Here is a 105,922-nt window from a genome sequence, read left to right as displayed (position 1 = left end):
CCCCCAGCATCCTCTCGGTCCCTTCTATGGTCCCGATGACTGCTCTGCTAATACGGCAACTTCGGCGTAAGTTGGGCATCAACACGCCAGTCACTGTAAGAGTCCTGCATGGCAGTCTAGAGAACTGCGCTCGCGCAGGATGCTTACAGCGACCGGATGCATATGGCGACCGCTGTAAGGACGAGTCAGGGGCACACACGCGCAACTTCAGCCACAGTCACCAGATTAGCGGAGCTGTCATCGGGACCATGGAAGGGGCCGAGAGGATGCCGGGGAACCTCACAAGCTACCGAGGGCTGGACCACGGAAGGGACCACGTGGATATATATACTTAAGTAATATGTATATTTTCCAGGGATCCTTATACAGCAGTATTGCACACTGTACAGCAATCCCCAGCAAAGGCACTGGAACTGTGCCCTGGGGTTGCCACAGTGTGTCAGTGCCCAGTAACTGTGTACTCACCAACAGGAAATCCTGGCAGGAAATCCACTGCTGTTTCTGGGGATATATGTACATTTTCAATACCGAAAGGAATTGCTAATACAAAATTAAATAAAAGCGGATTCTCACCTATGAAGAGGGAAGGTTCTGGATCTTGTAGAGTCCGCCCTGTGCTTGGTGCCCCCTCGTTCCAGCACTGTCACCACTGTTCCAGGTGTTTGACCAACTGGTCGAATATACCTTCGGGAACCCTCAGAAGGATTTTTGGGAGTTGGGCAAATGCAGGTAGGTGCACATGCCCCCAAGTAGTTTCCCCACTTTGCATTATGTTTGGCCCACTCTTTACCATCGGGTAAGCTACTGTATATTAGAGGTGAAGCCCTAGAATCCCACAGAAGCTATATGGAGGAGGTTGGGGAAAAGCGCTAAACACTAGAGAGACTGTATAGGGGAGGGTGGGGGCCACTAGACACCAGGGCAATGTATTGGGGAGAGAGGGAGGACTACTAGGCCACCAGGGAACTGTATAGGGGTTGGAGGGGGCTATTAGACATCAGGGAACTTTATAAGTGAGGAAAATCCAATAGACATTAAGGTTGGCCCCCTTGGTCATAGTGTTCAATAGCGGCCCAATTCCTATTTGACTTTGACACCCCTGCTCTATAGGATCCAGAACCTTCTCTCTCCATAGGTATCTGACCTTTTTATTATACAAATTTGCTTTAACCTCCTTAGAGGTATGGACGAGCCTGGCTTGTCCAGCAAAATGATGCTGAAAGCGGTATGGACGACCCACGCTCATCAATGCAGCCAGGGAGATTTATTTCTTTACATCAGCGGCTCGATTGATAAGGAACATCGCGGCCGCATTTACGCGTGTAGATGCGGCATAAGGGCAAGAAAAGAAAAAATGTTTTGCTCTCTGCACAATTGTTCTAATGACTGCATCTACTCAGCCACTGATAAGGGGGTCATAAAAAGTTTTGCAAACAAAGATTTGTGTAGACAGTCCCTATTCAGTGTGCAGCAGACTCTTGTGTACAACGCCCTGACCCCAAACTCTCTACCCCTCCCCAAGTGCTTTTACATAGTTACTTGGGTTGAAAAAAGACATACGTTCATCGAGTTCAACCACAGAACAAAGTACAACACTAGCCTGCTCCTTCACATATCCCTGTTGATCCAGAGGAAGGCTAAAAACCCTTACAAAGCATGGTCCAATTAGCCTCAAAAGGGAAAAAAAATCCTTTCAGACTCCAGATGGCAATCAGATAAAATCCCTGGATCAACATCATTGGGCATTCCTAGTAATTGTAGCCATGGATGTCTTTCAACGCAAGGAAAGCATCTAAGCCCCCTTTAAATGCAGGTATAGAATTTGCCATAACTACTTCCTGTGGCAATGCATTCCACATCTTAATCACTCTTACTGTAAAGAACCCTTTCCTAAATAAATGGCTAAACCGTTTTTCCTCCATGCACAGATCATGTCCTCTAGTCCTTTGAGAAGGCCTAGTGACAAAAAGCTCATCCGCCAAGCTTTTATATTGCCCTCTGATGTATTTATACATGTTAATTAGATCCCCTCTAATGCTGGGGATACATGGTACGTTTCTGTACCGTATATCGGCCAGCTGATCATATTCAGCTGGCCCGATCATGCCGTTCGACCTGCGCCCGCTCGATTCCCGCCGGCGGACAATGGCAGGGAATCGAGCGGTGATAAGGAAGACTAGCGGCAATCAATCCGCGCGGACGAGCGGGGATGCGCCGGCATCGAGCCGTATATGCCCGGCATAAGGCGTCTTTTCTCTAGACTAAATGAACCCAGTTTATCTAACCTTTCTTGGTAATTGAGACCTTCCATCCCACATATCAATTTTGTTGCTCGTCTCTGCACCTGCTCTAAAACTGCAATATCTTTTTTGTAATGTGGTGCCCAGAACTGAATTCCATATTCCAGATGTGGCCTTACTAGAGAGTTAAACGGGCAATATTATGCTAGCATCTCAAGTTTTTAGTTCCCTTTTAATGCATCCCAAAATTTTGTTAACTTTAGCTGCAGCGGCTTGGCATTGAGTACGATTATTTAACTTGTCGATGAGTACTCCGAAGTCCTTCTCCAAGTTTGATGTCCCCAACTGTATCCCATTTATTTTGTATGGTGCTAGACCATTAGTACGTCCAAAATGCATGACTTTACAGTTTTCAACATTGAATTTCATCTGCCATTGATGTGCCCATATAGCCATCCTATCCAGATCCTGTTGCAATATGTCCCTGAAGCATCAAACTTTGTGTAAAACCAGTATTTGTGCCATTCTCATAACCTGGCCAGGACTGTACAGAATGATGCATATTCCTCTGGATTGTGAGCCAGTCTTGTCCTCCCCAGGGTCCCCCATACTGTATTGGTGCTCCGAGTCACGCCTGTCTCTAGGTTTATCTGCGGTCTCTAGTGGCAGCTTCCTTCTATTGTCTCCAGAGGTTCAGCCACTCCGGGAAGTCAGGTGACCTCCTGGTTCCTGGCAGATCACTCGGATTACATCTGCTGGGAATCTATAGCGGCAATTGATCAGGAGCTCTGCCTGAAGTCTGGCTATATTATGCCTTGTACACACAATGAGATTTTCTGGCAGACTTACTGCCAGATCGATTATTTCCAACATTTCCAATCTGGTTTCCCATCGATGTTTCATAGGAGGTAACAGAAACTTGGATCGGAAATCAGATCAGACATCTTAGAACTAATCGATCACACAGTAAATCTGCCAGAAAATCTCAGTGTGTATCAAGCATTAGCTGCAAGTTTGTTTCAGGTGTGCGATTCAGGTATGACTGCAGCCAGAGAGATCAGCAAAACTGCCTGGCAACTAGTATTGTTTAAAAGGAAATAAATATGGCAGCCACCATATACCTCTTGCCTCTAAACCTGGTACACACTTTTAATTATGATTGGCCAATTACTGACCAATTTTACCATCTCCATGTAGTATGACGGTCAACAGATATTGAATACTATGAGCAGATTGTGTCAGTAAACCTTCATACTACATAAAGGTGGTAAAATTGGTGAGTGAATCGCTTCCCCCCCCCCCCCTCCCTTCTACTACTCCCCTTCTTCCTCCTTTCTTCTGCCACTGTCCTTCTCCCCTCTCCTCTTCTCCAGTCTCTTGAGCCTCTTCTCTCTGGATCAGGCACAAATGCCTGCCCTGACTTCCCAGGGGACGGAAAACTACCAGCTGCTTTTCCCCCCCTCTTTGGAGCATATGTGACCTAGTTGTTCTGGTCTCCACAGCTATATCATACACCTAATAGCCCACCACTGCTTGGTGGGCCTCCATGTAGTTTATCCACCTACAGTCCAACCTGTGGACACCATGAAGGGTGCCGGCGATAGAGGCCTTAGCGCTGCTGGCACTCACCTGTAACTTAGCACTGTACAGACACTGCCACCCAGCGAGGCAATAAGCACTACTAGGCTAAAATTTATGACATACGTCAGAGCCCACTGACATAGAGGTTCAGCTAAACTGTTAGTTACTGTTTTGCATTTAGGTTTTATTGTTTTATTATGTACTTTACTGATACATAGTGAATGTCTCCTTTGCGTGTACTAGTACAATTACGCAGATGTTTATGCACTCCCTTACTCTCTGTACTGTACACTTATCGCTCTCAATAAAATACTTTCGTGAGAAAAAATTGGTGAGTGAAGCAGCTCTGATTACGGAGCAGACAGACTCCGCCAGGTGCTGCATGAGGGAAAAACAGGCCTCTCCGAACAACTGAGGCATTGCATATTGTTCTTCATTAATTCACGGTTTGATGACAATTTTTTCTAGCAAAACTGAGAACCTAAAACCAAAATCACCTCCCATCACTGAGGCTGGGAGCACACTGGCGGCAGCAATTATGAAGACATTTGTGGCGCTCTACGATTGTGTCTTCCACGATTTTTGGACTGCAATCAGAAACTCGTGCAAGCAGGAAAAAAGCAGAGAGGTCAGGAACTTAAAACACAGTAAAAACCACAAACACAAACAAACATAAATGACATACAATTCCTGATTGGGCCATTCAAATCAACAGGCAGAACGAGTATTGCTGCGTACAGCAAACCGTGGACCATTCTGATAGTGTGCTCCATGCCTTACTGTGACATTATTACCACACAGTGAGAGGCTGCAATACAAAGGACATGCCCAGCCACACTCTAACCTAGCCTATAGTGCAGAGCATGAAAACTGGAATGTGATGTCACAGGAGATTAACCGTTCACAGCAGATATTAACCCCTCCTCCAGTGGTGGACCTGTTAAAGGCTGGAGGGACTCTATGGGTGTGGCTCTGAACATGCAGTGCCTAAATTTACTGATGTACAAACACAGAGAAGAAGCCAAAGTCAAAAGTTACACTATCACCATGGGGAAACAGAGAAAAGTCAATGAGACCAGTGACCTCTGGGCATCACCAGGGGGAGACAGAGAGACGGCCTTTTGTAGAAGCCACTGGTACCCATTTATATCAAGATTACATCAGCAATCTGCAGCACAAAAAGCCTTTCATTATCAGGACCAAGGAGTATTCTCAGCCAAAATCCCAAACCAATTCTCATTGGTGAGAACATCACATAACTCTGGCAACCCACCAAAGTGAATAGAGTTACCAAAGTCATCTCTGTATTGGCCCAAGGCCGGCCAGAATACAACGTCCACAATTCCAGCCCCCAGCGGCCACACCATTCACAGCCACTCCCGTATTGCCAGAACCTAACAAATTCCGGACTATCATTTCTATGAGACCTACTTGACCGTATGAAGCCCATCTAAAGGGAAAATCGAAAAGCCTTTTGGCAGAAAACTCTCCTGTATAGAAATTATACATATGGGAGAGTTTGTAATCCAGCTGCAAAACTTCAGACTTGTATCTGAAAATCTAAAGCAAGCGAGTAATGCTGCTGGTTCATACTTGATTACAGAAGCGTGAGGGGGTCTGAATGCAAATGTAGCAGGAGTGCAGGCTCATGATGATGTATGCAATAAGAGCTGATATTAGCCTATAGGGTGAGGCCTCATTTGCATGTTCAACACCCCTCACAGCTTCTTCAGTTAGTGGAATTGTGAACCGACAGCATGAGTCACTTACTTCAGACTTGCAGTCTACATAGACAGGAAACATAAGGAAAGCTGTCTAACTTTTGTTGCTGGATTACAAATCCTGACATGTATACTTTATAAAGAGGTTCTGTTTTCAGGTCAAATATGAATTACTGTAATATAACCTTTGCTCAGATTAGAACTAGAACGTGTACTGCTGTCTGGAAGGGAGGCAGCCCCCCTCCTGTATGCCCATCTATAGCCAGGCCATCTTCCCTTGCCCCTCCTTTGTACAGAAGAAAGACATGACACTTGTGGATGTCGTCATAATGTACCTGCCACTTTATCGTTACATATCTGCAGTTTATTTGTTCTTACACTGTACAATGTCACTTTTAATTGCAACTGAAATTTCAATAAATAGACGTTTAAAAATAAAATTAAAAAAAAAGCTACACCCAAGAATCGCAGCCTGGGGAGGCATTTAAAACTGACCCCCAATCTAAGGGCCCTGTCGCACGAAAGGCTTTGCTGCTTCTGCTATGACATTTAGGGCCTGTACACACTGCTGCACTTTTAAAGTAGCATGCGATTTTTAAATCGCAAAGCCTGTATGAGAATAGAAAAAACGCATCACACCAGTGTGTACAGGTCTTCAAGATTTTCATGATTTTAAAAGCGCAGCAGTGTGTACAGGCCCTAAGCGGCAGCCACTTATGTCATCCAACGCAGCTGCAGCATGTCACATGATGTAACGAGCTTCCGCTTCTCTATTGCGTCACAGCTTTTAGTGAGTGCGTTGGATGACATTAGCAGCAGCAGCTGACGTTACTAGTTGAGAAGAGAAGCAGCAATCAAGTCTCTTGTGCCACAGGACCCTAAAAGTGACGTAATCCTTTGCAGTAAAGAAACATCGATCCTACCAAAAAAGAAAAAGAAAAAAAAGAAACCAATCTCTTGTTTAGTAACGTTAGTGCAGAAGGTCACTGTCAGTACAGGGACACATTAGTGGAGGAATGACACTAGATGGCGTAGCAGAACGCATTAGGCTACACCGCTCCAAGGATTCCACTGGAGTCTGCGGTGAAACCGGTTGGCGTGCGATCTGAGTGGAAAGAGATGATGGCAGGGAAACTCCATACGGGACAAACATCTCGTCTATGGGAAACACAGAGAGCAGTCAATATCCGGGCGGCCACCCAGGACTCATCAAGCTCCACCCACAAGGAGGGATTTGTCATCAAGCTCCACCCACAAAGAGGGATTTGCCATCATTTTAGCTTTTTCCAAACGATCTCGTTAGCAATTCCCACCCCGAAACAAAATCAAAATATCCAGTTCCAACATTGACAAACTTAGTGCTTAAGAAACTCCACCCCTGGACGTACAAGTTCATATTTCCCTTATACATAAAATGAGAAGCCCCCCCAAATATACAGTTAATGTTTCCCTTATCCATGAAATTGGAGTGGCTCCCTGGATGTATAGTTTATGATTCCCTTATCCACAGAATCCCAGAATCCACTGGAGATGCATTGTAGTAGTCCGGAAACACTGGCAGAGATTTCTGAAGTGACAGATTGGAAATGCATAATCTTTTGGGTCCCCTCTGGGCGTGGTGGGGGGTGGCCCAGTAGAGGGCAGTACAATAGAGGGTATCGGCAGTGGGTTGCGGTACAGTAGAAGATACTGGCAGATCGCCATCCAATATTGATGTCTGGCAGTTGAAGGACAACTATTGCTAAAAATTGTAAAATTGAAAATACATATAAATAAATGTACATTTTTCCCAGAATAAAACACTGTAAATTACTTTTTCCTATATAGCTGTCATTTACTGTATCAAATAAAACATTGTGACTGATCTGACAGGTTTTGGGCTAGTCCATCTCCTCATGGGGGGAGTATCAGATATTTATTTACAAAAGCACTTACTGAACTGTAGTTTATCAGCCTAACTTCCAAAGTAGTGTGCAAATAAGTAGGTAGGCTGGCTGACACCTTTGTATAGATCCCTTTCCATGGGGGGGATTTTGTAAAGAATGAAGGAAATACTGAGGATCTCCCAAGAGGAGATGGAATAGTCAAAAATCCATCAGTTCTGTCAGGTTTTTACTACCCACTGTAAGTGACAGCAAGATAAGAAAAAAGTGATTCATAGTGCATTTTAGTCTAGAAGAAATATACATTTTTATTTGTCTGCATTTACATTTTTGTAAATAGGGGCCCTTTATGTAGAGCCCTGGTGGATTACAATCCAATAGAGGTTATTGGTGGTGGTCCAGTAGGTGGCATCGGTGGGTTGCGTTTCAGTAGAGGAAATAAGTGGGTCACTGGCCAGTAAAGGGTATTGGTGGGTTGCAGTTCCATTGACGGTATTGGACCCAGGTGATGTGCAGTGTAGCATCCATTAGTATAACTGAATATACAGTAGAGTCCTGCTCTGTCACAAGAGGGTAAGTGTCACCAGAGGGGGGCGCTGTTCTGTCCTAGAGGCTGGAAACATGCTCACTACACCATGACAAAGCTGAATAGATGATACTGAGACAGAAGGAAGCCCCCTCCACACAGATCTTGTACCAAACACCTCCTGGTATTCACACCGTGACCCGGACACACAGCAACAGTGGGAAGAGTATTTACATCAGTCACCACCTCACGCCAAGTCACAATCACACTGTGTACACAACACCATGCCATCCACCACTACAACACACAATGCCAGGAAGGTAATGTGGGTGCCACCTGGTAATTTGGGCTCCGCCACAGAATGTCCAGTTTATCATTTGGGAGCCAGACATAGCCAAAGCCCAAGGTTACGGTAAGGAAAAGACTGTAGTGTTAGGTGTAGGGTTAGAGTAGGACTAGTTTTACGAGTAGTTAGGGGGAGGATTAGTGTTAGGAGGAGGTAGAAGCCTTAGTAGAGTATCGGCAGTATTCATCCAGCTCCAAAATTTCTGACACCTTTTTACAAGTGTGCCGTACAATGTGCCAACAATCTCTTCTCCACACAACTACAATGTACCACTCTTTACTATCTACTTCACACTAAGACACAGTACCATTCATTCCCACGCACGCTACACCATGCCATTTAATCACTCTCCACTGTGCCACACAATGTACCATCCATCACCACACATGCCACAACATACCATTTATCCCCACTCATGCTACATAAAGTACCACCCATCGCCACTCTCTCTACACCGTGCCACATAACGTACCATCCATCCCCACAACATACCATCCATCGCCATTCACGCTACACAATGTACTATCCATCCTGCCTCACGTTACACTGTGCCACACAACGTACCATCAACCACAACACATGCCACACAACGTACCATTTATCCCCACTCATGCTACATAAAGTACCATCCATTGCCACTCACGATACACAATGTACCATTCATCCTGCCTCGCGTTACACCATGACACTGAATGTACCATCCAACGCCACTCCCTCTACATCATGCCACTCAACGTACCATCCAACACCACACATGCCACACAACGCACCATCCATTGCCACTCATGGTACACAATGTACCATCCATCGCTAGACCATGCCACAGAGTGTACCATCTTTCACTCCCTCACAGCACACAATATACAATGCACCATCCATTGTTACACCACACTACATCATGACATACTTCTCTGTCACCCAGGCTTGTACTCGCCCAGCCTGTATCCACTACAAGTGTTACCCTATGACAGAGGACATGTCGTATTACACACAAGGAGGGGCCTCTGTACAGTCGTGGATTCCGGCAGACAATCACACACCGCTATAAGGGAGGAAATAGACAACAGCCAGTGTCATAATCCAGTAGTGCCAATTTCATGTGGAGTGCCAGCCTCCAGCAGGGGTCACCGTACCCAGTCATGTTACCAGCCTCTCTCTTCCTGTAGTGGCGCCCCCCTCAGGAGCAGCAGTAGTTTTCCACAATAGCTTAATCACATAACGAAATGGAGCAGACAGCAGGGGTGCGCGGCTTCCTCTAACACACAACATAGACAGCAGGCAGCGTCTGTGCAAACACCAAATAATTGTCCATATAATGTACAGAGAGCAGCAGGCGAATGGGCGGCCCAAGATAATGCCAGTCTGTGGGGACCAGTCCTACAAGCCAACAAGGGGCCCTCAGTCATCAGAGGGCCGGGTCCCCTGCTACAGGGAAGAGGAGGCGGAGTCTTCGTAGTATGTGCAATACCCGCTCTCCTCCGCTAGATGTCACTGGTGGATCTCGTTCTCGATCAGACTGTCCTCACAAGACTGGAATTCTGCATCCTGCGTGTTGTCTGCGTTGATCATGTCTTCGTCCTGCGACCCTGGCTCCGTATCCTCGCTGTCTCCTGCTGGCTCGCTGTCAGCGGACGAGTCCTGGAGGACCTGAGCAATGTATTTCTGGTAGGAGAAGAAACGGGGGGAGGGGGGGAAAGAGAGATCAGCAGGGGTCTGTGAAAGCTACTTTAACTCCAATATAAAATATCACTACTCCATTTAGTTGTGTGGTTAAAGTGACTAAAGAAAAACAAAGTCCGGCAACATAATCTCCTTTTACAAAATGCCAGATGCCCAGCTGTCATTTAAGAGACTCTAAAGTCCCCGCGGACGTAGGAGGTCTTTATCCCCCTAAATCCCGGGGCAAAATCCTATGACTTTCAAAGTGGCAGATTTTGCTGCCCGGCGAGGCAGAGCTTTGGGCTGTAGCTCTGTCTCCAGTTCATTCAATCACCGCCGATCGCTGCCTCTTCCCGCCCCTCTCAGTCTTCTTTCAAAGAGAGGGGCGGGGAGAGGTGGCGATCTGAGGTGATTGAATGGACTAGAGGCAGAGCTACAGCAAAAAGCGCTGCCTCCTCCTGGAAATACTTTATCCCTCAAAAGTACTCAAACACTCACAACAAGCGGGAACTCTAGTAATAATAAAAACAATTCAAATGGAAATTATTTCAGTTGCACTAACGGAGGATATTCACTTTCAAAATGAATTGCATGCAAAAGCATTCGGCACTAAACCTTTTCACAAGCGCTGAGGTTCGAAAGTCGAAAGGATATTTGCTTCCAAAATGGTTTGCATGCAAACACATTCTGTACTAAACCCTTTCACCGGCGTTGAGGTTCCCTCTGTTTGAACAGGTCCCTACTCCACCCACACCTGTCAGCAAGCAAACAAGCAACAAGCAAAAATGTCATTCTCTTGAAACTGAGATTTACACTGGGGCCTGTCAGGTTCTACGTTTAAAGGTAACACATACATGGTCATTGTGGTCTAGCTGCAGGCTGTGAGGTCTCCTGCTCGTATACCAGGATGATGTAAGTTGCGCAGTTTGCAGCTCCCATGAGATTTTAGACTGATTTATATGCATGCATGTGTTCCCTAAAATGTTAGAACCAGACAGGCCTCAGCATGAATCTCAAGTACATGTTTGCTTGCTGACCAGTGTCGGTAGAGTAGGGACCATTTTGCACAGAGGGAACATCATCGCTGGTGAAAGGGTTTGGTACAGAATGTGTTTGCACGTAAACCATTTAGGGAGCAAATACTCTCTATTACTAAAACTGAATACAACTTGCAGAATACTTATTTTTATCATTACTAGAGTCTGTGAGGGAGCTCATCATTTGCTTTCACAACAAGCTACTGTAGTCTGTGAGGGTGAGGGGGGACTACAGTAGCTAGGAGCACTAGGAGCCACTAAGCAGCGTTGTACAGGTGGGTCTTTCTAGCTTTACTGCAGGAGGGAGGGAGGAACAAAGTAATGACTCATCCTATCAGCATGTTGGGGGAGGAGCTTTATTGTGGCTGTGCTGTTCAGCTTGGAAGCAGAGGGACAGAATTTCAGCCTAAATTCCTCAGGTAGCCTGTTATACACACTGATCTCAGCCAAGCTGCCTGTACTGTCCTATAGATAGAGAGGGGAGGGAAGAGGCGGGAGGCTGCATGTACTGTTCTATAGAAAGGGAGAGGCAGAATGAACTGTTCTATGGAGGGGGAGAGACAGGAAGGCTGCATGCACCATCCTATAAAGAGCAGGAAAGGAAGGGCAGGAGGCTGCCTGTACTGTCCTATGGAGAATGGAGGTAGATGGAGGCTGCATGTACAGCACGACAGACTTACCGCTGACTTCTGGGAGGCGTTGGAGGATGGGCGGCCATTTTGTGTCCCATCAGTGGCATTTGGCTCTGTGTGGTCAATCTGCAGGAAGGAGGAAAAGATGGGTGAGTGAGTAAGGGGAGTTCCTGCAGGACAGAGTGAGGTGGGATTGAAGTAGGAGAAACTTTTTGGAAGAGAACGAGAGGAGTGCCAAAGACACAGAGGAGACAAGAACCATCTGATGACCTCACCCGGTAGTTGTGAGCACTCAGGTATTTGAAGTGTCCGAAGCAGACGTGCGACAAGCAGATGACAATGGTGATCACCAGAACCACAAAGGTGAACATAGAGGTGGGAGCCAGGAAGCCTGTGTGAGGAGAGACAGCTGTTAACATGCTGAAATATGATCATTCTAGATTACCACTAATGGCAGCCATACATGGAATGAGGTGAATGAACAAATCACCTCAACATGTCTATAATACAAGGTGTATTCTAGCTTCCTCCAGCACCATGGAGTGAGAGATGAACTCATCCATAATACAAGATATAGTCTAGCTTCCTCCAGCACCAGGGGGTGAGAGATAAGCTCACCCATAATACAACATGTATTCTAGCTTCCTCCAGCACCAGGTGGTGAGAGAAGCTCATGCATAATACAATGTGTATTCTAGCTTCCTCCAGCACCAGGGGGTGAAAGATGAACTCGCCCATATTATCATAAGCAATGGGCTGTATACGTGATCATAGTTTCTCTTAGTTTCTGCTAATTCTGCACTAGACAAACATTTCAAGAACGCCTTACAAAATATCCTGAATCCGTACAAAATGAGATTGAGGTATAAGATTGGACAATAATATTGCCCAGATCTCGGCACTCACCTGTCCGCACAGTGGAGAAGAAGAAAAGCCAGAACAGGCAGAGGATTGGCGCTGCCACCACTTGACTCACCGCCCCTGAATGGATCTTCTTGTCCAATTTAGCAGGTAGGTAGGCATAGTATAGATTGTATCTGTCCACCAGGTGTTTTAGTAGCATGTACATCAGGCCTGTGATTAGACAAAGCACAAAGAAAACCGCTAACATCCACCATATGGAATACATTGCCATATCTTATTGTAAAGGGCACTTAAAAAAACCTTATGTGTACCAGACACTACAGTCAGTATTTCTGCTTTACAACTGCTAAGATAAATAAAGACCAACACTATATTAACAGGAGACACTAGGGAGGCACACTATAACTGGGGTCACTAGGGAGGCACACTATAATAACAGGGGGCACTAGGGAGGAACACTACAATAATGAGGGCATTAGGGAGGAACACTATAATAATGAGGGCATTAGGGAGGAACACTATAATAATGAGGGCATTAGGGAGGAACACTATAATAATGAGGGCATTAGGGAGGCACACTATAATAATGGGGGCATTAGGGAGGAACACTATAATAATGAGGGCTTTAGGGAGGAACACTATAATGAGGGCTTTAGGGAGGAACAATATAATAATGAGGGCATTAGGAACACTATAATAACGGGGGCATTAGGGAGGCACACTATAATAATTGGGGCATTAGGGAGGAACACTATAATGGGGGCATTAGGGAGGCACACTATAATAATGAGGGCTTTAGGGAGGAACAATATAATAATGAGGACATTAGGAACACTATAATAACGGGGGCATTAGGGAGGCACACTATAATAATGGGGGCATTAGGGAGGCACACTATAATAATGAGGGCTTTAGGGAGGAACAATATAATAATGAGGACATTAGGAACACTATAATAACGGGGGCATTAGGGAGGCACACTATAATAATGGGGCCATTAGGGAGGAACACTATAATAATGAGGGCATTAGGGAGGAACAATATAATAATGAGGGCATTAGGAACACTATAATAATGGGGGCATTAGGGAGGCACACTATAATAATTGGGGCATTAGGGAGGAACACTATAATAATTGGGGCATTAGGGAGGAACACTATAATAATGGGGGAATTAGGGAGGAACACTATAATAATGAGGGCATTAGGGAGGAACAATATAATAATGAGGGCATTAGGGAGGCACACTATAATAATGAGGGCATTAGGGAGGAACAATATAATAACGGGGGCATTAGGGAGGCACACTATAATAATTGGGGCATTAGGGAGGAACACTATAATAATGGGGGAATTAGGGAGGAACACTATAATAATGAGGGCATTAGGGAGGAACAATATAATAATGAGGGCATTAGGGAGGCACACTATAATAATGAGGGCATTAGGGAGGCACACTATAATAATGAGGGCATTAGGGAGGAACAATATAATAACGGGGGCATTAGGGAGGCACACTATAATAATGGGGGCATTAGGGAGGAACAATATAATAATGAGGGCATTAGGAACACTATAATAACGGGGGCATTAGGGAGGCACACTATAATAATGAGGGCATTAGGGAGGAACACTATAATAATGGGGGCATTAGGGAGGAACACTATAATAATGAGGGCATTAGGGAGGAACACTATAATAATGGGGGCATTAGGGAGGAACACTATAATAATGGGGGCATTAGGGAGGAACACTATAATAATGGGGGCATTAGGGAGGAACAATATAATAATGAGGGCATTAGGAACACTATAATAACGGGGGCATTAGGGAGACATACTATAATAATTTTGGGCGTTAGGGAGGCACACTATAATAATGGGGGCATTAGGGAGGCACACTATAATAATGGGGGCATTAGGGAGGCAAACTATAATAATGGGGGCATTAGGGAGGCAAACTATAATAATGGGGGCATTAGGGAGGCACACCATAATAATTGGGGCATTACGGAGGAACACTATATTAATGAGGGCATTAGGGAGGAACAATATAATAATGAGGGCATTAGGAACACTATAATAATGGGGGCATTAGGGAGGAACACTATAATAATGAGTGAATTAGGGAGGAACACTATAATAATGAGGGTATTACGGAGGAACACTATAATAATGAAAGCATTAGGAACACTATAATAATGGGGGCATTAGGGAGGCACACTATAATGGGGGCATTAGGGAGGCACACTATAATAATTGGGGCATTAGGAAGGCACACTATAATAATGGGGGCATTAGGGAGGCACACTATAATAATGGGGGCATTAGGGAGGCACACTATAATAATGGGGGCATTAGGGAGGCACACTATAATAATGGGGGCATTAGGGAGGCACACTATAATGAGGGCATTAGGGAGGCACACTATAATAATGGGGGCATTACGGAGGAACACTATATTAATGAGGGCATTAGGGAGGAACAATATAATAATGAGGGCATTAGGAACACTATAATAATGGGGGCATTAGGGAGGAACACTATAATAATGAGTGAATTAGGGAGGAACACTATAATAATGAGGGTATTAGGGAGGCACACTATAATAATGGGGGCATTAGGGAGGCACACTATAATAATGGGGGCATTAGGGAGGCAAACCATAATAATTGGGGCATTAGGAAGGCACACTATAATAATGGGGGCATTAGGGAGGCACACTATAATGGGGGCATTAGGGAGGCACACTATAATGGGGGCATTAGGGAGGCACACTATAATAATGGGGGCATTAGGAAGGCACACTATAATAATGGGGGCATTAGGGAGGCACACTATAATAATGAGGGTATTAGGGAGGCACACTATAATAATGAGGGCATTAGGGAGGAACAATATAATAACGGGGGCATTAGGGAGGCACACTATAATAATGGGGGCATTAGGGAGGAACACTATATTAATGAGGGCATTAGGGAGGAACAATATAATAATGAGGGCATTAGGAACACTATAATAATGGGGGCATTAGGGAGGAACACTATAATAATGAGTGAATTAGGGAGGAACACTATAATAATGAGGGTATTACGGATGAACACTATAATAATGAAAGCATTAGGAACACTATAATAATGGGGGCATTAGGGAGTCGCACTATAATAATGGGGGCACTAGGGAGTCGCACTATAATAATGGGAGCACTTGCACATGACACGCATGACTCACCGAAAGGAACAATGATGGGACAAGTGATGCTGTAAGTCATCACCACAGTGAAGATGCACATCATCCATGCGTATGCCGCCCCAAACTGGAACTCGTAGGCCTGGTGCTGCGGGACAGACAAGAGGGGTGAAGTTTCCTGTCAGTGTGCTGCAGATCCAGAACACACAGAGGTGACAGTAGTGTGTACATGAGCAGTGCGTACATGAGCAGTCTGACTGCTCTCTCATGGCAAACATTTCGTTTTTCAGCATAATATACTTCAGGAGCTCTTCTGTGGGATCAGACCACAAGGTTGCGGTCACTCCCCAAACATCTATGAGCTCTGGGCTCCCATTACTCTGCCACTAGCTGTCCTTCCTTGGAGCAACTCAGTAGGTGGTAACCACTGCACACTGGAAACACCCCATATGTGCTGCTATACTGGAAATGATTTCTGGCTGCAGTACTGTCTGATTCACACACCTGAAACAAGCATGGGGCTAATCCAGTCAGACTTCAGTCAGAGCACCTGATCTGCATGCTTGTTCAGGGTCTATGGCTAAATGTATTAGAGGGAGAGGATCAGCAGGAAAGTCAGGCCACATGCATTGTATAACAGGAAATAAATATGTCAGCCTCCATATCCCTCTAAGTTCAGGTGTACATTATGTTTGTGTGTTTATAGAGAGAAGCCTGTCCAATTCTCCCTTCTCAGCAAGTAATGAGCCAGTGTAATTTGAGCTCCCAGCTGCGGACAGGTGGGAGTTGAGATCCAATATGTAAACACAGGTTTGCCATTTCTGAGCTTCCAGCAAGCCAGGAAATAACTACACTGCAACATCTCTGAAGGAGCTCTATAAGCTGTAACAAGGAAATGCTTTTCTATAGAGCTTATTATGCTGTTGCCTATCTTTTAGAGCAGAGAGGAAGTTCTTGAGTTCAGGTCCGCTTTAAAGAGGATCTGTAATTAAAAAAGTGCCCCTATGGTGTACTTACCTCAGGAAGGGAAGCCTCTGGATCCTAATGAGGCTTCCCTGTCCTCCTCCATACCAGCGATGTGAGCTGCTGAAGATCTGCCGGGACTCCAGGGTCATAACAGTCATGTGTGAGCCTCATGCAGGCACAATAGCGGTTTTCCTTAAGGCTCAGGCGGAAATAGCGATATCTGCTCCTGCACAGTAGAGCGGATCCGATCGGGCTCAGCTATTTCCACCTGAGCCCAAAGGAAAACCACTACTGTGCTTGTGCGTCGCTCACACAGGACTGTTATGATCCGGGAGCCCTCCACTGCGGACAAGCTAGTCAGCAGCTCTTCAGCAGTTGACAGCGCTGGAATAAAAGGGACAGAGGTGGACGGGGGAGCCTCATTAGGATCCAGAGGTTTTCCCCTCCTGAGGGAAGTAGGGATTTTTTTGTTCCTTACAGATCCTCTTTAAAGGGATCCTTAAGTCACCTGGTGAAAAAAAAAAAAAAGAAAAAAAAAAAGGGTTTCACTTACCTGGAGCTTGTACCAGCCCCCTGCAGCCGTCCTGTGCCCACGTAGCTACCCACCAATGCTCCGCTCCCCTGCCGCGGGTCCGTTTTTAGTTTTCGCCAACTCCGAGTCGGCGGGCCACTGCGCCTGTGCAGCCCTGTCCATGCGCATCTTTGCACGTGTTCCAGTCCGCAATAGCGTTCTGATATCTTTTTTTTCAGGTGACTTAAGGATCCCTTTAAACTTGCCCAATTTCCCTGCTTCCAGTGCATTCTATTTAGCCACTGTTCACAAACTCCCTAATCTGTCTCATCCCTCATTAGGTTACACTGAAACAAGATAAACAGTGTTTAATAACCATCATTTAACCTGTCAAGTGTTTTAACTTTGTGGCCACACACACACACACACACACACACTATCCCATACCCGTTTGACGTTTTTGCGCTCTGCAGCGGATCGTGCCAGACACAGTCGGATCATGTACATTAGCAGACCTGGGATACGCAGCAGATCCATGGCGTTACCGATGAAAGCGGAGGCGATGACGTAATTGACAAAGAACGCCCCGTTGTCTGGGAGGAACACACACCTGAGACACAGAAGAGGAGGAGAGGTCACTGATTGGAAATAAACATGTCAGCATGATGACCTCATCACATACCATGCACAATTAGAGGTAAAGAGGCGCCCTGGTTGAAATAAAAGCATCTAAAAACAGCTTAAAATCGAGGAAATAATGAGGTGGCTTACCACAATAACGAAATCCTTGTATGTGACAAAAGATTTTTATTTAGCACAGGCAACGCGTTCCACGGGTCTAAGCCTGCTTCATCAGGCCAATAAAAGTGCCAAATGAACAAGTCAATGTGGCATAGGGAGCCTTTATGGGCCTGGGAGGCTCCCTTTGCCATATCGACTTGTTCATTTGGCACTTTTATTGGCCTGATGAAGCGGGCTTAGACTCGCGAAACGCGTTGCCTGTGCTAAATAAAAATCTTTTGTCATATACAAGGATTTCGTTATTGTGGTAAGCCACCTTATTATTTCCTCGATTTTAAGCCGTTTTTAGATGCTTTTATTTCAACCAGGGCGCCTCTTTACCTCTAATTATGCATAGTTATACCCCCAAACAATCAGTGTTTGAGGGGTGGTGACAGACCACCTGTGGGTGCCCCACAGTGGACACCTGTCCCTACTTTTCCAAGGAGAGCGACCACGTCCAGGTCCCGGCTGGGACTACCCCGAGTGGAGTCGGGTTTATGGTCTCCACCTGCTTCCTACGGTTAGTTGCCCTTGCAACCCCCTTTTGTGAATAGTTATTTATTGAAATTCCTTTTTTCAATTGCATACTAATATACTACACTATTGGGCTCCCGTATTTGTCTCCTATATTTTTTTCCCTGCAAGGTGCTGAGACACCCCCACCACACTACTCATCACATACCAATACCTCCAAAGTACTGAGATTACCACTATCCCACCTGCTGTGCCTGGCCAGATCTTATAAGCCTTGTAGTTAGGCTTACGGTGTAACAATACAGCTTGCTGAATGATAACGAACAATTCTTCATGTGAACGATCGGAAATGTTCGTATGTGACCACTGATTGAAACAAATCAATTCATTATCTATCTATCTATCTATCTATCTATCTATCTATCTATCTATCTATCTATCTATCTATCTATCTATCTATCTATCTATCTATCTATTTTGTCCAATCTGACCGTTTTCCTATTTCCTGATCGGAAATAGGATCTGAAGTGGAAATTGCATAGTGTAACCAGCTTAATGCTGGAATACACAAGATTTTTCAGCAGATTTACTGTCCGATCGATTTTCCGATCGTTTTTTCTAATCAATTTCCATTCACTTCTATGAAGAATCAATCAGAAAAACGATTGAAAATTAGATCGGACCTGTCGGAAATTATATATCGAACCATCTACCTGCCAAAAAATCTCAGTGTATTTCCAGCATAAGGCCTCTGCTTCTGATTAGTGACATTAGCTATACCCGCAAGTGACTGTGTTTAGACTCTGTATGAACCTGTAAAGGGATAATTACGTTTGCTGCAGAGATTTTGCTCAGTATATAAGGGATGCAGCGCTGAAGCCTTGCCTTGTACACGTCAAATCAATGTCGTTTGAAACAACGACAAATGACAGATATCCCAGTACCGGGTTGAGATGGTTATAAAATGTAGCTAAACGTCAACAACTAACCGATATCAGTTATTCTGACCAATCAATCTAGCGGATCAATTCCCACGATTATTGGACAGAAATTGTGCAGCCGGCTGGGTGTATGCAAAGTCGTTCAAAAAGCATTGTTTCAGAGCATGTGGAGTTGCTTTAGAGCATGTGTAATGTCACTTCCACTTGCATGCGCAGTGATTGAACAACAATCATTTGGAGTGTGTGAGGGATGGTGCAAACCAAGAGCGCTTCTGAGCACTTTTAAAAACGCCATCGCTTTGAAAAGCATTTGGCTATTGTATTTGAATGGGATGGATCACACCAGAGAGAAGTGATTTTCTCCCAAACGCAAATGTGGGCCCTGCAGCATTTCTGCGGCGATTCAGCCTCAATGTTAAATATAGGAAAGTGGAAAATCGCTCTGAAAAACGTTAGATCAGAGCGATTTTTTACAAGAGTTTTTGTTACAGAAGCTGTTCAATTCCAGCTCTACTGTAACAAAAAATAAAAACCGCTCCACAGATCACTAGGCATGATTAGAAAATCGCTAGGCACATGCCTAGAATCGCTCTGAAAAGTATCACTTCAAAAGCGCTGGATGTACTGATTGTACAATATGTAAAATGTCTCATGTATCTATGTAATACATGTTTTTGTACTTATATTGCTTGTTTTTATGATTGTACAATGTGTAGAACGTCTCATGTATGTATGCTATGTATGTTTTTGTACCATGTTCAGTGTAGATGTCGATGCTGTATAAATAAAAAGTATTAATAAAGTGGTCTGGAAATTCTGCATGCGAGTGGCGGGGGACTGGTGACTGTATAACAAGCAGCACAACACCGGCGGTCAATACACTACAGAAATCTTACTTACTCAAACCTGACTGCCGCCTCTGCCAGGAACTTCTTGTCAAAGAGCCAGCGGAAGAACAGGTCCAGACTGCAGGAGAGAGGCAGGAGAAGAGGTGGTGAGAAGAGGCAGGGGGTGCAGGGATACCTCTCTCTATACATACAGTGTCATACCTGCTCAGGCCTAGAGAGGGCAGCAGCAGCACCATGAAGATCAGGAAGGTGTAACACTTGTGCATAGTGGTGCGATTCTCCCCTGACCTGCAACGAGAGACAAACATCACACTCAAGGCCGCTGTCACCAACATGATGACAGCTGGATCAGGAGGACAGACTGGGAACCAGCACAGAAACAAGAGACCTGAGAATTTACTTACAACTGAGAGGGGGTGAGGGAGAGAAATAAGGTGTGTGTGTGTGTGTGTGGGGGGGGGGGGGGGGGGGAATAGAAGGGAAGGGGGGGGGTGCGGGAAGAGTGAAGGGTGGGACAGGGAGGGGGAAGAGGGAGTGTGAGAGAGAGAAGGTGGGGGGTAGGAGCTGAGCACCACCAGTGGGCACCATATACATTAGTCACAGCAGAAACCGTCACTCGAGGAGTACCTGGTCCAGTGCGCCTCGAAGAAGGCTGAATAGTAGACGATGGTGGGCAGCAGAGCGGAGAAGGCCCACAGTAGGAGGGTGGGGAAGAACTGGGTGATGATGGGATTCTGTGGAGAGGAAAATATGACTGTCAGTCTGAGCATATTGGCGGTCTCTCCATGCGTTTCATATCACTCCATTAGTCTCTGCTGTGCTCAGGTCACTCAGTGACGGGTGGGAGGACGAGGCAAGCATAGGATAGGCAGCAGGAGGGTCATTAATGTGCCAGACCATGAACGGTCAGCGTGAGCAGAGAGTGTAGTGTCTGCTCCAGTGGGCCGCTGCAGTCAGGCTGGAGCCCTTGGCGGATGCATCTCAACCATATTCGGTTTGGGAAATGCATCCGATCTCCGGCAAAATCGTGGACAGCACAAACGTGCGGTCAGATAAACACAACGGATGCTTTGCAGAATGACATGATCCATTTCCTGTTTGTGATGCGGTAAAACGGACAAAGAAAATGTCAATTTTCCTCTGTAGTGAGATACGACAGCGCCGTGACAGCAAGTGTACGCTGTGTGACTGTATGCGGTCATTGAGCGCACACCGTGTCAGCGAACGTACGTGCCATGACAACAAGCGTATGGTGTCATTGAGCGTAAGCTGTGTGAGTGTACATTCCGAGACAGTGAGCGTATGGTGCCATCAAGTGTATGTTGTGTCAGTGAGCGTACGCTGGTCAATAAGCATACCCTGGTCAGTGAGTTTACATTGCATCAGTGAGTGCACAGCCCTCTGTAGGAGGGCATATGGCAGTTATTCTGCAGTGTATGGATGCCAGGCCATGGTCACAGCTTGTCATTACACACACTCACATTCAGATACTCCACAGGTTTGGTGACGTTGAACTTGTCCATGGTGGTGATGATGATGGCTGGAGTGGTGAGGAAGAAGAGCAGCAGAAAGAGAATGACGTTGATAATCAGGCAGCGAATCCACCAGAAGAAGCCGCGTGTGGACAAGTGCTCCCTGCGGGGACAAGTACACAATTATTACACAATGTCACATGACTCAGGCCACTCCCTTCCAACCTCTAGTCAATATACTCCTTATGCTGGGCATACACTGCATTTTTTTTTCTTATCAATCGAGCCGCTGATGGCTCGATTGATAATTTCCGACGTGTCCGATCACGCCGCGGATCGATTCCGCAATGGAAGAGAAACAAAGAGAAGATAAAAAGTGCCCGCGGGGACGAGCGGGAATTGATCCGAGCGCCCGCGGGGACGCGGCGGGAGTCAATCCGGCGGCTAAACGAGCCGCCGGATCGCGTCGTGTATTCCCAGCATAACTTGATATAACCTAGTACACACCATACAATTTTCTGTAAGATTTTCTGTTAGATTTACCTGCCAGATAGCTAACTTCCAACATGTTGGAAATTATCTATCTTGCCAGGCAATTAAACATTGATCTACTTAGCGGGAGATAACCAGAAGACAATGCACCAGAGATAATGACCAGTCTCTACCAGTGCCTTTACAGAAAATAATCTAATTACAGAAAATCTTATGCTGGGGATACACGGTACATTTCTGTACCGTGTATCGACCAGCTGATCCGGCCAGCTGATAATATTCAGCTGGCCCGAACAAGCCGCTCGACTCCCGCCCCGCTCGATTCCCGCCGGCAGTCAATGGCAGGGAATCGAGCGGTGATAAGGAAGCGCCGGCTGGGACGAGCCACAATCGATCCATGCGCACGTGCGAACGAGTGGGGATGCGCCGGCATCGAGCCGCTGGCTCGATCCGGCGCATAAAACGTGCCGTGTATGCCCGGCATTACAGAAAATTGTATGGTGTGTACTAGGCATACAAGCACACTGCCTCTAGGTATGCATATTGTATATTACCCCAACTCTTGCTAACCACATTCATTTAGATTGTAAGTTCGCAAGGGCAGGGCTCTCTCGCCCTTTGGTGTCTTGAAATTTGTTATACATTTTGTTCATCATGTTACATTTGTCACTGTAGTAACTGTCTACCAGTTCTGTATTATGTACCAGTGTTTATATATTCTGTGTATAATTGTCTGTATGATAATGTACCCATGTTTTTTCCATACACTGTACCCAGCGCCACAGAATATATTGGAGCTTTATAAATCAATAATAGTAAATGTCACAACTCTGGCATTAAAGAGGCCCTGTAGTCACGTAGTAGAATGCAGTAAATTATTCAGGATTCCCACCTTTACAGTAATTTTCCTGGTTTCAGAATAAAAAAAAACATCTTATATCTATAGATTGCTGTATATTTATGTGCAGCCCAGCTGTTCCAATGATGTTTAGCCTAGGCTGACAATCTATACGTATATCCCTCCCCCCCGGGCATTCTGGGAGACCAGATATATTTTCCATTGGCTTTAGATTCTCAGAAAACAAACATTCACTTCAGAATGTAAATCAAGGAGTGGAAAGATTTTACGTGGACAAACACTAACTAAATAATTCTTTAGTGAATATTGTAAAATAAACAATTGTATTACACAGTAATTACGTTATTTTCACTACAGTTCCTCTTTAACTGCCATATAGGTGGTCTGTCCACTAGGTTGCTGCCAGTCTGTGCCCAGCACTCACTACACTGACCTGGACTTGGTGTGTATTCAGCGCACTCCCACCACTAGCCCAATGGAAAGTGAACCTGTCAATACATCATACTGCTCACAGGAGGCATCGTACGCTGCAGGATGTCCCATGCAAGCACTCTTTTTTTTTTTTTTTTCAGCAAGGCTTGGTGTACAAAGGCGCCAGAGTAGAATAAAAATGTTTAAAAGCCGTCTAAAAGATGGGGATGTTCAGGTGGACTTACCTTCGTTCGAAAATATAGAACTCAATTGAGTCACAATATATCAATACAAAAATCGTTTTATTTTACTCCACTTAGTGCAACGCGTTTCGCAGGTGTGGTCCTGCTTCATCAGGCAAACAGGAGTATAACTCAATGGGTCTAGATGCAGAAGTGAGCGCCTCTGTCGACACAGAGGCGCTCACTTCTGCATCTAGACCCATTGAGTTATACTCCTGTTTGCCTGATGAAGCAGGACCACACCTGCGAAACGCGTTGCACTAAGTGGAGTAAAATAAAACGTTTTTTGTATTGATATATTGTGACTCAATTGAGTTCTATATTTTCGAACGAAGGTAAGTCCACCTGAACATCCCCCTCTTTTAGACGGCTTTTAAACATTTTTATTCTACTCTGGCGCCTCTGTACACCAAGCCTTGCTGAAATCTTGATTCCACCCTCGGTGGAGGGGTGCTACCCCATTTGCTATCTACAGAGAGCGACATCTTAATAACCTGAGTGGGGTCAGGTTTTAATACTGCCCACCTGCACTTGAAGTGGTTGCCTATGGGTAACCCAGGTTTGTGAGTATTTCTAAATATTTTGCTTTAAACCACAACTAACTTAACAATACTACACCATATTGGGCTCTCGATTTCGCTTTGTTCTTCCAAGCACATGCAAGCACTCTGCTTCAATCAGAGTTCCTGTGTGCTACCTCACTTGCCATAATGCAATTCTGCTGTTAGTCCAGAGCAATGTGGGATGCGGTGGTTGGAGAAGGGCTGGCTGAGAATAGATGACATCTATAGAATACTGCATCGGCCCAGGATCATCCTTACAGCTCCTGACAGCATCTTACTGCTGCGTCCAACCAAGAGCACTCCACAGCACAGCTTACATATTTTTGTAGTTTTGTAGCCAACTAAAATAAGTTGTATATTCAGTCTGTCTCAAGGGCTCCCTCTGGTGTACAGAAACGCACATGGGTATTATCACTTAACCAAACAAAAAAAAGTGCTCCATCAGCCACATCACCTGTGCAGCTCCACAACTAAAAGACAAAGTGTGGTTTTAAAATTGCAACTGACAGTCTGATTCAATGATATATATATATATATATATATATATATATATATATATATATATATATATATATATATATATATATATATATATATATATCTCGATATAAATGAAAATAAAAATATGAGCCTCTTTTCTTTATTCTCTTTGCTTCTAATGTTCTCTTCATTATCAGTACTACACATACAATTCATAAAATCATAACTTTTTTTTTTCGCTTCAGGTTTGCTTTAAGGTGGCCACACATACACAGATTTCCATCCAGGGTGGTAAAACGATTAATCCTGGTCTGACTTGAATCTGATCAGGGAGTGATCTATTCTGTTCACACACTGCACAACACATTTTCTACATATTTCAGCAATAAATCTACTGAAAATCGATCTAACTGCAAGCACTACATTGCACAGTGCAACACTATAGGCCGTCGATCTCCTGCTGCTCAGCCCCGCCCAGTCAATTTTCAGCAAAAATCTATGAAAATTACAATGAATCTGACATGTTGTGCAATAGGTTCCCGAAAGATTCAATCCTTGTGTGCTGGGAATAGATCTAGAAAATCGAAGTGTGTGGGGACAGCTTTACTCTCACCCTGGATACAATCTAATGAGCTGACTATCACTTCACTGGGTAAAGCCCCCCCCTCCCCCCCCTCTCCCTCACCAGTAGATGTTTTGGGGGTCCGGGGCATAGCTGACGGTCCAGTTGTGTAAATGGAGAGTATCGCTGCAAGATGAGTGTTTCGGCTCCCCCCGACAGCTGCAGCCGTGACACTTACAGGCATTGAAATCTCGGAGAATCCTGCGAGGAGGAAGGAGAAGGTGATGAGAAACAGTTAATGCAGATGGTCTGTAATGGGGATGCACTCACCACCAGCAACTTCCCTCCAGACAGACGCACCACCAGCAGCTACCCTCCTGATGCATGCGCCACCAGCAGCCTCCCTCCGGACAGACGCACGCACCTCCACCAGCAGCCTCCCTCCGGACAGACGCACGCACCTCCACCAGCAGCCTCCCTCCGGACAGACGCACGCACCTCCACCAGCAGCCTCCCTCCGGACAGACGCACGCACCTCCACCAGCAGCCTCCCTCCGGACAGACGCACGCACCTCCACCAGCAGCCTCCCTCCGGACAGACGCACGCACCTCCACCAGCAGCCTCCCTCCGGACAGACGCACGCACCTCCACCAGCAGCTTCCCCTCGGATGGACCCACCCCACGCACCACCACCAGCTTCCTTCCCGATGCACGCACCACCAGCAGCTACCCTCCTGATGCATGCGCCACCAGCAGCCTCCCTCCTGATGCACGTGCTACCAGCAGCCTCCCTCCGGACAGACGCACGCACCTCCACCAGCAGCCTCCCTCCTGATGCATGCGCTACCAGCAGCCTCCCTCCGGACAGACGCACGCATCTCCACCAGCAGCAGCTTCCTCCCGGACAGACCAACGCACCGCCACTAGCAGCTTCCCTCCTGATGCACGCACCACCAGCAGTAGCTTCCCTCCTGATGCACGCACCACCAGCAGCTTCCCCCCGACGCATGTGCCACCACCACCTTCCCTCCTGATGCACGCGCCACCAGAAGCTTCCCCCCTGACGCATGCGCCACCAGCAGCTTCCCTCCTGATGCACGTGCCACCAGCAGCTTCCTTCCTGACAGACGCGCCACCAGCAGCTTCCCTCAGGACACACATGCCACCGGCCTCCCCCCTCAGGACACACATGCCACCGGCCTCCCCCCTCCAGACACACATGCCACCGGCCTCCCCCCTCCAGACACACATGCCACCGGCCTCCCCCCTCCAGACACACATGCCACCGGCCTCCCCCCTCCAGACACACATGCCACCGGCCTCCCCCCTCCAGACACACATGCCACCGGCCTCCCCCCTCCAGACACACATGCCACCGGCCTCCCCCCTCCAGACACACATGCCACCGGCCTCCCCCCTCCAGACACACATGCCACCGGCCTCCCCCCTCCAGACACACATGCCACCGGCCTCCCCCCTCCAGACACACATGCCACCGGCCTCCCCCCTCCAGACACACATGCCACCGGCCTCCCCCCTCCAGACACACATGCCACCGGCCTCCCCCCTCCAGACACACATGCCACCGGCCTCCCCCCTCCAGACACACATGCCACCGGCCTCCCCCCTCCAGACACACATGCCACCAGTATCCCTCCAGGCACAAGTCATTCCCTGTGATGACCTGTAGACTCACATGGCTGTGGTGGCTTCATTTTGAAAGGTGACAAATGCCATTCCAAGTGGTTTCTCATTAACCCGTTCTTTCTCCTTCTTATAGTCTTCCTTCAGACGCTTTTCTAGCTGGGTGTAATACTCAATGGCCTCTACCTGTGGGGAGCAAAGAAATGTTCAGAATACATAACAGCTCCACCTGCACATGGAAGCCGAAGCCTATCCGTTACCCGATACATGGCACATTGTGCAGCGAAGCCTTCCTCGAATGCTAAACGAAGCATTACGTTTGCAGGACACCAGCTCTTTATTAGAGCAAAATTCAGTACCTACAAGCAATAGTTCCCTCTCCTTTGTCAAGAATCCAATGCTAAATACTGCCCAATACACCGCATGGCAGCCTTCCTGTAGCATGCTTAGTGAGCACAGAACTAACAAAGGCCAGTCTGATAGGGAGTGCATGCTTACTGAGTACAGAGCTTAAGCCCAGTCTACACGGAGAGATGTTGTGGCGATCCGGCGGATCGATTAGCCGCCGGATCACCTCTTCCGCGTGCCCGCCGCGTCCCCACTCGCCGCGCGTGCGCCGCATTCGATTGCCCACTCGTCCCCGCTTATCTTCCGCTCGATTCCCTGCCGTTGTCCCCTCGCGGGGAGCGAGCAGGGAATCGGCGGAAGCAAGATCCGTCCTGTCGGATCTTATCAATCGAGCCGCAGTAGTAGTAGTAAGGAGCATCGCGCCCGCATCTACGCGTGTAGATGCGGCTTAACAGAGGCCAGTCTGATAGGGAGCGCATGCTTAGTGAGTACAGAACTAACAAAGGCCAGTCTGATAGGGAGCGCACGCTTAGTGAGTACAGAACTAACAAAGGCCAGTCTGATAGGGAGCGCATGCTTAGTGAGTACAGAACTAACAGAGGCCAGTCTGATAGGGAGCGCATGCTTAGTGAGTACAGAACTAACAGAGGCCAGTCTGATAGGGAGCGCACGCTTAGTGAGTACAGAACTAACAAAGGCCAGTCTGATAGGGAGCGCACGCTTAGTGAGTACAGAACTAACAGAGGCCAGTCTGATAGGGAGCGCATGCTTAGTGAGTACAGAACTAACAAAGGCCAGTCTGATAGGGAGCGCACGCTTAGTGAGTACAGAACTAACAGAGGCCTGTCTGATAGGGAGCGCATGCCTAGTGAGTACAGAACTAACAAAGGCCAGTCTGATAGGGAGCGCATGCTTAGTGAGTACAGAACTAAAAGAGGCCTGTATGATAGGAGGTGTACAAACTGCAGTAACCCATATCAACCAGACATATTTACTGTTGTCTATGCAGGTGTTCTGTGACTGGTTAACAGAGCATATATATATATATATATATATATATATATATATATATATATATATATATATATATATATATATATATATATATATATATATATATATATATATATGAACACATAATTCCACTGCCATTATGCATCAGTTGTGACATCACTGCAACAAAGGGGCGTGGCTTGGTGTAAGCATAGCCCCTGATATATATGAAGTATCTTCTGATAGGATGGTTCTCTCCATTCTAGTGGCCTGAGACTGCCGGTTGTAGGGCTTACGGTGCTGCTGCTATGACAGAAGACACCCCCCTACCCTCCGACCCTCATCCAAGAGGCCGGTATGCCCGTGCTCTGTCCACTCACCTCCTCGCAGCCCTTTATTGCACAGCAGCACAGGTGACCACAAGGTTTGGGGTTGATAAAAGAGGTCAGGTTCTCTTTGTTCATTAGGTGGGTGAAGTACATGCGGCCTCGCTCAGCTTTTTTCCTGCAGAGAGTAGAGGTGAGATATGAGGTCACATGGGCAGAAAATGAGGAGTACATAGCATGTCCCTCTATTCCCCAGTGCAGGCGCCGCGCCCCTCTATTCCCCAGTGCAGGCGCCGCGTTCCTCTATTCCCCAGTGCAGGCGCCGCGTTCCTCTATTCCCCAGTGCAGGCGCCGCGTCCCTCTATTCCCCAGTGCAGGCGCCGCGTCCCTCTAATCCCCAGTGCAGGCGCCGCGCTCCTCTAGTCCCCAGTGCAGGCGCTGCGTTCCTCTATTCCCCAGTGCAGGCGCAGTGCTCCACTATTTCCCAGTACAGGCGCCGTGTTCCTATATTCCCCAGTGCAGGCGCCGCGTTCCTCTGTTCCCCGGTGCAGGCGCCATGTTCCTCTATTTCCCATTGCAGGCGCAGTGTTCCTCTATTCCCCAGTGCAGGCGCCGTGATCCTCTATTCCCCAGTGCAGGCGCCGTGTTCCTCTATTCCCCAGTGCAGGCGCCGTGTTCCTCTATTCCCCAGTGCAGGCGCCGTGTTCCTCTATTCCCCAGTGCAGGCGCCGTGTTCCTCTATTCCCCAGTGCAGGCGCCGTGTTCCTCTATTCCCCAGTGCAGGCGCCGTGTTCCTCTATTCCCCAGTGCAGGCGCCGTGTTCCTCTATTCCCCAGTGCAGGCGCCGTGTTCCTCTATTCCCCAGTGCAGGCGCCGTGTTCCTCTATTCCCCAGTGCAGGCGCCGTGTTCCTCTATTCCCCAGTGCAGGCGCCGTGTTCCTCTATTCCCCAGTGCAGGTTATGTCTGTTATACCGCCACAGCCATCCCGGGGGCTCTCCCCTTCCTATGACGTCACCGGTAACAAGAATAAGGCTCTCCCTCTCATGGGTACACAGATTGAGATAAAAGCACACTGTAGACGCTGCCTGGGCCTGCACAATGTATTAGTAAAATGAGTATATAGTTACACTAACAGCAGATATTAGGGGTTATTATTCTCACCTTTCTGCATCCAGGAACATCAGTCTGGCAACATTATAACACGGCCTCGCTTCCAGCACAGTGCAATTCACATAGGCCTCCCTGCAACACAACACAGGCATGAGATGAAATGGAGCCCTAGGCAAGATAGTAGGTTTTTTTCCCACTGCTGATGATGACCTGGCTTTTTCAGTAAGATTTAGTTAGGACTAGCATCCTCAGGCCTCTAGACTATCTCCAGGCGCTAGGCAATTGCCTAGATTTGCCTTGTGGATGCTCCGGCTCTGCAGTGACTGTGAAAGCGTGACCAATCCTCCCGCCAGCAGAGCGATTGTGAGCGGCGGGCTTCATCCATTCACATTGTCACAGCACGATGTTCAAACACTACATGTAACTGCATTATCCACCAGCTAACAAACATCCCCCCCCCCCCCTCAAATTCCCATCCAGAGAGGTCAGATACCCCCCAGGACCATCCCTGTCCAGGGAAATGTGACTACCACCATGGTTACACTACATGTACCAGCATAATCCACTAGCTACCCCCCTTTCCCCATCCAGAGAGGTTGGATACTCCCCAGGACAATCACTGCCCTGGGAAATGTGTGACTATCACCATAGTTACACTGCATGTACCAGCATTATTCACAAGCTAAGCCCTTCATCCTGTCCCGAGAGGTCGGATACCCCCAGGAACAGCCCTGCCCAGGAAAATAATTATGTGACTTTCACCATAGTTACACTACATGCACCAGAATTATCCAACAGCTATCCTCTTCTATATGCTTCACTGGGAAAGCTGCCGTGTATTGCCCACCACTGTGTACACATCACAGTGAGATACACACAGACTTCCGTACTAATGTGCAGTCCTGCTAAATCTATTTTGCCTGCAGGACTGTTATGGACCGGATGGAAATGGCTCCATGTGTCCTGAGTTTTCCAATGAATCAGCTCTGTCCTCTCTGAAAATTAATGGTTCAAAGCCAAAGCACTTTAAGGGCTGGTTCAGACGGACGTTTGGAGGCGTCGCGTTCGTTGGCGTCGCGGCGGCAATGCGTTCGGGCTTTCAGCAGCGTTCGCATTGCGTTCGGATGCGGTCGCGTTTTTTTTTCCCCCTAGGAGAACATTACCCGTCGCGGTTAACCGCCCCTGGAAGCAACATGTAGCTTCCAGGGGCTCCTTGAACGCCAGTGAAAATCGAGACCCGAACGCCGCGTTCGTGTAAACGTGCGTGAAAGCTTGGTACAAACGCTCCCATTCACTTGAATGGAAGCGTTTAACGCCAAGCCCCAAACGCTGGCGGTAAACGCTGCACAAACGTCCGTCTGAACCAGCCCTAAAGAAAAAGAAAAAAAAAAAAAAGAAAAAAAAAAGCACTTACAGAAATAAGTCTACTTACTCAAAGTGCTTCTTGATTTTCTCAGGCTCTGCGTATTTGGAAATTCCATTAATAAACAGTGTTCTCTTTACCTGGAGATGGAAGACAGAGGATAAACATGAGAATAAATGGGGGAGGGGGGTATAATAGGGTACACAGAGGCGGTCAGTGACCAGCCGGGCATGCTGGGGCCACATTACCAGGTCATCCTCCTTGTAGCGCATCTTGGAGGTGTGCCGCCGCATGCTGTACACTGTCAGCAGGAGGTAGAGAAATGCAAAGGTGGTGTGAAGCCACAAGAGGTTGTTCCTGCACAGGGGTGAGAGAGTGTGAGTTATATGCATGATCAGCAATATCCAGCCTATACTGCACTCTGCAGGGAGTTCCCCACACTTCACACATACACGCTACACATACAGTACATACTGTGCACAGACGCACACTATACAGCTACTGCACACAGACACACTAGTCATTAATAATGCACACAGACACATGATACGCTGTACACACACACATACTGTATGCACACATTACACTGTGCACACAAACAAAAGTTCTAATAATGGCACAAACACTGCAGTGTTTTTAGTTTTTTTGCCAGTTGTGTCTGTTGTGTATTTGGATTAGAATTACAAGCATTTCATGAGTTTTAAAGTAGTTTTATTGACATTTACATCAAGTTTATGCAGAGCCAATATTTGCATGGCTGGCCCTTCTTTTGCAAGACCTCTGCAATTCCTGCTGGCATGCTGTCAATCAACTTCTGGGTCAAATCCTAATGGAAACCCATTCTTTCATAAGCAATGCTTGGAGTTGGTCAAAAATTATGTTTTTTTTTGTTTGTACACCCGCCTATTGAGGATTGACAACAAGTTTTCAATCGGTTTGGGGAGTTTCCTGGCCATGCAAGGCCGGCGCTACCATAGGGGCAACTTTGGCAATTGCCCCAGGGCCCCCGAGAGCTGCTGGGCCCCCCAGAGTAGATGCAGCCGGTGGTGGATGAAGATGGCGGTGACAAGAGGCCATGGACAGGCAGAGGGGTGCACCCGTCAGGACAGATGAGTAGCTACTCTGCCAAAGACTCTGTAGGGTTCCTGGGGAAGACCTGGAGGGGGGGGGGGGGGCAAAGACAGCAGGCTACAGGGGCAATTTGTCATTAACAAATGCAGCATTAGGGAAGGGGGATCTTACAGGTTAGATTTGTACGGAGCCTCATTATAGCTAGATCCGGCCCTGTGGCCATGAACCAGAAATGTCAAAGTTTTGTTCCTCAAGCCACTTTGACCTTATGGCTCTGTGCTCCATCATGCTGGAAAAGGCATTGTTCTTCACCAAACTGTGCTTGGATGGTTGGAAGAAGCTGTCGGAGGATGTTTTGGTAACATTCCTTATTCATGACTGGTTTCTTAGGCAAGATTGTGAGTGAGCCCACTTTGTTGGATGAGAAGCAGCCCCACACATAAATGGTCTCTGGATATTTTACTGTTGGCATGAGACAGGACTGATGGTAGCACTCACCTTTTCTTCTCTGTATATTTTGCCAGACTCCTTAAAGTGTACCTGAGATGATTTAAATATAAGAATTTATACTTACCTGGGGCTTCCTCCAGCACAATATACACCATCGGCAAGGGAGCCAATGGAGTACATAGGGCTGGAGGAAGCCTTGGGTAGGTATATATTATTCTTTGCTAATCATCTCAGGTTTCCTTTAAACATGCAGAAATGGGCTTCATCAGAGAAAACGACTTTACCCCAGTCCTCAGCAGTCCAATCTGTACTTTTTGCAGAATATCAGCCATTACGGACATTTTTCTTGGTAAGAAGTTGCATTTTTGCTGCCCTTCTGGACACCAGGCGTTCCCCTAAAGTCTTTGCCTCAGCGAGCATACAGATGCACTCATACCTGCCTGCTGCCATTCCTGAGCCAGCTCTGCACTGGTGGCACACCAGTCTTGCAGCTGCATTATCTTTAGAAGACGGTCCTGATGCGTGCTGGACTTTCTTGGGCACCCTCTTCACAACAACTGAACCTCTCCAGAAGTTCTTGATGATCTGATAAAGGGTTGATTTAGGTGCAATCTTACTAGCAGCCATATCCTTGCCTGTGAAGCCCCTTCTATGCAACGCAATGACGCCTTTGTGAAAACCAGTATTTGTGTCATTCCTAAAACATCTGGCCACACATACATACATGACTGACTACAAATACATACTGTACACAAATACACACAAATGACATGAACACACTGTATATACACACAGACATCATCTCACCTGGAGTTCAGGTTGGCAATGGTCGTCCTTCCAAAGCTGTAGGCGTTATTCTCTAGATAAATAAAACTGTAATCAGTGATATGTATATTAAAAAAAATCAGTGTTCTTTTATGAGATCAGAATAGGGGGGCACAGAGTGGATGGGGGGCTGCAGGGTGCTTGTCAGTGATGGCCTCAGTATGGGAAGACCAGCTAATGAATATTACAGCAACCAATCCGGTTCCCTGATCCAGGACATCCATGTGTAACCATCAGTGGATAAGTCCTCTCCCTTCCCGTGTCTGACGTGCCGCCAATTCCCATCCGCTGAGAAACAGTCTCTACTGACAACCATGAGGTGATGTGTGGCCTATATATAATCACTGGAGACTGGACGTCTTTCTGTAGGAGGTCTCACTTCCAATCTGCAGTGTTTTCAGGTACAGGGGGCACAGGAGAGGCCCCCAGACAGAAGGGAGAGGCCACTGTCACTAGTGTGGTGTGTGGACATAGCTCTCCCCTCCCCACCATGGTAATATGCCCACGATGTCGGCTACTCACCCAGCAAATCCCCTGAGAAGTTGACTGGCAGCACAATGCCAACCGAGAGCACCCCGACTACCACCAACAGGCCGATGATGTGACGCTGGAAGGACAGGTAGTGTACGGCGTCTGCTCCACATTTCTCAAGAATCTCATCATCTCTGCAGGGAAAACAGATGTCACAATGTGGTAGAGAAGGCACTCATAACTCAAGAACCATCCATCAGCCCCTCATACCACCCCAAGAACCATCCATTAGCCCTTCATACCACCCCAAGACCCATCCATCAGCCCTTCATACCACCCCAATAACATTCAGGCATCTGCCCCCTAATACAACCCTGAGATTCACCACCAACCCCTCATACACTCCAAGAACAACCATCCACTGACCTCTCAAACCACCCTAAGAACAATCATGAACCTGTCCCCTCGTGCCACCCTGAGATCGGCCATCCATCAGCCTACCCTGAGATCGGCCGTCCATTGGCTCCTTCATACTATTATAGGAAAGGTTACCTCTCAGGACTCTCAAATGGAGAATAGCCATTCTTCAGCCTGAGAACGTAACTGGGAGGGAAGAGGCACCCAAATGGATTCAAAAATAATGTGGATATATTTTTTACCTCAAAGGAAGAAGGTATAGCTTTTTTTCTATTTTTTTTTTTTAATATATAAATGAAAAAGATACACAAAAACCGGTTTACCTCATGCAAGATATCTTCTTTCTTTAACGATAAGAAATGTCCTCATTTTTGGATAATCCATTTTGTATTTTTTTGGGGGGTGCCTCTTCCCTCCCAGGTATTTCCCTCCCAAACCCTTATTTTTTAGGGAGTAATGATCTAAGTTCCTTGAACTTATAGCTGCTGACATCAAGATCCGAATAACCATAAGTGAGGACAGGTTTTCCTTACCTGCCTTTATACTGTGGTTGCGAGTACTGCAGTATTACTCTACTAGACCAGGACTGGGTAAATTACAGTCCGTGGCAGCTATGCTGCCAGCACGTTGATAGACGGTGGGATTCCGCTCCTCTTCCCTTCTCTCTCCCACCATCCTTTCAAAAGGACTGTGTAGCGCACGTACAAGAGAAGCAACTTACCCAATCGCACTCTCCAGTGCCGATCTTCATGGCATCATGTGACCTGCCATCAGTACATACCAGCATGTCACTCGCCATGGAGATTGCTGCTGGAAAGTGCAGTTGGGTGAGTTACCACTCAATCTTTCTGCACTCATTTTCCGAAGGGAGCGAGGGAGGGAGACACTCAAGATCCAAGAAAAGTTTGCCCAAACCTGTACTAGACCCACTTACTTTACCTGTTATAAAGTACTACACTTCACGGGGCTCCGGGGGCTCTGTATCTTTTTGTTTTATTTTCTGGAAGGTTCTTCTGACCCCACAGACATCATCCTACACCCTAAAAACGGTCATCCATTGGACCTTCAATACAGAGTACCACCACATGGGGCAAATGGGAAGTGGCATTCTGAGGACAGGAGTGACTACTTTGACAAAGTCCATAACATAATGCCCTGAGGCCATTCTTCTGCTATCTACCCCGCACTACGCCCTCTAATACCAGAGATGGTCATTGTAGAACTCACTTTATCCTGAAGATGGCCGTCAGCCAGGAGCAGAAACCCTGAAAGAAATCCACAACATATTATCATAAGAGACGGTCATTGATATGATCATTTTTCTGACTTGTATACAAATTTGATGCAAATGGAACGCAGCTTGGAGCTGATAAGGTCCACTATCTACAGGCAACCATGATCACAAATGTAACACGATGCATTAAATGTTTTCTTTTCTATTAACACCAAGCGTGATTTTGTGCGTTTTAGAGATCGTTTGTTTCACAGTGCGATGGAGTCTGGTTTTCCAGCAATTCATTAGGCTTTCACTCTTAAAGGGGCACTATGGCTAATTTCTTCATTTTAAGTCCATTTAACAAACATTTGTATGTGTAGCATTGTTCATGTCATGTATTGTGAGTGATTTAAAAAATTTTTTACACTGCAAGTACACATATATAGCTAACGAGTCTCTTCGGGCAGATTTACCTTGCTGAGGCCAATTCAGCATAAACCATTGTGTAATAGGAGGCACTGTAACTGCTCTTTGTGCTGCTGATTTATTCCCACTCTGGTTCATTCAGATAGGTTTATTCCAACTTGTAACTGCACAATCGTGCAGTTACTGAGCTCTGTGCAGGCTACAGCCGCCGAACAGCGCAGGAAGGCACTGTGTGGCTCTATCGTTCCACGCTGCTCGCTAAGGACCCCTATTTTGAACCTGGCACAGCAACGGACACCCATTGTTGCCCGTTGCTGTGGTATCTAGCATTCGGGTTTTCAAGTGCGGCAGCGGCAGCTAGCAGACAACTGCTATTGCTGTGTCCTGCTTATGTGCAAAATTATATTTATAACCATCTCCTTCTTCCTGAAAACTACTCGGTGTAAATAAAAAAAAAATGATCTCCCTAAAGAGATACAAAGCAGGACACAGCAATAGCGCTTGTGTCTGCTAGCTGACGCTGCTGAATGCTGGTTACCACAGAAACAGACAATAGGTGTCCGTCGCTGTGCCAGTATCAAATCAGGGGTCCTTGCTGTACAACAGATGCAGCCTGCACAGAGCTCAGTAACTGCACAATCGTGCAGTTACAAGTTGGAATAAACCTATCTGATCGGACCAAAGGGGGGGGGGGGGGGGATAAATCAGCAATACAAAGAGCAGTTACAGTGCCTCCTATTACACAATGGTTTATGCTGAATCGGCATCAGCAAGGTAAATCTGCCCGAAGTGACTCATTAGCTATGATATATATATATATATATATATATATATATATATATATATATATATATATATATATATATATATATATATATATATATATATATATATATATATACTGTACTTGCAGTGTAAAAAATCCTTTTAATCAGTCACAATACATGACATGAACAATGCTACACATACAAATGTTTATGTTAAAGGGACTTAAAATGAAGAGATTAGCCATAGTGCCCCTTTAAAGAACAACTGAAGTGAAAGCCATATGGAGGCTGCCATATACAATTTATTTTAAGCAATACCAGTTGCCTGGCTATCCTGCTGACCCTCTGCCTCTAATACTTTTAGCTACAGACCCTGAACAAGCATGCAGCAGATCGGGTGTTTCTGACATTGTCAGATCTGGCAAGATTAGCTGCATGCTTGTTTCTGGTGTGATTCAGACAATACCACAGCCAAACAGATCAGCAGGGCTGCCTGGCAACTGGAATTGTTTAAAAGGAAGTAAATATGGCAGCCTCCATATTCTTCTGACTTCAGTTGTCCTTTAAGGCAGGAAAAACACAGCATGTTTGTGTAAAGATTGAGTCGCATCAGTGGAAAAATAGCATTGCAATTTCAGTGATCATTACGGAGTCCTTGCGATTGGCGATACGCGGGCAACTGACGCGCCACCCGATCTTCAGATCGAACCATGGTCAGTGTAAAAGAAAAAAAGCTCCAAATCCAAATTTCTAGCATGAGCATTTGTTTGCCCCCTTCTACCCTGTGTACAATTTGTATTTTCTTCAGGTTACCTGGCTCTTTACTGATGAATATCATCAGTTGTATGCAGAAGTGTTGCAGACGTGTTGCCACAATCAACAAAGAACAAATCCAAAGCAATGTTGAGTTAATTACTACACTAATTACAGCTGCTGGTGGGATTTTGCCCTCGGGCCAGAACTTGGCATGTATGCTCCAGTAGATCTTTTCCTTTCCTCAAAAAAACCTAATAAAGACTGCAATGGTGCGCTATTCTTCAGCTCTTATAACCTCCACCACATACGTTACCTTTGAAGTTGCACACCCTAGCATGCAACTCTCCACACCGTGCATGTGTAATCCCACACACACCTCCTCCAGCACTAAAATCAATGATTACGCACGATCACCAGAGAGCATGGCTGACCACATTACAGACCAGCATAACTCGTATAAATTTTAGCTCTCCACATCCTCGAATCCAGTGACAGTTTTTATGAATGTTTGGTGGAGGGATATGATTTTGTTTTCTCACACCATATACTGCAAATATACGTACACCTGACGAAGCCCTTCTCGGGTGAAACATGTTGGGTTTTTTGTGTGTTCTTTGAAGGTGTTTTTTTTTTACCTCACTACGGTTTGCAAGCTGCGTCACATAGCGTGCAACCTGTACAGGAGGTGTGCTTAGCAAAATTTTGGTGGTGAACATTTGGGAAGTATTCTTGAGTGAATCATTAACACTGCGGATAACCCTCCCACCACCTTTTTTTAAGTGTACTGCAACCTACCAATGTGGTTGCATGTCTATGGGGTTAAATACAATATATATGTTATACCAAGCTTTTGTGCACCAGCCTGAGCGATTGAGTTTAATATTATATTACTAACTGGGCACTTAACGGTTTAATTACTGATGTTTGGACCCATGACACATGCTACTGAGTCTACATTTTAATAACCTAAAAAAGTTATAGTTTAAGTGCACTCTTTAGGGGCTATTTTTTTGTAGGAACTGGTTTCGTAGTAATTTAAAATTGCAGCCAGGATGACAAGTGAATACAAACATATTTATATCCTCCACCGGACAGAATGCCATTAATTTGGTCCTTGCATTCCCCCCCCCCGTCCCATCGAGGAGACGGAGCCATACTCACGTTATCTCTTTGGTCGAAATCCACAGAACTGGACACGGAGGTCAGGCGTTCGTATCGATCGTGGCTCTCTGAGTGCATAGCGGAGGCCATGCTGGAGAGAGAGGAGACAGTGATGTCATTACGAGACAAGAGGCAGTGCCTGGAGGTGAAAAGGTTAATCAATCAGAAAATATTGGTTGTTAGCAGAGCGTTCCCGGTGCAGATCGCCATATTGAAAGCTGATTAATTGAAGAGTTACATCAGAGAGACAGAGAGAGAGGTACAGTAACCGCATGCAGCCAGAGATCGGGGTTAGATGAGACACGGACGCAGCTGTGGAAAATTATTGTGTTATTAGAGAGGAAAGAGGAGCACACAGACACACAGACGTGGCACATACTATTCTCGCTCCTCACGGAACCTGTGCTGCCGCCTCGCCCTGGATACAGGAATACAAAACATAAATTACACAGAGCACAGAACGAACACCAACACAGTGGGGGGACTGGAGTACCGCGGATGTGTGTGGAGGCGGGGGCCCTTATAAGAGCGCTGTAAAACCAGTGCAGGAGATTTGGGCACAGACGGCGCCACCATAGGTCATAATAGGAATTGCGGCTTTAGCGACGCACAGTGAGTAACCATGGCGCTGTCCAAAGACGGAGCTAAAGTGACTTTAAAAACACTACATCATAACCCACTATCCACGTGGACTGGGGTGGAGAATTGTAATTAATACTGGGACTTGTGCAGGAGCAGGGTAAGCTGTATATCGGTTGTATCCAGCGCCCAAGTCTCCCAGTGGCGATGTTATACATAAGCGCTCTGATACACTATACTGGCTGAATCCCCACCGATCCAGAGTCCAATGTGCTCCTCCTACAGAATTATACATACGCTGACCAGGACAGTGGACCCCAAATGTACTGCAAGGAGTGTCATTGCTACCCCCTTGTTTGTGTAGATCAGCCTTTTTCAAACTTTTTACCCCGAGGAACCCTTGAAATAAATGTTGGATTTCAAGGAACCCCTGCATTAGTGCGGGGAGTAGGAATTTATTTTGCAGGACACATGGGGCTTGATTCACTAAGACACATAGCATGCCTTATCAAAGTTATCACGCCTTATCAGAGTAGCATAGCGAACTTATGCCTGCTAATTGGCAACGACGAGAGCTCCACTCGTCCTGCCCTCAGCCCCTGCTCACTATGCTACTCTGATAATGCGTGTTAACTGATAAGGCGTGCTAACTTTGATAAGGCATGCTATTTGTCTTAGTGAATCAAGTCCATGGTCTTTTATAGTGGGTGTGGTTTTTAACTGTAGCAGCCTTGTTGATTAGCCCCCATTCCACTTTTTTCTTACAGTGCTTCCTATTATAGTAAGTACTCTTTACTACATAACTCCTTATGGTGCTGCTCATTACACTGCCTACCTATTCCACTGCTTTTTATTAAAGTGCTCCTTATTATTCTGACCTCTAATTTACTGCTTCTTTACACTGTATCCCTTATTATAGTGTGCTCTATTATACTCCACCCCCTGCCCCTACCACATTTGAAGCGAGCGTACGATGAGAACAAAGAGGAGCCGAAAAGGTACATTTGCAGTACCTTTCTTAGCTTGCCACTGTCACAGGAGGGCTAAACGCCAGGGAACCCCTGCAATGTCTTCAAGGATCAGTAGGGTTCCAGGGAACCCTGGTTGAGAAAGCCTGGTGTAGATAATACACGTGTCTAAGATAAAACATACCAACAAGTTACAGTATGTTCGGATCTATAAAGATGTTGGTGAGACATGGCAGCTTCATCAGGTGAAAGTCATGCACTTGGCTGCTCTAATAGCCTGAAGAAGTGGGTAGACCCCACAATAACACACCATTTAAAATTGCGCAAAAGGTGGATCAGCGCAACACCAGGCCGCCTCCGAATGGCCTCCATCAGAGATGCGCTGAGCCCCCCCAGGAAGTAGTGTAGTTCCTGGGGGGGCTCAGCGCATCTCTGATGGAGGCCATTCGGAGGCGGCCTGGTGTTGCGCTGATCCACCTTTTGCCAAATTTTCAATTTTCGATTTTATTTGATTAGCCGCACCCAGGCTATGCATATACATAGGTTAGGATTTAGTTAGTGTTAGGCCCCTCCCATGGAGGATTGACTTCTTCGCAGTGGGAGGGACGAGTACTTAATAGGTTGCATGCAAGCTGTTAATGGAAACCAACATCCTCCTCTAGTGGTAGACAGGTCATGTGTATGCTCGGTGTGTATTCGACCCCACAAGTGGGGCTTGCACTCTTTTGCAGGTATGCACTAGTCTGTTTTTAAGTAGCGCTGCTCATTTCCTTGCTATGTACTAATGCAACACACCATTTAAATTGGCAAAATTGAGTTTCATCTTAAACGTCTGTATAAATTACACACACAGTAGTTGAGAAACTTAAGGTAGCCCTACATTTAGAGATGATGGGCAGATTCTACCAAGAGACAAATCTCTCTCTGATCGAACCTGATTAAAGAGAGATATGTTGGCTGCCCATACACCGCAGGCCGACTCCCTATCAATTTCATGCTGAAATCTCTTGGGAATCGGCCAAGTCCGATGGGTCAGCCAACTCACCGCTGTTCCCCTCGTGTATAAATGTAAAGGTATGTGTGCATTTATACATAACCTGTTCTGTGTCGCGGTGCCCACCTTCCGAATCGACTGTTATTCCATTACCCCATACATGCCTTCGGCCAACATCACACATGTTCAGAGTGTATGTGCTGGCAGCGTGTATGGGGCTAATGGAAGGGTGGCATATTTGAAAGACGATCGGCACTGAGACATGGGACAGGTTATGACAAAATAAATAAATAAATTTAAAAAAAAAAGAGAAAGGAGAGCGGGCTAAATTTCTTCAAAAGAGCAATTTATTCAAATTATGTACAACCTTGAATGACGATGGATCATTCAGCTACTAGGGACAATATGGATTGATGAAGTTACAAAGTCCTCAATACGGTCCAGGTGAGAGAGCAGGGGACTGGTGGCCGGCCACAGGAAAGGTTATGTATAAATACACACATACTTGTACATTTATACACTGAATGAGGTTTCTTCGCTTGTCTTGACATCGCTCGCTGTTACTGCTGCATATCCAATTGACCACGACAACCCGACATCTTGCTCATGATCGGGCAAGCTCAACCCGAAATTGGTCTCATCTTCGATCGAGCATGCACTTGGTGGCACTGATGTTCATCGGATTGTATTATAATTATCAAATCGGATGGTCGATCGGCTGCCAAGTCGCTAGATGTATGGGTACCTTTGCACTCCTATATTTTAATTAACTTTGGGGTTTAGGTGCCTCTACAGCACTCCATACATCTCTCCCATCATCTCACCGAGATTCAAGGACAACTATCAAAGTTAACTGAAATTCTATAAGTCACTGATATTTCTAGTAATTACTAGCAAACAGCAATACATAGGCTTTTTTTTATATTTTCATAAATTACGGTAAGCGAAAGTAGTTTTTTTTTTTTTGTTTTTTTTTTACAGAGAATAGATGAATCTGTGGGTATTACTATGGAGGGCTGCACCATGCAGAGATGGGGGGGCCATTCCCAGCACACTCAGCATACAGAAACAGACGTCACTTGCTGTATTCTCTGAACTTCCTTCTGAACAACAGATAGCAGAGATACAGCATCAAAGCATGTAGCCAAGCAGTGTGTAAATCACTCATCAGCTTCAGCTCTGTGTGCTCCTCTCAGTCACAACATTACAGCCAGAAAGAGCTTATTCTGAATGGAGGGTGTAAGCATCTAAAAACAGGAAGAACGCAAGGATCCTGCTCTTTGAAAGCTACACTGTAGTTGAAAAATCACTTGCCTGTTCTCATATGGTCTATGACAAAGTAGTATGTGTGGGCAGGGCAGAAACAAACAGTTAATCATTGCCCTGTGAATAATGACAGGGAAGTGGCACCTATCTGCATGGTACAGTCCTGCAATCTGAGGTCTGGGAAAGCAGAGGTCCGATACAGAAGGCATTTCCTTTACACAGGCTGTGATTAAAGACACATGAAAAGCCTTGTGTTGTTACTGGCTAATACAGGGGTCAGGAACCTTTTTAGCTGAGAGAGCCATAAACTTCACATTTTAAAATGTATTTCCGTGAGAGCCATACAATATGTTTCAAACTGGGACAGTAGGGATCACATCCCTGTTGCCATGGTGATGTGTATACAGTTGATTCACTGGGCGGCGGAAGTGTCATACACATCTTCAGCTTCTCTTGGGTTTCAGCAACATCAGCAATTTCCCAGAGAGCCATACAGGAGAAATACCAACTAACAGCTTGTGCAATTAGCTAGCTGACTTGGGGGTTGATTCACTTTGTAGGACGAGATCCTTGCACTTTGGCCCAATAGGTTGCCTGTCAAGTGAAAGGCAGACTATTGGGCCAATCAAAGTGTTGGGATCTCGTTCTACATAGTCAATGGACCTGACAGGGCCCAGAGTGGGCCAACTGGAGCAGGCGTTAGTTTTGGGGTAGCGCGAGTAAGTTAGTAGTGCATGCTACAGCAGAATCATGCCTATGTTGAAATTTTTTTTGGGGGGGGGTGCTGCCACACTGAGCTGCGCTGCTTGAGCAGTGTAGCTTAGTGAATCAACCCCTACTGATTTCTCTGTGAGCGAGATGTAGCCATCATAAGAGCCACATCTGCCTCCCGAGCCATAGGGCCTGGGCTAATCGCTGGTCTAAGACCCCTGGGCTAATCGCTCTATACATATAAGGGGGTTTACAGAATAGGGGGCGCTTCACACTGCAGAACAAACAAACTGATCCATATAAAAACTGATCTGTGTAAACAGATCAGTTTTTAAAAGGCATCAATTGTTCATCTGTGACCCTCCGTTCCATTACATTGGATGTGTTGATCTGGAAAAGTCACTACCACTCCAAACTTGCAGTCCGTTCGGCAGAGCAATGTGAACAGATCCTATTGATTAACATAGGATCTGTTCACCTCCGTTAGGGCCCATTCACACCTCAAATCGCTACACGCTAGCGATTTGCGTTAACATTTTCCGCGGGAGATTTTTCTGCGATTTAATGCAAAAAAAAAAAAAAAATCAGTGGACAAATTTGCATTTTTGGAGCGATCAATGTTTAGTGGTTCTATACATGCTAACTGCGATCGCTCCAGGATCACCGGCAACATGTTTCAGGTAACGCGTTTTGCAATTCGCGATAATAGCAAAACGCCCTCCATCGTGGCAGTGAGAACACTGCCATAGACTTCAATAGCACAAGAGTTTTTAAAAAACTCTAGCATTTTGCAATTAGCGGGAATCCCGCTTAAGTGTGAATGAGCCCTGAGGATCTGGTTGTTTAGTTCTGCTAAACGGACCGGTTTTCATGCCAGTGTGAACCTGCCCTTAAAGAGAACCTGAATTGAAAATAAAAATACCCATACTTCCCTCCTGTGTAGTCTACTCCTCCATCACTTTCTCCTCTCCTACGTCCCATTTGTCCACTGTGATCAATGGAATTCCCCATCCTCCATTTTAAAATTGGCGAATACCCCATAACAGCTTCCTGGTTAGCACACTGTTAAACTCTCACCCACTAATATCGCCCACTTGAGCCATAGGGAAATTTGGACATTACCTTGCACATTCAGTTGTAACTGACAGCTGCTGATATATAACTGACAGGAACTGGTATATTTCAGTTCTGACAAAACATTGTCAGAACTGGAAGGGATCACTGTAAGTAGAAAATGGTGAGCTTCTGAGAGGAACTGATGGGGAGGTTAGTATGTAATATTAATTTCCAGCTATGTCATGTGTTTATTTTAAATAATTTCACTCGCATCAGGTTCCTTTTAATGTTTCTTTGATAGTTGTCCTTTAAAGTATTGTACACCTCAGATATTTACCTCAGGAGGGAGAAGCCTCTGGATCCTAATGGGGCTTCCCCTGTCCTCTGCAGTGTGAGCCAGCCCTGTCTCCACCAAAGCAAGGTAACCAAAAACAACTCCAGTGGTCAGTTGGAAAAAGGGGTTGTGTTGATTTAAAAAACAAAAGTTTTTGTAGACCAGGAGAATTGATTCATAAAGGTTGGTTTAATTAATCATTATTTGTCTTTGTCAGCAGATCTTTGGGGGTCCCACCGCTGGATCTTCTCTGGTGAGGAGGACGGGGGAAGCCTCTTTAGGATCCAGAGGTTTCTCCTTCCCGAGGTAAGTACCCCCCCAGGGTACTTTTTTTCCCTTCAGGTAACTTTAAGGGTGCCCGTATATTACTAGTTTTTTGGCATAGCTATATGGCCATTTCGACCATAATGACCAAATCTATCAGATATCAATGCTGCAAGATGGTCACTCGATTGATCGTTTTGATCAATAACAGGCCAAAATTGGTCTCAAGGATCAAACAGGCATAGTGGAAAATCTTGGTCCTAAGGGCTCAATTGGGTGCACAGTGGCAACGATATTCGATTCCTGGTGTCCCAACGACCAATGGACCCCAGGCCAGTGCCGGTTTGGGTTGTCCCTGCGAGTGCCCGTACCCGGTGACACTGCCACATGTACTGACATCACTGCATTCAGCTGTGTCAAGTAGTACAAGCACTCGCAGCACCAATTCAAAAAGAAGCCAGACACCAGAAGAGGCGAGGATTCGCACATAGGCCTGGGAAGGAAACACACACTTGAGGGCTCCAGGCAGTGGAATCTGTTGGAAATCTGTCTGCAGTGTGTGGACAGGCAATAAATCCTTCTCTGATTGGATAGGGATCTATCTGATAGCTGATCTCATGGCAGACCGACAGCTGCATGACATGTACCCGTCGCCTGGCAGGGATTGGGACTCGATGCCTCCGGTGACAGTTTGGGGCTACAGCTGTAGACGTGTTGCCTGGCGCCTCTGTTACTATAGAGTTAGGGAGTACTAACGATGTGTTACGCATGATGGAGTGGATTCTGGCGGGTGGGGTAAGAAAGAGAACAATGCATTCTGGGGTCACTAGGGTGTGCCAGATCTATAGGCAATATCAGGGGGCTCCCGTATGCACGCTAGAATCTCAACCTGAGGCGGTCTTTATTGGCGAGTTTAATCTAGTGTGTGCATGTAATTAGAGAGCTAGCAACCCCACAAGTGCAAAAGATAGAACATGTCTTTTAAAACAGCAAGAAAAGTAATTAAAGTGAACCAGAGATGAAGCACCCTTGTGCATTTTACCATATATATTAGTGGGAACATTAGAGAAAACACCTACCTTGCTCTCTGTTTCATTCTTCACTGCGCAGTCTGCCTGTTATCAACTCTGATAAAATCCCCGACTGAGCATTGTCTGGCTTTGCCCCTTCCGCTGAGCCGAACGTCCGCCCGGCGGGAGAGTCTGGCGGACCAGTCGTTCGCTACAGTATGGCGCGTGTATGCGCCTTTATGATTATAGCCGAGTCAGTCTTCTGTGATGTCTTTTCAAGCCCAAGCCTGCCCCCTTGTGGCTCTGCTTTCCTGCTATGTATCCTCATAGCAGGAAAGCAGAATCAGGAGGGGGCGGGCTTAGGCTTGAACAGACATCACAGAAGACTGACTCAGCTATAATCATTACAAGGCAAAGCAAGACTGAATGCTCAGTCTGGGATTCTTATCAGAGCTGTTAACAGGCAGACTAACCAGTGAAAAATGAAACAAAGAGCAGAGTAGGAGTTTACTGTCATGTTCCCATTGATATATATGGTAAAATACATGAGGGTGCTTCGTCTCTGGTTCTCTTTAAATCCTTCTGGCAACCAAAACTCAAAATACATTACCATTCTTGAAATGGCCAGTAAACTAATACACCAATACAGGTGGTCTCCAGTGAATGATTGAGATAGGGACTGTAGGTTTGTCCATAACCAGTATCTGTCCATACATCGACACACTAATCTCTGCCCTCTGTACCTCCTCTATGTCTCCAGTGCCCCACCCCCGTGTTACTTCTGGTCCCCTGTGCCTTCAGTGGTAGTTTGTACAAACACACAGGGGCTCGATCCAATTCACTTTCTCTCCTTGATTTTCTCCTAGGTAATATTTTCACCTCTTATCAATAAAATGCCTTTTTAGGCCACCAATGAGCAAGAAAATACTCTGAATAATTTTGACTGTACTTTTTGGTGCTTTTTCAATAGAATGCTGAAAAGATGAAAAATAACCTCCTAGGAGAAAACTTTGGAGAAAAGGGGCATTCAATATGGACCCATGATGTGTTGTGTGCAGAACTGACCGATATTCACCACCACATCCAATCGTTTAACCACTTAAAGTGACAATGAAGCAAAAAAAACAAAACAAAACTTGTGATATAATGAATTGAAAGTGTAGCATGGAAAATTCATAGAACATTAGTAGCAAAGAAAATTCTCATTTTTATTTTCAGTTATATGTTTTTTTTTTTTCGTTTTTTTTTTTTAATATAACATTGCATCGTTCTCTAACATTTACAGTTTACAAACTAAACTCTGCATTTTAAACTATGAAACAGAGCAGAGCTAATGACCCTTTGAACTTCCCTGCAGTAAAATCTTATCTGAAGTCTCTTACTGTTTCTTTGATGTATAAGTGCTTCAGAAAAGAGCCCTGTAGCAGAGCAAAGTTTGGTCGGAGAGCTCAGAGAAGCTGTTTTGCATAGATAAGTGAAGATTCCTAACTCTTCCTGTACTGGAACCAATAGGAGACTCATATCTGTGCTGCTAATGTTCTATTTCTTACCTGTACTACACATACAAGTCGTTATATCATACGTTTATTTTCACTTCAGATTCCCTTTCCCTTTAAGAAAACTTTACTGCCCCAATCACACAGCAGAAGACTTCACTTCTGATCCACAGACAATCCGATCAAATTGTTGTCAATCAGAAATATTGGCTCACGTATACCAGCCCTGCCAGAACACATGCTACAAACACTACGGAGTGAGCAAATATGGCCATCCTGTGTAAAAAGAAAAATACAATTTTTAACAGGTTTACAAATGATCAACGCATTAACAAGCTCCTTTGTACAGTAAAAACTGTTACTGAGTCTGTATTGATTGTAAACTAGCTGGAGCGTGTACTGATCTCTGCTACCTCCAGTATGCACAGTATAAGCATTTACTCTGTGCCTGTACTGATAGTAAACTAGCTGCAGCATGTGCTAATCTCTGCTACCTCCAGTATGCACAGTGTAAGTTATTACTTTGTGCCTGTACTGATCGCAATCTAGCTAAACTAGCTGCAGCGTGTGCTGAACTCTTCTACCTTCAGTATGTACAGTATAAGCTGTAAACCCTGTGCCTCCACTGATAGTAAACTAGTCGCACTGTGTGCTGATCTCTGCTACCTCCAGTATGAACAGTATAAGCATTTACGCTGTGCCTGTAGTGATAGTACACTAGCTGCAGCATGTGTTGATCTCTGCTACCTCCAGTAAGAACAGTATAAGTTGTTACTCTGTGCCTGTACTGATAGTAAACTAGCTGCAGAGTGTGATAATCTTTGCTACCTCCAGTATGTACAGAATAAGCTGTTACTCTGTGTCTGTACTGATAGTAAACTAGCTGCAGTGTATGCTGACCATTTCCTGTATTGGAATCTCACCTGCTTCTGAAATATTTCAGCTCTCTTCTCCCTGTAAGTTGTCTCTCTGCACTATTTATCTTCCCAGTGCATTCTTAGCAAGATTTGAGTGCGAGTCAGTTTATGTTGCGCTATGAGTAACATGATTGTATCATAAATAAGAGCTAAAATGAATAAAGCAGTTATATTGCAGTATTGATGAGAGTCCTGGATTATCCATCCTGAAGTATAGCGACAAATAACACTACGCACATCAAGACACTGCCCCCCCCCCTTTTGCACGGATTGTTATTGGTGGAGATAGTGATGTGGATTCTTGTCTTGTACGCAGCTGACAACACAAAGCGAACGGATACACACGTATAGCACATCTATGCTCACAACCGCACTAGAGTGAGTGTCACATGACTCACCTGTCAGCATCGGTGACCAATGCCAGGCGCCCGTAGTCCCAGGCCACCTTCCGTAGGATGGAGAATACAAAGAGCAGTGCCTGGGGGAACATAAGATGGCGTCACACAGGAACAACATGGCTGCTGTCTGGTTGGATCATTCAGAACATCCAGAGTAACAATAGTGACTTAAAGGACACCTGAAGTGAGAAGGGTATGGAGGCAACCATATTCATTTCCTTCTAAACAATACCAGTTGCCTGGCTATCCTGCTGATCCTCTGCCTGTAATGCTTTTAGCCATGGACCGTGAACAAGCATGCAGCAGTTCAGGCGTTTCTGACAAGATTAGCTGCATGTTTGTTCTGGATATATCAGAGAGAACAAAAAGAAAATTGCATTTGCATATTGCAGATCTTTGTACAGGAGGAAATGTCAGTGCCATTTGTCACCACTGGAGGGCAGCAGTGCAGAGCCCTCATAATGCTTGTACTGGCTATACACAGAGAATGTACAGTATGTACCCTGTGCTGATCAGTGTGTGAGTAATGGGGGTCTCTGTCTTCTGACGAGTCATGCATGTCCTCTGATATCCACGTATGATTGATAGGGGGGGCTCTATGACTACACCTCTATCGACAGCGGAGTCACACAGGCTGCGGCTGGTACACAGCGATGACTCATAGAGCCAACAATGGGCACAGCACAGAGCGGGCACTGCCAGCATCTCTACTCGCCACCTCCAGACAGGAGTAGTCTGCACTGAATCCCATCTGTGATAACAAATGCCCTCCAGGCACACAGGTCTAGGCAGTAAACTGAACTGATTTTTTTCTGTTTGCTTAGATTAGCTCCTGGACTAGCTGACACCCATAAATTAGATTTACCTGGTCAGGAGGCCAGACACCAGCAATCTCCTCACAATGATTTAGTCTATGCTCTGCCCCTTGCAGTCTCAATAGTGGGGATGACGCAATCCATACAGCAACAGCTAAGCCCACAAAGCCTGGAAACTAACTCACTGAGAAGGAGGCTTTTGGTCCTGTGATTTTTAGCTGCACGGTTCATACAGTAAACCTAAATAACAGCCCAAGATGATGCTACATATACCCCAAGGAGTGGAGAATTGCTGAAATAATGACTGCTGTCTGGAATCCCTCCAGGCACAGCTGGATCTGCCCTCTCAAAAACTACAGGAAAGCCTAAAACAACCCTAATACATGGCTGCAATGCTCATCCTCGGTCTTTCCCACTGTCTAGGTCACTATACAGTGCATCTGAAAAGTATTCCCAGCACATCACTTTTTACACATTTTCTTATGTTACAGCCTTATTCCAAAATGAATTCAGGCTAGAGAGACACAACACAGAGTTCAAGAGTGCCCTGGTTTAGGTTTTCATCCAGGATGTCTCTATACATTGATGCAGTCATCTTTCTCTTTATCCTGACTAGTCTCCCAGTTCCTGTCACTGAAAACATCCCCACAGCATGACACTGCCACCACCATGCTTCACTGTAGGGATGGTATTGGCCAGGTGAATCTACTCTCTGTTCTTCCATCCTAGTCTGGTACACTGGCTCCTCCGCCAGCGATTGACAAACTGCAGATGGTCATCAGATCAGCGGAGAGAATCATTGGGAAACCACTCCCCCCCTCTACGACAAAAGACTGCGCTTCAGAGCTCCGCCAACGATCCCTTACACCCAGGACACCGCTTCTTCAATTGGCTTACGTCAGGACGTAGGTTCTCCACCAAGACCTCAAGGCACAGGAACAGTTGCTTCCCCACAGCAGTCAACTCACTGAACTCTCATCACACACTCCCTCCACCTTAGCCGTTTTTGAAGCATGTTTTTGCACTGCCGAACCCTTATACATTATCAAGGACAATTCTCATATCTAACTGCTGTAGTTGTTACGGGATTATTATGCTACCTTGTTAACTCTGTAAATGTAATGTATTGGTGTCAAGGCCTCAATTCACTAAGCTTAACTCCTGTCTTTAATAACTCTTCTGAGCTGTTTTACAGTTATCACAATTATATCACCATGGTGATAACTGTAAAACAGCTGACAGCTCTGAAGCGTTATTAAAGACAGGCGTTAAGCTTAGTGAATTGAGGCCATGTCTTTACTGTATGTCCTTTTCTATACTCTATTCTATACTTGAGTAACACGCTACATTTTGTTTCTCATGATTAGGGAGTCCTTTATGTGCCTTTTGGCAAAGGAGTGGCTTCTGTCTGGACACCCTACTATACAAGCCTGATTGGTGAATTGCTGCAGAGATGGTTGTCCTTCTGGAATGTTCTCCTTCCAGAGGACCTCTGGAGCTCTGAACACATCGGACTCTTGGTCACCTCCCTCACTAAGGCCCTTTCCCCCCTGATAGCTCAGTTTAGATGGCTGGCCAGCTTTAGAAAGAGTTCTGGTGGTTTTGAATTCCTTCCACTTACAGATGATGGAAGACACTGTGCTCATTGGGACCTTCAAAACCAGCAGAATTTTTTTGTAACCTTTCCCAGATTTGTGCCTCGAGACAATCCTGTCTCAGAGGTCTACAGACAATTCCTTTGGTTTGTGCTCTGACATATACTATCAACTGTGGGACCTTATGTAGACAGGTGTGTGCCTTTCCAAATAATGTCCAACCAACTGAATTAACCACAGGTGGACTCCAATTAAGATGCAGAAACATTTCAAGAATGATCAGGGGAAACAGGATGCACCGGAGCTTCATGGCAAAGGCTATGACTACATAGGTACATGTGCTTTCACATGTGTAGAATTCTGAGGGAAAAAAATGAATTTAATACATTTTGGAAAAAGTGATGTGCTGTGAATACTTTGCAGATGCACTGTATGTGGTACCCCCGCTCGGAAGGTTAGTACAGTGTGCATATGGTACCCCCTCCCCCACCCACGCTCGGTGGTTACAACAGTGAGTATATGGTACCTCCCGTTCGGCGGGTAGTACAGTGTATACATGGTATCTCTGCCCACCCTCTGCTCAGTGGTTAGTACAGTGTTTCTACTCACCAGAAAGCACATAAAGTCCAGCGCGAGGACAGTGGGGACCCCACCGAATGGCAGTCCCTGCAGCACAGTGCTGCGGATCCGGGCGCTGTAGCAGTAGTCCTTAGTGGTGACATTGTTACAATCTATTCCAGTGCAGGAGGAGGCTGAGGTGGTGCCCATAGAGGCCAGCGTGCCCAGGAAGAAGGGAGTCATGCTTCCTCTAGCATTATCCGGCCTGGAGGAAAAAAGAAACAGAGGTCAGCCACCATCTCTTAAGGCATACGAGTAACACGCTACATACACACATATTCTGGCTTATGTGTGCACAGATCAGTAACAAGTATTGGAGAAAAGGGGGGGGCGGTGTATGTGGGTGGTCCAGTATACTAAGGGGTCGGGGGGGGGGGGGGGGATAGAGTCCCAGCACCAGCCAGCCACAGCGGATATAGTTTTATAGTACTGATGGACAGGGTTTGATGACCTGACAGGAAGTAGTAACAGAGTGTGCGTGCATCATCAGACCAGGGTGGTGAAATGTGAGTTTGGGTGCGTGTTCACTTCAGGTGGGACCCCGAGATATTTGATAGATATAAAAACCTGTTTTATGGAGATACTCAGACAAGTATATAATGCAACAGAACATAGATAAACTAAAAGTGCACACCTGAACATAAAGTGTACCTGAAGCGATGTGCGAAACAAAACAGACACCTCAGCAGTGGGACACCTCAGTAGAGCCAAAGGCTTCCTCCACTGCAGTACAGGGTCGCTCTGAAGAGCTTGAGGAATATGTTCCCGTGGCTGCGCTCCTCTCCATGCACGGCCAGCAGTTGGCCAATGGCACAAAGCTGTCCAGCAGAACAGCCGAGCTTGTACACAGACGGGAGCGCGCCCAGGAGAAGCAGAGGGTCTCGGGCCGCAGTGGAGGGGTCACAGGGGATCTGGGAAGTCTCTGAATGCTCCAGGGGCTTCCTAGCACTTACATATCTAACTTTTTCAATTTTTCTCCCGACAGGCTTGCTTTAAAGCACAACTGAAGTGAGAAGTATATGGAGGCTGCCATATTTATTTCCTTTTAAACAATACCAGTTGTCTGGCAGCCCTGCTAATCTATTTGGCTACAGTCTGAATCCCACCAGAAACAAGCATGCCGCTAATCTTGTGAAATCAGATGACAGGAATGCCTGATCTGCTGCATGCTTGTTCAGGGTCTATAGCTAAAAGTATAAGAGGCGGAGGATCAGCAGGACAGCCAGGCAACTGGTATTGTTTAAAGGGAAATAAATATGGCAGCCTCCATATCCCTCTCAAGACCAAGAATTGAACTTCATCCCGATCAGTAGCGGATACCCACTTTTACATGAGAAATCTATTCCTTTTCACAAGCAGATCATCAGGGGCGCTGTATGACTGATATTGTGGTGAAACCCCCTCCCACAAGAAACTGTGAGGACCATTTTCCTGGCAGTTTCCGGTCTGTGAATCTTCTTGCATAGTGGGAAATAGCTGTTTACAGCTGTTTCCAACTGCCAAAAAAACATGCAGCAGCTACATCACCTGCCAACAGTAAAAATGTCACCACGTGATAAATGTCAGAATGTAAATCAGGGATTTAAAAGATTTTACAATGGGCAAACACTGGCTAAATAATTTATACATAATTATAGTAAAAATGAAGCACTTTTTTTTATTACATTATTTTCACTGAAGTTCCTCTTTAGGTCTAGAAAACTTTCAGTGGATGCAATTTGGCCAAGCTGGGATTGTGAATACCCTTGTCACATGACTTCCTTATAATACTGCACCCCAGAAGGCTGGAGCATTCACAAGCACCCTCGCACGTCTCCCAACATGTGATTTACTAACCTTCACAGACCCCCGATACATAACACACGCGCGCGCGCGCACACACACACACACACACACACAGGCAGGCGCATACACACACACACACACACACACACACACACAGGCAGGCAGGCGCATACACACACACACACACACACACACACACAGGCAGGCGTGCACACACACACACAGGCAGGCGCGCGCACACACACACACACACACACACAGGCAGGCGCGCACACACACACACACACAGGCAGGCGCGCGCGCACACACACACACACACACACACACACACACACAGGCAGGCGCACACACACACACACACACACACACACACACACACACACACAGGCAGGCGCACACACACACACAGGCAGGCGCACACACACACACACACACAGGCAGGCGCACACACACACAGGCAGGCGCACACACACACACAGGCAGGCAGGCACACACACACACAGGCAGGCAGGCACACACACACACACACACACACACACAGGCAGGCGCACACACACACACAGGCAGGCGCACACACACACACAGGCAGGCGCACACACACACACACACAGGCAGGCGCACACACACGCAGGCAGGCGCACACACACACGCAGGCAGGCGCACACACACGCAGGCAGGCGCACACACACGCAGGCAGGCGCACACACACGCAGGCAGGCGCACACACACGCAGGCAGGCGCACACACACGCAGGCAGGCGCACACACACGCAGGCAGGCGCACACACACGCAGGCAGGCGCACACACACACACACACACACACACACACACACACACACACACCATTTCCAAACAAGAAGAAATCAATAATTTGCCACATTGCCTCATAACTGCACTCTGTAATGATCACTGACTGTTATATCATCATTTCTGGGAATAAGCGCTGTACAGATGTTCTGCTAGGCTACAACCTGTGCTGTTCAGTGGAGAGGGGAGGAGGGGCGGTGGGCAGGAAACAAGCAAGCAGCGGTCATTTGGTGGCAGACTCACAATGTCCTCGCCCCTCCGAAGCATCATCAGCGTGCGCCCCACTCATGCAGGAAAAGGTGCTACCTGGCAGAGGGCTTTCGCCCGTGACTAAGATGAAGAAGTGAAAATAATAACATGCTGGATATGCTGAAATGACTTCAGTGACAGCTCAGAGATGACAGCTCATCATATATCACCCATACAGCAGACAAAGACTTTTCACCCACTGCTAGCGGTTTATGGCGAGAGGGAACCGCTTGTTCTGCAGGTCAATGAACTCAGTAAGATGAGGAGGAAGGATAAAAGTGATGCGCACAGATAACACAATGTCTCCCATGTGACAGCTGATTCTGTGTGACCCGCGTGACACCCACTTCCTCAGCCATCACCTCATATTACCAGATATCTTCCAGCGTACTGCAGCCCAACACACACATGTGACACCCGCTACCACTGCTCCCATTACCAGACATCTTCCAGGAACACAGCGTACAGCAGCCCGACTCAACTAAAGGGGGACCCCAGCCTCACAGCAGGCTAAAGGACGTCCCCTGCTCGAGTCCCTGAGAAATAGAATATAAACTGCAGGGGGGTAGGAGCCTATGATAATAGGTGCAGTAGTTGTGCAGAGCTGGGAACTCAGGCACACAGATCTCGTCACTGAACCCAGCAGGAGGAAAGGAGCCACTGATAATAGGTGCTGCAGGTGTAAGGTGTGCAGAGCAACCAAAGATACTAGAACAGCCTCAATTCACGAAGCCTTACCGCGGTAATACAGGAAAAAAAGCAGATTTTACCGATCACCTTGCCAAATTCCAATTCACTAAACCTATTACCAAACTGAATAGCAAAATTACTGACTAGTCTTGTAAGGTAAATATCTCAAGAAATTGCAATTCGAAAAGATTAAAGAATTAGGTAAATAAAGTAAAAATGTTCAGTTATTTTTCTCCAGCTCTGACCTGGTAACTTACAATCTCCATGTGGTAACATTGACAGGTGTAGCAGACAGCCAATAAGGAAAGTCAGACAGCCAATAAGGAAAGTCAGACAGCCAATAGGGAGAGCCACACAGCCCTGATTCTCACCCCATTTGATCCAATACTCTGGAGGGTGGGACTTCAGAACGACAAAGCAGGAAGAGATATTTAAAAAGGCTTTTCTCTATCCCTTTAGATGTGCATAACTATTTAATAATATACACAAAAGTTCTCTCTAGTGGCTGCAGCATAGCTAAAGGGATGCCGGGGATGCACTGGGCATAAGAACCCCGACTCATGCACCCCACTTCCTGCCTGACCTGCTCCACAGCTGGTAAGATTTACCGAATAGGGCTTAGTGAGTTGAATATGCTTTTTCTGTATATTATCGAACTTCTAAGCATGTGGGAAATCTTAGTGAATTGGGGGGGAGGGGGGATTATTTTACCCGAATTGCCCTTAGTAAATGGAGGCCCAGTGTTGGGGAAGGGGAGCCTGTGGTAATGAATGCAGCAAGTATGAAGAGCTGTGGATTCAAATCTTCCCAGGGGTTCTGAATCACAGAAGGAACAGTGAGGTGTTTTATCACTCCAGCCTCCACCAATCACTGATCAATAGCAGTTATGGGAGGAGTGTCCCAGAGAAGGCAGCACAGACACTTTCAGTCACTGTGTACAGAGGATTAGCGTGTAAGCTCTGCAGTCATCTGATGACTGCATCACTGAATTCCCTGAAACTTTAGAAGAATGCAGCAGGGGAGGGAGGTCTCTTAATAAGTGCATCAGGGGTGGGATCTCAGGAGCACAGTGATCTCATCACATACGATTGCCAGGACATAGAATAATCCAGAGGGGAAAGGTGGGCAGAGCTACTGGTAATGGGAGCAGCAGGTGTGCAAAGCTGGGATTCCAGAAGCACAGAGATCTCACCAATGAAGTTTCCCAAGAGTTAGAAGCATGCAGCAGGGGAAGAGGAGTCTTTGGTAATGCTCTTTCTAACTGCCTGACACCTGTCACAACTAACTACCTGACCTCCAACCACTCTGGCCCACCTCCATGACCTGTCTGCCCACCAAGCAAATCTGTATGCCCCCAGGCCTCTGAACACTCTGCCACATGCCCAATCAAACGGCCTGTCTGCAAGCCTGAAGAAAAAATAAACTCATGAGATAATTGTGTGTGTAGCACTAATGGTAACTGGAACATAAAATGGAATAGTCTCCCATCTTTATTTTCAGTTTAGCTACATTTTGAAGACTGAATTCTGAACAGCAGCCATGACAGTCTGATGTAAAAATCAGCCACATTCAGCTGTAAAAAAAAAAAAAAAAAAAACAGAAGTAACGACCCTTTGAACATTTCAGCAGCAAAACCTGATCAGCATTATAACCACAACCAGAAAAAAAGTAAGAGTGTGTGAGTGTGTGTGTGCGTGCGTGACGCTTGGTCCAACCTAGTCGATCGGCATTTGATAAAGCGACGACCAACAAATGCGATGGATCCCCCGATGGTCAAACGCCCTCCTCGGTGGTGGTACTTACAGTAACGGCAGACACTGGGGTGATGGTGGGTGAGGCCAGGAGCCGCGGCAGCGGGACAGATGTGAATTTACAATGCACTGGCACCGGGGGAGGACATTATACATTTAGGGGTGGCCAGACGGCGTCGCTAGGCCGATTCCTGATAGCTTTCATGCTGAAATATTGCTACGCTTATGCTCCACTTTGGTTACAATGCTCTGTGACTGATGTGTTCCCCAACCTGCATAGGGCCTCCAGACACAGAGCATGCGTGTGCGGCTTCCCTCCCCCATGGCCCATATGTCACCTTGTCACCCAGGATCAGATGTGGCTGGGGATTGGAGAAGATTTGCCAGGATGAAAGGATGAGACATGCTGAGCCAGCGGAGTGGACTGTCACCTCACAGGACCCAGCAGTCACTCCACAGAGATGTTTTGGAAGAAGAGGGTGACTCATAAAGCAGACCTGTCACAGCAGACCTCTCACGCATCACATGGATCAACAGAACACCCAATCGCCTTGTCTTTCCTGTGATGTCATTCCCAAACACCAGCCTCCTGCAAGACTGCAGCGCTGGGTCTCTTAGAGACAGCAGGCAGGATAAAGTCTACTATTCTAACACGTACCAGAGAGATGGGAAGAAAAAAGTACAGAGCAGGGAGGAAATCGCGCAAGATTTTAAGCATACCACACCAACTATGAAACATGGTGGAGTTATGAAGGAACTGGGTCATTAGTGTTTATTGATGAAATGATTTCTGATTGCAAGCATAAATATTGTGTCCTAAAAGTGAAGATCAGGATTATAAATTGGGTTTAGAGATCTGAGGGGCAACCTGGCTAACTATTTTTTACGTTCTTTATAAAAGCAGTTTGTACATCCGGTACACTGTACAGCAGTTCTAGTGCCAGCTTCCCTGGGCACTCCCGTCTATATTGCTCCCCTTTCCTGTGCGACAACTATGCTCATATACTCACATATCTGTGGTCTATAGATCAGGTCTAATCAATTATCTCTGCACATCACTTCCTGTAAACTGTCCCACCTGTTCCCTGGGCACAGACGGGAACAGGAAGTGATGTGCAAAGAACAATAATCAGACCTGACTACAGATAACAGATATACGAGTACAATGTTTGCACAGAAATGGGTGGTAAAAAAGTTATTTGCAGCAAGGGACATAGGGAGTGTGTCAGACCAGCAGACAGGCACAAGGCAGTGCTGGTGCATGGTAGTCTATCACACAAGCTGATTTACAGTAGAAGAACATGTATGAAACAGGCAGGCAATGGGGCTTTCACTCTTTCCAAGGAGACAGAAAGGTGCCTTATTCTTATTCTTCAACTGGGTTTACCGTAATTCAATCAATGTAGCCCCTTCCACACTCCCAGGATTTCTGGTTCTTCAAGAGCTTGCTGGGCAATCTGTAACTCTGGGTGTTTCAAGTCCTGCCCTATAGAGCCATATTAATCCATGCCATGCACTGATGAGGATCAACCAGTCCAAAACAGTCTGTATGCATGTTGGATTATTTTGGCTCTGTAATATTAACAAGCTGACACACATTGCATTCCAGTTGATCTGGATGTGTGTTTAGTTATTAGAGACATCAAAGAGATAATTTGCAGACTCAGCAGTGATGCATTGTTACCTCCAAGCTCACTCCAACCTGAATAAACACAAATACCTTCTGTTTAAAGTGAATCTGTAAGAAAAAAAAATTGCCCCTAAGGGGTACTTACCTCGGGAGGGGGAAACTTCAGGATCCTAATGAGGCTTCCCTTACCCTTTGAGCACTGGGGATCCAGCGCTAATCCTCCGACAAGCGCCGACCAGCTGTGCGCTGGCGCAGTAGCGTGGCAGTATTCACAATCTGTGCTCCTACGCAGGCACAGGATCACTTTTCAGATCAGCTCAGGCGCAAGTAGCCAAGCCTGATTGGGACCGCACTACTACAGCACAGGCGCGAGTCACCTGAGAAGCAGAGGGGGGACCAGATCGGAATCGGCTATTTCTGCCTGAGCCAGTGGGAATGCTGATACTGTGTCTGTGCAGGAGCACAGATTGTAAGTACTGCCACACGTGGTGTTTAGGGGCTGCCAGTGCTAGATACCGGAGGGCGAAGAGGATGGGGAAGCTTCATTAGGATCCAGAGGCTTCCCTTTCCGAGGTAAGCACCCCCCCAGGGACAGGTTTTTTTTTTATTATTACAGATTTCCTTTAAGGAGGCATACTTCTGTTTCGCATAGCATTTTAGTAAGGAGACTTTTTTTTTTTTTTTTATATATCTCTTTCAGCCCCTTACACACTCCTAGGAGTTCTGGTTCACCATGCGCTTGCTGAGCAATCTAACTCAATGTATGTAAAGAGGACTGCCTATGCCCCACCCTGGTGGAGGTGAGAATTAAACCATAAGGAGACCCTACCAAAGGCTTACAATCTAATGGGGAGGGACACACTATTTGGGGCTGTGAAAAAGGTGCTCGACAGAGAGAGATAAGGTGCGGTAACTGGCCATCTTAAAGCGGTATCGTCACCATAAAAATCAAATTTCAACAGCAACTGGTCTGAGTGTAGTAAGTGATAAAGATGCTAATCCTGCATTCAAAACTTTCAAAACTTTTTCTGCTGTTATGATTTGGAGTTATCACATAAGGAGCACTGGCCCTTTAGTAGTCGGTGCCAAAGAATTGCATGCTGGGGGTTCTTTTTATCTATAATGTATTCCTCCTCTTTCCTTTATTTCCCTGCCAGCTGCTTATCTGAAACCTAATCCCCTAATCACTTGTGTTTACAAGCAAGGCTCAGGCGACTCAGCGATTGGAGGAGACAAGAAAAAAAAGTAAAGGGCAGAAATGACATCACGAGTTAGCCTTAACTGTGGGCAAAAGACATGGCCCCCACCAGGAACAGAATTTCATCATTTACTATATAACATTTACTGAAATCAAAACGTGGACAGTATAATACATGTGTTATATAAGTAGATAAATACTTGATCTACTTACATATGTGTATTTTTCCCTGGCATAGTATGGCTGAGCCTACTGCTTTAAAGATGTGTGTTTTGAGGGCTTGCTTGAAGGTGTTGACAGAAAGATTGAGTCGGGGGGTAGGGAGTTCCATTGAGTGGAGTGCAGCTCTAGTGAAGTCCTACAGGTGCACATGGGAATGGGAGATGCACAGGTCGATCAGGTGGAGGTCAATGGAGGACCAGAGGGTAGGTATATATCTGTGGACAAGCTCAGAGATGTAGGTTTGACAGGTCTTGTGCACAGATTTGTAGGCCAGGCACAGAATCTTAAAACTGATCCTGAAGCAGATAGGGAGCCAGTGTAGGGCTTTGCAGAGAGGAGATGTGGAAGCAGAGCTGTGTGAAGAATGGATGCAACAAACTACTGATTGAAGGAGGGGGGGGGGGGGGGGAGGAGAACGATGCTGTTCAAGAGGGTGATGCAATAGTCCAGACGAAAGATCAAAAGGGCGCGGATGAAAAAGCTTGGTAGCGTCGGGGGCAGGAAGGGCGGAGGTGTTGCAGAGGTGGAAGTGTCGGGCTCTGGTAACATTTTGGATGTGGGAGTGATGCCCAGAAAGCGAGCCTGGAAAGCAGGGCAGATGGTTGTGCTGTTGATGGAGATGTGAATATCCGGGGCAGTGCAGCACACAGTATGCGATGGTCATAAGTGGGCACTGCCGCCTGTTGGTCTGACCACTGCCCCATGGACTATCCTGTAAAGCCCTCCTGTACTACCCTTTTCATGTATGAAAGATGAACTCACACACCTGTGATCTGTAGTCATGTCTGACCAATGCTTGTCACTCATCACCTTGCACATCTGATCTGTAGTCAAGTCTGACCATTGCACACTGCTCTTCCCCTCATACATCTGTGATCTTTAGTCAGGTCTGACCATTGATCAACACCTTGCACATCTGTGGTCAGGTCTGACAGTGCACATCTCTCATCACTTCACACATCTGTAATTGGAAGCCAGGTCTGACTACTACTTATCACCTCACAAATCGGTTAACTGTAGTCAGGTCTGATCAGTGCATGTCACTCATCACCTTGCACATCTGTGATCTGTAATCAGGACTGACCATTGCACATTGCTCATACCCTCATGGATCTGTGATCTGTAGTAAGGTCTGACCATTGCTCATCACCTTGCACATCTGATCTGTAGTTAGGTCTGATCCTGATTAGATCTTATGTTCATAGGAGAAGCATTAAGGGCAGGAGACACTCCGGAGGTGATGCCTGGAACCTGCATAGAAATTCAATTGGCTGCCCTGAATTTACTTTACAGCAGCACTGTGATTCTATTCCACAACAGTGCTAAAAGCAGTAAGCTATGGCAGGACATTTTCAGAGCGTGCTCCACTATCAGCAGTCAGAGGAAAAGCCCCATGTTTGTCCAGGCTGCGATTCACAAGGAGACACTGTTTCTTCCTTGCCCAGAGGTAACAGATGATAATCTCACCTGTAATTTGTCAGGTGATAAGTTATGCGATGGCAGTCATGATGGCGCCCAGACAGGCATATTCGTGCCGCCCGTATTCCCTTCCTCTGCCTCCATAGACAGCCTGTGAGCGGGGGACCCCTTTATGCAGAGAGGCGGTAGGACAGGGTCAGGGATCCGGGTCGCAGGTACACACGCTGAGCTTTCACTGCCAGATCTGGAAGAGCAGCATTTTTCTTCTAATCGCAGCACTGACTCAGCCACTGTCATATCTTCCCCCGGGTCATCAGATGACTGCAGAACTCACACTAATCCTCGCTACATCCCTGCCAGGTATCTGTGCTGCATTCCCCAGCCCCAGAGGGTCACTCCACCCATAACCGGCGTATGCCACTGCGTGCTAGCTACAAGAGAGACATCCTGTCATCTACATACCATGGTGGTGAGATCTCTCTGCACCCGAGTCCCCAGCTCTGCAACCATTACTAGAGGCTCCCCTGCCCTGCTGGATTCTTCCATCTCACAGGGACTCTGGTGGTGAGATCTGCCCTGAGTTCCCAGCTTTGCACACTGTATCTCTATTATGAGGCAGGAATAGAGCAAGGGGATTTTTCTGCTGAAGTCCTCAGAGATCTGTCAGCTCCTCAGCTTCCCTGCTGCATGACAGAAGCTGCAGCTTTAAGACTGTATAATCATCTTGTTATTCTTGAATCTACTTCATAAGGCAACCGGCTGCATGTGACAATGTACAGCAATCAATCAGACTTTGCCTGTTATGCTGGTAATGCACGGCTCGATTCTGAGCCATTTAGATGGCTCGATAGATAATTTCCGTCATGTCCGATCTCCAGCCCGATCGTTTCCGCGCTCGATTCTGCATGGAGGACAATGGGAAAAGATAAGAAAAATGAGCGAAAGATAAGAGAATCGCTGCAGAATTGAGCGCGGAAAACGATCGGGCACCGAATCTAGCAGCAAAATCAAGCAGTGTATGCCCAGCATTACACACATTGCCTGCTGTAGGCTCTTGCAGGTCACTGAACAATCCTCCCAGAGTACAAAGAGATCAGCCAGTCTGGAACGATAAACTGAGAACAATGGTAACCACAATATGGTGAATGAGTGATATTTCATCGACTGGAAGACAACTGGATTGTAAAGAGTGGCAAAACGCCACACACCAATCAATATCAAACAGACTCACCACTACCTTGTCCTAATCGGTGCAGTACACAGCCGCTGGTTAATTCACTGCTAGTCACCGAATCTGATCAGACCCTTAAAGAGGAACTTTAACCCAGGATTAAACTTCATCCCAGTCAGTAGTTGATATCCCTTTTCCCATGAGTAAACTTTTCTCAAATAGATCATCAGGGGGTATCTGAATGGCTGGTAGTGTGGTGAAACCCCTCCTACATTGTGATGTCAAGACCATGGTCCTGACAGTTTGCCATTTGTGAACCTAACTGTATTGTGGGAAATAACGGCTTTTTCCAACTGCCAAGCAAGCAACATCTCCCTCTGTGCATAGGACTCTCAGGGCTCTTTCACATTAGAGCTCATTTCCAGCGTTTAACCAAGGTACGTTTAACCAAGGTGCGTTTCGGTGCATTGCGTTTTGACGCACCAAGGGCCTTTTAATAGTCTGGAGCCGGCATTTTCCCGTCAGGTGAATAATTAGCTACCACCGCTGATTGCGTCGCCTAGCACCTTCCAGACAACACACGGCAGAACGGCTCCTGCACGCGTTGACAGATGTGAAAGAGACCTCAGTAATGAGCATTCCGTACAGATCACCTGGCAGAACTACAGGTGTCACCACCAGTAATACATTTCAGAATGTAAATCAGGGAGAGGAAAGACTCTTGTTTTACAATGGGCAAACACTGTCTAAATAATCCATAAATAAATATTGTAAAAAATAAGCAATTTTATTCATGATGTCATTTTAACTACAGTTCCTCTTTAAATATTTTTGGATCCACCACTGCCCAAAGGACTTTCACATTTTCGGTGCACGTTGACCGGATTGGCCATCTTAAAGAGTCCGATAACATGGGGGGAGGTAAAAATGCCCATTAACATAACATATTTTTCTCAGATGCGATCATTCAATCAGATTTTTAAAATTGAAACTATTCTGCAATTGGAAAACAGAATTTTGTTGTAAAAATGTTGGATTTTACAATCGTATGCGAAAGAGAAAGAGCCCTAATCAACCCATTTATGGGAACAATCAATAATTACCTTTCGATTATTTACGATCTTGCAAATCTGCTCGCATGATCGCATCTGAGGAAAACGATTGTACTATTAATGGGCACTTTAAGGCTCGCGGAGTCTTCCCTGCCCTGAGCGCGTTGTGAGTGGCGATCTCTGGGGTATTACCACCAGGGACAGAATCCATGTTACCAGCCTGACGCTGCACTCACATATCCAGGCATCATCCTAGTGCCAGCTGCACTGCCTGCTGAGAGTCCCCAAACTGCTAACCCACTGTACCCCTACCCCCCTAACATGTCCCCCTTTACCCCCTGCTTTAGCAATGCCTGTATGAATCTTGGTCATGCCAATAAAGCTATTTTTGAATTGACTGTAACCCCCTAAAATCACAAACTAAGCACAGCCCACCTCTGACTGCTAATCCTGCCTAGGCAGAGTTTCCAGCAGCAGCTGCCCACAGGTTCTGCAAAGCATCACCATGGGCCAGCCACTCTGCAATCTCCTGATGTCCCCCGCTACAAGTCGTGCCTTATAGTAACCCTACAGCCTGCTCAGCCTTCCACAACACTTCTAGTGTTACAGCTCACCCTGCTTCTTCCTGCTCAACAGACACCAAACAGATCATTACAGGAGCAGCGCAGACACTGATCAGAGCACATACCGCTACTAATCCCATCAGAGGAAAATCATAGCAGAGTCAGCATGCCACTGATACTCATCGCCCATGTCATAGCATATGCCTGACCAATACGAGACAGCTACATGCCCATCTTCCCACCACAGTCTCATATTATTATTATACATTTATAGCGGTAGAGTATTGTGCCGGCTTAAGGTGGCCATACACTGGTCGATGTGCCATTAGATCGACCAGCTGACAGATCCCTATCTGATCGAATCTGATCAGATAGGGATCGTATGGCTGCCTTTACTGCAAACAGATTGTGAATCGATTTCAGCCTGAAACCGATCACAATCTGTTCAGCTGCTCCTGCCGCCTGTCCCCCCCCCCCCGTATACATTACCTGAGGCTGGCTCCCGGGCATCTTCTCCGCACTGCACCGCACCGCTGTTCTTGCTCCATCCCGGCGCTTCCTGTGTTACTCCGTGACCAGGAAGTTCAAATAGAGCGCCCTCTATTTCAACTTCCTGGTCACCGGAGTGACACAGGAAGTATAAGCGTACACTGGGACATGCGGAAATGCGGTGCAGCGAGGAGAAGAGGACCCCGGAGCCAGCTTCAGGTAATGTATACATGCTCGGATCGGGCCCGAATCGTACGCCGCAAGCGACGCGCTCCTACCGCCGGGCGATCGAGGGTAATTTCCCGCACGGCGCGATCGACGGTCCGATCCGATTTCGGGAGGGAATCGGATCGGCGGGTGCGTTTAGCGCAAGCGATTGGCAGCAGATCCGATCCCAGGATCGGATCTGCTGTCGAAACGGCCGTGAATCGAGCCAGTGTATGGCCTGCTTTAGTCATCAGTAAAAGCAAGAAGTTATGAATCAGGATGATTCCATTTACTGGCTAACTTAAAGTGAACCCGAGGTGAGAGTTATAGGGAGGCTGCCATATTCATTTCCTGTTAAGCAATACCAGCCTGCATGTCCTGCTGATCCTCTGTCTCTAATGCTAGGTACACACCACACAATTTTGCGTTAGATGGTTTAATAGATAACTTCTGTCCGATATTATTTCCGATCATTTTTCGGGTCGATTTCTCATAGAAGTAAATGGAAATTTATAAGATAAGAGAATCTAGAGGAAAACCGATCGGACAGAAAATCGACCCAAAAAAACGCATTGTGTGTACTTAGCACAATACTTTTAGCCATAGACCCTGAACAAGCATGCAGCAGATCAGGTGTTTCTGACAATATTGTCAGAACTGACAAGATTAGCTGCATGCTTGTTTCTGGTGGGATTCAGACACTACTGCAGGCACATAGATTAGCAGGGCTGCCAGGCAACTGGTATTGTTTAAAAGGAAACAAATATGGCAGCCTCTGTATCACTCTCACCTCAGGTTCACTTTAAAAGAAGAGTAAGCTTTCGGCTACTCAGCCTTCTTCAGACTTGATCCTGTAAGCTGACGAGACTTTAGAGCACCCAGCTGTATCCATGCAACATCAAAAGGGGATACAAAGATTTTTTTTTTTGCAAACAAATACGTCATTAAGAACCCTTAATTCAAACAGATCATCAAATAGGGGTCTTGAAAGGATATTAGCCGATTTATGACAAATTGATAAGACCCTTTACTATTTTACTTATTTATTCACCCAATCCTCAAATAACTGACTCTGCCTTGTGCAGAGGCACTGTAGAATGAATGCAATATTTTTATAGGCTGAAAAAGAAGAATGGCATAAAATACCATCAACCTCATACCAGTATAAGAAATTGCTGTCCTTGTTTAATCCTTTATCTTCAAATTTGAACCAATGTATATATTTTGTTTAAAGGGAACCTGAACTGAGTAAAATTAATTAAAATAAACAAGAGGTAAATTCAAATGAACATTACATAGTTACCTCGCCATCAGTTCCTCTCAGAAGCTCATCATTTTCTTCTGACAATGATCCCTTCCAGTTCTTACAACATTTTTTGTCAGACCTAAAATATATCAGTTGCTGTCAGTTATATATCAGTTGCTGGCAGCTGTAGCTGAGAGGACAACTGATGTGCCGGGTAATGATCATTTTTCCCTATGGCTCAAGTGGGTGATATAACAGTTTAACAGTGTGCTGACAGGAAAGCTGTTATGGGGTAATGGTCATTTTCAAAATGGAGGACGGAGAATTCCATTGATCACAGTGGACAAACAGGATGTGGAGAAAGAGATTGAGTAGTAGACTACACAGGAGGTAAGTATGACCTGTGTATGGTTATATTGACTTAATTTTCAGTTCAGGTTTTAAGATTTCTTTCTGTGATTTAAAGCCACCCTTCAGGGCAGTAACCCAAAAATCCGAGGGACAGAAAGTGTGTTAGGACTGGGAGATCAGATTTGTGATTGTTACGGTAATAGTGTACCTACGTCCGTTGCGCAGAGTCTGTCCAGTTGTCATAAATCAGCTAACATCCTCTCCAGTCCCTATTCGAATGTTCTGTTTCAATTAATGCATCTACCCTACTTTACAACCGTCTAACGTCGATTGGCGGCCGCAAGGTGGGTCCCCCAGGACCGCCTAACGCCAAAAGGCTTCAAGTCCTGAGGAGATTGCCACTAGCAGACTGAAAAGAAAAGAGACGTTGTACAGTGCTACGATCTACTAGCAGCACTGTACTGGGGTCAGCCCTGTACCCTGTAACTTGGCTGTCCCCTGGATGGCCGATGCCTCTCATGGCTTCCGGGGGGGGGGGGGGGAATAAAATTAAAAACAGAAGAAAAAAAAGTGTTTTTATTGTAAAAAAAAAAAAAAAAAATTAAATTAAAAAAAAAAAATTCATGAAAAAAAAAAAAAAAGATTCACTTGGGTACTAAGTTGTTTGGCTCTAGTTGAAGAGCACTGAATTGTAAAAAAAAATAGCCTGGTCACTAGGGGGGTGTAAGCCTGTGGTCATTAAGTGGTTAATAACATGTATTTATGTTTGCAAAAAAAAAAAAAAAAAAAAAAAGATCTATGCATAATGTTTTGATGTTGCATGTATATACAGTAGCTGTGTGCTTTAACATCTTGTCAGCATACAGGATGAGTAGCTGAAAGCTTATTCTTTTAAGTTAGCCAATAAACGGTATCATCCTGTTTCAAAACTTCTTACATTTATATAGCTCTAACATTTTCCACAGCGCTGTACAGAAAGCATTGATACATTCCCATCTGTCTCTGCACCAGAGGAGCTTACACTCTAATGGCCTCACCACAGTCAGACACTATTATAATTATTTATATAACTGACATTTCACAGTGCTGTATAGAGATCACTGATCCACTGCCATTAGTCTCTGGTGAGGAGATTAGATTGCAAGCCCCTCTAATGCAGAGTCACACTATTAGTATTATTATTATACTTTTATATAGCTCCACAGCCAGATAACAGGAACTATGGGGACCTGCTAAGCAGCACACACTGACTGTAGAGGATGAAGGTATGGATATGGTCGGCTGAACAGATCATGATCTCATGCCTATATGGGGTCAGAGCCCCTCTCTGTGTAGCCAGGTAACAGTAGGGCTCCTGTTAGGCAGCACATACAGGAAACACACAGGCCTGAGGCACAGCACACAGTCCCATCAGCCCTCAGGATGTGTTCCGGCCTTATAAATAAAGCATGGATGACAGACAGGTGCCTCATATATAATGCAGGGGACAGGAAGCTGCATGTAGGAGAGGAACGCTCCCCCGACCGCACCCAACACTCGCTCTACATGGCTGCCCCAAGTATCTAATCAGAGATGACAGCACACACCTATACATCCATTCTCCAACCTCTGTCTGGCTTGTTTTACTGTCTGTGCCCCTGGTCAACACAATGTTTCCATTTCCTGTTTCCAGGGGCAGAGGAGAGTTCGCCTGTCCACACACACCTCCCCTGCTGGATCCTTCCATCTCGGGTACTCTGCTAAGGGAATCTTTGGGTTCCCAGCTCAACACGCCCATTATACACACACACACACACACACACACACACACACACACACACACACTATTTTCTCTCAGTGGAGATAATCACTCCTTCTGTGACATGCAGGGAGCAGCAGAGGCTGCAAGGGCGAGGTGGAGACAGTTTCTCCTCCTGTGGCATGCAGAAAACACCAGCGGCTGCAAGAGGGGGTGAAGACAGTCACTCCTTCTGTGACTTGTAGGGAGCAGTAGAGGTTGCTTTAGGGGGTGGAGACAGTCGCTCCTTCTGTGACATGCAGGGAACAGTAGAGGCTGCAGGAGGGGGTGGAGACAGTCTCTCCTTCTGTGACTTGTAGGGAGCAGTAGAGGTTGCTTTAGGGGGTGGAGACAGTCGCTCCTTCTGTGACATGCAGGGAACAGTAGAGGCTGCAGGAGGGGGTGGAGACAGTCTCTCCTTCTGTGACTTGTAGGGAGCAGTAGAGGTTGCTTTAGGGGGTGGAGACAGTCGCTCCTTCTGTGACATGCAGGGAACAGTAGAGGCTGCAGGAGGGGGTGGAGACAGTCTCTCCTGTGACTTGTAGGGAGCAGTAGAGGTTGCTTTAGGGGGTGGAGACAGTCGCTCCTTCTGTGACATGCAGGGAACAGTAGAGGCTGCAGGAGGGGGTGGAGACAGTCTCTCCTTCTGTGACTTGTAGGGAGCAGTAGAGGTTGCTTTAGGGGGTGGAGACAGTCGCTCCTTCTGTGGCATGCAGGGAACAGTAGAGGATGCAGGAGAAGGGTGGAGACAGTCTCTCCTTCTGTGGCATGCAGGGAACAGTAGAGGATGCAGGAGAAGGGTGGAGACAGTCTCTCCTTCTGTGGCATGCAGGGAGCAGTAGAGGCTGCAGGAGGGGGTGGAGACAGTCACTTCTCCAGTGAAAATTGGGATGCAGCAGTTAGTGGTAGGGGCCACTGGAAGGAGGGAGGGAGGGGGGGGGGATGAAAAATGCAGATATTTTGAGGTGAAACCATAAGAAACTCACCCAATTCCACCCAGAAGTGAAATATGCAGGCTGCATGTCCCTAGATTGAACTCCAGTCTATCCTCATTGGTAAGCACAGGCTGGAATGTGCTGCAGAGATGTTGTTGTATTCTTATCATGCACATATGCCAGATGCCTCATATCACTGATAAACCCCATCACGCGGGTCTATATCATCATACTGATTGCAGTACACCAGTAACCTTATAACGTAAACAAATGTAAGGACACACATGCCAAGCTCTACATAGCTAACCGCAGGTACAAATGCCCTCCCAGCACTGTGCTTACCTCAGTGGCAGATCATGTGTGGGACACAAGAGGGGGGAGAAGAGGTGGTCTGTGAGGAGGAGGTCAGAAGTCATGTGTGGGGCACAGGGTTGGGGGGGGGGTAGTGGAGAAGGGCAAGGGGGGCATGTATAGCGTACAGTTTGTTTTTAGTGGGCAGAAGGGGAGAAAAGTACTTCTGCAGTCATCAGTGTTTGTTCAGATCACAGAGAGAAGCAGCTATTATTGGCAATCAATAGAGACACGGACATGTGAAAACAATATAAATAGCAGCTCATGACCCACTAACTGGAGCTCCCCAACCTCATACTTCTCTGCATCATCAGACCCCAGCAGACAGAGATATAGTGACCCCGGAGGGAGATGGAAGATGGCAGGGCAGAGATATGGAGGCCCCGGAGGTGGATGGTGGCAGGGCAGAGATATGGAGGCCCCGGAGGTGGATGGTGGCAGGGCAGAGATATGGAGGCCCCGGAGGTGGATGGTGGCAGGGCAGAGATATGGAGGCCCCGGAGGTGGATGGTGGCAGGGCAGAGATATGGAGGCCCCGGAGGTGGATGGTGGCAGGGCAGAGATATGGAGGCCCCGGAGGTGGATGGTGGCAGGGCAGAGATATGGAGGCCCCGGAGGTGGATGGTGGCAGGGCAGAGATATGGAGGCCCCGGAGGTGGATGGTGGCAGGGCAGAGATATGGAGGCCCCGGAGGTGGATGGTGGCAGGGCAGAGATATGGAGGCCCCGGAGGTGGATGGTGGCAGGGCAGAGATATGGAGGCCCCGGAGGTGGATGGTGGCAGGGCAGAGATATGGAGGCCCCGGAGGTGGATGGTGGCAGGGCAGAGATATGGAGGCCCCGGAGGTGGATGGTGACAGGGCAGAGATATGGAGGCCCCGGAGGTGGATGGTGACAGGGCAGAGATATGGAGGCCCCGGAGGTGGATGGTGGCAGGGCAGAGATTTGGAGGCCCCGGAGGTGGATGGTGGCAGGGCAGAGATATGGAGGCCCCAGAGGTGGACAGTGTTCTCCCCAGGCTCTTTTAGCCGGGTGCTCCACCCGGCTAGTTTTGGTGAGCACCCGGCTGTCATCTCTTCTGAGTTGTGCAGAGAAGTTCCAGCCCTGCATTCTCTCATCTCGCCCCACCCGGCTACTTTTCCATGCCACCCGGCTGGAAAAAAATTCTGGGGAGAACACTGGTGGATGGTGGCAGGGCAGAGATATGGAGGCCCCGGAGGTGGATGGTGGCAGGGCAGATATGGAGCCCCTGGATGGTGGCAGGGCAGAGATATAGAGACTGCGGAGGTGGATGGTGGCAGAGCAGATACATGGAGACCCCGAAGGTAGACAGATGGTGGCAGGACAGAGATATGACCCACAAAAGCAGATGGATGACAGGTTCTCTGCTTAGTCCTTATGATGTCAGCAATATACAGTGACTTATAACGGCCACATGCCTTACATAGCCGGTGAGTGCCGTCACTGCATTTCTGTTAAGGAATGTTGCCTCTCCAGGCTACTTCACATGCCTGCCGGGGCTCTGCAAACACTCTCAATGGGGGAATTCACTCTAGAGACTGACAGGAACCCGGCTGTGCTAAGGATATCAGAGAATTATGGGGTATGGCTGGAGGTTTCTCTGGGTATTTATTATGTATATGGAGGCAGCCAGATATATTTAGTTTTGAACAGTACCAGTTGCCTGGCAGCCCTGCTGATCTACTTGGCTGCAGTAGTGTTTGAATCACACCAAAAACAAGCATGCAGCTAATCTTAACTGACAAAGATGCCAGAAACACCTGATATGCTGCATGCTTGTTCAGGGTCTATGGCTAAAACATATTAGAGGTAGAGGATCATCAGGAATCGCCAGGCAACTGGTATTGTGTAAAAAGAGTAAAATATGGCAGTCTCCATATCCCTCACTTCCAATGTCCTTTAACCACTTCACGCCACAGGTTATTTTACCGTTCGCGCCAAGAGCCATTTTTATATTTAAAGCGAACCTTAAGTCAGAAAAAAAAATGAGTTTTACTCACCTGGGGCTTCTACCAGCCCCCTGCAGCGGTCCTGTGCCGTCACAGCCACTCACTAATCCTCTGGTCCTCCGCAGGCAGCTAGTTTCGTTTTTGCCGACAGGCCCGTCAGGACTGGCCACACGTAGCTTTTTCCGCATTCCCGACTGCAATTAACGCTATTGCGGGCTGCAACGCGTACAAAAATACGCGTTGCCGCATTACAAACGCATAGATATGCGGCAACGCTTATTTTAGTACGCGTTGCAGCCCGCAATAGCGTTAATTGCAGTCGGGAATGCGGAAAAAGCTACGCGTGGCAAGTCCTGACGGGCCTGTCGGCAAAAACGAAACTAGCTGGCAGCAGGGCACCAGAGGATTAGTGAGTGGCTGCGAGGGCACAGGACCGCTGCAGGGGGCTGGTAGAAGCCCCAGGTGAGTAAAACTAATTTTTTTTCTGGCTTAAGTGTCTCTTCTCCCATTAAAGGACCACTGTCTCGAAAATCTTAAATTGAAATTACTTACCTGGGGCTTCCTCCAGTCCCCCTGTAGCCCGGGAGGTCATACAGCATCCTATTCTTCCCTCTCTTGGTCCCGCTGGTGACTCCGGTAATCAGCGATTGAGTGAAGTCGCACATATGCGCCCCCGTCGTGTCATCACGCTGGTCGCCGTAAGCCACCTGCGCATGCGCCATTCTCTAAAGACTGCACATGCGCAGGAGGCTTACGCCGATACTGGAGCCGCCAGCGGGACCAGGAGACGGGAAAAAGGGGATGCCGTAGAACCTCGCAGGCTGCGGGGGGCAGGAGAAAGCCCCAAGTAAGTCCAAATTGTGTTTTTCTTTACCGCTCAGGGTCCGTTTAAAATGTAAAATACATGTAAATATATACAGATAAAGTATGAGTAAAATGAGTCATAAATTACTTTTCTCCTATGTTGCTGTTACTTACAGCAAGTAGTAAAAATCAGGTTTTGGACTAGCCCATCTCATCATGGGGGATTCTCAGGGTTTGCTTTATTTTCAAAAGCACTATCTGAATGGCAGTTGCTCCATCCAACTGCCAAAAAAGTGTGCAGCGAGCAGGGAGGCTGGCCAGCATATTTGTATAAATGTTTTTCAAGGAGTGTGTTTATAAAGAATAAAGGCCATGCTGAGATTCCCCTATGAAGAGATGGACTAGCCCAAAACCTGTTGGTAATATCAGATTTCTATTACCTACTAACCTAAGTGACAGCAACACAGGTGAAAAGTAATTTATGGCTCATTTTACTCTGGAAGAAACATGCTTCTTATTTATGTGCATTTACATATATTTTAAATTTTAAGATTTTTGCGACAGTGGTCCTTTAATATAGCCATAACTTTATCACTGCTTACCACACCTAAACAATCTATATCTTGGGGGAGGAGTTTTGCCACAAATTAGGGTTTTTGTGGGTAATACTTGCTTTCTGGGAAAAACAAAGAAAAAAAAATGAATTTTCCAATTCCATTACCTATAGGTTTAACATAAACAATGCTACTGTTGATAAAAAAAAAAAACACGGTTTTGCTAATTTGTCTTGGCTATCACAACATTTAAATTATGTTCCTAGTACAATGTATGGTGATATTATATTATTAGGAAATAAAAGTGTAACTTTTCTGTTTTGCGTTTTCTGACTGTACCTTATCGATAATTGCAAGCCCTTATTTGCAAAAATAACAGTAATATACCCTCATGACATACATATTAAAAAGTCCCTAAGGAAACTCTTTACGTTTTTTTTTTTTAAATGCTGTCACTTTGACTTTTTTTTTTCACAAGTGTTTTATTTAGGTAACTATGGGGGAGGGTAAAGGGGTAGAAGGGGTTAAAAACTATAGTTGATTAGTTGATATTTTTAGTAATGTATTTTTATTTTACTTTTTGTCCATTTAGATGGTGCTATACACTTTATCCTGTGTTCACAGGAAGTATGTAAATGGTTTTATTACAATTTTCATTTTAATGAATGAACGTGGCTTCTAATTGACATGGTGTTCATTCATAAACAGCACTTTCATTAACTCTGCAATCACTGCAGACTAATGCTGCGTACACACTGCCGACTATGGTCGTTTGAAACAGCTCATTAACAATCGTTCCGCCGACAATCGGGGAAAGAACTTTACCCAACTATCATTAACACGAACGACAAAAGAACGACATCGGGAAGATGGAAATATCCAACCTGACGGATCATATCTACCGACAATCGTTACAAAACTATAGTGTGTACAGACATCGGCCGAGAACGATCGTTACAAGGGCCAATGTGCCTGCGTTGAATTCTGCCCAGCTTCAGTACTTCCTTTGTAGCGCGGCCGTAAAGATTGTTACATTGCTCATTTCAATTAAAAACTTTGTTTTCAAGTTAACAATCATATATTTCTATCTATTGTAACTCCATGTCAGTGTTTTTTTTTTATTTTATATAAATATGTACGCAACATTTCCTTCTGATCGTTCTTTTCTGCGAGAACTATCGTTAAAATGTGTATGATGATCGCTGCATCCCATCGTTGCATACCAATCTTTCCAATATCGTTCTTTGCAAACGATAGTTATCGCAAGTGTGTACGAAGCATAAGTCCTGCTGTGAACGAGCGGCAGGAGTAATGGGTTTTTCTAAAGATGATGGAGACAGATAATATAGTAAATAATCGAATCATTAGACTATAGTAAGGTACAGTAGACTTTGCAGACAGTGTTAATAATCATTTATAGCTCTGTACACCCGGCTAACTATGAACGATTATCTGCCAAAGAGATATGTGACGTTCGTTCATGTAAGCCGTTGTTTGATTCTTCATTGCTTAAAGAGGAACTGTAGCGAAAAGAACAATTAATAAAATTGCTATTTTTGTTACATTATTTATAAATTATTTAGTCAGAGTTTGCCCATAGTAAAATCTTTCCCCTCCCCGATTTACCTTAAAATTTATCACTGGTGGTGACATCTTTAGTTCTGCCAGGAAATCTGTGCGGAATGTTTGTTACTGAGAGTTCTATGCACAGAGGGAGATACTGCTTCCTTGGCAGTTGAAAAAAGACGCTATTTCTCACAACACAATGAGATTTACAGACAGCAAACTGTCAGGACCATGGTCTTGACATCACATTGTGGGAGGGGTTTCATCACAATATAAGCCACACAGGTTCCCCGATGATCTATTATGCTAGGTACACACCATACAATTTTCTGTTAGATTTACCTGCCAGATAGATAATTTCCAACATGTTGGAAATTATCTAACCATCTATCTGCCTAGCAATTAAGCATTGTTCTACTCAGCAGGAGATAACCAGAAGACAATGCACCAGAGATAATGATCAGGCTCTACAGAAAATAATCTAAAGCAGGCCATACACTCGTTAGATTAGCAGCAGATAGATCATCAGCTAGATCTCTGATCTATATGATGTGTTTAGGAACATTTTTTACTAGGAACAGATTTCCAATCTATCTAAATGCATTATTAGATCATTAGATTCAATGCAACTCTATGGGCCATCGATGTGCTGTCAGCAGCAGATTGACCTAGATCTTCCATCCTGTCAGATAGCTCAAATCCATCAAATTTGATTGCAATTGGCCACAAATCGATGGATAGATTTGAAAGAATCGATTTCTGATCGATCCTATAGAATCGATTGATCGATGGCTGAAATCGACCAGTGTAGGGGCACGTTAACAGAAAATTGTATGGTGAAATCTAACAGAAAATTAGATTTACTTGCCAGATGGAAATTATCTATAATGCTAGGTACACACCATACAATTTTCTGTTGGAAATTATCTATCTAACCATCTATCTGCCTAGCAATCAGGCATTGTTCTACTCAGCAGGAGATAACCAGAAGACAATGCACCAGAGATAATGACCAGGCTCTACCAGTGCATACACAGACAGCCGCTGATGGCTCGATTGATAATATCCGACAGGTCCGATGACCCGCCGGATAGATTCCCCGCTCGATCCCCGTGGGCGGACAATAGCGGGGAATCGAGTGGCGGAAAACGCATGCCCGTGGGGACGAGCGGGAATCGATCTGCGCGCACACGTGGATGAGCAGTGATGCACTGGCTCGATACCGGCACATAAACTGTCCATGTATGCCCAGCATTGCAGAAAATAATCTAAAGGTGGCCATACACTAATGCTGGGCATACACGGGTCCACTATGCGCCGGAATCGAGCCACCGGCTCGATGCCGGCGCGTCCCCGCGGGCACTTCCTTATCTGCGGGTCGTTTTTTCTTTTGTCTTGCCCGCCGGTATTGAGCGCGGAATCGATCCGGCGGGTCAACAGAAAAGTCGGATATTATCAATCGAGCCATCAGCGGCTCGATTGATGATGAAAAATGACCCGTGTATTCCCAGCATAATGCTGGGATTACACGGTACGTTTTTTTGTAAGAATCGTTCCGATAGATGTTGTCGATTCGTTTCCGCTCGATTCCTTATAGAAGTCAATGGAAAAAATTATAAGAAAACGAGTGCAAGATAAGAGAATTGAGCAGAAAATAGAATGGTTAATAGATCAAGCGCCGAATCGAACGCAAAAAACGTACAGTGTAATCCCAGCATAATGCTGGGAATACACAGTACGTTTGTACCGCTCCATCGAGCCATTAGTTGGCTCGATTGATCATTTTCGACATGTCCGATCACCCGCCGGATCGATTCCGTGCTCGATACCGCGGGCGGGACAATGGAAAAAGATAAGGAAAACGAGCAGAAGCTTAGAGAATCGCCCGCGGGGACGAGCAGGAATCGATCCGGCGGCATAATCAAGCGGTACAAACCGTGTATTCTCCAGCATTAGATTTGAAGCACATCCGGCCATCAGATAGATTTCTGTCAGCTGCCTGTCAAGTCTTTTTTTTTTTCTTTCCAAACTCAGTGTACACCCGGTTCTTTAACCCAACTTAGACAGACTGGCTTCATAGCAGCACTCTTGTATTGAGCTGTGTTTTGCATCATTGTTTGATACTTTATTATTGTATATTTCTTTAATGATTTTTAATAAATGTGATTTAAATTTGGTTATACAAAGGTTTACCACAAAAAAACACAAACAGTTTCACCACCAGTCACCCCACCAGACATTCTAAACATCCATACTTCTAATCACTACCAGAAACATTATGGTCTCAATCAGTCACCTAATCCTCACCTGAGTTTTTAAGCTTTTTCAAAAGGTTTTTCCAAATCTGACTCAATTGTTTTCTCTCTCCCTCCCTCCCTCTTCATCATTAATGTCATCATTGTCACCTCCCAGAAAAAAATTCATCTTCTCTATTGCCTGTCAAGTTGAATCAGACAGGAATCTATCTGATGTGTGCCACACACTAGGAACAGATTTCCAATAGATTTCAGAATAAAATCTATTGGAAATCGATCTAAATGCATTATTTGACCATTAAGCAGGGAATACACAGTGCGTTTATGCGCCGGAATCGAGCCGCAGGTTTGATACCGGCTCCTCCCCGCGGGCGTGCGGATAGATTCCCGCTCCTCTCCGCGGGCATTTCCTAATCTTCAGTGCGTTTCTTCTTTTGTTCTCCCCGCCGGTATCGAGCGCGGAATCGTTCCAGCGGGGTATCAGACAGGTCGGAAATTATCAATCGAGCCATCAGCGGCTCGATTGATAATTTCAAACGAACCGTGTATTCCCAGCATTAGATCCAACACAACTCTATGGGCCATCGATCCGCTACCAGCAGCGGATCGACCTGAATTTTCCATCCTGTCAGATAGATCAAATTGATCGAAATCGGACTCAAATCAATCGATCAATAGATTTGATAGAATCGATTTCTGATCGCTCAATCGATTCCATAGAATTGATTGATTGCTGAAATTGACCAATGTATGGGCCCCTTAAAGGGGAACTTCAGCCTAAACATACTGTCATTAAGTTACATTAGTTATGTTGATTAGAATAGATAGGTAATATGATTTTTTTACCCACCCTGCTTTAAAAGAACAGGCAAATGTTTGTGATTCATGGGGGCTGCCATCTTTGTCAAGGGGGCAGCCATCTTTTTGATTGAAAGGAGGTGACAAGGAGCAAGAGACACAGTTCCAACTGTCCTGTGTCCTGATAACCCCTCCCAGCTGCACACGCTAGGCTTCAAATGTCAAATTCAATGTAAAAAAGAAAAAAATTGCACCAAAACAGCAGAACGAGAGCAACATCAGAAATCCCATCATGCTTTGCACAGCATCAGGGGAAAAAAGCCCGGGCAGTTTTCTTCTGTGCAGCTAAAAATGAGGCTTGGATAAGAGAAACAAAGTTCTGATGCTGTGAAACTGTTAAAGAAACACCAAGCCTTTTCAGTGCTGCTGAGTCGATTTTTAGTCCGGAGGTTCACTTTAACAGAAAGTCTAACAGAAAAATGTAACAGAAAATGGTATGGTGTGTACTAGGCATTAGAGAAAAAGTGAAGATCTGGGGTTTCCGCTATTAACTGGGATGAGTTTGAATCCAGGGTTAAAGTTCTCCTTAATGATGGGCATACACAGCTCGTTTTTGCCGCTCGATTCTCCCGTTTGATCACTTCGCCACTCGATTCTGCAGTCGATTCTTTTATCTTCCGCTCGTTTTTCTTATCTTTTTCCATTCACTGCTATCACAAATCGACCAGCGAAACGATCGAGCGGGAGATCAGACATGTCGAAAATTATCAAGCCTTCTAAATTACTCAAAAACGAACCGTGTATTCCCAGCATTAAGCCCCAAAATACATAGCTGATCAAACCATATCTGTTTGAATTTAAGTCAGACAGCAATCAATTCCTACCAGGGGCGTAATTTAGATATAACACACACACACACCTGTGTGGTGTTAGAAATATAAACATTAAAAAAAAAAAAAAAAAGAAGAACCATGGTACTTTGTGCTTTCTTGCCTCAATGTCGCAGAGTAGCATGGCAGAGGAGCTTCATACTTTACCTTGTTTCGATGGCAGGAGTAAATGGAAAGAAGACCTCTCCTTCTGCTGGAACAAGGTAATGTATGATGCTCCCGTCACGCTACTCTGCATCCCAGAACCAGGCCCCCTTAGCCCTTGGGCCCTTTTGGGGTATCATATGCCAAGCAGGTGATTTCGGCATATGCCGCACAGAGTCAAGTGCCTAAACTAGGCACCCCATTGCAGTAATGTTATACTGCGCAGGGCGAGTAAGGGTAATTCGGGTCCGAAATAAAATCTCCCTCCAAATTGCAACGACTAAAAAAAAAAAAATGTATATAAAAATTAAATACATAAAATGATTATATACATTCTATTTGCATTGCATTATCCATGTACAGAGGAAGTCACATGACTGTCACATGACTAGTTCACAAGCCATGCAGAGGAAGGTGAATGGCTGACCCCTGTGCCTCCACTGTTCAGGCTTCTGTGGAATGCTGATCTGGACACACTAAGCTTACAATCTACAGTGAGCTGGCAGAGCACCAAAAATACCTAGACCACTGGGTTGACAATCTAAGGGAGAGCCAACACTATTACTAAGGATGGGAACAAATTCCACTAATGTGTGAACCTGCCAAGCCACTAATATGCAATGTCTATTCTGATATGTAGTCCAAAAATAAAGGAGATACAGTCATTCTCCTCCCTTGGCTGCAAAGCTGACAGTCTATACATGGATAGCATAAAGAGGAGAACTCAGTTACCCCTCCATTTAGCTGTCATTCTTACACAAGACAAAGATTAAATAAACACTGCTCTAGGTCAAAGAGCTGACACCCTAAACAAAGTGCATGGTGATCACATGCAAAGAAGACACTCTCCTCTACCTCTGATCTGAAACTCCATAAACTGTACAGTGTACAGGGATTATACACACAGGTAACCCCTACCCCTCTGGCCTGCAGAGCTGACACTCCAAACACTGTACATGATTCTATACAGAGGAGACCCCCTTCGCCCAATAGTCTGCAGAACTGACAGTTCAGGCACTGTGCAGGGATTATACACACAGGTAACCATCCCCCCCCCAGCCTGCGGAGCTGACACTTCATTCACTGTACAGGGATTATACACATAGAAGAAGCTCCTCCCCTCTCTGGTCTGCAGAGCTGACACTTTATACACTGTACAGAGATTATACAAAGAAGACCCTCCCCCCCCCCCCTCTGGTCTGCAGAGCTGACACTTCATACACTGTACAGAGATTATATAAAGATACAGAGATTATACAAAGACCCCCTCTGGTCTGCAGAGCTGACACTTCATACACTGTACAGAGATTATACAAAGAAGACCCCCCCCCCCTCTGGTCTGCAGAGCTGACACTTCATATACTGTACAGAGATTATACAAAGACCTTCCCCCTCTGGTCTGCAGAGCTGACACTTCATACACTGTACAGAGATTATACAAAGACCCCCCTCTGGTTTGCAGAGCTGACACTTCATACACTGTAAAGAGATTATACAAAGACCCCCCTCTGGTCTGCAGAGCTGACACTTCATACACTGTACAGAGATTATACAAAGAAGACCCCCCCCCCCCTCTGGTCTGCAGAGCTGACACTTCATACACTGTACAGAGATTATACAAAGAAGACCCCCCCTCTGGTCTGCAGAGCTGACACTTCATACACTGTACAGAGATTATACAAAGAAGACCCCCCCCCCCTCTGGTCTGCAGAGCTGACACTTCATACACTGTACAGAGATTATACAAAGAAGACCCCCCCCCCCCCCCCCTCTGGTCCGCAGAGTTGACACTTCATACACTGTACAGAGATTGTACAAAGAAGACCCCCCCCCCCCCCCTTCTGGTCTGCAGAGCTGACACTTCATATATTGTACAGGAATTATACAAAAAGGAGAACCCGGCCTGCAAAGATGACGCTCCATACACTACAGGGATTATACACAGAGGAGAACCCGGCCTGCAGAGCTGACACTCCATACACTGTACATGGATTATACACAGAGGAGACACTCGTGGGCCGCAGAGCTGACATTTCACCCCGACGGGCTCTGTGGGTCACACTGGGCGGGGAGGAGGTGACTGACCTGCACGGTGCCGGATTCTCCCCTCCGCTTCTCTAGCCGGTCCCGCAGCTCCCTGTCCCGGAGATACACAATGCAGCTGGGAGGCGGGCCTACCAACGTCAGAGCTCAGCTCCTCCCCGCCTCTCCACAGAAACCCAGTACGCCGGGCGGAGTGACGTCATCAGCCATGCGCATGTCTATGAAGACTTCCTGTAGCAAGCAATAACTTTATTGTCAGCATAGGAGTAAAGACAATACAGACAGTGGAGGCGTGGTGCTCAGGGCTATATCATGTAACAGGAGGGGCTGGCTCTGTTACCTGGCTGGCACTGGCAGTACTGGCGTCCCAGGCACAAAATCCTCTGCCAGGACGTTGCATGGATTATCCATATCTATCGAGCCATCTAAATGGCTTAAAAAAACGAACCGTGTATTCCCAGCATAAAGCCCCAATATGCCCAGCTGATCAATCCATATCTGTTTGAATTTAGGTTAGACAGCGATTAATTCCTACCAGGGGTGTAATTTAAATATTCCACCACCACACACACGCACCTGTGTGGTGTTAGAAATATAAATACAAAAAAAAAAAAAAAGGTACTTTGTGCTTTCTTGCACTTAGATGTCGCAGAGTAGCATGGCAGAGGAGCTTCATACTTTACCTTGTTTCAATGGCAGGAATAAATGGGAAGAGGACCTCTCCTTCTGCTGGAACAAGGTAAAGTATGATGCTCCGCTGTCATACTACTCTGCATCCCAGAACCGGGCCCCCTTAGCCCTTGGGCCCTTTTGGGGTATCATATGCCAAGGCGTATGATTTCGGCGTATGGCGCTCAGTGACAAGTGCCAAAACAGGTCCACTTTTTCCGACCTGTCCGGAGCGTCCTGACGGGTTTTTGAAATGTCCAGGTAAAAATCCGTTTGGGAGCCAAACACGAGCTGGCTCTTTAACCACTTTACCCCCAGCGGTGCAGATATCTCCGTCCACTTTTCCATCCTTTCACCCCCAGGGACGGAGATATCCGCGCTCCCCGCACTCCCGCTTGCTCGTGTACGCGCTCTCGTGCACGCCGCCGCCCGCTCGCCCGGAGATCAATGAACGGGAAAAAACGTTCCCGTTCGTTGATCTTAGCCCCCCCCCCCCCCCCCGCAATGATCAGAAGCAGCTATCGTGAAAAAAAAAAGTTTCCCAGCCTCATAACACTTCCTGCAAGCATACTTCCTACACTTGCAGGTCGCATAAACAAAAAGTTACTGTGGCCATCTTGTGGCCAAATAGTAAAACTACACCCTAAAGCATTTTTCATATACAAATACATTAGTTTTACACTAAAAATTTACTCATTACCTCCCACACTCTCCAATTTTATTTTTTTTTATAATTAAAAAAAAAAAAAAGTACAATAAAAAAAAAATACATAAATAGTTACTTTAGGGACGGAACTTTTTAAATATTTATGTCGGGGGTATAACACTTACTTTATAAACTATGAGCTTGTAATTAGGGACAGACATAAAACTGAAAAACATGCACCTTTATTTCCAAATAAAATATTGGCGTCAAACATTGTGATAGGGACATAATTTAAACGGTTTTATAACCGGGACAAATGGGCAAATACATTTAATGGGTTTTAACCCTCCTGGCGGTCTATTGGAATCCGCCATGGGGCAGCGCAGCACTGTTTTTTAAATATATTTTTTTAAAAATCATGTAGCGAGCCTAGGGCTCGCTACATAATAGCCGCTGTACAGCGGCATCCCCCCCACCCGCTTCGATCGCCTCCAGTGATCTTTGGTCAGGAAATCCCGTTCAAGCAAAGTGCCGATGCTTTCTAAAGAGCCTGAATTCCCATCACTAGACTGAGTCTCAGTCTAGTGATGGGAATTCTGGCTCTTTAAGCATCGGCTCTTCTGGCTCGGCCCCCAAAGAGCCGCATTCCTGACGCAATTACATTGACACAACCACGTACAAGGATGAAGGTATATTCCAGATGCTAGCAACATGCCAAGGGGAAGCCGAAGCCGGACCTCACGGGTGCCCCTACCGGCCAGGTATGCGGCTTCACAGATTATGTAACACCCCGGGTGCTCAGACACGTGTGATATCATTGCTGCGTGTTGTTATTCAGCACAGGAGACCTTTCCGTTCCAACGTCGTAGCACTTTGTGGGGAATATGCTGCCAATCTCATTGCATTTGTGGGGAAATGTGCTGCCAATCTCATTGCATTTGTGGGGAAATGTGCTGCCAATCTCATAGCATTTGTGGGGAAATCTGCTGTCAATCTCATTGCATTTGTGGGGAAATCTGCTGCCAATAAGATTGCATTTGTGGGGAAATTTGCTGCCAATAAGATCGCATTTGTGGGGAAATCTGCTGCCAATAAGATTGCATTTGTGGGGAAATGTGCTGCCAATCTCATTGCATTTGTGGGGAAATCTTCTGCCAATCTCATTGCATTTGTGGGGAAATCTGCTGCCAATCTGATTGCATTTGTGGGGAAATACGCTGCCAATCTGATTCCATTTGTGGGGAAATATGCTGCCAATCTGATTCCATTTATGGGGAAATATGCTGCCAATCTCATTGCATTTGTAGAGAAATATGCTGCCAATCTGATTCCATTTGTGGGGAAATCTGTTGCCAATCTCATTGCATTTTGTGGGGAAACCTTCTGCGAATCCGATTGCATTTTGTGGTCGGCCGGCCCTCCACCATGTGGTCTGGGGAAAAAAGGCCCTCCATGCCCGCGAAGTTGGACAGCACACTGCTAAGGTCTTGTATATTTTGCCCCACCCATGACCACGCCCACATGCTGTTGTGATCGTCCTCTTTTTTTTGAAATTCAAAATATGGTCACCCTAGATATGGTATATATGTGTGGGCTTCCTCCTACAATTATGCTAGCAAGTTACCTGTTGTAAACTTTGTCCCCATCTTTCCTCCACCCTCCTCATATAAAATATGACTATAGATGCATTATCAGTGCTATATAAACATCTACTAATAATATGGTAGGACAGTAGACTATAACTATGATAGGATTATGAGGACAGTCAGTGACATGACTGTGAACTCTATAGTGCTGCAGAAGATGCCAGCCCTATATAAATACATAATATTAATATAAATGCACATATCAAACCAACAAACATTGATTCCGGTGATACTGTACATGGTTTATTACAAGCTTTCGAAAAACATTAAGTTTCTTCTTCAGGCATTATACAGAACTATATCAGAACAATACAATGATTGTATGGTTCTGATACAGACAGTTTTGTATAATGCCTGAAGAAGAAACTTAAAGAAAATCTGTAATGAAAAAAACTCCCCTGGGGGGTACTCACCTCAGTAGGGGGAAGCCTCCAGATCCTATTGAGGCTTCCCCCGTCCTCCTCGGTCCCACGGTGGCGGCGAAAATCCTCCTGGAGCAGCGACTATGTAAATATTTAGCTCCGTGGCTCCAGCGCAGGCACAGTATCCGCTCTCTGCACGGAGATAGGCGAAAATAGCCGATCTCCGTCGGGCCGCTCTACTGCGCAGGTGCAAGTCTCCTGCGCCTGCGCAGTAGAGTGGACCCGACGGAGATCGTCTATTTTCGCCTATCTCCGTGGGAAGAGCCGCAACAGCACCCCTGCTGGAGCCAGAAAAGGTAAATATTGCACAGTGCGATACATTGTCACCTGTGCGTTCCAGGGCTGCAGTGAGACTGCCGTGGGACACAGGAGCAGGGCCGGATTTGTACTCTTTACCGCCCTAGGCCACTGTCACCAGCCGCCCCCCTTCAGTATAGGTAGCAAGATGACCCCTCCCCCTTCCCTCTATTATAGGTAGCCTGATGACCCCCCCCCCAGTATAGGTAGCCAGATAACTCCTCCTCTTTTCCCTCCAGTATAGGTAGCCAGATGACCCCTCCCCCTTCCCACTAGTATAAGTAGCCAGATGACTCCTCCCCCCTTTCCCTCCAGTATAGGTAGCCAGATGACTCCCTTAATCCCTCCTTTTCCCACCCTCCCATTCAGTATAGGTAGCCAGCTCTACCCAACGGAGCACACGTCCCCACATGTGTAAAACAGCAAGGACCCGACCAGAGGTGGTGAGAGTGTTTATGCTTTTTTATTCCTTTCACTGTACCTTTTAAATAGGAGTGCCGCACTTTACTCATTCATCTCTACAATACAGTTCATAGGTAGCCAGCTCACCTTCACATCGCAGCAGCCATCTGTGCCACTCATTTCTCCGCTCTTCTCCAGTGCAGAAGCTTCTTCTTCCTTTCCATCTCCAATGCTGACCAAGTCCATAGCCACTGGTCACAATGCAAACGTGCACAGAGAGCAAGGTGGCTGCTGCACAGGCAGCTAGCAGCAGAGTACCGCAGTCAGGCGCTCACCTGATCTCCCTGCATTGCAGCAAGCAAGCTTGCAAATACTGCACCAGTTTAGCCTGCTGCTTTGGTGCCCCTGATCCTGTGGTGCCCTAGGCCATGGCCTAGGTGGCCTTGGCCTAAATCCGGCCCTGCACAGGAGGACGGGGGAAGCCTCGATAGGGTCCAGAGGCTTCCCCCTACTGAGGTGAGTACCCCCCAGGGGAACTTTTTTTCAGTACAGGTTTTCTTTAAAGAGATTCTCCAGGGGGGGTTTGAAAATTAAATCTGACACTTACCCTGGGCTTCTATCAGCCTCCTGTAGTTGTAATGTCCCACGCCGTCCTCCTCTGATCCACCGTTCGCTGGCCCCGGTCTAGCGCGGCATCCCATTCAACTGTGGCTGGCTCACTCCCGTGCGCGTCATCGGAAGCTTACTGTGCAGACGCAGTACAAGATAACTTTGTACTGCGCCTGCGCAGTAAGCTTCCAATTGTGCGAGCGGGAGTGCGCATTATTCGTCTTGTTAGACGAATACTTGCCCGGTGCCGGCGGTGGGGAACGGCCGATCAGAGGAGGACGGTGCGGGACATTACAGCTACAGGGGGCTGATAGAAGCCCCAGGTAAGTGTCAGGTTTTATCTTCAAATCCCCCTGGAGAACCCCTTTAACGTTTTGAAAGCTTGCTACAAACCATGTACCGTTAGTCATTAAAGTATTAACCACTTGCCGACCAGGGCTTTCTGCACTGATTGGTGCTGCGTGGGCTCTCCAGCCCGCAGCACCGATCAGGAGTGAGCCAGGGCGATCAGACTACCCCCCTTTTTTCCCCACTAGGGGGATGTCCTGCTGGGGGGGTCTGATCGCCGCCGGCTGCAGTTGCTTAGCGGGGGGGGGGGGGGCTCTTCAAAGCCCCCCTCCGCAGCGTTCTCCGCCGTCTCTCCCGCTCCCTCCTTCTCCCTCCCCCTGTGAGCTGCGCAGGATGGATTTCCGTCCTGCGCATTGAAGGATAGGCTTCAGCCTATCATATGCCGGTGATCCCCGGCCAATCAGAGGCCGGGGATCGCCGATCTGCCTTACGGCGCTGCTGCGCAGCAGCGCCATGTGATGTAAACAGCGGGGATTTCTTCCCCACCTGTTTACATTTGGCCGGCGAGCCGCGCTCAGCGGCTCTCCGGCTGTTCACGGAGACACCCTCCGTGAACTGACATGGAAAGGCCGCTCGATCGAGCGCCATGGTAACCCGCAGATGACCAGTTTACGCCAATCGGCGTTAGCTGGTCGTCAAGAGGTTAATATGGTGGGGCTGGGCATTAGACTATGACTTTTTAAAATTATTTAAAATAAACACATGTACCTGCAAATGAATATTATATACTTACCTCTGCACCAGTTGCTCTCAGAAGCTCGCCATTTTCTTTGTACGACAATTCCTTCCAATTCTGACAAGATTGAATTGACATTGGGTAAATTTCAGAACTGAAATATTTGCTGTCAGGTTTATATCGGTTGCTGTCAGTTATAAGTTGAAAGAGCAACTGATGAGCAAGGTAACGTCCATGTTTCCCTATGGCTCAAGTGGGTAATATTACCGTATAATAATTTTGTTAATTTTTTTTTTTAGACAAACGGGGCACAGGAGGGGAGAAAGAGATTGATGATTAGACTACACAGGAGGTAAGTATGACGTGTGTATGTTTATTTTGACTTTTAATTTTCTGTTCAGGTTTGCTTTGAAGTTCTAAAGTCAGTAGAAAAGTCCTCTAGTCTTCCACATAATAAACAGCCTAGGCTAAAGGTGGGTACACACGTCAGATAAAAGTCTTTGGAAAATAAAAGATCACAGACCAATTTTACCCCCTTTCATGTAGTATGAGAGCCAATACTCTACACAGTCTATTCTGTTGAGCTGAACTCCCCATCAGATAAAAATCTTTGCAAGATGCTGCACACAAAGATGCTGTACACATGCAACAGATCAGTATTTGCAAAAGATCTGTTCCTGCAAAAGATCCATTCCTGCAAAATGCATTCATAGTCTATGATATCTGCAGATCCCATACACACCTTGTTTAACGGACAATTATCTGTAGATCAGATCCACCAGGTTGGATCTTCAGATCGGCAGATAATTGTCTGATCTGCAGATGAATGTCCATTAAACAAGGTGTGTATGGGATCTGCAGATATCATAGACTATGAATGCATTTTGCAGGAATGGATCTTTTGCAGGAACAGATCTTTTGCAGATACTTATCTTTTGTGTCTGTACAGCATCTTTGTGTGCAGCATCTTGCAAAGATTTGTATCTGATGGGGAGTTCAGCTCCATAGAAAAGACTGTGTAGAGTATGACTCTCATACTACATGAAAGGGGGTAAAATTGGTCTGTGATCTTTCATTTTCCAAAGACTTTTATCTGACGTGTGTACGCACCTTAAGCCTCACTGGGAAGGTGGGGCTGCAAACCAATATATAGCAATTAGAAGTGTTTCTGATGCTGTAAGCACGATATATAATGTATAATTGGGTATCTTGAATAATTTATTGCATGCTACTATATGTCCTGATGGTTCCTCTTTACTGTTCTGACATTCTTTTTTGACAGCTGTTATGGCTATCTCTTTGTCTTTCTTTTAAATAAAAGAGCTATACATTACTGATGTGGTGCTGTGGACTTTTCGTGTTGGATTCTTTTTTGACAAACATACCGCACTGCTCTGAGTATGGACATGGACACTATCTACGGGAGTGCAATCTTCAATGTATTGTACCTAGGCTAATTTGCTTGTATTGTTTATATTCTTAAAGGACAACCGATGTGACATGATGAGATAGACGTGTATTTACAGTGCCAAACACACAAATAACTAGACTGTGTTCCTTTTTTTATTTCTCTGCCTGAAACAGTTAAACATCAGGTATGGAAGTGACCGTTTCTGTCCAGGTCGGACTGGGTCAGACTATAGCATAACCCTCACTGATAAGTAATTACAGCCATAAAGCACTTTCCTGTCAGTAAATGGCTTCCGATAGCAGGAAAGAGATAAATAGGATCAATAATTCATAGATTTAAGCCCTGGCATACTTAAATGAAGGTTTTGTTAAGCAGAGACAATGAAACAGTAAAAACCTAAAAACTAGTTTTAAATATAAAGTAAAACTGTGGGATATCTGAAAAAGTCATTTTTAGTAGAAGGAGGATAGATACAATTGTTTTTCTCATCAGTTTATTTTCATCTCGGATGTCCTTTAAATTGCATCAAGGTTTTAATGTACATACATTTGTATAGCTGTTGGTGCTAGATCGATCTAGTAGGAGACGGGGAGTTCAGTCATTAGTGAAGGTACCATATGTGTTTTTATATGTTTATTATTAATAAGCTAATACATTGTTATATTGTTATACATAAAAATAGTTTTGTCTGCCCTTACATATCATAGCACAGGTAATGGTATGAGGTCAGAGGAAAGGGACCCAGAGAGCCTAATATACAGTGGCTTGCAAAAGTATTCGGCCCCCTTGAAGTTTTCCACATTTTGTCACATTACTGCCACAAACATGAATCAATTTTATTGGAATTCCACGTGAAAGACCAATACAAAGTGGTGTACACATGAGAAGTGGAACGAAATGATTCCAAACATTTTTTAAAAATAATTTCAAAGTGGGGTGTGCATAATTATTCAGCCCCGAGTCAATACTTTGTAGAACCACCTTTTGCTGCAATTACAGCTGCCAGTCTTTTAGGGTATGTCTCTACCAGCTTTGCACATCTAGATACTGAAATCCTTGCCCTTTCTTCTTTGCAAAACAGCTCCAGCTCAGTCAGATTATATGGACAGTGTTTGTGAACAGCAGTTTTCAGATCTTGCCACAGATTCTCGATTGGATTTAGATCTGGACTTTGACTGGGCCATTCTAACACATGGATATGTTTTGTTTTAAACCATTCCATTGTTGCCCTGGCTTTATGTTTAGGGTCATTGTCCTGCTGGAAGGTGAACCTCCGCCCCAGTCTCAAGTCTTTTGCAGACTCCAAGAGGTTTTCTTCCAAGATTGCCCTGTATTTCGCTCCATCCATCTTCCCATCAACTCTGACCAGCTTCCCTGTCCCTGCTGAAGAGAACCACTACCAGAGCATAATGCTGCCACCACTACGGTGACCATACGTCCCGCTTTACCCGGGACGCGTCCCGCCTTCGGGGGGCGCTATCCCAGGCTGCATGAGTTCCCAGGAAACGTCCCGATTTTTGCAGCGGGATGTCCCGGCCTCGGGACTCTGGCCACCGTACAATGAACTAGCCGCAGCGTCTCCTAGACGCTGCGCTAGTTCATTCCCCGCAGCCCGCTCCAGCCTGCATTGTCCTCCTCCGGCAGGCACAGGCAGAGCAGGGCTACGGGAAGATGGCGTCCGGAGGCGGAGCCCTGTACTGGAGACTATTTGTGTCTCCAGTACAGGGCTCCGCCTCCGGACGCCATCTTGCCGTAGCCCTGTTCTGCCTGAGTGCCTGTGAGCCCGGGGAGCTGCGCACACACACCAGAGGCCGGCCGGCTGGCTGACTGACTTATGTCAGGTAAGTAAATGCTTTTTTTTTTTCAGGTGAAATGTTTGCCCCCATTGCGTTCATTTTGTGCTGACATGTTTGCCCCCATTGCGTACATTTTGTGCTGACATTTTTGCCCCCATTGCGTTCATTTTGTATTGACATGTTGCCCGCAGTGCGTTTATTTTGTACGGACATGTTTGCCCCCATTGCGTTTATTTTATACTGACATGTTTGCCCGCAGTGCGTTTATTTTGTACTGACATGTTTGCCCGCAGTGCGTTTATTTTGTACTGACATGTTTGCCCGCAGTGCGTTTATTTTGTACTGACATATTTGCCTCCATTGCGTTTATTTTGTACTGACATGTTTGCCCGCAGTGCTTTTATTTTGTGCTGACATGTTGCCCGCTATGCGTTTATTTTGTGCTGACATGTTGCCCGCAATGCGTTTATGTTGTGCTGAAATATTGCCCGCAATGCGTTTATTTTGTGCTGAAATGTTGCCCGCAATGCGTTTATGTTGTGCTGACATGTTTGCCCCCATTGCGTTTATTTTGTACTGACATGTTTGCCCCCATTGCGTTTATTTTGTGCTGAAATGTTGCCCGCAATGCGTTTATTTTGTGCTGAAATGTTGAAATGCTGAAATGTTAGGTCCGCCCATAGAATGTTATGGCCACGGCCATTTTTCGGCGCGGCAGGCACCACATTTACCTTCCTATTTTTCGGCATGCCGCAGCCCCCCCCCCCCTTCCCCCCCGACCCTGTCCCAGGTTGAGCCTACAAAAATCTGGTCACTCTAGCCACCACCATATTTGACAGTGGGGATGGTGTGTTCAGAGTGATGTGCAGTGTTAGTTTTCCGTCACACATAGCGTTTTGCATTTTGGCCAAAAAGTTCCATTTTGGTCTCATCTGACCAGAGCACCTTCTTCCACATGTTTGCTGTGTCCCCCACATGGCTTGTGGCAAACTGCAAATGGGATTTCTTATGCTTTTCTTTTAACAATGGCTTTCTTCTTGCCACTCTTCCATAAAGGCCAACTTTGTGCAGTGCATGACTAATAGTTGTCCGATGGATAGATTCCCCCACCTGAGTTGTAGATCTCTACAGCTCGTCCAGATTCACCATGGGCCTCTTGACTGCATTTCTAATCAGTGCGCTCCTTGTTCGACCTGTGAGTTTATTTAGGTGGACGGCCTTGTCTTGGTAGGTTTACAGTTGTGCCATACGCCTTCCATTTCTGAATGATCGATTGAACAGTGCTCCGTGGGATGTTCAAGGCTTTGGAAATCTTCTTGTAGCCTAAGCCTGCTTTAAAATTCTCAATAACTTTATCCCTGACCTGTCTGGTGTGTTCTTTGGACTTCATGGTGTTGTTGCTCCCAATATTCTCTTAGACAACCTCTGAGGCTGTCACAGAGCAGCTGTATTTGTACTAAGATTAGATTACACACAGGTGCACTTTATTTAGTCATTAGCACTCATCAGGCAATGTCTATGTACACAAAAAGGTATTCCTTGCGCTCAAACACTAGGCAACCAACCCAATAAAATCCAATCCAATAGAATCCAATGTGACTCTTGTCCAAACCAGGAAACCGCACGATGTGCTGCTCCAAATCAGGGAATATGCAATAAGATCATCTAAGAAAGGAAGGAGCGCTCTAAGTGCGTTAACCAGGTAGAACTTTTATTGCACATAAAAGTGGATACTCACAAGAAGAAGAATTCAAAAGCGATTGTCTGCGGTAAAGCCACCCGCTATACCCCTCTGCGGCAAGGCTGCACGCGCTGTGGCCAGCAGCGACGTGTCCGATGTCTCTGGGAGGCTCGTCTTGCGAGGCGGTAGGCGGGGCCTATGGACGTGGTGCGTGTGACGTCATGACGCGTTTCGGCGCTCTGCGCCTTCATCAGATGACGTCACTTGCACGGGGAGGCGTACTTATATACGCTTAGATGCCGTGGTTATGGCAACTAAAAAAGGAAGTTTGTATAAACTTTATTTACAACGCGACAAATGTGCATGCGTGTCGGCCTGATCTGGCATACACTTATGCATATACTATGGATAAAAAAGAAGGATAAAAACGAGGGATAAAAAATGGCTCACAGCGCGTGCACCTGTGCTGCTACATAACTTATACAGACATTAATCGAATTATGATGAGATTTAAAAAGACGAAATATATCTCATATCACAGTCTGAATTTGCTGTCCAGCGCTACCAGACTATTTACCATGCCACATTACTATTACAAGATTGTGGACTTCAACATAGTGGATACAAATTGTGAAAAGTTGTACCTACATACATAGCATACAATTACACAAAAATATATGCACAATTAATGAATATAAAAACTCATAAAAAATTATCAACAAAGTAATACATATATATATTTCAGGAGCCCAAAAAATTCATTGAAAAATCCTCCAATGGTTGTTGATAATAAACTTAAGGGTAAATGGATAAAAAGGCCCTTAATCAAAGTATAAGAAATATAAAAAATATATAAAGTAAAAAAAGGACATTGCCACATATCAAGCCATGTCACATGCCTATGAGAGTGGATGGGGTATCGGGGGTGTGCTGGGTGGGGGGGGGATGGGGGAGGGAACAGTGGGAGGGGAAGGGTAGGGGGGGGGGAAAGGGGGGGGAAAGGGAAAAGAAGTGCATGGCTAACTGGGAGATCAATTACAGTTCCTGCTATGGACAATATCTATCTCATGGGTACTCACCACCCTCATCTAGTGGCAGAGAACTGCTAAGGATTATTGTGGAAGCTGTGGAGGGATGGGGGAACAAGTTAGGAACAGGATATGTAGATTATCAAAAGACTCTAAAACCTTTAAAAAGTAGTCATATGTGTGATCCTTATATGTATGTGGAAATTTCCAAACCTTCATTGAGACCATTTGGGCTCAATGAATCCATTTTAAAAATCCAGTACGTCTCTCTCTCGCAGAGTCTCTTATATCTCTCTCCTCGATGGAGATTCTTAGAGATCATTTCTAAACCTAGAATACGGAGGGAGTCAACACTACTGGAATGGCATTCTTTAAAATGGCGGGGGGGGGGGGTTGTTTTTCGTTTCCATCCAAAATATTTCTTTTATGTTCCCCAAACCTTTGTCTTAGTGGACGCGTGGTCCGTCCTACATAGTATCTGGGGCATTCACAAGACAAAAGATATATTACATAATCACTGCCACACGTGATAAATTGTTTGATTATGACTTTATGTTGTCGGCTATCAACTATTTCTCTAATTCTGTGTTTGATGAATGGACAACAGCCGCACCTTTTGACATGACATTTATAATTGCCTGTGACGGCAGGGAACATGGTTTTAGGCACCTCACATACTTTCCTGATGTTACTGGGTGCTATACAGTTTTTTATGGATCTGGCTCTCTTGAAAATTACTCCCGGTTTTTCAGGAAGTATATCTCTCAACAGGGGATCCTGTTGTAATATAGGCCAATTTTGAGTTATTATCTTTTTAATTTTTCTGGATTCTTCAGTATAAGGGGTAATAAAGGAAAGTTCAAATCTAGGTGTGGTCTTAGTAGAATGAATTTTGGGTTTATGTGGCTCAACACTGAATTCTTTCAGTGTGGCCTGAAGGGATTCTGACCTATAGCCCTTTTCTACAAACTTTTTAGACAGTATTTCCCCTTGTTTAAAGTAATCTGCATCCAGTGTACAATTACGTCTTAGTCTACGAAACTGACTTCTAGGGATATTTTCAATCCATTTGGTATTATGACAGCTGGATGCGTGTAGATATGAATTGCCTGCCGTTGGATTAAAGTGGGTTTTGGAACATATCTCTCCACTACTATTGAAATACAATTCTAAGTCTAAAAATACCAAACTTTGATCTGAGACTACATGTGTGAATGCTAACCCAAACACATTTTTGTTGCAATAATGTACAAATGCATCCAATGTTTTACGATCCCCTTCCCATATAATTATGATGTCATCAATGTACCTGCTGTAAAATATCAAGTTTCTAGCAAATGGGTTATCTGCCCATATGTGTTGGCTCTCCCAATATGCCATGTACAAATTGGCAAAACTGGGAGCGAATCCCGCCCCCATCGATGTGCCACAGGTTTGCAGGTACACTTTATTCATAAAACGAAAGTAATTGTGTGACAGGGCGAACTGTAAAAGGTCCAACAGAAATTGAGCTTGTATAAATGGTAATGAACCATCCTGTATTAAAAAATATTGTACTGTCTCCAATCCTTTATCGTGCGGAATGCACGTGTAGAGGGATGTCACATCTAAAGATACCCACAGATAATTTTGTTCCCACCTGTACTCCCTTAGGGTGTCTAGCACGTGGAAAGAGTCACGCGTGTATGCCTGGGTGGCCAGAACTAGAGGCTGGAGAAAATAGTCTACATATGTAGAAATGTTTGCAACCAGGCCCTCCATCCCTGCAACAATGGGCCTCCACGGTGGATTGGAGGCATCCTTATGAATTTTAGGGATATGATAAAAATAAGGGATGGAGGGATAGGGGACCACAAGAAATCGTTTTTCAGGTTCATTAATAACATCACTGTTAAATGCCCTATCCACCAGAGATTTCAACTCATCTAAATAAACCAAAGTGGGATCAGTTGGTAATATTTGATAGGTACTAGCATCAGAAAGCAGTCTTAACCCTTCTTTTTCATAATCATCATAATCCATTAAGACAATACCCCCACCTTTATCTGCCTGCCTTATTACTAAGGTTTGATTATCTGTTAGCTGTTTCAAAGCATTTCTTTCCAATATGTTCAGATTAGAGTATTTTTTGTTTGAGTTCTCTTTACAAACATTCTTAATCTGATCAAGCACAAGCTGGTAATAGGTGTTAATGAATTGTCCCTTGGAATTAGTGGACCTTTTACAGTTCGCCCTGTCACACAATTACTTTAGTTTTATGAATAAAGTGTACCTGCAAACCTGTGGCACATTGATGGGCGCGGGATTCGCTCCCAGTTTTGCCAATTTGTACATGGCATATTGGGAGAGCCAACACATATGGGCAGATAACCCATTTGCTAGAAACTTGATATTTTACAGCAGGTACATTGATGACATCATAATTATATGGGAAGGGGATCATAAAACATTGGATGCATTTGTACATTATTGCAACAAAAATGTGTTTGGGTTAGCATTCACACATGTAGTCTCAGATCAAAGTTTGGTATTTTTAGACTTAGAATTGTATTTCAATAGTAGTGGAGAGATATGTTCCAAAACCCACTTTAATCCAACGGCAGGCAATTCATATCTACACGCATCCCGCTGTCATAATACCAAATGGATTGAAAATATCCCTAGAAGTCAGTTTCGTAGACTAAGACGTAATTGTACACTGGATGCAGATTACTTTAAACAAGGGGAAATACTGTCTAAAAAGTTTGTAGAAAAGGGCTACAGGTCAGAATCCCTTCAGGCCACACTGAAAGAATTCAGTGTTGAGCCACATAAACCCAAAATTCATTCTACTAAGACCACACCTAGATTTGAACTTTCCTTTATTACCCCTTATACTGAAGAATCCAGAAAAATTAAAAAGATAATAACTCAAAATTGGCCTATATTACAACAGGATCCCCTGTTGAGAGATATACTTCCTGAAAAACCGGGAGTAATTTTCAAGAGAGCCAGATCCATAAAAAACTGTATAGCACCCAGTAACATCAGGAAAGTATGTGAGGTGCCTAAAACCATGTTCCCTGCCGTCACAGGCAATTATAAATGTCATGTCAAAAGGTGCGGCTGTTGTCCATTCATCAAACACAGAATTAGAGAAATAGTTGATGGCCGACAACATAAAGTCATAATCAAACAATTTATCACGTGTGGCAGTGATTATGTAATATATCTTTTGTCTTGTGAATGCCCCAGATACTATGTAGGACGGACCACGCGTCCACTAAGACAAAGGTTTGGGGAACATAAAAGAAATATTTTGGATGGAAACGAAAAACATAGCGTCCCCCGCCATTTTAAAGAATGCCATTCCAGTAGTGTTGACTCCCTCCGTATTCTAGGTTTAGAAATGATCTCTAAGAATCTCCATCGAGGAGAGAGATATAAGAGACTCTGCGAGAGAGAGACGTACTGGATTTTTAAAATGGATTCATTGAGCCCAAATGGTCTCAATGAAGGTTTGGAAATTTCCACATACATATAAGGATCACACATATGACTACTTTTTAAAGGTTTTAGAGTCTTTTGATAATCTACATATCCTGTTCCTAACTTGTTCCCCCATCCCTCCACAGCTTCCACAATAATCCTTAGCAGTTCTCTGCCACTAGATGAGGGTGGTGAGTACCCATGAGATAGATATTGTCCATAGCAGGAACTGTAATTGATCTCCCAGTTAGCCATGCACTTCTTTTCCCTTCCCCCCCCTACCCTTCCCCTCCCACTGTTCCCTCCCCCATCCCCCCCACCCAGCACACCCCCGATACCCCATCCACTCTCATAGGCATGTGACATGGCTTGATATGTGGCAATGTCCTTTTTTTACTTTATATATTCTTTATATTTCTTATACTTTGATTAAGGGCCTCTTTATCCATTTACCCTTAAGTTTATTATCAACAACCATTGGAGGATTTTTCAATGAATTTTTTGGGCTCCTGAAATATATATATGTATTACTTTGTTGATAATTTTTATGAGTTTTTATATTCATTAATTGTGCATATATTTTTGTGTAATTGTATGCGATGTATGTAGGTACAACTTTTCACAATTTGTATCCACTATGTTGAAGTCCACAATCTTGTAATAGTAATGTGGCATGGTAAATAGTCTGGTAGCGCTGGACAGCAAATTCAGACTGTGATATGAGATATATTTCGTCTTTTTAAATCTCATCATAATTCGATTAATGTCTGTATAAGTTATGTAGCAGCACAGGTGCACGCGCTGTGAGCCATTTTTTATCCCTCGTTTTTATCCTTCTTTTTTATCCATAGTATATGCATAAGTGTATGCCAGATCAGGCCGACACGCATGCACATTTGTCGCGTTGTAAATAAAGTTTATACAAACTTCCTTTTTTAGTTGCCATAACCACGGCATCTAAGCGTATATAAGTACGCCTCCCCGTGCGAGTGACGTCATCTGATGAAGGCGCAGAGCGCCGAAACGCGTCATGACGTCACACGCACCACGTCCATAGGCCCCGCCTACCGCCTCGCAAGACGAGCCTCCCAGAGACATCGAACACGTCGCTGCTGGCCACAGCGCGTGCAGCCTTGCCGCAGAGGGGTATAGCGGGTGGCTTTACCGCAGACAAGCGCTTTTGAATTCTTCTTCTTGTGAGTATCCACTTTTATGTGCAATAAAAGTTCTACCTGGTTAACGCACTTAGAGCGCTCCTTCCTTTCTTAGATGATCTTATTGCATATTCCCTGATTTGGAGCAGCACATCGTGCGGTTTCCTGGTTTGGACAAGAGTCACATTGGATTCTATTGGATTGGATTTTATTGGGTTGGTTGCCTAGTGTTTGAGCGCAAGGAATACCTTTTTGTGTACTGTTCTAATTGCCAGCTGAGATTGGGTCAGCGCCTTGCAGCACTTCCAAGGATCACCTTCACCATGACGTCCAGTATACATTCTGGTAATGACTTTGATATTTCCAAATGGGATAAACTTAAAACTGAAATTCACAACAACATGAAATGGATTGCAGATGAAATAACCACTGGTTCACAAAGGATTCCTGCTTCTGCTACTATATCCATAGAAAATTCTAATTATGCTACAAATGTTACACATATGATCTGCTTATTTAGAGAACTTGAGGATGCAAAAAAATATGAGAGTACACAATGGATTGACTCCTCGTTTCTCTCCGAGTATATCACAGCCCGGATTGCTCCGAGGGGAATGAGAAGTAAAAATGACTGTGATTTTTTAGATTCAGATTTACATCTTATCTGGAAAGAGGCAGCTATCGAATGCACTGAGAAGTGGATGAATATAGTTGTGGTTCAGAGAGAATGTAATTTATCTCGGGTACGAAAGGTTATTCCTGCCATAGAGTTAGACCTCAGCAAATTTCAGACTATGAAAGAATTTGCTGAGTGGAGCGAAAAAATTGATTCATCCACTAGATTAATAGAGACTGAGCTTATAAATAAAAAGCTCAAAAAATTTGAAAGAGATAAGATTGACTACGCTCGAGGTAACGTATTTAAATGGGGTAATGACCCAAACAAGCCAATACGAGCATCCAATGGTGATTATATATCCACTCACACAAACCCTGCCTCCGACAATATTTATCCTCCCAAGTATGTAAAACAGTATTCCAAAAGGCTTGATGATGAGGAAAATATTTCCAGACAGACCGTCAAAGACACTGGTAAAAATTCTCCCTCTGATAGACGGCATAGACACTTCAGGTCCCCATTAAAAACCCGTAAGCGACCATACAAATTTGATCAATCCACTAGAGGGGCAAGACAACCCCCTAGGCAGAGTTCCCATTTAAGATCTAATGGGGATACTAAGGTCCATTCTAAAGAAAAACACTTTAAAGACAACGACTCCCGTTATGGAGAAAGATATAATAATAAAAATCAATATAAAGACCAAACTTTTTCAACTCTGAGTAAAATGACCAATAAAAGTCACAAACCCAGCAATGGCCCAATGATATCCCATAATATTGGAACCAAGCCCCGCCATAATACCAATTACCCAAAATACTCAGACAGGTACCGAGACAGGCATAGAGAAGGGGCCATCCCTAAACGTTATGAGAACTCAAGAATGATGAGTGTCACTGAAACCACGTCCTTAAAAACCCCACCGCCCCCAAAGAAAACGGTCAGTGAGGTTCCCCCCCATTGGCGTGAACTAATTGAACGAGATAATTTGTCCAACCCCAACCCAGATCAACCCCCACCCACCCAGTTTGTTCATATATTAAGCCCAGAGGGTGGTCTGAGAGACCCAGGACAAGATCATTTTTTAGGGGCTACGCTCCCCAACACCCCGGGATTCCAGAGGAAAAAAAGAGGGTTGGAAGATTCAGACGGGGAAAGAGAGGGGGGCGAGCCATTAAAGAAAGAGAGAAAAAACGTAGAAGTAGAGAAGCCACCCATTCTACAATAAAAATAGTTAATCTATCCACCCATGCTCTCACGACAGATGAGATATCTTTACTAGAAAAGGGATTAAATTTCGCCCCTACGGCAAGACCCAACGAATTTCAGCTATACAAGGACCTCCATAGATTTATTAGGTCTTAGACCATCTTTGCCACTAAAAACAATAAGACACACACCGAATCTGATTACACAAGTTCTGATGTTACGCTAGTAGATCCTTCACCTATACCGATTCCCTCACACACAGAGGAGGATAATTGGTCCCCCTTTATCGATCCCACTACAGCAGAGGAGGATGATTGGCTTAGTTTAGTTCCAGATACTAATATACACCACACACCTTTCAGACCAAAATCAATCTTTTATCCCACTAATTCCAAGGGACAATTCATTAACACCTATTACCAGCTTGTGCTTGATCAGATTAAGAATGTTTGTAAAGAGAACTCAAACAAAAAATACTCTAATCTGAACATATTAGAAAGAAATGCTTTGAAACAGCTAACAGATAATCAAACCTTAGTAATAAGGCAGGCAGATAAAGGTGGGGGTATTGTCTTAATGGATTATGATGATTATGAAAAAGAAGGGTTAAGACTGCTTTCTGATGCTAGTACCTATCAAATATTACCAACTGATCCCACTTTAGTTTATTTAGATGAGTTGAAATCTCTGGTGGATAGGGCATTTAACAGTGATGTTATTAATGAACCTGAAAAACGATTTCTTGTGGTCCCCTATCCCTCCATCCCTTATTTTTATCATATCCCTAAAATTCATAAGGATGCCTCCAATCCACCGGGGAGGCCCATTGTTGCAGGGATGGAGGGCCTGGTTGCAAACATTTCTACATATGTAGACTATTTTCTCCAGCCTCTAGTTCTTGCCACCCAGGCATACACGCGTGACTCTTCCCACGTGCTAGACACCCTAAGGGAGTACAGGTGGGAACAAAATTACCTGTGGGTATCTTTAGATGTGACATCCCTCTACACGTGCATTCCGCACTATAAAGGATTGGAGACAGTACAATATTTTTTAATACAGGATGGTTCATTACCATTTATACAAGCTCAATTTCTGTTGGACCTTTTACAGTTCGCCCTGTCACACAATTACTTTCGTTTTATGAATAAAGTGTACCTGCAAACCTGTGGCACATCGATGGGGGCGGGATTCGCTCCCAGTTTTGCCAATTTGTACATGGCATATTGGGAGAGCCAACACATATGGGCAGATAACCCATTTGCTAGAAACTTGATATTTTACAGCAGGTACATTGATGACATTATAATTATATGGGAAGTGTAACGATCGGTGGGCGCAGAGAGTATCTGATTACCGGTGATCTGCAGTATCACCGGAAATACAGATATATACCAGATTATAAGTGAACTGCAGTCTCACCGATAATCCGATATACAAACTGACCTCTGATCACCCGAGTAGAGTGTAGTGTTTGGTGTAACTGTAACACTAAGAGGACAAGGCCTCAATGCAGTAAGGAGTACTGCACAGATTCCTTCCGCAGACCTGAGCTCTCCAAGACGGGAGGAGTCAGACTGACAGTAGGAAGGGATATCTGAAAGTGACCCTCAGGAGGAAGGATCGCTAACAGAGCGAGGAACCGCCTCTAACGGTAAGGTCGGTTCTCGAGGTCGGACAAGCCAGGTCGTACACACACGGACAGATAAAGTACAGGATCAGGAGGCAAAGGCAGAGTCAAAGTACAGGCAGGGTTCAGCAACGGGGTATCAGAAATATCGGGGTACAAAATCAGGAGGCAGAAGGATAGTCAAGGCAGGCAAACGTCATAACAGATAATCACAATCAAACTAGTACTTTAGCTATCAACAGAATCTAGCTTAGTGTAGGATTACAGCTCCAGCTGGTCCCGGCACACTAACGGATCTAACTACGGATCTGGGTGCTCCCACATATGTGAACGCAACGCCAGACAAGGAGCAAGTGAACAACCAGCAGTATATATACTCTAGGACCTTTCCAGGACCTCCCTAATTGCTGGTCCAATGGGAGCAGTGGAATTTGTCAGCTGACCCAGCTGGTCAGCCGACACCCTTCTAACTGCTATTTAAACTCTGCCTCTGTGCTCGCGCGCGTGTAAGTCTGAATCTTGGTGGACTATCAGTCCCAGCCACACCAGTACTGTTTTGCAATGTATCTAATGCGGGGGTCGCCTCTGATGTGGATTCCGCCGTTACCAATGCGGATTCCACCGCACTGCCCATGCGGCATGCGGCATTTTTTCCGCGTTGTGACGCCATGCTGGACGCGGAAACAGCCGCCTCACCTCGAGAGACGGCGGCTTTTCCGCGTTTCCTCACAGTACCCCCCTCCCGAGGAGTGGACTCCGGACAACTCCCACCAGGCTTCTCGGGATGTACAGCATGAAATTCCTTCACTAACTCGTCCGCATGCATGCGGTTCCTAGGTACCCATTGCCTCTCCTCAATCCCGTACCCCTTCCAATGTACGAGGTACTGTACCGAGTTCTGTACAGTACGTGAATCTATAATCTTCTCCACTTCGTACTCGGGTTGGGCATCCACCAACACGGGAGGAGGAGGAGTAGGACCCACCTGGACTGCTGGTTTAAGAAGGGACACGTGGAAGGACCTCACCCCCCGCATGCTGGTGGGAAGGTCAATGGAATAAGTAACATTATTAATCTTCTTGGTCACGGAAAATGGGCCCACAAACCTGGGACCCAGTTTGGCAGATGGCTGCTTCAGGGTCAAGTGACGTGTGGACACCCAGACTAGATCCCCTGGCCGAAACTTCCATTCCACGGACCGTCTCTTATCTGCTTGACCCTTCTGACTCTGGAACGCCTTCTGTAAATTCCCCTTAACAATTCCCCAATTGTCCCTGAGTGATCTCTGCCAATCTTCCAGTGCTGGAAATGGAGACGAGACAACTGGAAAAGGGGAAAATTTGGGTGACCTCCCTGTTACAATCTGAAATGGGGAAAACCCAGACGAGGAATTCTTTAAATTATTTTGAGCGAATTCCGCGAAGGGCAAAAATTTCACCCAGTCACTCTGCGCCTCAGCAATGTAGCATCTCAGAAATTGCTCCAGGGATTGGTTAATGCGTTCTGTCTGCCCATTGGTCTGTGGGTGGTAGCCTGACGAGAAAGACAATTTCATGCCCATTTGGTGGCAAAATGCCCTCCAGAATCCAGACACAAACTGGACTCCCCTATCAGACACGATGTCTTCCGGAATGCCATGCAGCCGGAAGATGTGAATGATAAACAATTCAGCCAGTTCTTGAGCCGAGGGGAGTCCTTTCAGGGGCACAAAATGGGCCATTTTGCTAAACCGATCGACTACCACCCAAATGACCGACATGCCTTCAGACCTGGGCAATTCCCCCACAAAATCCATGGACAAGTGGGTCCATGGCTCACTCGGGGTGGGCAAAGGCTGCAACCTTCCTACAGGTGCCAGCCGGGAGGGCTTACTCTGGGCGCACACCGCACACTCCCTAACATACTCCTTGCAATCTGTTGCCAAGGAAGGCCACCAAGCACACCTGGCAATCAGATCCTGCGTTCTGGCAGCTCCAGGATGACCAGCATTCTTATGGGCGTGAAAGAGTTGCAGAACCTGTAACCGGAATGGTAATGGTATGAACAAGACCCCTTCGGGTTTCCCTTCAGGAACCTCCTGCTGAAAGGGACCCAAGATCTCTGTCCACTCTTCCCAAGACTCCGTGGCGGCTAACACCAGTTTCTGCGGAATGATGGATTCAGGAGTGGGAGGCTGTGCTGTCTCAGGTTCGAAACACCTGGAGAGGGCATCTGCCTTGATGTTTTTGCTACCTGGAGTGTATGTGATTATAAACCTGAATCTCGTAAAAAACAAGGACCACCGGGCCTGACGGGGACTAAGCCTCTTAGCCCCCTCGATGTACTCCAAGTTCTTGTGGTCTGTGTAAACAGTGATCGTGTGCTCTGCCCCCTCCAACCAGTGGCGCCACTCCTCAAATGCCAATTTAATGGCCAGGAGCTCTCTGTTGCCTATATCGTAGTTTCTCTCCGCCGGAGAGAACCTACGGGAAAAGTACGCACAGGGGTGTAGTCTTCCCTGTAACCCTGATCGCTGAGACAGCACAGCCCCTACCCCGACCTCCGAGGCATCGACCTCAACAATGAACGGATAGGCGGTGTCGACATGTCTCAGGATTGGTGCGGAACAAAACAATTTTTTCAGACTAGAAAATGCATTCTGAGCCTCCGGAGACCAGTGGGTAGTATCTGCCCCCTTTTTTGTGAGACTGGTAAGGGGTGCAATGATCGTGGAGTACCCTTTTATAAACCTCCTATAATAATTTGCAAAACCCAGGAATCTCTGGAGGGCTTTCAGGCCCACAGGTTGCGGCCATTCTAGGACAGCTGTGACTTTAGCAGGGTCCATTGACAGACCTGAGGTAGAAATCACATACCCCAGAAACGTGACGGATGTCACCTCAAAAATACACTTTTCTAACTTGGCGTAGAGTCTATTCTGTCTTAATTTGTTTAGGACAAATTTCACATGGACCCTGTGTTCGGGGAGGTTATTGGAATAAATTAATATATCATCGAGGTATACCAGTACGAATTTACCCAATACCTCCCGGAATACCTCATTGATTAGTTCCTGGAAGACGGCGGGCGCATTGCACAACCCGAAGGGCATCACTAAGTATTCGTAATGCCCGTCGGGTGTGTTAAAGGCCGTCTTCCATTCATCGCCCCTTCTAATGCGGATTAGGTTGTATGCCCCCCTCAGATCTAACTTAGAAAAGATCTTTGCAGTAGTGACCTGCGTGAATAAGTCGTCTATCAATGGTAACGGATAGCGATTCTTCACCGTGATTTTATTGAGACCTCGGTAGTCGATACAAGGTCGAAGACCCCCGTCTTTTTTCTTAACGAAAAAGAAACCGGCCCCAGCAGGTGACCGAGAGGGCCGAATAAACCCCTTGGCCAGGTTGTCACGAATGTACTCCTGCATGGCCAACTTCTCGGGACCGGACAAGTTATACAGGTGACCCCTAGGGGGCATACAACCAGCACGGAGATCAATGGGGCAATCGAACGGGCGATGAGGAGGTAATTGATCAGCAGACTTGGGACAAAAGACATCAGAAAAATCGGAATACACCTCGGGAATACCCTCCACGTACACCTTGGTCTGACCCAATGTCACCTTTCCTAGACACTGTTGGTGACAACGATCAGACCATCTGGTTACCTGACCCGTGGCCCAGTCGATTTGTGGAGAGTGGGCCTGTAACCAAGGCATGCCTAAGATAATAGTGGAGGTTGACATGTTCAAAACGAAAAACTGTAGCTGTTCCCCATGCAATACCCCTATCGTGACCCTCACCTGCGGAGTCTGAGACAGGGGACGATCCCGTTGCAGCGGGGAATCGTCTACTGCCGTGACCTGAATGGGGGGACTTACTGGAGTGAGAGGAATACCCAACTCCCGAGCAAATTCAAGGTTCATAAAATTGGCCGCTGAGCCAGAGTCAATAAAAGCTTCAGTGTCCACAGACTTATCATCCCACGTAATAGTACAGGGGAGAAGTAACTTCTTCTCTTTTTGGGGTGCGAATGAAGTGCCTAGGGTGTCACCCCCCACTACTCCTAGGCAGACCCGTTTCCCGACTTGTTAGGGCAGTTTCGCACCCTGTGCCCTGCTTCTGCACAATACAGGCACAGTTGTTCTGTTATTCTCCGCCTACGTTCCACCTGGGTCAATCTTGATCGACCAATTTGCATGGGTTCGGGTGGTGGTGAGGCTGGAGAGGGTGACACCGGTGGAGATGCCGTTACTGCGGGCGTACCAGAAGGTGCCACATACGAAGTCACCCTGACCCGGTGACTGCCCCTAGTCTGCCTCTGATGGCGTAGTCGACGATCGACTCTGATGGCCGATGATATGGCCTCATCGACTGTTGCGGCCTCGGGTAAGGTTAGCATCAAATCAGAGACCTCCTCCGACAACCCAGATAGAAAATAATCCATCAGAGCAAAATTGTCGAATCTGGCGGTAACAGACCACCTACGAAATTCTGCTGCGTAATCCTCGACCGACCCTCTGCCTTGCCGCAAAAGTTTGAGCTTCCGCTCTGAAGTTGCCGCAAGGTCAGGGTCGTCGTATATTACGGCCATAGCCTTAAAAAATTCCTCGACTGAGGTCAGAGCTAAATTAGTGGGGGACAGGTTGTATGCCCAGGACTGGGAATCACCAGTTAACAGTGTTTTAATGAAAATGACCCGTTGGGTCTCAGTCCCCGAGGATCGGGGTCTTAACTCAAAGTATGACAACACTCTACTCTTGAAATTCCGGAAGTCAGACTTGTGGCCGGAAAATTTATCAGGTACAGGCATACGTATGTCATCACTAGGAGGGGATCGCACTGAATCAACTGACGTCTGGAGGGTTTGCACAGAGCCTGAAAGGGCATCAATCAAAGCTTTGTGCTGGCCCAGTGCTTGATGGAGGTTATCCACCGAAGTGGCAAGCATACCCAGACGACCAGTGTTTGCGTCCATTTTGATTTTTGGTCTGGCGTTCTGTAACGATCGGTGGGCGCAGAGAGTATCTGATTACCGGTGATCTGCAGTATCACCGGAAATACAGATATATACCAGATTATAAGTGAACTGCAGTCTCACCGATAATCCGATATACAAACTAACCTCTGATCACCCGAGTAGAGTGTAGTGTTTGGTGTAACTGTAACACTAAGAGGACAAGGCCTCAATGCAGTAAGGAGTACTGCACAGATTCCTTCCGCAGACCTGAGCTCTCCAAGACGGGAGGAGTCAGACTGACAGTAGGAAGGGATATCTGAAAGTGACCCTCAGGAGGAAGGATCGCTAACAGAGCGAGGAACCGCCTCTAACGGTAAGGTCGGTTCTCGAGGTCGGACAAGCCAGGTCGTACACACACGGACAGATAAAGTACAGGATCAGGAGGCAAAGGCAGAGTCAAAGTACAGGCAGGGTTCAGCAACGGGGTATCAGAAATATCGGGGTACAAAATCAGGAGGCAGAAGGATAGTCAAGGCAGGCAAACGTCATAACAGATAATCACAATCAAACTAGTACTTTAGCTATCAACAGAATCTAGCTTAGTGTAGGATTACAGCTCCAGCTGGTCCCGGCACACTAACGGATCTAACTACGGATCTGGGTGCTCCCACATATGTGAACGCAACGCCAGACAAGGAGCAAGTGAA

At 45.9% G+C, this 105,922-nt stretch overlaps 1 protein-coding gene across 2 annotated transcripts; it reads right to left on the bottom strand.

The window, feature by feature from the left end:
• Positions 1–5,861: 5,861 nt before the first annotated feature.
• On the bottom strand, positions 5,862–80,744 carry TMEM63B (transmembrane protein 63B). 2 transcript variants are annotated; one of them, XM_068232636.1, is made up of 24 exons: positions 80,606–80,744; positions 51,639–51,852; positions 48,620–48,699; positions 39,006–39,044; positions 38,627–38,717; positions 35,528–35,565; positions 33,935–34,077; positions 33,395–33,446; positions 31,315–31,423; positions 31,136–31,206; positions 29,755–29,835; positions 28,647–28,770; positions 26,978–27,111; positions 25,404–25,541; positions 21,681–21,834; positions 20,827–20,933; positions 20,401–20,487; positions 20,252–20,317; positions 17,601–17,763; positions 15,719–15,824; positions 12,532–12,699; positions 11,901–12,016; positions 11,674–11,751; positions 5,862–9,959 (listed from the first exon to the last, which is right to left on the bottom strand). In XM_068232636.1, the coding sequence occupies exons 2-24, from the start codon at positions 51,828–51,830 to the stop codon at positions 9,786–9,788; spliced, it is 2,511 nt and encodes an 836-aa protein (XP_068088737.1). In that variant the 5' UTR covers positions 51,831–51,852; positions 80,606–80,744; the 3' UTR covers positions 5,862–9,785. The 2 variants fall into 2 exon arrangements, with proteins under 2 accessions (XP_068088737.1, XP_068088738.1); XM_068232637.1 differs by lacking the exon at positions 39,006–39,044.
• Between the last annotated feature and the right edge of the window lie 25,178 nt (positions 80,745–105,922).

Source organism: Hyperolius riggenbachi, chromosome 4, assembly GCF_040937935.1.
Source record: "Hyperolius riggenbachi isolate aHypRig1 chromosome 4, aHypRig1.pri, whole genome shotgun sequence".
NCBI classification, from domain to species: Eukaryota; Metazoa; Chordata; class Amphibia; order Anura; family Hyperoliidae; genus Hyperolius; species Hyperolius riggenbachi.
The sequence above is the reverse complement of the archived record's forward strand: the minus strand, read 5'-3'. Positions and strand labels throughout refer to the sequence as shown.

Excerpts from the sequence above, each read along its gene's own strand:
- TMEM63B (XM_068232636.1), bottom strand. The coding sequence starts at position 51,830 with ATGACTCCCTTCTTCCTGGGCACGCTGGCCTCTATGGGCACCACCTCA. Across the intron at positions 39,045-48,619 it reads TTGGTCACCGATGCTGACAG|GGCGAGGCGGCAGCACAGGT; the intron begins GTGAGTCATGTG and ends TCCTGTATCCAG. Across the intron at positions 35,566-38,626 it reads ATTTCGACCAAAGAGATAAC|GGTTTCTGCTCCTGGCTGAC; the intron begins GTGAGTATGGCT and ends GATTTCTTTCAG.